The sequence below is a fragment of the Netta rufina genome (genome assembly GCF_964035555.1).
Source record: "Netta rufina genome assembly, chromosome: 8".
Lineage (NCBI taxonomy): Eukaryota > Metazoa > Chordata > Aves > Anseriformes > Anatidae > Netta > Netta rufina.
The window spans coordinates 16,332,106-16,476,091 of record NC_140131.1 but is presented as its reverse complement, the minus strand read 5'-3'; the positions used below and the strand labels follow the sequence as shown (position 1 = coordinate 16,476,091).

The following is a 143,986-nucleotide window of genomic DNA, read 5'->3' as shown; positions in this document are numbered from 1 at the left end:
GCAAAGAAAAAAACCCAATAGTATTAAAATTGTGTGTCTTTTGTGGAAACTGCTGTCAGTATTTGCTTGATTGAAATTGGAATCTAGTTTTTTTTATTTGTTTACTTATCCCCCTAAGTCAGTCTGCACGATGAAGCTTCTGGAAACTGCATTAACTACTTTATTTCGGAGTGTAAAACTGCAAGCAAAGGACCAGGACATCACAGAGCACAACTTAGCCTGACAAATTCATTTCATCTTACTTTAGTCCCTATTGCATGTATCAGCTCGGAAAAGCATGTCAGTGCTGGCTTTACCTTAGCATAACCTGAAACGTTTGCATCAAAGGAACTAAAGTTTTAAGATTCTTTGATGGACTGGAGCCTAGAGCCTGAACTCAAAAAGAGCTGTAGGTTCAATCCACCATGGGACTGAGTTTTCTCCCCACAAGAATTACATCAAACATTTCACTGCAGAAAGCCCATAAATCAATTTTTCAGCAGATTTTCAGTGAAAAACTGGTTATACAAATCATCTGCCAACTGTAATATTTGCAGTTTTCTAGTTTCTTGGAAGTCTGGATTTTATTAATAACTGTCTCATTCAGTAAAAGGATATTTGTAGGTTTGGGTGGCAGCTTCTTTAAAGCAACTGCCAGGGTATGGAACAATGTTTTCCAATGTGGTGTACCTTTCTTATGCCACAGCATTTACTTACCTTCCAGCTAAACAAGGAGGTCAAGTTAATATATATTCTACATATTATATACAATGTTTTAATTATATGTATATATAATATACTTCATCTTCTTACAGATCTTGTCTGTATTTATATCATCAGCTCTCACAGATCCAACTATGTTTTTATGTGAAGTATAAGAAAGTTCTCTCAGACTGGTAGTCTTTCAAAGTAAATGAAGCATACTGTGCTGGCAGACTATAAATTTGGAAGGGCCCATTTTAACTCCATACTCTACGAAGCTTTTGTCATTAGCTTTTACCAAAACATGCATGTCTGTGTATGCATATATATGTATTTATTTTGGTTTTGTAGAGAGTAATGAGTATGCTCAGTCTAGACTCCTAAAAATGTACCTTACATCCAAACACTGATTATTCGTTGCTAGAAAGGTGTACATTGTACTTGACTTTCATTAGTTGCATTCTAAGGCCATTATGCAGTGTTCAACAGCTTATTTTAGACCAGGAGATGGGATCAGAATGCACAGGAAAACATGAAGACAAAGCAGGATCTGATTAATCTAAAAGATGTTCTGTAAAGGTTTCAAGGACAGAAGGACGCATGAAGAAGTTGAAGAACAGCCTGCAGTTTAGGTTACTAGAACTGCTGCTTTGTTCTTTCAGCAGACTTTAATCATGAAACTGATCTACACTCATGAAAAACACTCATGGCCAACATTGTGTTAAATATTTGGTTCTTTCCAAATCATGTTTGCATGCAATAGCTACATTCCTGTCATAATCAAGCCCTGTGTCTGCCCTTTCTACTGAATCAGAGTTGTTCCTCTCAAAGATCTGAGCGTATATTCCTTCCCCGTTGCAACAAGAAATACAAATCCACTTGTAAACGCAACCTTACGCTTCTCACAGGGAAATGTTATATAAGGAAATATTTTGGGGCTTGGAAAACTCTCAAACTGCAGATCATTGACCACTTACAGTCCAGAACTTGCTGACTGTCCACAGAGAAATAAGTTAGTCACACAGTGATGATTTTTCCTTGTTTTCAGCTGTTCCTACAGCTGGCACGCAGGCGCTTTCATGAGAAGACAAAACAAAAGACCTATAAACCAGCTGGAAATAAAGAACAGCTAGTCTTACTGCTTTTACTAGGGGCCTAGCAGAAGGAGAAGAGGAAACACAAGTCAGAGATACCCAAAAAAGGAAAACATTCAGGAGAGCAAAGGAAAAGGACAAAGTAATCAGGTGCTGTAAGAATCGCACCAGGCAGCTTCTGCGTGAAAAGCTATGCATCGTGTAGCCTAAAAGGAAAGAAGCCAGGTACCAGAGCCCTGCATGCAAATTAGTGTCACTGGAAAATTATCATCAGTGGGAGAGGGGAAGTTAAAACACATAGCTGTTTCCTTAGTATTTCTCCAAAAAAGGGCAAACACCCCTTGCATTACAAAACCATAAGTTTCACTGTGTTCCTGTTAGTGGCACTGCCAGCTCAAGCAGTTTGCACTCCCTGGTGCTTAGTTGTGCCAGAGCTATAACTGTTTGCATGTTGGATATGCTAGAAATTTCCCTTAAACACTGTTTGGATATTACCTTAAAAAAAAAAAAAAAAGGCAGCAATGGCTACCACTTCAAGGGCACTACCTAAACACGTGCAACTGTTAATCGGAGGAGAGGATTTCACGAGACAATCTTTGTGCTCATCCTATAGAAAGTATTGCAGTCTAGAGAATAAAGCATGTACAAAGAGACACCCCTGTGATGAATTGTGCATTAGAAGTGCATGCCTACAAAAGGAAATACTGCTTCTATTAATACTATTAATGCTATTTCATTAATTATTATTGGTCTGGTTTCTTTATAACCACATTTAGTCCATGCTTTCTGTTTATGGCACATACCCTCAATTTGATAACTACCAGGTGCTGCAGACTACAGTTCTTAAGATTGAAGCTATTCTAAAAGGTAAGAAAATTCACATGCAGGTGATCCACAAAAGCTACACAATGCAGAGACTACAGAAATGTGAACACAAACCAGTCTCATATTGTGTTTTAATGACTGTGGTCTCTGACCTGTAGCTTGGCTGCAGAGAGCTCTTCACTACAGCTACCATATGAAAATCACCTGGTAATATTCCTTTACACTGTGCACACCTGAGTTCCTGCTTTCCTGTCAATTACAGTTTGCCAGGGAATCCTTTGGATCCACGTAACATCCCACGTGCTACAATCCTACCTACACTAAAGGTCCTTTACATCACAAAGCAGCTCTCTGGCACACATCTCATGCAGTCATTTCCATCAGTACAGCAGTAGTACTTTGCGCATACTGTGTGCTGATGTAAAGGGTAATAGAGGTAAGTCAGGTCCTCTGTCTTCCTCATTTGAAAATAAATTAACTTGCATACTTATATTATTTAAATGAATGAGATGCACTGTTACTATGTGTCAACCAGGAAGAAAAATTATTGGGATCAAAAATTAAATTTGAATTTCAAACCACTGACTAATCAAAGAAACGTTATATTACACACCAAATGCCTGATCTTTCACTGGCTGCAACCTTTGTGATCCGTACTCCTCTGCAAAAAGGGAAAAACAATGTTCCATGCTCGCCCTGCACAGTGTTAAAAGATGTGACAATGTAGTAGCAGCTCAGTAAAGAACCAGATATACAAGTTCATCGTGCTCAGTCTTCATTGACACTAGAACTAAATGGAGGCCTTCAAGTAATTGGAAATATTAACCAGCTTCATTGTAAAATGCCAGAGGAAATACAGCACAGCTCCCATATAAAACTACATTAATGTTTCATAAGGCTGCCTCATTACCAATGCTAAGTCAAAAAATTATGTAGTTAAGGAAGCACATGCAGCCTTCCATTGACCTCTCATTTCACGTGATTGCAATTAGATAAGCATGCACTGTTTCACAAACTATGCTGCCCAATAGGGTATGGGATGTTTTTGTATAATCTTAGATCTTGGTAGCATATCTGTTCCACGCAGGAGTGCATAGAGTTCCACTTGTTAAGACGCAAAGCAATGGTGCTTGCAAAACCGTCACATCACCAGTAAATACCACTTACAACACCATATGGAGAAATACTGGCATATTATATTCCACATATCCTGAACCTTTTGATTCAAGAGGAGCGTAAGTAGTGCTGCAACATCTCTGAGTCTGATCTCAAACCTGCCCCCTACTTAGTGTGCAGAAACCTATCTGGTTCTTTGGAAATGACATGTAGGAGCAGGAACACTCAAATCTCAGTAACACACATCACAAAGTGCACCAAAACTTTACTTTTGGCTGTAAACGCTTTACGAGTCCTTCTGCTCCTCTCTTAGGTCCAGCACGTTCCTCCTGCTCCAAAGCACTATCTTTCTCTGCCTTTGTGCTGTGCAGCCACTCAGGTGCTTGTTCACAGCAAATCTTCTTGACTGCACCCTTCACAACCTTTGCAGGAAGAAACAAAACCCTCATTTTCATGCTGAGTACATGATTTTCTAAAGCCCGTAACTCAGTCAAATCAAAAGCCAAAACTAAGACACTTCACAGCTATGGCTATTTCAATGCCAAATTTTGGCATATGGGCCTTAGCCACACTTACTGCAGAGCTGTTCAAAAGAAAGCAGCAAAAAGTCTTTATGAAAGGGAAAAATAGTTTTCCACTTTCCTCATACTTACACATGGATGAAATGTTTTCACTCAAACTTTCCAAAAAATTCACCTTTGAGTGGAGTCCAAGGGCTACATTTGAACAATTTTAAAACTTTCTGTAAAGAATAAATATTTTAATCATATAAAAAGACATTGCACAAGTACAAAATTGACTGTGGATAATTCTCCTGACGTCAATTCCATTTCTCCCAATTTACATTGTCTTGTGACCAGAATCAATGCCAGTGCCTACAGAGAACTAATAAAAATTATTACTCCCTTGTCCAACAAAAAGTTATGGAAGATTGAGGAAAGAAGGCCTATATATCCAGGAAACATCAGATATAGGTACGTACAGCGACAAAATATACTGCACCATAAAACAGCAGACCAAAATGTTTAACCCTGTAAGCTTCATAACAAAATCTTCATGGCACTAAGTATATGAAAAATGGTGGAAAGGGAACATTCCAGAAGCATTTGAGGTTCAAGAGGACGATGGCTCCCCACTAGTCCTCCCAAGCCACAGTCAAACAGGGCTGACCTTGGCATGCAGCTGGGCTTCAGGACAAGCTGGTGACTTCAGCCAGAGATCTGGATTATGCAGCAGCCCCTGCCCCTCCATTCCCCCTCATGAGGAAGTTGTAGACTGTGATGAGGTCTCCCCTCAGCCTCCTCTTTTCCATGCTGAACAGAGCAAGTGACCTCAGCTGCTCCTTATACATCTTCCCCTCTAGGCCCTTCACCATCTTCGCGGTCCTCCTCTAGAGGCTCTCCAACAGTTTCACATCCTTTTTGTACTGTGGTGCCAAGAACTGCAGACAGTACTCGAGGTAAGGCCACACCAATGCAGAGTAGAGCGGGACAATCACTTCCCTCGACAGACCAGCGATGCCGTGCTTGACACATCCCAGGATATCGTTGGCCCTCCTGGCTGCCAGGGCACGTTAAGAAGCAAAAGTTGCTTATGCTGTTGAGATTGCACTGTTTGTAAATAATGGGACCTTGTTCCTTTATTGCTTCAAAGGGAAATAGGTAAGTGTGCATGCAAAGGAGAAGACAGTAAGGGGGAGCTCACTGATTTCATCCTTTTTTTTTTTTTTTTTTTTTTTTTTTGGGAAAAGATGGTTTCTCACATCTTTTTTACATTTGCATACACTCTTTTCTCTTTTTTCTTTCTCTGCTCATACAAAGCATCACTCAAAGGATTGCCTTCTCTGCCTTTCATATTTATTTTTTTTTCACCTAAGGTTTAGTAATTAATTTGGCTAGTCATAGTACAAACTCATATTGGGTTGATTTAGCAAAATTCTTATTTTTCTAACTGCACTCATCTCCATCTATGGCCTGATTCTCCATAAGAAGCTTCTTACTTTCGATACATTTACAAATTCATTATTTATACTATTAGCTAGTTGTTATAAATCCTCCCCCTCATGCCCAAATTATTTGCTGTACTTCATGTACTTCTTTTCTAGCAAGCTTCAGTTCCCAGAATAAGAAATCTAACGATTCGATTACATGAGCTCTCAGAACTTCCCATTTACAAACCTAAACTTTTGCCTCCTGCTGTTTCTTTTTGTTTTGATTATAGATATATTGCACATATGCCATTTATGGCCCTGTAACAGTATGTTTAAACAGTATAAACCTCTTTTGACTATTGGGATTTGTCTCCTTAATTTTCACTTTATAGTCTTTTTTTTTTCCCCCCTCATTTTACCTCTTAAAAAGAAGTATTTCCTCCCCTAGGAGTCTGTATCACTCTGGTATCCTTTAATCCAAGTACTCCCCAGAGGACACTAGGCTTAATAATTGTATTAGAGTGTCTATTATTTAGGATACTGGGAGTACTTCCCACTCTATCTGGGGCCTCCCATTCCTCTGAACAGACCTTTGCCAGCTAGCTCTGTATTTATATCTAACTAGTTCAAAGCACAAGGACTTTGTCCCTCCCACACATTGAGTTATAATCAGATGGCATGTCTTAAGTTTGACTCATTCATTTCATGCATACACAGTTTCCAGAAACAATAAATGAAGAATTTCAATTTAAATACTGTTCCTACAGCAAATCCCAGTAATTACAGGTTTTCAAAGGCATTATATATGCTAGACATCACAACTGAAACCCAGAAAAGTAACTCCATAGTTTAGAATTAAAACATGAAGAAAAATCACCAAAACTGTCTTGTGAGTAGTGAACCCCAAAACAAAGCTTGGTGTTTCCGAAAGTTATGCATAAACACAACACTGCTAACCTCTAAGAGGTCATTAAAATAACAAGAAAACAATAATCATAAACTACGATAATACAAACACTATCTTACTTTACATTTCAATCTAAGTGACCCATATAAAACTTAAAAACTATGGTCCCCTGTATTGTGGGACATATTTCAAAATACTCAGAACTTCTCAGACCCCATTTTAAGAAGCCTGCTGAATACCTGCCATTTAAGAGAGCTTTTCTGGATGGTGAAGGCTGCTGAACACCACGGAAAGGTTTCTCAGCCAGATCTAAAACAAATTCTTGCAAGCTTTCATGTAAGACAGGCACTCTGTGCAATTCTCTGCTCTCAGATCACAATGCTGGTAATCCAATCCAACAAAGGATTCCCTCTAGCATAACAGAAAACAGAATATAGGCTCCCATTCAGCTTGTAGTGAAGACGTGAGAAACAATCTAATTTTCCAGTTGGCTTAGGCTACTGACCCTACCTTTTTCCTAATGCTCAAAAAACAGAGTTGTCATCTTTTTTCTTCTCTTCATTAGATTAAAAAGGAAATAATTGAAGTGAAGCAAGAATTCAGCTTATCTATGGGTCCCTTGTTTTCCTTAATGCTTCATTCATCCTATCAGATTTCACCAAACCCTGTGAGGATTTTATTACCCTCTTATAACCCTACAACATAGACAAGTGGGCACCATTAAATCTGACTCCTACTCCACAGCTTTCTTTTAAGCACTGTGTAGATTTGCAGGCAGAAGCAAGGAACAAGAGAACTGTAAATAAATATGGAACGATTAAGGTTAGAAATATATGTACTGATCCCTTGGCAAACACATAGCATTGTTTCATCATACATACCACTTCCCAAGAACTCAGATGTGATGGATTTACTAGCTACCACAGAAATCCGTAAATCAGAAAGGGTATCTTTATAATGCAGTGTAGTAAAATCCAGTTTGGGGCTTTTGCTTTTTTGTTGTTGTATGTTTTTACCTCCTTCATGTCTGAAATCTCATAGTCAAATGCAACAGTCCATATGCCAGTGACTTGCCTTCTGCAGTCAGTAGACACTTCTGCCCCAGACATTGCTCGAGTGGGTTGCTCTTGCACTATCTTCTACTTAAACTGTGAAGAACCAGGTACTTGAAGGAAGAGCTCTGTGCCTGTTTGAAAACAACGGAAAGGCAGTTTTTAACTGCATTTACTTTCAAAGTCCATTATGTTTCTGTCTTGTGAAACACAACAATTGAATTAGATCATTATCTATAAAAGAGGATGCTCAGTCCTGTTCATTAGACACAGCGCCAGCCTCCCACAGCTGCTAGCATGGTCATGTACACCCAACACCCGTTCCTGGCTCTCTTACATAGCACTTCTACTTCTCCCTCTTGATTACCGTGCTTAGCACATGCTATATGCTAAGACTTCCTTGATCAGGACACCTCTAGACTAAGAAAATAGGTACTAAACATGCTTCTCAAAGTGATCTGTTTTACCAGCAAATCTCAGCTTCAACCTTTTTCACTTTATGATGTTATTTCTCTTCCACCTACTGCAAACTCAGCTTTCCACAGCTCACATTCCTACCCCCTAGATCAGTCAAAATGCAGTGTAAGGAGCTTTCCCATTCAGTTATTTGATAGTCACTTTTAAGATCCCTCAGAATTTGATAACTGACTCTCCTCATTTTTGCCTTTTAGAAGCTTCTCACAGTTCAATGCCTACCACAAGCTCCCAATGGTCAATTTCACTGCTAAGCTTTTTTAAACTTCAATTATCTTTCGCATGTTACTAATATACACTTGGCAACCATTTCAAACTGATAAAACCACCTCTGAGACAAGACACACCTTTGTTTTGACGCCAAAATATGCACCTGCATTTCAAAACAATGACAAAGTACATGGGATTTTACATATAGTACAAAATTTATGTAAAGTGGGACAGGAACAATATTTCCTTTTATTAACAAATATTAGAAGATCTGCAACCTGTAATTGATGCGTATCACTAGTGATCTACAAATACTTGCTCTTGCCAGCAAGTACCTTTGTACTTTGCCCTACATCTTTCCTATTGCTTGCTCTGCCCCTGTGCTGCCTTTTCATTTTCATTATGTTCTTCGAGACAGACTTTCACCTACTTGCAAAGGGTCCAGGAAAAGGTGATACAGCTAGCTGTGACTTTTGGGTCACAAAAACCATATATACCATGTATACCACATATACCTTGGATCCAGAGAGACCAATATTCAACAGTCTGATACCACTCTGGTGTAGATTACAGCAAAATGCACTGAAACAAGTTTGGATACCTACCAATGCCTACCAAAAAGTTCTTCAAACTTTTGGGAGAAGCTTCCTCAGCTAAAGAGAAATCCCCCCTACTTGCGTTCTGGCTGGTTGGCTGCTGCTGTACTATCTACAACACTTCCTTGAATAAATGCTAATAGGGATGTTGGTGAATTTACTTGCAAGGGAAAGGTGACAGGACTAGAACCACAGTCTGTAAACACTTCAGTACTCTCTGGGACTACGCTGTTTTGTTATTATTGGAGCATTGTGCTCAGACAGCAAAGACATGCATTTAGGGATACTAGTTTCTATTTGCAGCTCTATTACATCTATTTTTATTTGAACTTATTTAAAGACAACATTATCAACCCAGAGACAAAAGACAGGAAGGAGATGGAAGTCCAAAATGCTTAAGACTCCAGACAATGAGAGGAAACAGCCTGTGTTTTGAAAGTTCCCCCATTTCTGTTACAGATGATCTTTGCTAAGTCCAAAAAGCAAAATAAAAATATAAACAAAACCCTGTGAAGGGGAAATCCTCTTACATTCAGATATCAGCAGAGTGGAAAAATTTAGAGAGAATCCAGGTCTAGAATGTTATGTTAGAAAAAAGATATCTATATAAATAGAGGAATTGAACAGCATCACAACAGTAAAAAGACACGTAATGACTCTATGTTCCGCTAGGAGAAATCCCACTGCCTGCCTCCAAGTAAAATTATAAATCGAAAAACAAACAAAACTATTCTGTGTGTTTTGTGATGGATATATTAACAGGATATTTAGCATTGGTGTTTTTAGAGTAAAAAAGTTTTAGGTATATGAAGCCTCAGATCGAACCCATTTCTGAGACCACCACAGGGTCAGATGTGAAAGATACTTCAGTTTATATGTGCCTACTACTATCATTAGTACATGAACATAAAAGCCAGCTGTATTAGAGAAAAGGTAAGAAGGTCAACCAACAAGCAAGCCAGACTGCAGGAAGTTTTGTGCTGTTCTAAACAATCACCCAGCTTATTGGCAGCGGAGCATTATTTAGCAAACTCAAACCCTAGCCGTTGTATTGGGATGACATTACAAATGAGGTATGAAGTTTTCAGATAGATAAAGACGCAGTTGAAGTCAAACACCCTTTTCTTTTTTTCTCCCTGTGGAGAAAAATAAAAAAAAGAAGAAAAACTTCAAACTTGGCTGAGGTTGAAGACTGTAACACAAAAGTTCAAACCAACTGTTCTGTTCTCCAGAGATCAGCTGGAAACACACCAGTAAACAGGATGGAAGGTACTCTTTTCAAGGGAGTATTACAAATGGCAAATTAATTGTGCAATACGTTACTGTGCTCAGGAAGATGAACTCAACTGGAAAATAAAAACCTAGAACAGACAATTAAAGATGAGGCAGTTATATTAGAAAACACTGAAAACAACAAAAAAGGCCAATGAAATGCAACATCCTTTCCCTTTGGGTTATAAGATGAACACTGACTTGGAATTTAGGGGAACTTGTTCTGAAAAGGCTGCATAGCTACTGCATAGCTGTCCACAATGGGAGCGATATATGCACTGCATAAGCAATTTGCCAGTCTTGCTATAGCCACAGCTGCTTTCCACATTACAGGCATTTTGCAGGATCCTTGAAGTATGAATTTAAACATACAGTCTTTCATCCAAAGATAACCTCTTACCTGAAACTGCCTTGCTAGAGATGACTATTCAAACTTCATGGCAATTCTTTAGCAACACTGCCAGCAAGAATATCAGAAAGCATCAGATACAATAAGGGAGTTAATGAGGTTGTCATCAACACTGTGAGGACTGGAATAAACCACCAGATGCATTGCCCATCCAGGAGCAGACGGTATAAGGTAGCAGCATGTTTCTGTCTTTGCAGATTATCCTGGATGAAACCTAGCAAGCAAGGAGTGAAATGACTCTATCCTCCTCTTTGCCAAAATACTTGTCAAGAATTCTTTATGGCTTGTTTTCTTAACCTTTCCTTTGCAAAGCAAAAAGGAAGCAAAAAAAGCCATTGCTTTAAAATTCTTTAAAAAAAATATAATATTAAAGAAAGAGAATTTAAACTTGCTGCAATCCACAACCAGACGTGCATTTATCACCATAATGTGCGTGATGTGTCAGTTGATAATTTGGCACCCTCTTAAGAGAAAGAATTCTGCTTATTTTTGTTCCACTAGCCAGTCCAAAACCAAGTGCAAAGTTGCACAATCCCTCCAAGTTTGTTGGAGAGGCAGTATTTAGAATCAAGATTCACAGAAGACAAGAAAAAACAGCCCTCCTTTCTGGGTAAGTGGTTATATATTAAAAACCAAGAGCTCAGCAGAGAAAAACATTACTCTTTTGCTTCCCCAAGCAGGTTTCTTGCTCTTCCAAGTGGACTCCAGACTTCATGTGTTTCTTTCTCTTCCTCCCTCCCCCACTCCTTGATGATAGTATTTGGCAGGAACTTTCAATTAAAAAAAAATCCAGACTGCCTTTGTGCTACCCCAGCAAACCTCTCTGGGGAAATGATGTTCTTTGCTCAGCAATTCCTGTTCAGCACAGAGTGCCAACACGAGGAAAACAGCTGGAGTGACTTCCTATTCTCCATTAAGGCCCAGGAACAGTTCCTCACAAAAACAAACAGAGGCTGAAACCAACAAAGAATTACTGATGAAGAAATGTGTGATTACTTCTGTACAATGTTATTTTCAGCTCGTTTTTTTAAAGAAATGCATCCAGTCTCACATGATAACACAGAACTCGTTAACAACCCCAGCCAACAATCACCAAACTGTGGAAAAAGCTTCCTATCAAGTGGCAACTGGAACAACGGCTTTAATGAGAAAAGTCGACCTGTTGTAAAGATTGTGCAGAGATGGTCTGGGCAATGGGCTTGAGCAGCAGCTACTACAATGTCTGAGCCTGAACCCAGCCTCCAGCACTAACAAATACCAACAGCAACACAAAGCAACAAATATATGTTCTGCATCACCACCTGATTGATGTGCTGAGGCTAGAGTTTACATTTTCTAGGCCAAATACGCATCATGATAGAAGTTACCTAGGCAGCAACTTTGCAATATATCTTTATTTTATTCTAATTAGCATTTTCCCTGAAGAACCTCCTGATTATTCCCTGAAGAGTCTTGACTTTCATTTAAAGACAAATAATTTTCTATCTTCTAACAGCTGAACATGGCTCCCCCAGTAACTCCATTAACACCTAGAAAATAAAAAATTAACACTTTCATTATCTTCAGAGTCTTGTGTTCATGTCACTCTTGTACAGGGAAGCAGGGGGAGTTTGCCAGATGGGATTGATAATTACGTGGCTGTAATCCTAACAGCTGTCATTCAGACATAGAAGGATATTGTCCAGTTTAATCTGAACACCAAGAGATTATTTTTAAACCCTTTCTGCTCTGCAGAAAAGCCATCCTGGCTATGCAGCTACCACCACATCTCCCCAGGCTTCAAGACTGTCCTGACTATCCTCTCCTCCCGCCCAAGAAACACGTCTCTTTATGTGTGTGGAGAAAGCCAACATTTAATCCAAGTATTACGGCCATGAAGACCTGCTATTCTAAATCAGGCTGCTTCTTGGCCTTTAATTTGAAAATCTGTACAGTACTTGTTAACTTCCTCACATTTAAACCTCAAAATGCAAAGCATCTGAGATCATAGTTGGGCTCTGTGAGAAACCCAACAGCTAAATCTCCAGAGAAGTCAGGCAAGGCTGAAAACTGGATTCAGACAATGATATTTATTTGTTTTTTACTGATAATGGATAACACTCCAGCCTTGCTTTTTTTTTTTTTTTTTTTTTTCCAGCTTTGCTCCCTTTTTCCTTTAAAGGAAAGGTGACCTTTGTGATCATTTCTCATCACTAATCACATCTAGCTGATACTACCCAACCCTTTACATTAGTCTAGGTGACTAACGGTTTGCTGAGGGATGAAGGAAGACTTTCATTGTCTTGAAACCCCATCAAGAACTGAAACAAATCAGTTTCATGATGGAAAGAATGAATGAACCTTCGTTTGCTACTGATTTGTGGCAGAAGTCCTTTCATTCCTTCCCCCCCACACCGGCCCTGATCCTGCCCTCATTCCCACACAGCCCAGCCAAACCTCCCTGCCTTGCAGCCAGGTCCCACAGCCACCACCACTGCTCCACCAGTGTGCTCACACCAGCTGCTGGAGGAAAGGGAGAGGAAACGGAGCTCCAGCGGGAAGCCATTCTCACAGCAGGATCGTGAAAGCAATTCTCTTCTCTCTCCAGGCACTGATTTTATGTGTTACTACCTGGGGAACCCCTACCATGCTGCTAAGCTGAGTTGATATCTGGAACGTGATTTGGGATTCAGCTGAACTGCAGGCTAAAAGAAAGTACACTCACTTAATCTTCCCTTGCTTAGGCCAATAAACAAAACTGCTTTGAGATTAGAGAGAATTCAAAAATATTGTTGCAAAGTGAGAGAATGTTTTGGAGCAAAGTAAAATTAGGAGACCTTTCAGAAGGATTGTCCACTTTAATTGCCCAAAGTATTGACCAAATATTGACCAAAACAGAAGAAGGGGATCTAGGACACCGTTGACTCTGGATACAACCAAAAATCAAATTAAAGACCCTAAAGGTTTTGCAGAACTGGAATTCAGGCTTGCCCAGGAGAACGGGGCTGTAGACTGCAACTGGCAAACTCATGGCAGTTTACAGCCCCGAACTAACACACCATCTGTTGGCGACTTCCATTCATAGGGAACCAGCCCATTTATATCCACAGTTAAGCGTATGTATATCTTGTCTGGTCATCCACCTTCCCTTCCCTCTTCCAAACCAGACAAAGCATGTTATCCCAAAGATCCTTCTGCCTACAAGACGGTCACTCTTCAGCTTTGGCCATGAGCCCACAAAGAAAGATAGCTCATTCTCAACGAGAAAATACTCTTTTTTCTAATGCCTATTATGATGGACTCCATAAAGCAAAACCAACCCTGTGTCAGACACTTTATAAACAAACACAAAAATACTTCTCTCACCCACCAAGAGTTTAATTCCCATTTGTAGAGTACTTTGAAACTGCCAGACTGAAGGTACTACAGAGATAAATATTAAAAATCATTAAAAGCAACTAAAACAGCAAGTCTTCTGTCATGCCAAGGAGCTATGCTTTTCTACCACAACACAAAGCGTGCACTGGGTGGAAATCTAGGTTTTCCATTACTCAGTACAGTGCCTGGCCCAGAACAGAACACAGGTCCAGGCCACCCATGCAGTGTTCTACTCATTTTTATTTTGATAACAAATTTTTATCATCAGGCATTTTGAATTTACTTTCACTGAGCATTTTAACAAGATGATTTTAAGAGTATTATTTCTTAGTGAAAAAATTATACAGATATGTAGAGTGTCCTTTCTCTTGCTAAATTCAGAAGGGAAAAAAATTATTCTAGAAGAGCAGAACAAAGAAGAGAAAATTGTCACCAATATAGGACTATAAAAACACCTATCCCCCAAAACTTGGAATTGGAGAATGTTTGTTTGTTTTTTCCCCTAACATAAAGCTATCCTGTATTCTGTGTACTAGCAGAAACTACAACCATGGAAGAGGAAACAATGAGTTGTGGCTCTACAGAGCAGAAAATGCCTGTGTCCCGTGCACAGCAAGTAACACAACACACCATGCAAGCCCAGAAGCAGCAAAATATCTCATCTGGTGCTTTCGAGACTGGTATCAAAATGGAGACACAGCATTTTACAGATTGAGTTATCAAGCATTTGTACCTAAAATAGGGATAGAAGAGATCATTTAGGTAGCACCCATATCTGTCAAAACCCACCTGCAACCTTTATATATTTTTTATATATATAAATAAAATCAAGGATCAAAACCACACCTAACAGACACACACAAGCAGCTCTGCATTGCCTTTGAAAGCGCTGCTATGAACTACCCGAAGTATTTTTAAGTGCTGATGAGAAATCCAGACACAGCCCTGCTAAAACATTTGAAATCCTAAAGAAAAAGAAAATTCTAGTTATTTAAGCATTTCCTAGATCCCATCAAGATTTTTCTCCCGCTCTGGGATATAAAAGCCTCAGCTGTTTGCAAAAGGCCAGCAATACCAGATGTACATTTTTCTCTATCAAATCTGTTTTAATTTCTCTTTTAGAAGGATATTGTTTTACACTTCACATTAAAGTCCATCAAAGGGTTGTACAGAACAATGGATTACCTTCTACTATGATCTGACTTGGTAGACAAACCATATGAGCACAAAAGACCCACTGTTAACTCCAGCACAGTTTGGGACCTTACACCTTGCTTTTTTTTTTCTTGACATTTACCACTTTTGTTGCATCCTTTATTAGGTCTCCTCACATTTTACAGATTTTTACTGACTTAAACATCCCATGATTCTCTAAGAACCAAGGATGAAATGTTACAAGGATGAATGTTACGGCACAAAAACTGAAATCCTGGCAGTTAAGACACAGGGAGAGACTGGCTCTGCGCGAGAGCTGGGAATAAATCCCAGAAACGATGTGCCATTCTTTTCCCTAGCCAAGAGGTTCAGTCAAGGAGCTATGCTTTTCTACCACGACACAAACCATGCATTGGGTGGTGTTCAGTCACACTCCTCTGCCCTCAGATCCTTATGCTCCTACCTGAATAGCCATTAGGAGCTAACAGCTGAAGACATGTTAATTTGAGGTTTTGTTTTCCAGGCTAGTGCTCCATGTACATAAAGCCATGCAGAGTCAAGGGAGGTCTAAGCCCAAATGTTAATTTGGGAACTGAATTTCTGCCTCCCGAAACACAAGGCTGGAGTCCTTCACTCACATACTTATTATCCACCTTGCCGATGCATCAGCTGGCCACAGCAAGGAAGGCAGTAAAGATCAGAGCCTTCTTTTCTGCAGAGCTTCTGCCAACTACAGGCCTGAAAGCAAAGTAGGATATGATCAGGAGAGCACTTTGGTGTCACTCAGAAAGGAAAAGCATGAAGCTCCTCCCCTTGGTGAGCGCCTGCAGAAAATAATCGCACACAGGAAAATGGAGTCCTTGAGCCAGATTCCCAAAAGGCTACATTCTTTGGGACTGTGGTGGATGAACCAGGAAATCAGCAGCACACCTCCCCAGCTCATCCAATGCTCCCTTGTACACTAGGTGAGGGGCTTACACCTCACTGGCTGTCTTTTCACATTCAGCAATCAACCACAAGCACAGTCACTGCATACTGCAGGCAGAGGTACCTCTGTATTGTTGCACAGGGCAGTGCAAACACTCCCAGGAGCCAGCAGAGCAATACCTGCAGGCAAGTAGGCTGCTATTTTTTACACAAGCAGCAATACAGAATGAAAAACACCAAATATCCAAACACAAACTGTGTAAAGAAACATCGATTAAAAGCATACAAATGTGTATACATAAGGAAAAAAACACACCATGCTTTCTGCTGCAGAGTTGGACTCCATGCAAAGGCAAAGCTGCAGCAAGCAGGACCAGTAAGCTTCATTCAAGAATTTGACATTTATATGAACTTAAATCAAACCTGCAGTATGCAGGTTAGAAGGACAACCAAATGGGCTGTCAGACCTGGGGCAGGAACTGCCACCTGATGTTGCAAATTACATGGGAGGCTGGGATTCTCCAAAGTGTCTGAAACTGTTTTTGTTTTTTTTTCCTCTTCCCTCCCCCCAGACATGATGCTGATCTAGACAGAGATCTCTGAGGTACTTCTATAAGGACCAAATCTGGGGGGATGTAAGACAGCAACCAACTGTGTTTACTTCTGGTTCGTGCTACAGCACATCTGGCTTGTAATGGGAACAGCTGGCACATGCGAACATCAGGGCAATGGAGGAAACTGCCGTTCTGAGGAAAGTTAGTCTTGCTGCTGACACAAAGCTGGAAAACTATGGATTCTTCTCCTGGCTCAGTCAGTAACTCACCTGTACCTTGGTTTCTTGCTCTTCACAGTGAATGTAAAGGGTTGGGATTCTCAATGATACTGATTGCTGCTGGCACTGTGATTTCACAGACACAGCTCAGAGAGATGGGTAGTCCATTCCATTGGTATTTGTAAGTTCGACGAGTCCTGAAACAAGGGTCTTACAGCATAACAGGACATCAATGCTTTGGAAATAATCTCATTCAGAATAAAGGAAAAAAAAAAAGACATTCCTCAGCTACAAGCTTATCAATCTAAAATACTAGCAAGCATTAAACCTTCTACAGCGTCTGGAATATCTGGACAGAAATACCAGAACATAGGCTTTGAGGTATTTTCGGCGTAACCAGAAGCAGGAAGAACCAGACTGCTGACCCATGAGATTTAATTTGTATAGATAACTTCCGTGCTTATCTGATCTACATCTGCAATCTGAACCTTTTGAGGTTCGCCCAACACCACAAAACAAGACACCAAGTTGAGAACATAGGAAACCTCAACAGATTTAGTCAAGAAATCACGTAAGCAACAAAATGAGGTCATGCGATTCTTGCAGCTTACCGCAGGGAGAAGGGGGAGAAAAGGGAGAGAAAGGAAGTTCTGTATCCTGGGAATGGGAGGCACTCCACAGCCAGCAATATTCCCACATTTCTCTTTGTTTCATCCACTTCCCTGTTCTACTTCCCAACACCTCCCAAGGTAGTCAGCAGCGCAAATAACATGAAACTCAAGCTTCACTTCCCATTGTCTGGATACCATCAATGATACCATGAAATGCCTGGTTCTCTCCTAAATGACTCCAATAAGGACCAGCTTAAAATCACACAACGGACACATCTGGAACAAGTTACTAATTCACCTTGCAATTTTTACCTGACCTTGAAATGACTAACAGAATTTAGGTAGTTCACGTGAGTTGTAATTAGCCCAAATAAGAGAGCTCAATGCTGTACACACAAATAGCTTCCCCCTATTTAATCAGTGGCCATGTAGAGCTGCCCTACACATATCAAAGGAATCTAAATGAATTCCTGTCATCCACACAGAATGCATCACTTTATCCAGCCATGGCATAAAAGAAAAAAGCTAGCTCTTTTCTCATCAAAAAGAAAACAGCAATGCCCTAAAATCACATCTTCTAGGCAGCTTCCCAAGCACACTTTGTTTTCATTGACTAAAATAATGCCTTACAATAGAAATTGAAAGCAGACTTTCCTACACTATAAAAAGTCTTATTCTATTAGAGACCAGCAGATCCTGAATCATGTTATTTAGCCAACACATCTCTGCACATTGAAATAACATAGGTCAACTAAACAGAGAAATGGTAGTGATTTTCTCCATTCTTCTACTATTTTAATGACTAGATCAGAGATGCAACCTGCCTGAAACAACAATCTGAGCCCCTTTTCTGAGCTGGTTTGGAAGGGGGAGGCAATGGGTGTTGCCACCCCTTATTGCACACCTAATGTTGATGCACCTAGTTTGTAGTGTTAGCAGAGCAGAGTCAGAACTCACAACACTTTCATGCCAGTGCAACTCTTATTTGAAAAGAAGTGGCCCTAAATTAGAGAAGTAGAAGTGAGATCAGAACAGGACAGAACACTGGGGCAATTAGAAAATGTACACTGTTCATACAAAAATACAAATGAACATTTCTGCCTGTCTTACAACACTTACCCAACTAGTTGGTAAAATTTTCTCTAGCCCCATGCTTCTGAAAACCACCCTAGCTCTACTGATCTTCACTGCAGCAAATCTGTATACATGATAACCACTTGACACTGAATTTAGATATCTTTGAGATTCCTTCCAAGCCAAACCATTCTATGATTCTATGATAATCTCAAATTATTTTCTGAACTGCTATTTTCTAAGAATGAAATACGGCTCTTTGAGTCCAAGGATCATCTTCGTTTTAAATAGAACAAAGACAAATGGTGGCATAGTGCCAGCAGTTGTGCCATACAATAGCAGTTCTCAGTCATATTTTCTGTTAATGTCTTCTTCCTACATGCTTTATGTGTTTCATGAGTGGCAGCCAACTCAGTAGACTTGCTTCATTTTTCCAGTCTTATAAAAACTGTCAGTTAAGTAGAACCAAGCTCAGAAGTATTCTAACTTTAAAAAAAAGTCTCCCCTCTTTCCATGTCTAAACTTACATTTTATTCCATTTCTGTCTACAGAGGCTCTCTTGGCAATTTCATTGATTTGTTGTTGTTGGTTGTTTGTTTCCACAGGTTCACAGGTTGAGGAAACCTGTCAAATTGTTTGAAAATCAAAGCATACTGCTAACAAGTTCAGAAGCAATATGGAAGAATTTCTCAACCTAGGATCTGTACTGTGACCACACGCAGAGGAAGGGGATATATATATATATGTATATATATAATAATAAAAAAGAAAACAAGACCCTATTTTTTTTTTCCTCATGTCTCGTACTATCCTAAAATTTAACCCATTCACCCTATGGCACTTAAATATCCTTTATTTGTTATTCACCTTCTGAGCAACAGCTGGCCAAAGAGCCATCAGGAGGTCAGTGCATGCCTGTCCTGAGAGGGTGAGCAGGCAGAGCATTGGTAGAGCACTGAAATGAGTCTCATAGAGAAAGTTGTCAGGAGGGTGGATGTGATTCACCAGCTTACCCAAATGGATGTGACGGTGGGTATCTCAAGGTTACGCGAGAGTCCACGAAGCATGAAGAAAGACTGATGGCTTTTCCTGCTTTGTGGCTTATCGCTTATTCTTGACTCAACAATTTCCTGCTTTATTTAAGATGGCCAATATTCTAAAGACAGAAAACATTTGTCTTTCATTTTCTCTGGTTTTACTTCTTTATTTTCTCTGGTTTTACTTCTGCCCAATTCAGACAACTTCAATCTTTCTAAATAACATTCTTGACTGTTTTATATATATATTGAAAAACAATCTGACAGATGGAGTTTTTAATAAGTTAACAATGGACTACATTTTTTTAATTTTTATGATCTAGTTGGTTACACTTTAAGTCTGCAAAGACAATCAAAACAGGGCCAGATTTTTCCCATATGCTAGCACAGAAGTAATCTCCTGCAACATATGAACTATATACAGAAACTGGCAAACCACTAACCAAACTTTCAGCAATCCATCCTTCAGCAACAGCCAGGAAAACAAACAAAACAAAACCAAAGCCAAACCACCACCAATTTCTGTCTAGTGAAACTTGACGTTTTGTACTCTTTTCAGAATAAGAGTATCAGTATCCTCCAGAAATGATGATACTGATAAGTAACATGTCAAGTTTCACTCTGCCTTTGATGCCAATAGCGCATATTCTTCATCAGTCTCCAGTTAAAGAACTGCACATAATTTCATAAGACCTCTTATATCAATTTCTGCAATTGCATTTTCTGTTCCCTAGAAGAATGCAGACTTGAGGACAGTATTTTTCTAGCACAATAGATTGATATATGTATGTTCAGAGCTTCATAAACTGGAAACATGGTGGCCTTTAAGGAGATAATTATACAGGAAAATAAGGCAAACAACTCTCACTTGCTGTACCCACATGATTCCCTGAAAGCCGAGCACACAAACATCTGGTTCTGATCATTCACCCGTGTCAGAGCGTGCAAGCTGTAGGCCAGCCACGAAAGGTTGAGTGAAAGCTTAGGAAATCTGTCACTTGCCTACAGATAGAGCCGATGAAGTAAAAGTCAGAAAGCAAAAAGTAAAAGTCAGAAAGCAAATGCACACATGAATGTCCCCTTCCTGCCGATGTGCTGGAAGCAGTCATAAGCATAAATACTTCACCAAGTCCTGAAGACAGGAACAAAGAAGTCCCCAGGAGTGTCCCCGTAGAGACCCAGGAAAGCTTCTCAGAGCACTGCTGCTAGATTCCAAAAAGAAACTGCAAGAATAATTTCTCTGAAAAGAGGAGGAATGAAAGACAAAAGTCAGAAGACTAAGCAAGATACTGTGGATCAGTGCTCTTTAGAAAACAGCTTGTTTCTTTTGAAAACTGAAGTAATCCAAAGGCCTTGGAGGGGTTGAGAGGAGCATTACCTGGCCAGGAAGACAAAGTTATATGAGAGAGAGATGACTGGAAAACCCTGAGCAGCAGGTGGCACATGACAAGTACATAACATCAAGCTTCACACTGCAGGATGAGGCGCCTGCTACCTCCCCACGCAAATCTCACCAACACAACTAACATCCTTCCCTCTTACCTGTATTGGCAAAAAGAGGAAACAGGTTCAATGTTATAAAAGAAATTGATTCTTCCTTTCAACAGAAAACTGATACTGACACTTTCATGAGCTGGACCTCCTCCAAACCCAGTCAAAACTGCAGGGTTTTCCAAGATAAAGCAAGGTAGTGAATTATGCCTGTTACTTCAGAGTACCAGATCCTTTGCACTGCTGCAAATGAAGCCAAGACAAAAGGGAAAAAGTGAAGACTATCAGCAGTGTGCAGGAGTAAACAAGTGGGAAGAAGACACTGAAACAAGACGTAACTAATGCAGAATTACCTTCGACACTTTTGTCTTCTCCACAGATATGCTTTAAGAACTTTGTTCTACCTGAAAGAGAGAGATATGAACACACACGAAGTACAAACAATCATCCCTCTTAGATAGCAAAGCTCACACTTGGCCCTTGAGATAGGACTCCATCAAACAGAACCAGGTTACTGCCTAAGCACCCCGGTGCTTTTCACTTCTCCCAGTTTTGAAAACTTTGTCGAAGTTGGAAAAAATTGATATAGGAAGGCAGATGAGCCCTTCTTTCAGGAAAAGGGGCTGAACTTCCATACCAGCCTCAGGAAGTGCTGAACATGGGCACCAGTACCACTGCAAATCCTGGATCCTAATTTATTTGGGGAACATACAAAGAAATGTGGCATCTGCAGCTGTCATTTGGCATATCTTTTTTACTAACAAGTATTTACATTTTTTGTCCAACCACATACTGACCCAGACTCTATCTGTAAGACTAACAGCAGGTATCAATTTGACAAGTTTCCTCCAGCGTTAACCAACCTCCTCTGCAGCCAGGACGTTCCCTCACACAGTAACTAAAACATCTTTGGCAGCTGTTACTGTTCCAGTCCCATACCCTGCAAAGATTTATAGATCTGCTTAACTTCATGCACATAAACAGTCCCAGTGCCATTAGCAGAAGCCCTGGTACTTATTAATTTAAACACATGTGTAGACTTGGTAGAATTAGGACATTGCCTAGAATTCTCACATGCAAATCAAATCCGAGTCTGAAATACATTAGTATTTCTTCAGTTTGTGTTTTCAGGTTCCCATTTTTCACAATGCCTTCTTAAGTGGCTTTACGCTCAGATGTGTACCTTCAAGACCAGAAAGTCTTTCAAGGGCTCCTTCCTATGTCTGCTCATTTACTAGGGAGTGAAAAGCACCAAGAGGAACAGCACAATTCTTAGAAAACACTTTGATACCAGTTACAGCCATTTGCCTTGACATTTTTATAACCAAGCTGAACAGAGATCTACATAGACTAGCTAAAGCAAACTAAGTGAACCAAAGAGTAAGCAGCTCATGAGCCAGTCTAGCATTTTGCACATCTATTTTTGCTAATCCTGGCTTAATCCAACAGCAACATACTGTGAAATTGCCGTTTCCTAGTCACCGGTACCTACCTGATGACAACCAACCACGAACAGATGCAATGGATTCTGGAGGGAGGAAGCACAGAAGTCTGAGGAATGCTGGAGATGTCAGCTAAGACTGCCTGGTCTTCCTGATTCATGACTGTGCAGCTTCTAGACAGAACTCCTTTCCTTGGACACCTATTCTACTGCCTGCTGTAGTTGCTCCCACTAACAGCACATGAGCTAGGAAATCAGGGTCCCTTTGTTACAGTTGCCAGGACTCATCCACAATGTGCAACAGGTTTTCCCATGCTTGATGCCAAGGTGAAGGGGCTTTGTTTTCAATTTCAATTCCTCAGAAATGCCATGGCTGAAATGCTTAATTGTCTGGTGTCACTCTCAGTCCCCTGCACATCACGCTCCCAGGCCACTACACCTCCATGCTTCAGCTCTAACAAGCTTCATTTCCCAGTGCATTCAGTGCATATCCCTAGCACAACATTTATCCCTTCTAAAGTTCATGCACATAGGAAGCAATTTTTAGCTACAAAGAATGATTTGGCAGTAAGTTGGTAATGTGTAGTGCTTTAGTACTCAACAAATCAACAGTACTCTCAAAAAGAAGCAGCAAAGCTTCCATTGTCTTTTTATTTTCAGCTTTCTGGCAATTCATGCTGAGACCTTCTGGCTAAGACTTATTTTTGCATCAGCTTTCTCTTTTTTTTTTCTCCTGTTTCTGCAGGGCTATTAGCCTAAAATCCTAAATAAACAAAGCATATATAGTCTTGCTGTCTTCCTGCCCCAATTCTGCTGTTATGTGTTATTTCTGAACTCGTTGACTCATGTGAGCCCACGGAACCCAGCTGATAAATGGGCAGAGGTCACTAATATGCAGAGTTCCTACTAACTTCCGGAAGTATCAGCAAAAAAGTGGAGACCATAAAAAGCATCCCCACTAAGGAAAATTTGCCAGCGTGGCTCACCTGCTGCCCACCAGCTGAGCATGGTTTGAAACTCACTGCAGCCAGCACCTTTTTCTGCCCTGAGGCTGGTGCTAGGGGTGAGATTATACACACTGCCAATAAATTCAGCAGTAGTTTCCAGGCAAAGAAGTGGGGATCAATAAGATGGACATAGAACACAAGCTCCAGCAGTACCTTGCTACTTCAGGAGATGCTGCCCCTCAGAGCTGCTTTCTGACCCCTTCCCCTGGACGGTGCTGCAGTCCAGCTCAGCAGAACACTGCACTCCCTGCAGGTAGCACCCATGAGCAGCCCAGCTGATGGACACTCCAACCTGACACATGTGGAAAGCCTGCCACTGCTCATCCACCACAAATTGATCCCTGGATGGAAGATCTAGCAAAATTTTGCCTTTTTTTTCTTTTGCATTCCCTTCTAGATAGAGGAATAAGGGAAAAATACTTATTTTTTTAGATGTAGAGATAGAGAAAGGGAAACAAGCACTGGGACTCTGCAAAACCTCTGGAACTGAGCTGACAACAAATCGATTTGAGGCTTGACAAGAGAGGTGAGGAAAAGTTGGTGAAACAGTTGTGTTAGGCTCTGATTTTCAAACAAACTCAAGTGGGAACCGTTCCAAGCTTGGGACCTAAATCCCTGTTAATCTTTATGGACTGGTGGCAGAACGCAAAATACCAGGGCTCCACTGGGGAGATGTGAGTCAGCACTCCTACAGCACCAGGGATCTGAACCTTGCACGTCAAATCAACTTCAGCCTGCTGAGTGCAGAGCCAAGTAATTCCACAACAGCTCAGGTTTACGCTGTCCGTGTGGACGTGTTTGTTGGCAGTTTGGAAGAGCATTCTTCTTCTTCCCTCGCTTTCTCTGATGCTTCTTTATAAAATCTTACAACTGCACAAGAACTTCAGGTCTCTGGCTGTTTAAGGACCATGTGACTCTTCTGTACTTTGAACTCAGATAAACTTCTTACTGAATGAAGTCATGTGTAAAATGCTTTCCAACACAGATTTTGAACCAAGCCATACTAAGAAATGCAACAGAATTTCAACACTCATATTTCAGCAGCAAAAAAAAAAAAAAAGGAACCATTCTTGTACAGAGGGCAGTGCTCTGGGGGGAAGCACCACATTCCCTCACACAAACAGAACTGCACTTGTATCAGACTATGGGAGTAGATCATGTTTGAGTCAATGGAAGAAAGACAGACTACACTTCCATATAATCACACTCCAGAAAAACAGCTTTTGCCTACTACTGCGCTAGGCTTTAATCTCTTCATGCAACTTTGCATCCAAAAGACGTTTTCATAAACCACAGAACCCCAAGTCAAAATCAGTAAAACCAGTACCAGACCATTGAGTTCCAAACTGGCCACATTGGGATGGATCAGTATCTCTGTATATTGAAGAAATATCAGATTTTCGCTAATATTTGGATTTAAAAAGATGTATGGCCCTCATCATCATGCTTCTCCCCCCCCACACCCAGGAGCACAACATATGGCTTGTATCTGGCTAACTTCCAATCTGAGTAATTACATTCCGACCACGTCAGTTTCCCCTGGGGTTTTAACTGGCTATAGCATTCCTCTCCAGTTCCTCCTGCAAACATTTATGCCGTGTTGAGGAGCACTATTAAACAGCTAGTGCCCTCTGCCCCAGAGACGGCTGCATTTTAGTAGTATGTGAAACTATTTTTTTTTTAAATGATAGTTATATTCCCATCTCCCTCTGCTATATTTTGCAGGGGCATCTTTCTTTCTTCAATGCATGTTTTGGGTTCCTAACTGTATCCACATCATGGGACTTTCCGTATCAGGATGATGTTTTCACATAATTAAACAGATAGATGAACGTGAAGGTGGTATTTTCCTCATGGACCTCAAGTGTTAAAAGACCTGCTCCTAGGTCCATGCAGCATATTTAAAATTAAGCATTTCTTCTGAGGATCTGCAACAGCAATATAGGCTCACGAAGGGCTATGTGTTGAAAAGGTTAATATTTGAGAAGATACGAGCAAGATTTCTGCTCAGACATAGGAGACAACCAGATGAAGCAAAAGAAGAGTTTGGATATCTTGTTTTTACATGGGCATTGCCTGCTTTCATTGGTTATTCTGTTTAAAGGACAGAGAGCCTCAGACAGAATGAGCTACACACCACCATGTACAGCACCGCAGCCTAGCACGTATTTCAAAGATCACAAAGCACTTCACAGCTGTTTGATGCCTATGGGAAGTACTGGAGACAGCCATTAGGAAAGCTACAGAACAACAGAACAAAACTAGGTACCAGGACCAGGTAAAATACCGCCCCCCCCCCAAAAAAAAAAAAAAAAAAAAAAAAAAAAAGGACAGCAAACACTGAAGTAAAGATGAAAACTACCAAAAGGGAGTTTGGAGTACCTTCATTTCTAATTTCACAGCCTAAAACTGTTGGAATTTGAGATTTCAGGCTTGTCTAAACTATTAACTTCTGCTAAAGCCTGCAGCATCCACTCTCTGCAGATGCATCACTGTGACAAATGAGACATCCTGCAAGTCAGAAGCCACTTTAGCAGCATCCCCTGAACAGGATCAATGTGACACTAAACAGCAGAAATACCAGAAAAAAGCCACTTACACCAGGCTATATTTTAACCACTTGGTCAGATTTATAAACTACTTTGAGGATGACAAATGCTACAGCACTGTTCAATATTATCAAATAAAACTATGCATGGGAACAGAATTTTTTCTGCTTGACAGCTGGATGAGGAGAACCACTTCTAGCCACGTAATTCTCCTGCATGTATACACACACACTTCCCTATATGCATGCAGAGAAGCCTGCAGAGGCCGAGCAGAGCGCCCTTGTCACCACAAGCCCAATAAGGGTCATAGGGATGGCACTGGCAAAGGAGCCAAAGGCTGGTGCAGCTCACACCCCATAAATGGGGTACTTCAGGGTTTGAGTGCCATCCTGTAAGGGTATGACATGGTTAGTTGAAAAGACTGAAAATTTGCTGGGTTTGGAACCAGCCAAACCACCAAAAAAGGAAAAAAAAAAAAAAAAAAGAAAGTTTTCAGCTCTCTCTGGCAGCATCCCTTTAAACATACTGAAGCAGAGCTCAGGCCACTGCCCTCATCAACAAGCGTGTAAAATGCAACGCATCTCCAGCATGCAACATTGCCATTACGTGGACACCCCAGCTCTGCCAGCGGGGACGGAACGAATCAGAACCTTGCCCCAGATTTACAGCTTTTTAAAATTGTCTCTAATAATATCATCAACCTCCAGGTGGTGGTAACTCTCTTATAACGTGCCTCTCCCAAGAAAAACTCTCTGCTTCAGACTTGCTCTTTGTGTTAGGTAGCAAATACACTTTTCATTTTCTGAGACACACTCACCCCTGCCAGATAATTATGTTGCAATGCGTGGTTATCAACACCAAAAAATGTACAGAAACATGAAAAATGACAAATGCAGCATTCCTGATGTCAGGAAGCCAATCTTTAGAAGTAATGTGAATGAAAACAGCACAATGGCTTGGACCAGGAAAGAGCTCCAGCACAGGAAAATACATGGAAGTTGGCATAGAGTGAGAAGTGGAAAACAAAGCAAGTGAGTCATTAGTAATTTAAGAAGAAAATGAAATACTGACAGAGGACAAAGCAGTGTGGAATGCAGAAGCAAACTGTAATAAATAAAATGTGCAGATGGAAATATTGTGCATCAGCAGAGAAGCGGTAACAGAATTAAACCAGATTCAGGGATGGTGAGTGACTCAATTAAAGTAGCAGTGAGGAACAGTAATTATCTGCCTCAGCACTTCAGTCAGAAGTTGTTTATCTGCACAAAACTCATGCTGGCACTCAGCTGGAGCCCTGCCCAAGCAAAGCAAGCATGATTTCACTCACAAAACAGCTCACTTGAATTACGGTCTCACTGAAGGACATAACAAGACTTCTTAATGAAGGGACCATGCTGCTTCTATACGTACGGAAGCAGAAACACAACAGGGGTAACAGGGACCTGGACTCAAATTTAGTAACATACTCCTGAGAACGTCCAACTTGCAGGTATAAAAACCCTGTATCAAAGCAGCACCAAAGAAACATAAATAACTTCAGATCAGAAACAAATACTGACAGGCAAAGAACAGAAGCTTAACCACTGCAGGTGGCTGAGGATATGAAAGAAAATCCTGTTTGTATCCCCATCTCCTAGCACTAGGCACCTGCAAGCATCCAAGGGAGCCCGCCCGCTGTCCACAACTGGAGCAAAGTCACCACATTTGGACAGTCATTGGACCATGCCCTCATGCCTGACTGGGGCATATAGCAAACCACTGACAAACTGGGTGGTGGGGAAACGTGCACAATGGAAAACTGATGGTGTTTTCTGGAGAGATGGTTTCCCTTTTCTGTAGGAAAGGTCAATACATAAATGAGAAAAGTAATACTGAACATTTTATTTTTTCCAGATTGGCTTGCTCTAGGTAATTGCCATACGTTGTTCTGTCTGCAGGAAAGGGAGTTCTTGAACTATGTACATAGTTGATACAAGCGCATAGTTGATATCAGGCCTAATTTGTTCCTTGTTGAAAAGACTGTGTCCCGAATTGCACTGGACACGCTGCTGGAGCACGGCGTCTCGCTTGTCATCGACGTAAAGCCGGTGAGCATTTCATGACGGACATACGACTCCACCTTGTGGCGGATCTCTGTAACTTCTCCTTGTAACAAGCTTTATTTATTTATTTATTTATTTTTTTAAATGGTACTTCCTTTCCAAGAAGACAAAACAGACAAACCTAGTAATTTTTCACCAGGGAGGTGATCGTCCCCCTGTACTCCTTCTTGTAGTAAGGGGCCCAAAGCTGAACACAGCACTCGAGGTGCAGCCTCACCAGAGCTGAGTACAGGGGGACCATCGCCTCCCTGGTCTCGCTGCTTTCACTATTCCTGACACAAGCCAGGATGCCATTGGCCTTCTTGGCCACTTAAGCACACTGCCAGCTCATGTTCAGGTGAGCATTGACCAACACTCCCAGATCCTCTTCCTATGCACAGCTTTTCAGCCACGCTGCCCCAAAACCTGTAGTGTTTCCCAGCCCCAAAACCTGTAGTGTTGCCTGGGGTTGTTGTGACCATGCAGGACTCAGCACTTAGCCATGTGGAACCTCATCCCCTTAGCCTCTGCCCATGGAGCCAACCTGTCCAGGTCCCTCTGCAGGGCCTTCCTACCCTCTGGCAGATCAATGCTTCCCCTCGACTTGGTGTCATCTGCAAACTTACTGAGGGTACGCTCATCCAAGTCATCAATAAGGATATTAAAGAGGATGGGCCCTGGGGAACACCACTGGTGACCGGTCACCAGATGGATTTCACTCCATTCACCACCACTCTCTGGACCTGGCTGTCCAGCCAGTTTTTAGCCCAGCAAGAGTGTACCTCTCCAAGCCATGGGCTGACAGCTTCTCTAGGAGAACACTGTGAGAGACAATGTCAAAGGCTTGCCTCAAATCTAGGTTGACTACGTCAACAGTTTTTCCCTCATCCACCACATGGCTTACCTGGTCATAGAAGGAGACGAGGTTGGTCAGGCAGGAGTTGCCTTTCATGAACCTTTGCTGACTGGGCCTGATCCCCAAGCTGTTTCACACGTGACTGCATTCAAGATAACATTCTTCCATAAACTTCCCTGGCAGTAAGGTCAGGCTGTGAGGACTGTTGTTTCCCATACCTTCCTTCTGACCCTTCTTATAGGTAAGAGCCACATTACAGAATCACAGATACAGATTTAGTTGTGGACCCTGTCCTCGGACAGCTTCAGGGTAGGTATCTAAGAACTTTGGCAAACTTTGGAGGGAGTTAGACACCTTGAAATTTCTTTTGCCTCTACTTGATTTTGTCGTGCAAAACTTTTTGGCTAGCACCAAATAGAGAATTGCTTGTCAATATCAGATGATATTGATGATATATCTGCAGGTCAGGGCTCTAAAAAATTTGGCCCTAGTTTGGAGGTAGCTACAGGCCTGGTAGCTACCATTGCCTCCTCCAGGGAAGCTTCTGCAAATGCTGGGGATTCTTCCTAGGAGACATTTAGTTCTGGGTACCAGCCAAGCCCCTGGAGCCTGCAGTGGACCTCATGCGCTGACTCCCAACGAGGCCCCTGACGCCACAACGGACCTCAGGAACGCACTCCTGCTGAGGATCCAGACCCTGCGGTGGACCCCAGGACTCTGACTCCTACCGAAGCCCCGGACCCCATGGCAGAACCCAGGTGCCGAATCCCACCCAGGCCCCAGACCCATGGCGGACCCTGTGTACCGACTCCTTCCGAGCCCCTGGACCTCCTGGCGGACCCTGGGCACCAACTCCCACCAAGGCCCCAGACCCCATGGCCTACCAGGAATCTGATATCTGGAATAGAACAGCCTTCTATCTCTCCCTCTGAAATTATTTCCATAGTTTGTTAATGATGTAAGAAATTTAACTGAATTTGATGAAAAGGGACCCAGAGTTCCATTAAAAGTTCCTTCTAAGCCTATAGAAAAAAGCAATTTTGTCCATTATAGTTAGCAGCTGCCTTAGAAGAAAGGTCATTTAAGCTATCACTTAACATCAGTTAGAAATGACAGTATAAGGAAGAAATCAAAGTTATCTTTTAGGCTACAAATTAAATCAGAAATGAATAGAGTTCAAAGGTCCTGAGATTATACAGCAATAAAAAAAAAATACACTTGCAGAAATTTGGGCAGCATCTTGGTTCTCTTAACTGTCACAGAAGTTCTCATGCTAAAACTTATCAGTTTCTAGAACACTGCTGCAGTTCCTGTTAAGCTGTCTGGGAAGGGATCAGCATCTTCTTCTTGTAGGGCAAGAGGTCTACAAATAGAACACAAAGAGATGAATGACTACTTTTAAAGTATAATCTTCTTTCTGCCTTACTAAGTATTACAAATAAGAACCTTATTTCTAAGCTTAAAATGGAGAATGAATGTTCAGTGATCTAGGAAATACTTCATTATTTTAAACTTACACATCCAAAAACAATATTGTTCAACCAGCTTCAGGCTCAACACATCTTCCAACCAGCCCATGCTAACTAGTTTCAAGCTAATCCACTTACAAATGTAACAATCAAGTCTAACATAATGCAACGTGTGTTTTTTTTTTTTAATGCAAACTTATAAACCATGCATGAAACAAGAAGTCAAGGATCTACAATAGATCACCAAAAAAAAAAAAATAATTTTTTTAAGAATCTTATTTCTTCCTATCTTCTATTTTGAAGAATTTTAGTTCTCCCTAACTTCTACCCACTCTGCATAGACCACCTGTACACAGTGATAGTTACAAATTAACACGAATATTCTCCAAAGGAAAGGTGCTCAAATCACACAAGAGATTTTTGAAAGAATTTCCCCATAATTTCTGAAAGAGACTGCATAGTTACTTCTATTAAACATTGCCACTTAGGGAAAAATGATGCAAATTACTTAGCTGTAGTTAGAAAAACTTACATCAAACATTTCCAGTTCCCATTAGTCAAAAGCTACATTAGAAGGAACTGAAAAAACACACTGCACTAAGAAATTTGTAAGACAGCCAGCAGTAAACAGCATGTACATATACTAAAAGTATACTTTCCCGGGCACAGCATAGAGGCTACAGTACCTTACGTCTGTCCTAGTAGATGTAGTCTGAATGTATCAAAAAAAAAAAAAAAAAAAACAACAAAAAAGAAGTAACGTGAGTTGCTAAGATGTAACTACAAGTTTTAAATAATCATAGCATCAATCAAGATTTGATTCAAAACAAATTTAGTAGTCACAGGGAAACACTTGAAATACTTAACCATAGACACTTTAAACAATAACATTTAAGTGTTTTATTGCTACAAATTGGTACATCTTATCACAAAAAGCTACAAGGCATACTATTACACATACTCTATTATACAGAGTGCAATGCAGTCCCCAAAACAGCCACACTCAACAGCACAATTTTTGAAGTTTACTCATTCCATATCGAGAGGTAAATATGATAAGCTTATGCTGTACAGCATTTAAAATATTTACCCCACAGACCAGCCTTTCTTTTCAATTGATTAGACCAAAAAACTATTATATCCAACTTTCAGTACACACACCAAAAAAATAGGATGCTTAAAAAAATATACAACACAATGTTTTAATCAGCTTTAACAGTCAGTTTGCTATAAAAAGCTCAACTAAAATAGTCTTAATTTCATTTTAAACAAAATCAGAAACACAGAGGAATTATATAAACAAGTTGTCCACAGAATGGAATGCATGCATAGGGTGGGGAATCTTCAACAACTCTCAAATGAGACTACTAAAGAGTCTTAGCCACTTTTGAGCAGAAATAAAAAGCTGTTTTGCCCCCCCCTCATTTGTTTTCATTTGTGTTTTCTTCCACTTAGTTATCTTCAGTGTGGTCTAAGGTGAAGTCAGTTTGTTCTTCAGTTTCTTCTTCCTCTTCTTCCTCCTCTTCTTCCTCACCTTCAGCTGGCTCATCAGCCTTGTCCTCTTCTTCTGTCTGCTGCTCCTGAGCCTGATCATTAATTTCAAATGGATTTTCACCCTGGAGGAGAAAACAGAAAACAAACATTTTAAATATTATTTTTTCAAACAGTACAAAATAATGTTTTTTTAATTCCAGTGACTGGAAAGCTCTTAGTTTGTAGTATCTACTGAGTCCAATCAACTCACTGCCAAATCAAAGCCATAGTTGCCACATATAAAGCCCCATGAATAAGGCAAAATTTTAAATTTAAGATACTGGTGTTTCGCTTTTTTAGAAGTAGACTCTCAAAGGTAAAGGCCAAGTATATAGAAAGCTGGTATAACAACTTATCAGAGACCTAGGGAAACAAGAAAACCCCAAATCTCACAGTTAAAATTCAGGCCACTTTTTAGGTGAACCACTAGTATGCAAGCACTGAGAGGCTACAGAGCACCAAGAATTACTTCACCCAATCTGTAACACTGTCCAACAGTGAAATACCAAGGATACCTATTAGCTCAGTAAACTGGCTCGCAAAAGAAAAGAGAATGCTTGAACCAGTTTAACTCCGGCATCAGTGGAAAGCATTGTGAAATAATAAGGTAAGCATCCAAAACTTACTTCAGCTGGTATTTGTGTAACTCTCCAAACTGTACTCATCTACTTCCCTTTCTGGATAGAAGTGAGAAAGACCTCGACTAAAAAGCCTCTGGTACTATCCTCCTTGGGATCAAGCAAGTATTTTCAATCACATTTGGGCACAGCAACAAGGATTTCCAAAGATGGGCACAGAAATAAATGGAGTTAAGAATACTCCACCTAGTTAGCTTCAAATACACGCTCAACAGTAAACAGAGTGAAAACAGTTACATTAAGATCTGTAAACTTTTAATGCTTTTTGTTAGCATTAGCTTTTCATTAGAAAATAGTATTGTTTCCTAGTACAAGAACAAAAACGTGGCTTGTATCTGTAACACATTCACAAGGATGTTAAAAGTACATCTATATATCTGATGCAAAAGGAAAAAACTAAAATACTCTTGTGTCTGGGCTAGGTATGATCATGAATTGCAGTTGAAGAATGTACTTCTGAAAGAACTACTTTCACACTCCCACAGACAACTCAACTGTTCCTGACTCCTGAGGACAAGCTACAGAAAAAAGATACTGTTAATTCCTGTGAGAACAGTATGCAACTTACAACTAACCTACAATAACTGGATTAAGCACACTATTTCTAGCTGAACAGATCTCTACACAATGATCACCCTCCTCCCTCTCCCCCCCCAAAAAAAAAAGATTTTTCCCCCTACTGTTTCTTCAGAGAAAAAAAGCATTTTAAGTTCTCAAACTAAGGCAAAAGTTACTACCCTCCAGGGAAGATCCTAATGATTGCACTCTTCTTCCCAATGATGTAGCATTTAACACATCCAACACAGAAACAATGTTGATGCTAGTTGATTTTGACAGCCACACTGGTACCATCTTCCTAGATGGCTTAAATATATATACACTCACACATCTATGGAGCATAAGAATGTAAGCAGTTAAGTATTTTATTCCCAAGAGATGCATCCTTTGAGCTCCTTGTCTCTAGAATATTTAAATTGCACTGAAAGCTTGAAACTAAAGTGGTGTTTACAGGCAAATGTGTTCATGATTCAAGTGACCCCAGAAACTAGCCTCAGTATTATTTGTAACAGGCCTAACAAACCTGATCCAAGATCCTGCAGTCTGCCTACCTCAGAGGTAAACTTCAGAATGCCTCCACTAATATATATGATAAACAGTCCTTCTGCTGAGTTTGTTTTATTTCATTTTGCACATATAGCAAGCAACCTGTGGAATAGTCTTCTACATGGAAAGAAGATTAAATCAAAGAACAGAAAAGATTTTCCATTAATTGTTAGGTAAAGGAGTAAGTCACATGTTGAGCTGTCACCCAGTTGAACCCAGTCACCAGACCCACCAGTGAGCTCCTGCTCACTGCTGCTGGGGAGAGCCCCACTGCAGGCACACCTGTGTCCTCCCAAGCCAAGGCCGCAGCATCAGCACCCAGGGCAGGCACCACTCCAAACCCTGACCGTGGCTCAGTGTGGAAAGGTGCTCCCTGAAGCCGTCCACTCTCCTGGGCGATGTGGGTTCTACACGTCCATCTGAAGACAACCCTACCAAAAAGCCCCCAAACTACCATTTCAGCCTCAGCTGAAAAAATGGCATTTTGCTCAAAAGTAGCCAAGGACTCTCCAAGACAATTATTGCTTGTCAGTTAGCTTACTCCAGACCAGAAGTCAGTCCACACCCCCAATTTTCCGTCAAACATTAGCCAGAGCGTTCAATCCTGAAATGCCTTACACTATGCAAAAGGCAGCAAATATCCCCAAAACTGCTTGCCTGGTATTTGCCAGAGCCAGGCAGTCAACACAGCCAGGACTCAGCCTGCCAGGTCCTCCCTGCTCCAAATTTCTTCTTTCCACTCTGCATATGCTGCATACACAAAGCCTTCTGAAAGAATGTTTTTTGTGTGTGTTTTTGTTTCCTCAAGCCAATCTGCCTATCATCTCAAAGCAACTGATTTTCAGCTGTCAGCAGGATTTTCTACTCTATTGAAAAACTGCAGGCACCAAATACATAGACTGGTTCATCACATACTGCATAAGAACTACTGACTCCTTTGGTCTGCAGTTGATTATGCATTAATTATGAGAGGGATTAGCATAACCAAGAAGCTAGATATATCTCACTGAGCAGGTGCTGCTAGAAGTGTATTGCATTTGGCAAATACCAATGGCAAGCATTCTGAAAATGGCAGTGACCTCCTTGTGAAGACAATCTTCAATTTTCCAACTAGCAAATGGCACATTTCCAATCCCCTTTTCACCAGTTTCCCACTAGGGGGCTGTAAAGGACAATGCACATGCATGCCATACCATAGGGAATACCAGCAGAGAGCTGAAAATAGTCAAATATTCTAAGCTGTGGTAGCTGGTAGTTGCCATCTTTTCTTAACAGATATAGAAGAGCTGTCTGAAACTGAATTATGCATCCAATTGTACATAATTCTGCAGAACATGACTAAATTCAACCTTTTAAATTACAATTAAATACTGCATTGGCTGCCACCTTGTCATATTTCTGCAATACAGTATTGCTTTTTCTGAAATCATCTATTGGTTAGGCACAGGGAAAATGTTACTACAGAAAGTCACGTCTGGCCCAGAAAAGGAAAAAATATTTTGCCAAAATGATTTCACATATTTCTCAAGCTGTGAATTTGTAACACAGGCTGCCACATCTTTTAAATTCTCTGACCATGACTAGTAATGTTGTAAGCTTCCACTGTCTGTATGCTGCCACGAATCCTAGAAATTCTATCAAACAGAATTAGACAAGTTGCATGTACAGTACTTTACAGTACAAAGTCACCTGCAGGAACCCTTGCTTCTAAACAAAGAATAACTCATTTGTAAAGTGTATTGTACTCTTCACATCTTACCTTCACATACAGCTCATACCGTGCCTTGACTATTGGATTATTCAAGATACTGGTAGCAGTAAGAACACTCTCCCTTTTTATTTGTTCTCTGTAGGCCTAAGAAACAGATGTAACAGTGAATAATTATTATACACCTATTCTGTCACATATTTGAATTCGTAGTCTGTTTCTGTAAGGAAAATAGTGAAAGTAATAATGCACAAAATGCTCATTCTTGGCATTCAATTTAGTTTATTACACAGCTAGAAGTTAAGTTTGATAGTGTTTATAGTTTGTTGCTTTAGTTTGATTAAGATATATATTCAGGTCTTGGTCATATAATGAACTACATATAACCATGCACTTATCTACTCCCACAGTTAACTGTTCTCACTTACAGATAATACCCATGCTTTTCCACAACTGCCTATGGTTCATGATTATAGAACTTCATTAAAAAAAAAACATTACTTTTGAAATCTTTTTTGTACTATGACAACTGGGATTTTTTTTTTCATTCATGCTATTCTTCTAATGTTGCTGGAAATGTTGGAAGATTATCATGAATTGTAATAGGATCCAATTCCATACTACTTCTAACTCTAAACTGCTCTCACTTTTCTTCATATTAAAAGGATAATAGTCAATCAAAGAAAGGATACCAATACTGTTAAATTGCTGGAAACATATATATTATGTTTTATGATTTGAGTAACAATCTTTCTGACACTTAATGGCAGCAAAATTCCCCTAAAATAAAAACAAAGTTATTCTTATTAACATTCTTGGAACTTACTATTGTTGGCTATGAAGCACACCACCTTTTATTCACTGTGGGGATTAAAGTGCCAGCTAGTTCATGAGACATTATGTTTACAGAGAACATTCTAGATATCTACAGAATAGTGTTGATAAGAATCTAGAAGTTATTTACACTGAGTACCACATTTCTCACCTACTATGAAACTATGCCTTTTTTAAATCTCTTTTTAAATATGTCATATCTTACTTGTTTTCCTTTTGTGTGATCAGGAGATTTTAAGTGCTGCTGAACGGAACTGTGTAATGCAGGAACATACACACTGCAAGCACTGCAATGAACAGTCTCAACTTTCATCATGTGGTCATCAGCAGTAACCCCTGCCAAAGAACATGCAACAAATCATTAACACAAAAAGTGTTAAACCAGGGGAACGGGAGAAAGGATTGGATGTTTTATACCAGTAAGTTAGAGCTCTCAATTGGTAAACATGTCAAACTGAATCACAGGGAATATTCACACAAATTCAGGCATCAGAACTAGGCTTGCTGAAGAGAATGTTGGTAGAGATTTTTTTTCACCTGATACTCCAATTCCTTCATTCCACAGACCATGTATGAGATTCAAGCACTTATGCTTGATGCCTGAGGTTATGATATACGAACACCTTACCTGCCTAAATAGAGGGAAATAAAACTGATGAACAAATCATAAATTGAATGTACAAAATGTCTACTATTTAAGATCTACAATGACCAATATTCTTAATAATATGCATTTTAATACAAGAACCAAACCTTAAATCAGTTTTTCACCAAAACAGCTGAATTAACTTCACCCCTCATAAGAGCACCTAATGTATTTCCTTGTCTCCCAATCCCTCAACACCAAGAAAAACTGTATGAATCCAATGTAAATCTGTTCCAAGTTCTAATGTTAGCTTCCCAACAGAGCATTCTGATCATAAAGGTAAACAGGCCCTCCTGTACTTTAGAAGAATACATAAAAATAACGTGAGACTGTTAAGATGTTGGCTACATCCATTAAGTAACTTTCAAAGTTTAAATTCAAGCAAATGCAATACTTAAATATATTTATTGTTTGAAGTAAAGGGACTCCAAAGATGTCTTTTCTGGCTCTAGTGCATTTTTTGAAAGCTCTCAAGCAAAGGATAAAGCAGAGGGATGTGGCACAAGAAGGTAGAGGGACACAAATGCCTTTAGAAAACAGTCTGTAGAGCAGCCAAGTGGGGAAAAAACAGTAAGTCAAGGCCAAGATGCATGTTGGGTAGCCATGGATTAGAAAGTGCTCCAAGTCCTCCTTTTGTCACAGCCTGCCTCAAAAACACAATTATCCCACTGATATCATCTAGCACCTTGACATCATATTAATCATTATCATGTTACCACTTTATTAAGTGATCTCTTTCAATCTAACTGCACCCACCTGTTGCCATTCCTCATGGCAACACTGAATAAGACTGTGGTGAGGCCTACATAATTCTATTTGTCAAGTACTTAGCAAAACATTATCTTGTGTTATGACAAGGCTACCTGGGCAGGAAATCTAAAGTTTGTTATCTCTGACTGTGCTTACATTTCACAGAACATCAAAAATGAGTCAAGGAACACAAACCAGGTAGAAAAAAGATGTGGAAACTGATCTCCATAGCATGCACTATCATTACTCACCTTCCATTATATCTTTTTCAACAGCTTGAGCGTTGTCTGTTTGGTTACTTGTCTGTTGCTTACGCATAGCTGTCTTCTTGAATTTATTTACCATACACTCCTACAGAGAATCAGAAAAAAGAAAGTGTAATGGCTGATGTTTGAGGGTTTATGTTACAATAGGAACCCATAGTTAAAATATTACTTGGAATAGCTCTATTCTGAAGAAAAGAGAGTAAAAATAAATAGCAATTAATTGGGCATTTAAGTCACTACTTTTAATTGTAACTGGGTGAAGTTACAGTTGTAACATTATTTTAATGACTATATTTGTCTCACTTTCAACAATACACACTGCACCAGAAGTCTTCTCCAAAAAGAATGATAATGAATTAAGCATATTTTGAAGACTAAATGATACTTTCTAATAACATCCTAATGTAAAAACATTAGATAACATTTAAAAATCCATTGTCTTACATGAAGAAACTCCATCACTACTTTGTCAAATTTGGTTTGCTTCTGGATGTGATCCAATGTTTCCTGGTGAGCTGCGCTCTCCAGATGGGACTCAATCTCTTTTTCTTCAAATGTTCGAAATTTGCAAAATGAGCAAGTAAATGCCATTCTAGGAAGAGAAATAAAATAAATAATATTACAATTAAAGAAACATTCTTCCCTCTCCCCTCAAAACAATGAGGACTTGACAAACCTAACCAGAAAATTAATAGGAAAAAAGTATTCCTTAAAGAAGCCTAAATGAAAAAAAAATCTACTACTTTACCATTAGGAAAGATACCTGCTACAAGAACCAAATAAAAAAGGCTAATCTGAGACTAGTAAGTTATCTATGCAGAAGAAAAACTACCAAAACCAGATGCTAGCTATTGTAAAACCATATTATTCAGTGTGTTTATCTATCATAGCTCTCCAATTTGTGTTATCTTTTGTAGTACTTACCAAAGTCAAGCCAATGATTTACTAAATACAGACTATTAAAAGAACTAACTCAAAGCTCGTTTTCCATACAAAAACTAAATCCTTACAAGGAAATGTGGCCTCCTCAGTACTACTGAGGCACTAACGCAACAATCATACACTGCATTCACATAAAGCAGAATAGTTTTGTACAGCCCCGGCCAACAGCCAGCTTGACTGTGGCAAAATTGAAGTTAGTTACAGAACTATCTACTTATTATTGCTACAAAATAACTCACCATACATACAAAAAAACAGAACCAGGTCAATTTCTAACAACTTAGCTCAGCCTGAATATGAATTTGTTTCACTAGATTACATATTTCAAAAGCAGTACCCTTCTAAGCTGCTTCTCAAGTGCGCACTGATACACTCGTCAGGGAGAACACGTAAGTAACCTGTGCATTTCCTGTGTGAATGTTGTGCAAATCATAGAATGATTTGGGTTGGAAGGGACCTTAGAGATCACCTAGTCCTAACAACCCTGCTACAGGCATGGACACCTCCTAGATCGGGCTTCTTAAAGCCCCATCCAACCTGGCCTTGAACACTTCCAATGATGCAACATCCACAATTTATCTGTGCAATCCCTTCCAGTGTCTCCATACCTTCAGAGTTAATTTCTTCCAAATATCTAATCTAAACCTACTCTTTTTTTTTTTTTTTTTTTTTTAACCTGTTACCCATTGTCCTATCACTACACTCCCTGATAGAGTCCCTTCCCCATCTTTCCTGTAGACCCCCTTCAATGCCTACAGACTGCTATAAGGTCATTATCAAGTTTTGCTGGAGCTCTCTTCTCTAGGCTAACTAATCCTAACTCTCTCAACCTCTTTGTAGAAGAGGTGCTCCATTCCCTGATGATCTTCACTGCTCTCCTTAGGACCCACTCCAACAGGTCCATGTCTTCCTTATGCTGCAGGTCCCAGAGCTGAACGTGCAAGGTGCTGTTTATTTCTGCTCATTTGTTCATTTATTTTTCTTTTGAAATCAGTCCGTAAGGGCCTTTCAGGAATGAAGGCATATTCTTACAAAACAAGGATAAAGCGGGAGAAAACCACACCACAAGACAAGTTATAACACAAACCTGTATCCGTCACCATATTTTTCGCTGTTTTTTTCCCTTCTACGCCTTTGCTTCTCTCTTCTGGCCTCAATTCGTCTCTTTTCTTCTTCTTCGCTTTTAACTTCTCCTTTGCCATCTTAAAACACAGAATGATTTTAAAGTGTTATATTCCCAAAAAGTCTAGCATTCCGGGCAGTGTTAGTCTTCCCTGTCTCTTCCACAAACACCTTTTATATAGTCACAAAACGCAGATCCTACACCAACATTGTTTTAAGGCTTATTTAAATGCCATAGAAGTTTTCTTTTGTTTTCCTCCATTAAAAATGACAAATTTAAATACCTGTTTCCAACAGGTAGGGGTCTAGATTACACGCATAAAAGAACGGAAATTCAGAATTAAAGCAAGTCCTATAACCACGTAACAAAGAAAACACACGACGGACATTACAAACAATTTTTTTCTCCACGGCCTAAATTCATAAGATTTGTTAAAAAGAGTCATGCTGTGCAATAATTATTAGAGTTCATACATACATGCATACTAAATCTATTCACCCAAAGTCATACAAATACGGTATCTGTAAAACCTTACCTGACAAAGCAAACTGACTTACCTCCAAAAGTCTGATACCCAAGATCATAAGCATCTCTTGTAAAGTCTTCATATATAACAACTGCACCACTCGTGTCCACTTCAATTTCCTAAGTCAAAACCACAAATTACAAATGGAAAAAACACAATGCCATCCTACATCCAGCAAACAACATGAATTATTTCCACTAATTTGTTACCTGCTATTTTTAATCAAATATAACAATAGATGAAAGTGAAATGAGCAACCACAAAAGGCTCAATGTAAAACTACCACAAACTATGCATTTATCTTTCATGCCAGAATATCTTTATAAACTAGTTTCAAAGTCAAAATTCTCACTGTCTTCTACATAAACCTTCTGATTGCCAATTCAGACTTTTAAATACTTCCTTGGGAATGCATTAATACTTCCACTCAACGACAAGGGAAAAACATTTCAGTCTCTTAACATGGAATGAGGATATATACAAGCTTAGCTTAATCTCATTCTTGCATGCTGTTGGCAACTAATCTTTCTGCAGGTGGGAACTAGTCTTTGCACCTTAACAGAAAACATCTGTTAACAACGATTCTGTTTCCATTTACCTTCTCCCCTTAATGTTACTGACATCTCATCTATCCATTCTCCCTCATTGCTGTAATTTCCCTGTCATTTTATACTTCATTTCTCAACCCACCCAAGCCAAAGGTCATTGGTATGTGAAATCAAGTTGTCTGCCTATGAAGATGTGAGAAGTGTTCACGTGACAGCTGTGTATTACAAAAATAGTCGGTAGGTGTACAAACACACTTTAAAGTTCCCTTTCCAGACTACTTGCACAAGCTACCCCTTTCACTTGAAGTCAGCGAGATTTCAAACTGCCACTAAAATAAGACAGTTTCAAATAAAAAGGAAAAAAAAAATCAAGTTTGCAAAGAAACTTACATAGTTAAGCCTTAGTTTTTGTACCTCTAACTTTATCATTTGTCTTAAAGTATACCATCCAAATTGTGAAAGAATCAAGCATTTTCTAGTTCTTAGAGTCTTTACCTCTATCGTGGAATCCTGGAAAGATGACTTCATGTCTATAAGCATAAAATAAGGAAGAAATAAGTAATACAAAAATGCTGTTTAATATTACTGTCTATTAATTTTAGAGCAATAAAATATTCAGGAAAAAAGTCAACTTATTCTGCACCTAACACAGTCTAGATCTACAATTTATCATATTTTAATAATAACCCTGAAAGCAAAATCAGGTATTCTTAGGAATATAAGCTAACCAGTCTTTCAAAAACAATCATTGGTATCTAACTCCACAAAACAAAGAAGTCATGACTAAAAAGGACAGTCATGACTTTTTGAGATAGATGAGACAATAAAAACGATAAAAAGACATTTCGAGATATATTGCTCATTGTGTACACCCACATTCTCCTGTTAGTTGATACCCACTTCTTAGTTTTCAAGTACACAATACCACTTAGAGCATCTTTCAGTTCAAGTCTTGGAAAATTGTACCAAGCCACTCAGTCTTCCCCCACACCCATGTCAGAACCACAGAACAAGTTGATTTTAGTGCATTCTAGTAGGTACCACCTACTCCATTAACATAGCTTCAATCTTACATGGTATATAACACTCCTTGGGTTGTGGAAATTAGTGAATGGAAACAAATAATGTGCTAGAACTGCTCTATCTGAAGGTAGGTTAGGAAAGTAGAATCTATAAAAAATACTGAGAACAGCTAAGAGAAGAAACCATTGACATGCAAGTCTTTTGAGATATTTGGATGTGTATTTTATGGACCTATTTCACAACACCAAAATTAGCAAGTCCAATATTACAGTCCCTGTACAAAATGCAAATTAATCTGTTCTATACGCCCACTTGTTGAAAATTTTATCTTAGCTTTGAATTCAAAACTAACAGCTTTTTAATATAAAATAGAGCAAGTAAGAACCATAAATCATAGTTTCTCCCAAATTTGCACACTTACCTTGCTAGCTTTGAGCTTAAATGATTTTAAACATTTTTCAGGTGTGATTTATAACAAAACTATATAAAACACTGCAGAGAGAAATCACTGAGAAAGCTACAAACGCAAAACCAAAATTCACCCACTGCACATGCTGTTGCTAATACTTCAAGTGAAATTTACATTGCCTCAAAGCAAGTAACTTATTCAAACCATATTAGCAAGTTTTCTACCTTCGACTTTTGGCTGCAATACAATAATTATTAGAGTTCTAGGACATCTTCAAGGAAACTACAAAAGTCAAGTGTCGCTAATGCTTTGTAATTTATATTTCCAGTTTATCATCTTTACAGTTCTTGCCTTCACTACAGAATTTCACTTACAAGAGCAACTCTTGTCTACCCTCCACTGTTGAAGAACAATTTTCCACTGTTTTCTTATTTCACCTTCCCCTCTCTCTCCTCTTCATCCACACTTTATGCCTTTATTGTAGCTGCACTACAGTTGATGCTCTATATCATCCATATATCAAGGTCTTTGGGCAACCAGGCCCAGTCTCATACAGGTGCACATTTTAAGGTGTGTCAGGCATCACCAATTAACAGAACACAAAATCTGAAAATATTTTCAGTGGTAAAAATTTGCACCCATGAAGTATCTTTATAAAGAAGTCTAGATGAAGCAGTTCTCAGCAGTACATATTTAAACACATCAAAATGTCCACTTTCATTCAGCAAGTTATCTTTGCAGTAGAAGAGCTAGAAGAGTAGAAAAATAATTTCAAAAGGTCTGTTATAGACTACTTCGAAGGTAGAAAATAAAAAGTTACAACAGCACAGTCTTTTTTCTAAATATTAAAACTAAACTCCAAATTAATTTTAAAAAATAGCAATTTTAACTTAATTTTGGCACTTTTTACTTACTAGGTGATTTTTTCTGAGTCAGCTTCAAAATAGGTTTTGTCATTTTGGGTTTCTTGATAAACGTCCCACCAGGTTTGTTGTACGGCTGCGGTATCATTTTTCTTTTTATTCCTCTTGCAGCAACTGCTGCAGGACTGGGTTTGTTATGATAGTCAACAACAATTCCAGGTCTGTGCATTCCTCCAAAGTCTCCCATATGCTGGAAATTTGGGAAATCAAGAAAAAGGTATTAGTATATGACATCAATAGAAATACAACAATTACTCGGCACAAGTGTTTATTTTAAAATGTTACTCTATACTAAACTCTGCATTCTGGAACAAAATGCAGGGGAAATTTAAGTTCCCAGTTTTGATGTTTTGTGCAATGGTTTTGTGGGTGTCCAGTAGAACACACATGTATAAACCATGTTTCTGCTTATTCAGAGCCATTGTCCAGATGATGAACATGCCTGTCAAAGCTCAATCTCAGCCTAACATTTTGGCTCCTCTCTTCAGATTCTCCACATGATAAATGACTTTCCCCTTGGTGAAAAAACAGAGCTAACCAAACTACTTTTTCCTACACTCTAGTTAGCAGCCGAGAGAGAAAGAGAGAGAGACTTCTTTACTCTAAATTATTAGCAGTGATTTGAAAACTGAATAAAGAAAGTTGTTCAGTGTGAGGCAGTGATTAACTGAAGGCAGCTCAGTCTGTCTTTTACTAATTATTCCAGGACAATGCACAACAGTGAATTCAGAAGTTGGGCTTGGAGGGTCTAATAAAAAAACATCAGCAACAGGAATGAAAATTCACTTGAAAGACTACATCCTTCTGTTACATCTGAAGTGCTGTACAGACATTGGTGGACACTTATTTATGAAAGCAACCTCTGAAGGCATGGAATAAATGAGTAATCTGAAGAGGGAGAACTTAGGTAGCTGCATTTTTTTTTTCAAAGCACCAACACATTTCTTAATATTAGCTCAATTATTTGATTAATAAAGGTCAGAAGACAGCCCACTAACTGGATGGATGAATTGGATAAGCAGAAATATTTGAATCACCGTGAGAAGAGAATTAGCACTACACTATCAAAGAACATGAAAATAACTTCAAAATACTTTTCACAAAAGGGATACCCGTTTTATTAGCAGATTTTATATGACAGACTGAATGCATCAAAACAGGCACTTTGCTTAATCAAAAGTCCATGCACAAGATCTCCACATTAATTAACTTAGTTGAGACAGTTACAGAACTACCTAGCATGTACATTTACATTGTATGTCTATAAATTTGGAACAAAGTAGGCACTTGAATAGTTTCAAGTACTTTTTTAAAAACAGTATCTATTAAAGGTGCAATGCATTTTAAGTATGGTAAGTACTTTAGCCTTTATGTAATAAAGGATAACGTAAAAGACTAAAAAGATTTCAAAAGCAAAAATAGAACAGAAATAAGGCTACTTGGTCACCATTTTGCACAAAACTTTCAGATCCAAATGAGTTCTGAAAGGATGGCATCCAAGCTTAAGAATCAAACACTTTCAGCTTTACAAGCAGAGAAATATAAAGATTAGACTATTTCTAATACCGTGCTACATGCTAGCTAGTAGCCATGTGTAAATCTGAGCTAAAATTTGAATATGACAACTACAGTATTCAAGAATGCTCCAAAGTAGACCTTCTGAAACAAGACCACCAGACAATTAGGCACTTAAAAGACCCAGAAAAAAAAAAAAAAGATCTTCATCTAGACTTCAAGCTACAAGCAAGTTGTATGGTTTAACATTAAAGAATTGCTTCCCAAAGAGATATGGCACACTTAGGAATTTTAAAAGTTAAGTAGTACCTAGAGGCATAGGCGGAAAAGCGTTCACTGAACTCTTCGCAATTAAAAAAAAATCAGAATTGGGATTATAAAACCAAAGTAAAGGGACACCATCAACTTAAAGTTAGTGCGTCTGTCAGGATTATTTTTTATTCTCTTCTGTTGTATTTTTTCCCTAGCTCATTAAACATTACGCACTACTTCTCCAAACTGTCATCTACTATTTTGTGTCCAGTTAATTTGGACAGTTTTTACATCCTACACTGGAAAGGAATCCACTGAAAACGAGGTAGAAGATATGTCACCAAAACAAAATGAATACAAGTCATAGGGTTAGACACATTACCAGGAAATCAATCTGAAGTTTGCGAAAGAACTTGATTTCAAGTTGATGATGTCCCTTTAGTTGTGCTTTAATTTTAAATACGAATCACTATAAGTGCTAGCCACCTACCTTTGCAAATTCCTCCCCATCACTCTTTCAATACACAAGTCAGAGTAAGAACTAAGTTTAAGAGAAGACTTGATGTTTGATAAAGCATCTGTTGAACATACTAAAGAATTAGCTGAAGTTTTACCTTTGCAGGAAACGAAAGCTGCTCTGGCATTCACAACCGGGTTTTATTTTTTTGCATATACATTGCACCTTTAACCTACTAAAAACTTCAAATGGCTTTGAATTAAACTTTCACAATATTCAAGAATTTCCCCACCAGCAATGAGGATGCTAGTGCTTACAAGGAAAAATGCAAGTCCTTTTAATCCCTTTTAGACCAAACCTATTACTTTTATCGTCGCCTTTCAAACAAAAGGAGAGATTTAACAAACCTTATCAACTAGTCTTCTATTACTCATTACTTTCAAGAGCGAAAGAGAGACTGCATTCTACTTGAAGACAGCTTCAAGGGGGTAAACAACATTGTCAACCATGATAGTTTGCTTGGACAAAAAAACACACTGTACTGAACAGTGTATTAATTTTAAAGCAGTGGTCTTGAAAGGGTTTAAAAGAGTGTCTAGTGAAAAGAATCTGAAAAGATTCTGTACTTACTCCTCGGCCTCGGCCTCTGCCTGTTGATGGTCCTCCAAAAGCATCATAGTTTCTGCTTCCAAATCCACTTTCAGGATAAGCAGGCGTTCCTCTCCCCCGAGAGCCTACAGGTGCAGGCTTCATATGGGGTGAAGAAAAACTGCTGTAGGAAGAGTAACTCTCTCTTCCTCTGTCCTCCATAAACCCAGGCCTCAATTTTGAACGGGAGTAAGGTGCTTCCCAGCTAGACCCGCCCTGGTTTCTACCTCCGAAAGAGTCAAGGCTATTCCGGTAGGAGTTGTCAAATCGACCACCATAACTACCTCCGAAGCGGCTTTGTTCGGGTTCATTATAACCATAGCCAGATCTGTACAGATCTCGCCCACCCAGAGAAGACCCGGAGTCGTAAGACTCATAAGGTCCAAACCTGGAAAAGTTGCACAGTGAGGAGAAAAAAAAGTAAGCTTACTAATGTTATACATTTCAAAAAGACATGTTATCAGTTGACATTTATCAACTAAAATCAATTTATTACTATACTGGTCGGTACAGTTGTGTTATTGTTTAATCTTGATTAGGGCTGGGCAAATGACACTATGACCAGATAGAAAGCTATCTGAGCCATTTTTTCTACAAACAATTCTAAAGTTCAGTATGCCTGAACTTTGGTCAATTAAAATTTTCAGCAACATTTACTAAATTATTAGAGCCCAGCCCTAGTCTGACGAAAATAATGACCTGCAGACATTCACAGGCTAGTCAAACTCTCCTTTCTTCAAAATCATGCCCTCATATTTTAACAGTTAAACAGCAGTTAAAAGGCGGCTTAGTTCTCAACTGAGAGTAAAAAAATAAAATAATTTTTAGTGGTACAGTTGTGTCTTAAACACCCCAGAATTCTAAAGGAAAACATAAGTGCTCTTCCATGCAAGTTTATACTTTTTGGAAATCATCTTCCCTGTGATATTCAGTCACCCAATCAGAGATCATGATCTTCAATGCACATGTATCGTTTCCTTGCAGACCATGAAGTCTAGCAACTCCAGATTTTGAAAATCTATCTCAATACACGCAGAATGGAAACAAAAACAGTCCTTAAAGTTTCTAAGTATAGTAACAAGGAGCTGAAATCTTTAGCTATTTATGAGTCTGATTTACGTTAGCAGGAGTCAGGCTGGAAATCCGTCAGTATGTGTACACAATTGGAAGGGAAACACATTAGTGTCCCTACAGGGTTATAATAGGTGATTAAGCAGGAATTGGGAAAGACAGCCCCTTGATAAAATATAAACTAGAACAGACTCAAAGTTCTGCCTGGATCTATAGTAAATTGAATGCCTTCATTTTAAAATACATTTAGTCTTGGAAGACCGAGAAGTAAACAGAAAATAGTGCTACCTAAAGGAGTCCATGCATAATATTAACATTACATGGCAAGAGACATTTCTGTGTTCAAGTAGTCATTCAAACTCAATCATATGCAGATTACTGTATGGTAGGTACAGCTCGTTCCTCAATCTCTGCTCAGTCTTTTAAGTCAATCTTATTTTCATCATTAAACAAATTATAATGAACTAAAATGTTTAACAGACCCATGCAGCAAAACACAACATTTCTCCAGCCTCCCTACTTAGTTCTGTCCTCGCCCAGTGGCACTACAGTGACTACGAACAAGAACCATACAGTAGTCTGGCTACAGCCAGACAAGAATTCAAGGGCGCACACAAGAAAACCATCAGATTATCCAAGTTTTCTTCATGTTTCATTTCCTCCAAGATAGAATCACTACTCTGAAACGCATACTACTTCAAATGTGATATTAAAAGATAAATCAAATCAGCTGTTCCTTACTGCTTTTATCTGAAAGAGCAACAGGAATAATATCCTAGCATTAAATACACAACTTTAAGACCACTGCATCAGAAATTTTACTTTTAGACTAATCCATCTTGCAAAGCAGCCCAGAACATGCACACAATTTTTAGTGTAATCAGTACCTGCCAAAGAAATAATCTGGACATGACTTTCAGATTCAATAGGAAGACCATTTAAGCACTGCACATTCAAAGCAAAGAGCACATACCCTAAATGTTCCTTGAAAACGGAATGTTGATAGATTCAGTCTAAGCCACTAAGCCAATTAGGTCTAGTCTGCTATGTCAGAAACAGTATGTCAGGCCAATCAGTTATAAATTACTAACCGTTACCAAAAAATAAAACTTGATCCATTTTCAGTCACAGATGTATTGTTTCAGTGTCAAACTTTTCCACAAAAACGCTAATTGTTACAATAATCTAGCTTTTACAGTTTAAGATTTGCCAGTCGTTAATGAACATGAAGACTCAGAACAAAAGTGTTCATACAAAATCATAACAACATGCCTCAGGAACACTTAAGTTAGAAAACAGAATGATTGAAACTTAAATAGTATTTGATCAATTCTTGGGACAACTGAAGGATTATTTTACCTGTTACCACCACCACCACCTCCTCCGCCTCCACCTCCATGACTCTCCATCCCATAGGATTGGTTAAGGTAAGAGTCCATGGATCGTGGGCCACCATAGCCTCCATGCCCATAATCACGGTCCATGTCTAAAAAAGAGCAGAAAAATGTTTATAAAGAAAGCAAGAGAGAAGTCCCATTAAGCATTCTAGCTTAAATTCTTAAGTAAAATGTTTAACCTGCCACAGAGCTTACAAACAAAATACAGCACTCTCAGTTCTGAATCAATTTCAACAATGTGCTGAGGGAAACCATGTGTCTTTGTCATCATCAGAGAACCTCTTAATTGAAATGAAGATGACATTTTTTGTCAGTAATGGACAGGTCAGGATTATTGTTCTGTCAGCTGGAATTCAGACGCAGGTTAAGACAACTAAATGGAAAAAACCTGACGTGGAGCATCAGAAGTTAGTGAAGAATGATGACCACTTCCTCCCTTTGATAACACACACAGTTCAGACACCTGGCTATAACAATGCCACAAAAAAATGTTCAGAAGTTGACAGAGACACTGCTTCAAGGTTACAGCTCATGTCACGCTGCAATGCAGACGCTGCATACAGGCTCCAATCTAACTCTCCCTTCTAGCACCAACAGAAAACCACCACAGCACCACTGAGTTGCAGGTGACCAACTCTGCTAAGAGGGTGGTACCTCATTGCTGAACTGATGTCACTTCATGACACCTTTGTATCTTGTAAAGAAGTCTGCCAAAAGAACCAAGTGCTCCTCAACACTCTAAGTCCTATATAGAAGTATGGTTAAAATAACCACACAAAAATTCAAAGCTCTAAGACAACAATGTAGATCTGCATAATGAACATGAGCCACAGCCTTTCTGTAAGGTGCACGCTTTGCACCTCATCAGCATTCTAGTGATGATCACTGTTTCCCAGGACTGGCCAACACTAATTTCTGGGTAACAGAAAGCAAGCCTGTCAAGTCAAGCCTCATTAAAAAGTAAGGTAGAAAAGGAAAATCAGTGAACCCAGAAAGAATAAAAATATAACCACACAAAGACTTATCCACTATTTCCTACATTCCAAAGAAAATCCCAAGACTTCTCCAGAACAGGCAATAAGCCCACTCAAAGTAATAAAATATTTCCCATTTAACAAAATATAGTACCTCTGTGTGCCTATCAGTTTTGTAGAAAATAAGTACATGTATATACGTTATTTCCCATTTGTAACTGCTTTTTGTTAGACCAGACAGTCATTGTAATTTACTTTCTTTATCTGCAAGGAAAACTGCAAATGGTACTTAGCTGAGTATTTCACTGTTACGGGTGTCCCTAGCAAGCCTGAATAGAATCTCCAAATAAGATTTGCTGGTTTGTTTGTTCTCCTTTTAGTGATCATAGGTACTTCCTAAGAAGTTGAGGATGATACTTCTAGAACTTGGAAGTTGCACTGCATCTTCCCATATTTGGGATGTACAATAAGATTGAGCAAAGTAGGAAAAAAACTCTCAAAATACTAATCATGTAGCATCACATGATATCAGTCTAAACTCCAGGATGTTACTCCTTAAAGAACTTGCTGAACCTTCTAATATGAAGATCTCATATTCCTCTCTGGTGTGACTGATCTACTTCCTTACATTTAGGGCAATACCCTGAAGACTGTCCACATAAAGATATGGGCATGTAAGAAAAAAAAAGTCAGTAATTTTTGCAAAGCTTTTTAAGTTCAGCTGATCCTGTGTTCAATCTCAGATCCAAAGTTTTTTTTTTTTTTTTTAAGTGCAGTTTATCAAATCCGAAGACACTGACATCTTGAAAACAGCCTGAAGGGGACCAATAATTCACCTCAGTTTATCCTGCTCCCTATCATCTACAGTCTCTCTGATGGCACAAAGGTAATTAGGTTAAGCAGGCTAATCACATCATTCAACATGGAAGAACAAAACGCATTGTCAAGATCACTGCCAACACAATCTGACTAGTACAGTGAGTGACCAGTGTGGGGAGGGAACACCACCAACTTTTACATTCACATGAAAAAAAATATTCCAAAAAATTATTTGAAGCTATGCTTCAAACCAAGGTGATTTTTTTTTTTCCTAAAAATTTCAGCACAAAAGCAAACATTGAAATGTGCTTCCCAGGACAGCATCTGATGTCTGTTTCTATTCAATGCTCCCTTTACTCATCCAAGGTTCATCCTACCCTTGGATCAGCAAGGATATCTGTACCATCAGCAGTGTGGCTGCCATTCCCCAAATGGGCAATTCCTGTTCCCTAACTGACCAATTTACTCCTCCTGCCCAGGCTCGCTGCACTGCATTTCCCTACACTGTAGTATGCTCCTCTTGGAAAAAGATTTAACAGAGGGACACAAAAGCTACAAAGTGACAGACTATTACATGGGTGGTTTTGTACTACAAGAAACTGGAGGTAGCAAACAAAACTTTCAAAAAAAAGCTTAAAAATTAACTGGATGCTTTTTCGCAATAGATATCCAAGTCCCAGCACTGCCCTGTGACAAGAAGTTACTAAAAACCTACATGGATTTAAGAAAGGACTTGGTTAAATCCACTGACAAGACATTCAAAGGATGTCAAACACTAAGACTTTGGCTGCAGTTCAGAAAATCCCTAACCTACTAATCAGCCAAAACATTTAAATATACCAAAGGGGCCCTCATACTATTCCTTCCACACCCCCAAATGGACAGTGTGACACATAGGAGGCAAGGTGGGAAACAGAAGCATCTGAGACCTGACCTAATAAAGTTGGTTTTACCATCACCTTCCAGCTTCATCACTGACTGTTCCAGACTGCTGGGCAGTAACCTACTGTCCAAACCACTGGCCTCCCACTTGATCTTTTCACCAGCTGTAAACTTAATAAAAAATTTACAGACTTTATGAATCATGACCAGCACTTGATAAAGATACTGCATTCAAATAACCAGTGTAATATTTCTTCAGGTAGAGCTTTTCTTTACTTTGCAAGTCTGTTCTCCAGATAGGCTTTATTCTAAAAGGGGAAAAGAGAAAATAAATGTACAAGGCAATAAGCATTCACCGAATATACCTGAATGAGAATCACTTGCACAGATTTAATTATTACAGTCTCACAGTAAATAGCCTATTAGTTCCCAAACCTGACAACCAACATGAAAACCTATTTGTGCTGGCCTCTTTCACACTTCTGATTCTTCTTCTACTCACTAAAGCCAGAGACAGACGTGGAGCATAAAAAAAAAAAAAAAGCTGCATCTGCACAAAACAACTTTCTCAGCCTATAGCCTGCTCCCCGTTCACTTCTGTTAGCTCGGGCCGTCATTGCTGGTGGAGATGCACAGAAGCTGACTGCGTACAGCACTCAAACTAAATGTGAAAATATTTCACACGCTAAGAGAATGTGTACTCAAATGCTAAGAAAAAAACAGCTAGGAATTGCATTGCACTGCTTCAAATGGAAAACAACTGAGAAATTTGGTACTTCTGTCTCACTTAAGTTTAAAAAGTAACTGTTTAGCAAAGAAACCTTTGAAGAAGTATTCTGTGTATCTATAAACACTTCAGAGAGGAAAAAAAAAAATGGTTCATTGTTGCTCCTGAAGTTTAAAAAGAAACCAAATCTTTGACACAGTTGAGGTATCTGAAATAGCGTTTGTTAGAGGAATAAATCAGGTTTTGGTATCTGCAGCTTCTTGCACACAGTGTTGATGAACGAGCTGCTGAACTAAAGTACAGAAACAGAACAGAGAAGAATTATTCCATTTTCCATTTCTAAACCGTATCTAAATGCTCTCGGAGTAAGGGAGAAAAGTTATGATAAAGGGGAAAAAATATATTAACCTTAAAATCAAAAAGCATAGGCCACTAAAAGAAGAGATCAACTTACACATTAAAATGTTCACTTATATGCATTCCTGAAGTTTAACGACAACAAAAAATGTCTGATCTAGCAGAGAGATCACTTAAAATTGCTGCAAGATGACACCTCATTATAAAGTAATGAAAAATCTGTTTTCCTTAGGAAAGAACTAAGAACTTAAACATGTAGTAGATAAGAATCAGGTTCCCTTGGTACAGAGGACTCTATGAGACACACTTTTAAAGAAAAAAATTAAGATTAGAAGGCATTGAAAACATTCACAGCACAAGAAGTTAAATCATTTCCAATAGCGTTCCCCACAAGGAACATGTAAGAAGCCTAGGAGGATGAAAGAAAGGAGAAAGATCTTACATTAATGAATCATGAATATAAAAATTAAAGCTTTAGTAAAACGTAATATCAATCTCAAAATAATTAAAAAAAACACAGAATTAGAGGCTTGAAACAAGCTATAATTGCCTAGAGTATTTTTCATTTGTAATTTATAACAACAAACTTCAGGATCCATTGTGCAACTGTAAGCTGCATTTTTTCCAGACACATTGTATTTTTCATAGAATTTATGCCTGCTTTAAAGATCCCAACTTTGTCAATAGATACAGAAGATTTAATGCATTGAGTCCCATGCAAAACAAGGCACCAATCCAACAACTAAATGAATTTTAGGAGTTGCAGCAAAAGCCATTTTCCTTTCCAAGTTAAATGGACATGGTTACAGTAACCAAAACCTCAATATATTGTCACAAAGTTTATTCTACAGGCTACATCATCTGGCCTCAAACCAAGCCATGAGCAAGGGACAACGGTGGAATCACAGCCATCATCAGCCATCCAACAAAAAGCACGCTTCAAACTGGCTAAAAATTTCCAACAGGAAGAACTTAGCCAAGAACCGGGCAAAGAAGAAAACGCTCAACATTCATCCTCTGTTGCCATCTACTGGACCCCTACAAAATAGCCTTTAGCCCACTGTACAGGATCAGGGCAAGACAAAGGCTCGTTCATTACTTACTAACATACATGCAATGCACAAACATTAATGTCAAGTGTTTCAAGCTGCAAACATCATAATTAAACTTGTTGTGAATAAATATAAGTAACAAAAAACAATTATCACAGATTCTTACAGAGGTACATGAAAGTAATAGTTTAACTGTACAATATGTTTCATCATTAACTTATCATAAGATGAGCCTAGTTTCATTTTAATACTGCTGTCATCAGATATTAGAAAAACAGGTTCTGGTTATTGACTCCAGTTAACATTCCAGTAAGAATTTAAATTACAACTTAAGAAGAACCTTTTCTACTAAATACATAAAGGACATTTATTTAGAAATCAATATAGAAGATTTAAAAAAACAAAAACAAGTTCAGAGTTTTTACTATGAAGAAAAATAAATCCAGAACACTATTGTTGGCAAAAGAGCTAAGACTCAAGGATTGTATCATGAAAACAGTCATACTGCAATCGCAGATGCTTCTGTAATCCATGTTATTTCCACGTAACAGCCAGCAAGTGTATGAAGAGATCCAATAGCAAATATTTATTTGGTCACATCTGTAAATAAAGCTTAGGTACAGTTTATTGTAAAAGTTTTATATTGATACATCAACGACCTTTTGGTACTTGTTTGCATGCTGGCAAGAGATTTCAAAACATTTCTTGAGTCTTGCTAAGTTTATAGCCTTACCCATAAAATCCATATTCTTTTCAGTTGCAGGTATTTTAATAGCACATAAACAAAAGCTAACATTTACTCTATCACATTTATTTTTATGCTTTGTATATTCCTTCCCACACCCTTACTTAAAGTCAGTTACAAAAGAAAATCTAGGTTCTTCTTTTCCCATGCCCGCGTGAGAGGGAAACATCCTCTGACCTCGTTTCTGCTGCTTTCTTTTCAATCTAAGCAGCACGAATTGAATATAGCATAGTCCATGAGAAAATAAAAATACCGATGTATGCAAAGAGCAACATCGTAAGTGAAGCCTGCGTTCCCTCCCATCCCTGCTCCTCCAACACCTCATCGTTCTGCCTCGGACCGTGCAGGAGCTCATGTTGACATGCCCAAGGTGAGAACGCAGTCTCACTCCCCGCCAGTTACAACTCCTCCAGAACACAACACGTGCAGCCACACCGCGTTACGTACTTTCAACACCCCTTTTTAACATCTTTGGCAACACTGACTGCTCAGCCCCAACGCTTTTTTTAGAGGTTAGACGTATTTATAGCTCATACCTGAGACTGACCCACTGGGCATGTTCACACCACAATGCATGGGGGTATCTGGGAACCTCCAATCTCTGTCTTCAGCTGGAGAGGATGGGTCAGTGAGAATGACTTAGTGCTTTGCGAGAGCTCGCGGGGAGACACCGGGAGCCGCGCCGACAGGCGGCTCTCGCTGCTGGCGGCTCTCCTGGCACGACCCCTCACGGAGCTCGCCCCGAGCTCCCCCCGGCCCTGCCCGCGCCGCCGCCGCCGCCCCCCCCCGCCGCCACCACCACCGCCACCGCCGCCGCCTCCCCCTCGCCCCCCGCTCTCCCCGCGCCCCCCGGGCGCCTCAGCTCGCCCCCCGCCCCTCCCGCCCGCCCGCCCGCCCGGCCCCGGGAGGGCCCCTCGGGCCCCTCCGCGCTCCTCAGCCCTCCTCCCGCGCAGCCCGCCCGCCGCCGGCCGCCACCGCAGCTTCCCCGGCCCAGGAGGGGCGGCGAGGAGGAGGACGAGGAGGTGCGTGCAGGGAAGGGGGGGATGGGGGGCGCCCTGCGCGCAGAGAGGCGGCCGCGGCCGTGCGGGGCGGCGGCTGGGGGCTCACCTTCCCCGTAGTCCATGATGGCGGCAGGCCCCGCTCCCGGCGGCTGGCGGCCGCGGCTGGCAATGGCGCCCTCCGCCACAACGCGGCCAGGCGGAGCCTGCGCGCCGCCGGGGAGCGCGCCGATTGGCCCGGCCGCCGCGTCACGTGAGCGGCGCGGCCCGAAGGGAGAAAGGGGCCGCGGCCGCCCGAAGCGCCGGCGCCCGGTGCCCGGATCGGCGGGGTCACGAGGAGGGAGGCTGCGCGGCGGCCATGTTAGGTGCTGGCAGCCGCCATTTTGCGTCATGGCAGCGGGCCTTATCTCGCTTGAAGGCGCCGCGGGGTTATCAGCGGTGAAACAGCCGCGTCCTCGCCGCGCCTTCTGTAGTCCCAACGCTTTCTGTCGCCCCACACGCCCTTTGGCCCCGGTGAAAGCAAAAACAGCAAACGCTGCTCTCGGTACACGAGGACCACAACGTGCCCTTACCCTGAGCTGAAGGCCAGGCAGTGCTTGGCAGGGGCGAGTCCCCGCGGCTCCGCGGTGAGGAGCCTCGTCCCGTGCCAGCCCAGCACAGGGGCTGCTGCTGCTTTGTGCGAGCATGTGGCTGTGCCCATCTCCTGCATGGCTGTGCTAGGGCAGCAGCTCGGTGGTGTTATGCAGAGGAGCTACTTGCACTGCCCCCTCGTCAAGGCTGCTGACATGGCAGCACTGCCCTCGTGCCCACACCGGCCCTTTGGGCTGCCCCGGGGCCTTGCCAGGAGGAGCATCGCAGATAGCTAGGAATAGGTCTCGATATTCACTCTTTCCCCCAAAAATAGCGAGCGCACATAATCCTGTGCTGAAGTGTATTCTTCCTTAGGCAACAGAACTCAGTTAAGCAGTCTCCTCCCTGCGACAGTCCCCTTACACAAACCTCCCATTAACACCAATTCATCCGTGAATCCCAGGACAAGCTATTTCAGTTTCTGTAACAGGCCGTGTTGAAAAGCTGAAACAGGCTAAAGGTAAACACAGGCTTCATTCAATTCAAGCTAGTTGTAAGACACCACTTTTCTCCTCCCATAGCCAAACGTTGTAGAGAAAAACAAACAAACAAAAACACAAATCATGCAACAAAAAACAAAGACCTATGTGAGACTCACATGCTGAGAAATGTTTCATTCCTTGTTTCTTAATATTTTATACATTCCTGAATGGGGAGGGGGGGAGGAATGTGTGAGAGAGCAGCAGTGAGCAGATCTGACAAAAAAGCTAGGGCGTTGTCTCTGAGGACGAGCTAGAGACACACTTTCTACTTGTAATGGTGGCCAAAGTCACTATTTTGATTTTTGCTTTTGTCAGGGAATCAGGACTTCATTTTTCAGTAGCTAACAGGCTTGAATCAAAAACTGCCAATTTCTCTACATCTGAAAAGTAATAAAAACCCCATTGTGGGAAAGGAAGGTTTGACTAACCTAGGTCCAGAGTCCAAGCTTTTTATTAAGCTAAAACCTGAGTCTGACACAGCAGTCAGACATTTTCCCTCCCCAAGCTCTGGATGGCAGCAGATGCGAATATACTTGAGCCACAGACTTTGGATACAGCTGAGCGAAAAGCACTGTAGCTTGTAGATTTCCCTGTTGAGCTCTCCTCTGCTAAACCTCGTCTCCTGTTTCTCTCTCAGCATCACCGGAGAAATACACACAGAGAAAATGGTTATTCCCTGCCAAAGGGAAGCTTTCCTCCAGCCTCACCACTGACTTCTCAGCCAAGGATACAGTATGCTTGGGCAGAACAGAGTGATTTCTAGGGCCAAACAGTCCAGATACAAACTTGATTGTGGACCCATCCCTTTACACATGCACCCTTGTGCAAACCAGACAAGTTTCTAGCACTAAATAAGAGATTTACACAGTGGGATTTTTCCTGTACATTCAAGGCTGTATGTCTCATGTTTGCAACATAGCAGTCCCTTTTCTACAACCTTTCTTGCTCTACTAGACACTAGCTGTTCATCCTGATCTGTGGCCTTGTGCTTGTGAACAGGAATGAGCAGATCTGTGCACAGATGTACAGTACAAGCAGTTTTGCTGGAGGGCACCTGCAGGGAGTGCCATGGGCCGTCTGTTTTAGTAAGCCTGCCAAAAGCCTACAAACCCCTTACCATAATCTTCAAAATTCGAAGATTTTTTTTCCCCATGCAAGAAAATGCATGGGCACAGCTGTATACATTTTGCTCTATGCAAAATAATGTAAATGTGAGGAATTAAACAAATGCATATATGTGCACAGAAGCCAAAAGCTGTCCTAGGTAACAATTCAGTACAAATACAGTGGGAATAAACTGATTCTCCCAGATGGCCTGAAACAAGCAACAGTCAAAACTAAAGAATCATCTCTGCTTTAGGAATTGCATGCATGCTGCAAGATATGCTGCTAAGGAATGCACTAAGTGTGTCCTGACAGACTGAGAATGGGTAAAAGTAGGACCAAGGCACCTAACACTCCCCATTTGTAGGACTTGATGCCAAAAGAGGCATCCTCTTGTGAATTTCTCCAATATTCTGCTAAAGCACGTTTGTTCAGTGACTAATCCATCAGCATATTTACTCATTAGAGCATCCTGGAAAAAAAATGCAATAGGAGATGCAAAACACAGTTAAGAAAAATTCAACAGGACATTAACAGTAATAATTGCAAATCAAATTACAAGAACACATACTTCTCTTTTGCTTACTGCCAAGTGTCACAGAGTTAAACCTCTATATTTTGTTATACTAAAAATCTGGCTATGAAAGTTTAGGTGTAGTCCCTGAAGAAACCACTGATATCAGCCCAGACATTCATGTAGACTTCAGGAAGCTCTGAATTGTGTCAGTGCACATTGTGGCACAGTTACACATAAATTGTACGCAACCCTCAGATGTTATTATGAGAATTACTGCTATCCCATGGGTCATTTCGCTATCTGAGGAAGTTATTGACAACCGAGGTGGTTGTTATGGGGACTGCAGTCTGCCAGGGAGGGCACATGACAAAGAGAACATCTGATGATGAAGAAATCATTCTAGTACCAAATTAGCACTCCAGACACCAGACAGAGGAGGAGGTGCTTTCACATGCAACCCTGCAAACATGGGTATATTTGGGATTTTTAAGTTATTGTCCCAGAACCAGAAGCTCAGGGAGAAGAAACTGGATCTGGGGGCAGAGCGAGGCTACAGCAGGTATAACATACAATTCTTTGGACTCAATACAAACAGGTCAGCAAAAGCGTATTATTTTAGACTTAATTATGATCAATGGCCCACTGTTGATCTGAGTCTTTTTAAAACAAAGGCTCCTTCTTTTCTCCCTGCAGGACTCCAAAAGGGAAAAATCTAAGCTAAGCAATGCCAAACAAAATGGAGACATAAAAAGAGACAGGGAACAGAACTGTATTGTACTTCATTCGTTCTTGATGGTCCAAAACATGAATGTTTCAGTTCAGTGCAGAACCTCCCTGTGCAATCCCATTCTGCTCTTGAATTCACGTTCTGCTGCTTCCTTGTTTTTCTGGTTTGGTTTGGTGGCTTTTTTTTTTAATTTTCTTTCTTTCTTTTTTTTTTTTTTTTTTTGGTAAATTCTTCATAGCAGTACAGGGATAAGAGAACAATCAGTGATTTATCCACACACAGCAGCATGGTTATTGTGAAATAAAGTTCTTCTGTAGTTCGGTACTGTAACTACCCACTCCCTCTCCTCCTCTTTCCAAGTGTTGTTTTCTACTACCCTTTTGTTTAAAGTATTGTCTAAAACTCAAGAAAATTGTGTAAAATGCCTATCAGTTGCAGCTAACTGTGGCTAGCAAACAGGTACTAGCAATTGTGGAGACCTAATGGTAACAAATCCTCTGTATTTCAATACAGTGGAGTAGATCTAAATCTTATTGTCAATACTGGGATAGGGAGATGCTCTTCTGGCCTTTGATGAAAGCTGTCTGTCTCTTAACTCTGCTTGGAGGAGGTGTGATTGACATAACGTTTAAATCTACAGGAACTCATCTCTACAACCTACCCAGTGGTGCTAAAACAGCATTCACAGCAGTGGAATATATCTATATACGTATTAAAATATATGCTGACACATGACATTTTCAGGAGACGACCTTCTTTGCTGTTTAGGACAATGGGGAACGGGACAGGGACATGAGAACACTGTTGATTCTTTATGGAATACAAAATCTAGTTCCCTTTGTTTCTTCTAAAATGTTACCACAGAAGCAGATCCTTCCATGGTTCAGCAGAACCATGGTAACCATCCAGAGCCACGCTGATTTCAGTGGGCTCTAATGTCTGTCATCACAGCAGAAATCAGAGATATTTCCAAAGCTGAAATATTAGGGCTTCTGTATGTATATATCATACAGCACAAGTGTAAAAAATGTCCCAAAATTCAACAGGAGGGAGCAGAAACATCCAGAAGCGTCCTAATCATGTTACTCATTACCTACAGAAAACAAACAAACAAACGGACAAAAAAACACCTCAGAATACAGATGAAAAGCTAACTTAAGAAGTTTCTTCACATAGCCCCTTTACAGGAACAACTAGAAACTTTCAGATGTGCCATAGCACAGAGCTGCTGGAGCTTGTGTGCTGCTATGGCCCCACCAGTGCCTCGGCAGCCTCTCAAGCAGCAGCAGGCACTCACCAGAAAGAGCAATTGCTGCAACTTTGGGGTCACCATGACACACAGAAGTGAGGGTAGAAGAACCCACTTCAGGCTTTGGTTTGATTTTGGCATGATTTCCAGCAACTGGTTGGTTGGAAAAAGAGGATACCAGCTTCATTATCACACATCCCTAGGGGAAACAGGATATTTGCAGAGCAACCTATTAGTAATTGGCAAACTATCAGTGAAGTGCTTTACTTTTCTTGCATACAAATATTTATGAGCAATTATGCCTACTGCTTTTTAGGTTTACAACTTTTCCTTTACCCTCCCTGGAGGCCAGCTCTAGTGTTGTCTAATCTTGCAGGAGAGTGCTGCTGAAGGTGGGTAGGACTCAGATGGGCTTTTTGCCCTATATGCTCCACACCAGGCAACTCACAGCTGCATAAGTGCCCCAAGCAAAGATAGAACTGGACTTGTCCTTGCTCATTGCCTGTGGACTGTCAGCCAGCCCATCAACATCCTGGAGCACTTCAGCCAGTGGACTATTAACTCCCACGTTAGAGATGTCTGTCCCATACCTCTGCCTATACATCCCCTGCCCTTCAAAAGCAACAACAAAAAAAGACAAGCGAGACATACAACTAACACAAACATTCATATCCATACCAAATGATTTTCAAACCTTCTGTGTATGTACTTATGTACCAGAAAGGGCACAAACCTGGTAACTTTTCCCTCACAAGGAACTTCACATTTAAGCAGATTTTATGCACATTACCTCTCTCACACACAGAGTAGCTGAAAAAGCAATGTGCCATTCACAGCAAGACTTCTTTCACGCTGTTTTCCTAGAAAGTTTTACCATATACATTTGAAACACTTTTTAGATAGAAGCATGTATAAGAAACTGTGAGGTTCCAAGCAGATAAAACCATGAAGATAAATAACACTTGCAGCACACAGCAGCAGTCAGACACTTATCTCAGAATATAAAAGCATGCTTATATACATTTCCCTTTAAAATAAAAGTCACCATTAACTAAGATGCTGTTATTGTGTTCAGAAGGATGAACACAAGAGACGTGAAGGCACTTGGCTTCTTCTAGCAAAAAAATAAATAAACCACGTGATTTTTGCATGCAGCTCAAGTGGCTGAGACATTTAAAGTCAAAGATCTTGGCCTCTAGTCCTCCTTGTGAATATGGGTTTTATAGACAAATCCATGGGATTGTTGCAGAAAGAAAAAAAGAGAAGTCTGAAGAGAAGGACACCAGATGGGTGGGGACCTTCTCCAGGCAATCTCCCCAAAGAGATCTGTCAGAAATAGAAAACTTATTTCTGTCATGGGAACAGAAGAAAACCTACAGCAGGCTGTAGTGTTCAGTCTGACACCTGGCCTTCCCTCTCTGGGCATTTAGGGGCATGTAGTAACACATTTATTACTCCTGTTTTGTAGGGAAATGGATAGAAGAGACCATAGCTCCTTTTCTTCCATGCTGCCACAAGCTTAGAAGATTTTAGGATGTAGGCTTCCCTACAGTAATTGTTCAAAAAGCTAAGAGCTGCCCATGCTCTTGTGCCTCCATCCTCAAAACTGTCTTTAAGGCACAAACTTTAAAAATAAGTAAAAAATAATAATAAAAAAAAAAATAAAATGGTATATTTATTTGTACTCAAATGTCACTTTCTGAGACTTTGCTCTTGGGTTTCATTCTTGAGCTTTTCTCTGTGACTGAGTGACATTTTTCTCACTTTCAACTTACCATTATTATTGTTATTTAAAGCTCAGGTTTCCGTGCTCTCTTGAGTCAGGCTCTAGAGGTGTTCAGCAAATAGTAGGTATTACAGGATCCATGATAAAATCACCAGAATGTCAACATACTGGTTGAACATAACATTTCAGGTATTTTTTCCCCCATATTTTGAATGTAGTCTGCTTCAAGAGCAATTTCCATGTGGCTCAATATATCCTGCCATGCCAATGCTCAGCATTTTCTCATTAAATTGTGTTATGCTTGTAAGTACCCCTGAAGGAGCTGGTCTGCAGAAGGTATATTCCCATAACGCAGGAAGGGAAAATTGGCATCTGCTTTTGCCAGATTTATGGTATAGTGTGTACCCAGTGGGATACAATCAAACCTTCATGTAACAGTTTATTTCCAGGTTACTGGAAATAAGCTACAACAGGGGAACCAGTGCATAGTTTTTCAAAAACAAGGAACTTATGCAGAATCCTTTAGAATTCAGAAGAGAACGAGATAGCGGCAGTCTGTTGCTCACGCTGCACGCGTTCCACTTCCCATTCGCTTCAAAGATGACAGAAAAAATCATCAAACACTGAAGTACCTCTACTGCAGTCACTGGAGATGACCCGCTATGCGCAAAACCCCAAACTGGACCCCAGTGCTTGGGTCGTTTGCACGCAGGTGCAGAGGCCTGCTTAAACTCCCCTCTGTTTTTTGGGCTGTTTGTGAGCTGGCTGTCCCATGAACCATGGGGGTTTAACCAGCTCACAGTTCTGCTTTCCCATGTTATTTCTGGACATTTATATTGGTTTTCTTTTGTTTGTTTGTTTGTTTGTTTGTTTTCCTTTCTTGTTTCCTCTGGGCAACACCTCCCTCCCTTTTGCATAATTTCATATAGGATGTATAAACTCTCCAAGATGTATACCAAAGGAAGGAAAGTGAAAGCTCCAATCACAGAATAAACAAAATACCAATTTCTGTCCAAGTTACACAAAAAAAATTGCAAAATCCCTTGGCAGGGGAAATGGGAGCCACCTCCCAGCAAGTGAAGGTGGGGTTCCTGTGTGTGCAGTCCCATTAGTGAAGGTATTTGTACAGACACTTGAAGTACACAGAGACTATCAACACTCCTTGCTGACGCCCCTGCCACTGCTAGTCAGACCAGGCAAATGAAAGGCAGCACTGGACATCACCCTGCCTTGTGATTGTCCTTTCCCCTGGCATACACATGCCTCTCAAGTGAAAGGTCAGAAATCCCCATGTGTTTATGAACGCCACAGAAAACAGACCGGTGTTCCACATGGGACAGGGCTGCTAAGGATGTCAGCTGTAGGATGTGGGGCTTTGAATCAGGACTTCACGTCTCCTCAGATCATATTTACCTGAAGATTTGAGCAAGGATAGGGAAGAAGAAAACCAAAGTTGCTTTTGAAGTCATATAGCCCTGCCAGGCCTGATTCCTTGAGCAAATTAAAGACTCTTGTACACTGACCACAACAACCGAGGTGATGCCCCACCTGTCCAGGATATATCCAGCCCAGCGAGGGCTGCACCAGAGCACCTGTCTCTGCACTGACCTTCACCGCTGTCCTCCTCGAAGCAGCCACACAAACTGCATTTAAAGCTAGTTCCCAGGTGCTTTTTGTCTCAAGAAGGACATGGCTACAGATCAGCGACTGTGGATACGGCTTTGTCAATTCTGGCTCTCAGATTAAATCGATACTCTCACCATCTAACTGCTGCATGGGAAATGAAAATGAATTGATGGTTTGGACCTTTTCCCAGCAGGCCAGTGTGCACCTCCTGATGCCACCACAGTGAATAGCATTAGCTGGCTCTCCTCTTGAAGCTTGTGCACAGCACACAGAGCAGATACAAAGCACGAACTGCCTCCGCAGCCCCACGCCCGGCTTCTTCCTACCCCTGGATCCAGGCACCAGGGCAGGGCTGCGTGGCCAGCCTCTTGCTGCTCCCTCCCTGGCTGAACCAGATCGGCAAAGGCAGGGACAGCACAGAGCTTTGACATCTTCTGGGCACAAGTGTGTTTCTTTGCCTGTTACTCATGTCCTTGTAAACATTTATACCCAAATGGCATTGTAAGAACCAAATTCTGTAAGGTATTTGTATTTGCTCTTGGCATGTCTTGGACAGTGAAAAATCAATAACAGCAGTTTCACTTGAAGGAGTTTAAAGCCATGGTGTTTGCCCAGTAAACATCACATATAAACAGTCCTTCATTTCCACAGAGAACCGCACAGAGGTATAAATATTGCAGGTACTTCTGATATTAGAGCTTGTAAAACGATATTCTTACAGGATCTGAAGGGCTGGATTGTGCAACTCTTACAACACCAAGCACCTTCTTGCACAAACGGCCCATTGAGAAAGCCTGGCACAGAAATGTTCCCCACGAGTCTGTGGTTTCAGTAAACCAGTAAATTAGTTAATGAAGGATGGCAGCATCTCCAAAGCAGCGGGGGTCTCAGCCCTGTATTTCAGAGAGCACCTTTTTCTGATAAACTTAGCATAAACATGCAGTAAAATCCTTTCAGGAAAAAATTATCCCTGTGGGTCAATAGGGTGCTGCAGTAAAATGATTCCTCCAAATCAGTGGAAGTTTTGCATTGGATTTTAATAGGGAGCAAGGATCTAGCCAGAGTCCTTACTGTTCCAAAGTGGCAGCAGAAAAGAAGAAAAAGCGTTTGCTCAAGTGATTTATTTCAGCAGCTTCAGGACAGCCTGTAGTTTCTTAAAGGGAAGTAATTGAAATTCAGAAATATATAAAAGACCACTCCAAATGCCATATGTACTTTAATCCAACAAAAATGTCATAGGCCACTGTCAACCTGACTGTGACAATGAAATTTCTGGAAAAAAAAAAAAAGCCACAGGGAAGAGAAAATAAAGACAGCAAAGACTGTTGTCAAACTTACAGCAGATTGAAATAGGAGCTGCCGTGTACAATGGCTCAAGTGTGCAGTTTTCAAAGGAGGAATCTGGAAAAAACAGGCTTAAAATCACTTTGGATGTAAAGCCAAAGGAATGGAAAATAAACATCTTTGGAACAGAAAAAAAAAAAAAATATTAAGAGGGGGCAGAGCAGCAGCAGTTTACCTCCACCCCAGCTATTGATCAGGCTCTGAGAAGCACCCCAGGTGTTCCGGAGGATGGCCTCAGTGGAGCTCATTTAACCCCACGCTTTATATGACAGAGCTTCAAAAACTCAGTGGTGGAGAGGCTGAACAGCCAGCATGTTGACCTGCAGGGTTTCTTTGCTTTCTGTGGTGTTAGGACCGACTCCAACCTCCTTGTAATCTTAGCATTAATCTCACAAACTGTGCCTGACTTCAATTCTATGGCATTTAGAAACAGATTTCCAGCCCTTACTTTGACAGCCATGTAGCCCCCATCTTTTACCTTTTGTGTGAGAAGTTAGGAGAAGGAATAAAGCCCCATGTCCCCAGACACAGAGACTGCTCCAGGCATGGGAGCACCCCTACACCTCGGAGGCAGCTCTGAAGCGCCTGGCCGGCTGCGCCTGGAGCCACAGCACTGCCCCAGCACAAGATGGAGGAGCCACATTTGGGCCCTGCCATGCACCACGCTCTGGAGAGACCTGGTGTTAGACAGAATCAGTGAGAGTGTTCTTCCCAAAACACATTTTGGGAAACTACTACATGGTTCAACACAGGCTACTCATGTGCACTTCACACTCCATGCCTGCTGCTGAGCTCCTCTGGGTTAGTCAGCAATTAGGAGCCCTGTAATGAATGTTAAAAGCATTTAATTAAACGAATACATTCAGAGTTAAACATGTGGCTGAGGCTGATCAAAAGGAGCACAAAGCTAAACAAAGCCCCGCAGGCACAAGGACCTTGCCTGGGTGGGGAGGTGACCTGGAAGCTGCCCATCCCTCTCACCATCAGTGCTCCTCTTCTGCCGGGCAGGAACGGGCTCACCTGTCGGCAGCAGAGGCACAGGATCACAGCAGTTTCTGACCACCAGCATGGGGGGAAACCAGCCATGTTGTGGGTGAAGGCTGACCGCTGTGGTGAGAGGGACACAGACTGGGTCGCCACATGAGCAAAAATAGCTTTGAAGGTTTGAGGAGCTTTCCCAAACAGTAAGCATGTGAATTATTCACCCATGGTAGTGCTGGCTAGCAGGGACAGCACAGCCTCACACACATTTAACACACTCGATTTTAAAGACAATTTCTTAACCAGGTTTTAGGACAAATCCTAGGAAAGTATCTTGTTCCCCTGGGGTCGGAGCGTGTTGAGATTTTCTTAGATCTCAAATACATATAAACATCTCCAGTGACAGGGAGCAATTTCCGTGTGAGTTTGCCTTTGTGTTTCGTTAAGTACGCTTCCCAGTTTTAATAGGTTAAAACCCAAAGTCCTGGAGGCATTCTGGTTTCCAGCTATTTCATCCATTACAGTCCTGCAAACCTGGGCCCATACCCAGAGCCTCTGCTTGCATAGCATTTTATATCCAACTGCAGTGAGGAAAGAAGTCCATGACAAAATGCTCACAATAGTTGAGCTCGGAGGCCACCCCCTCAGGAATGTCCCACACGCTGCAGAGAAACCAAACGAGCAAACCCAAGTATCAGTCACCTGCCCCTGAGCGAAGGCACTGAGACGTGCAGCACCCTGGTTCTTTTCCCTGCAAACCTTCAGGCCAAAGTCAGGATAGGAAAAAAAAAAAAAAAAAAGTCTGAGCCCTTCCCACGGGGATACTGGGCAGTGGGTGTAGTGAGGGTCTCTGCAGGGCCGCCCAGCCCAGGGTATGCAGGAAGGCTCGGCGGCAGAGATGCACAGGGGGGTTAGAGGCCCTGCACTGCTTGTCCCCAGGGAGCCTCCAGCTGAGGCCCTGCCATCAGCAGCACTGAATTTGTCAGACTCAATAAACTGAGAGAACTGAGGGGAGCAGCAGCAGGAGTGGCGAGTGTTAGGAAACAAACACACCCAAGCAACATGTGAAGAAAGGCTGAAGGAACGGGTTTAATCTGGGGCAAAGAAGAAATCCAAGGAGCGCAGGATGTGTTCAGTGCAAGAGGGGCTGTGACGAGGTCAGACACCAGGTGCTCTCCACACCCATCATGAACAGGGTAAGAAATGCCCAGCCCCACCTTCAACAAGCATCGGGGAAGCCCTTAGGACACAAAACAGTGGGAACCTGTGGAAATTGCTGCCCACAGGTGCTAGAGTATCCCTTCCCAGCAGCTCCCCTGGGCTGTGAGAACTGCAGGTGCCCAGGCCCTGTGGGTCCCCTTCTGCAGCGCTCCCTGGGGTGGGAGCTGTGGCCTCACTGGGTTCCAGGGCTCTGCCCCACGAGGGTCCTGCCAGCTGGGGCAGGGACAATCCCCTCCTGAGGGGAAGCCACAGTTCCTGGATCAGGCCTGGGCCCTGACAGCACCAGAGGTTTCCCCACAGGGCATGAGGGCGGCCCCAGGCCTGGCTGCGGGGTTACAGCCGTGTGGCATTAAGTGCTAGGGGCTCTGCAGGGCAGAGCTTATCGCAGACAATGGGGCAGGAAAGCATGTAAGCAGCAGTCACACAGGCACGCGAAGGCCCTGAGAGACAGAGGGGAGAGAAATGTAAAAGCCCATATAAAATGAAAACCAGAATCTCAGGCTGTCCAGTGACTGAGCTTGCCTTTAGGCAGGCGCAGCAGGCAGGATTTCGTGCAGTCTTTCCAAAACTTCTGAAGTTTCGTGCTCTGTGTATACGGATATTCCATAAGGACTGTTGATGTCCCCCCCCCCTTTTTTTTTTTTCTTATTGTGCATTTCCTGCTGTTATCATGACCTCCATCTTCCAAACCAAATGCATCACTTGGCAGCACATTGCATCCAACAGCATTTCCTTTATGTTGTAGCTGGGGACACAATCCCACGTGGCATCTCCCAGAGATGACATGCTGGGAGGAGCAAGGTAAGTCCAGCAGCAGCAAGGAGCCCCTCTGGCAGCAGCTGTGGCACCCCAGCCCTCTCCCAGCCCGTATCTGCTGGGGCAACCAGCCAGTCTACCTCATGCCTGCAATCTTGGCTCCAGAGACACGGCAGGAGGGTGTTAGGGAAAATCTACTTCTAAAAACCACCTGAAACAGCAGAACTACCCAGAACCAGTTACCAGAAGAGCAACGTGTTCACGCATTTATTCCTAATGGTCTGTGCAACCCAATCCCAATCCACGATTCTGTTGTTTATGGGCACAACATGTTCATTTCATGGGAACAGACCTGCTCTGTGCTGGAAGGCTTCCTGCAAGAGACTGTGGTGTTAATTTAGAAGATGGCATTCTTCCCAAACAGTCATTATTAAACCAATAACCCTACGTTACCTCCAGCATCAAGGGGCAACGTGATGTTGGAGACAAGACAGAACAAAGATCCTGGCTCTAGCAATTGTAAAAGAGCTTAGGGGCTGTTCTTTTCAGGGAAGGGAGAGAGATGGAGCCTGGCCCAACTCCAGTGCCTGTGGTTTTAGCGACCCCCCCACTTCAGCTGCATTGTGTGGATGTGTACAGTTACAGAGCTGCCACTTCTGCACCCATGCCTGGCTGAATCACAGGAGCAGTTTTCATCATCTCTCTGCCAGAAGCAACATCTCCCCTGACTTTTATCGTGGAATGGGTGCATGTTTGTAATTAGCCTGGAAAATCTGTTTCTGAGCTTAATTCTAGAACCTCGTCTCTGCTACAGGAACAACTGCACTCAGTAACACAGCTTTCCCTCCCTTTAACAGCATGAGGAATGACTTGCTGTCCTGGGAAACTGGTCACAGCATAAACCCTCAGGGTTTTGCAACATTAGTGCTTGATGCCTTTAATTTAAGTGCTGAACACACTGTACAAGCACAAGTGGACAGCCTGAACTGGGAATGACTGGGAATGCTTCTGATAAAATCACCGGTCATTCAGGGTACCCTGGGAACTAATGGGTAGTCCATGACACAATTTTAACAATTCACCATGGTAGAAAAGGAGTTAATGCCAAGCTTAAAAACACTAAAGATTTTTTTTCTCGATTCTTTCAAGTCTGGTAACCTTAAGGACCACCTTTTAGCATGTTCCTAAAAAAGAAAAAAGAAAGAAAAGCACCTTGATGAGCATTTTATTTAGAAACCTCCACAAGATTTATTTCTGAAGGAACAGACCACCCAGGCTCTGAAGTACACTGATGTCAGTCTTCAGCCTACAAGGAGGCAGAGCAGCCATAAACCAGGGTGGTTGCCGATGGCCTTGCTATCATAGGAGAATGCAACTTTTTGCATTACACCTGTAACAAAATGGGGGCTCATTGCTACAGCACTTGTGCTTTTTACAATTATTCATGTACTTACATTTATTAAAGAAGCCTTGGTTTACAGACAGGAAATGTGAATCTTTTTGATGTCCGTTCTCCCAGCCAAGGTGAAGGTTGGGGCAAAACCAAGAGTAGGCTACAAGTCATGGGCACAGCGTCCTTCTGGTTTTACCCTCCCTCCTCAGTGAGGGCCAAACAGCCCTGCCGTGTTCTGCGTTATCTTCAATGCCAGTTGTTGCGGGACAGTAATCCCATCACACAGAGCGACAGCAGCCCCGAGAAGCCACCCTCAGCTCACTGCCACTGCACCCTATGGGCTCTACCAGCCACACTGGTATGCCTCAGCAAATTCAAGGCTCTTTCTCACTATTAGCACCCACACAGGTTCACAACCCACACCTGACAGAAGCCTCATGTTTACATGTTAACAACATGCTACAGATTTACTGAGGATTGTCATGTTCCGGCACACAGTTCCATCTCGAGAATGGAGGAAATTTGAAATCCTACAAGAGATCAGGATGATGGCCAACACTATACCTGTACGAGCACCTCATTTGTTTGACTTCAAGTAAAAGGAAGTCTAACTTCTTGCCTTCATACAACCATAACACTGTTAATTTCTGAGCACATGGAACCATGTTAGAAAGAACAGCTATTTCTGTGAGATTAAAATATACAGCCCAGTAAGTGATACGTGGGGTGGAGGAGGGGTGGGTGGGAAGAGTGGACTGCCCCTTACGAGACACGACCTACAGTGTCTGGGCTTCCCTCCTTGCTAAAAGAAAGCAGCTCAGGACTGCAACACCATTTATTTAGCAGCAGAAAGCCTTTCATTAGTGTCAGCATCCTCCTGTACACTCAGAGACTTAATGCCTGCTCAGAAAAGCAATAGCTCATTTTGCATCTTACAAAAGGACAACTTATTGGAAAACCCAAGGATCTTCACAGAAATATGTTGTAGCGACAGTTGTGAGCATCTCCTACTTCCCCTCGTTTATAAAGGGGCAACCATTTTTCTTCCAGGTCTGTGCAGATATTGTGCAAAACTCCACTAGTCAAGTCAAAATGGTAGGAGAACGTTTAGATTATGTAGATGAAAACAGAATCCCATCTATTCTGAAACACTGTGCTCGTTAGAAACCATACCCACAGGATTTACTAGGAGCAGCTCTTCATACCTCCTCCTCTTTAAATTTACAGGCGCCAAAGAGCAAGTTCAGCATAAGACACTTGAAATCAGAGGCTTTACTATGCAAACACATTTTTCCCCATTAAAAAAAATAGATAAGAGGAAGATATAAACATCTTATTTATTAAATCAAATAGAAATGCAAAATATGTTTCACATGCCTTACATGGAAAAGAGATGAACTTCAAAGACCTTAAAGCAAGACTGTGTCAGTGGACACGCAGGAAACAGGAACATTATAAACAGTCACAAAAAGGAGGAAGGACTGGGGAGGGAGGCGACCTGGGGAAGATGGGCAGTTCCTCCCCACTCAGAAAACTCTCCTAAAAACAAGAATGGAGTTTATGCTGAGTAAGCATCACAAGCCTGAAATTAACTTTCAAATGTATGTATTTTGGAGGAAGTTGTCTGAAGAAGTACAATTGGCTAATAACTAGTCAAACAGTGATCTAAATTATTCATACCATACTCATATTAAGAGAACGTGGGCTTATTTTTGAACATTAGTAGGGACAGTAAGAGCATCAGAAACATCAAAAAAAGCTTTAAAAAGTAGGATCAATCTGTGGCCACACTGTGACACTGCTGTTAAAATAAGAGAAAATGAAAAACAGAACTATTATTCTAAATATTAATGACTTTTTCATCCTCCAACTCTTCCTCCCTCCTACACAAAACTTCTAGGAAGCTGAAATGACAGTCAACAGCAAATACAAGGCATACACCAATATTATATTCCACAGTTTTTCTAAGAGTCAATAGTCCAGCAATTTTAAAGTGATCTATGTGCGAAAAATAAACACAAGTTTCTTAAAAACAGAAAAATTCACTGCAGCCTTAACAACTCCTACTTAAAAAAAAATAATCCGAGAATTAGCACAAAAATTTCCCAGTGGAGGAGAGATCAGTAACCGTGAGTACTCTGCCAAACCTGTGACTTGGTGTTGCAGAACTGTCAGCATCCCAAGTTTACTACCAGCTGGCAAGGAGAAAACAGATTATATCCCCAAAAGAAGTGGGAAAACCACTGTTCATAAACTGGTCTTCTGATACACATAAACATATGGTGCAGGTATGTATTCAGAGACTGCTACCTACAGCTAAGAACAGTCATCCCAGCATGACTAATAGTAAATGATTGACAGTAAAATGTGCAAGATTCATAAGAGCAGTTTTTAAAATGCTTCTGACTGCTCAATGCCCCTAGGCCCAAACTATCCCCTCATTAATAGTGTAAGTCAGGGCAGCTCTGGTTAAGTTACAGTAGAAATCGCTGCGCATGAGGATTTCTGTGTGAGAACGGTCTCTTGAATGACAGACTAGTTCAGTCCTGACCACACTACAATAGGGAATTGTGTTTAAACTATGAGTAATCGCGTAATCATCTCCCAGCATAGTACTTCTTTTCTGCACACATGGAATGTAAATGGCCAAGATTTACAACTGATGATTTTGCAGATTTAATGGATTGTATTTCTCTAATGGCTTTGGCAATGCAAACTCAGTTAAAAAAACACCACGAAAAACAAACAAACAAAAAATCTCACGCTCACTGCTGTCTGCTTTTTTCTTTATTTGATGACTTATCTGGCACACATTTAGGGTTTTCTAACAGTGCATAAGTGTTCAAAAACATCAAATTACTCGGGCTGGGGGAGAAGGGTGGTCCTATAGTTAAAGTGGAAGATACGCTGCAACAGATGATGAAGCTAAATCATGTTTGGGTAAATTTTAAGTCTTATGTCTCTGTCATTAGTCTAGAAAATAGAGCAGACAGCCCAGTTTCTAAGCAAGGGCTGTGAAACAAAACAATCACCAACTCTTGTAAAATGTCTTGAATTTCCCCGATGAAAACTCTGAAGAGGAGCAAAACATGAGCAGTGAAGTCACCTGCTGTTTAATGACTCTCAAAGCCACCATGCAGAACAGTTCAAGCATCAAAACTATCCCCAACCTGAAAGCCCAGTGGCACTACTCTCCCTTCTACCACCCATTGCTGCTTGGGACACAGGAGCATTATGAAAGCTGGGGGAGATCAGCTGTGGGGATGGGACAAGGCCTCACAGCTCTGAAGGAGTCACACTGGATTACAGAACAAGTCTCATCCAAAATCATGAGGCCTTGAGGATGAAGAATGAGGGCAAACACCTGGCCTCATGCAAACCACATACCTTAGTGCAGGGGAATGGTGGTTCTGCTGCCGTTTGAAGCACAGCCAAACCAGTTTCATTTGCTGCGAATGGCTGACACTAACACCACACACCAACATGTTTCAAGTGCTGCAAGAACCATACCGTACACAACGTTTATCTTTGTTTTTCCTCCCATAATGCACTAAGATCAATCCAGACCTTAAAGAATAACTTGCATAGTAAGAAAAGGTCATCAAATTTAATCATTTACTTTAAGCAGGCAAGCAAATTTGTAAACATTCAAAAGCGGCAGCATCCAAGTTACAAACAATTTAAGGAAAAAAAGAATTGAGATTATTAAGGTTCTTTATCCTCTCAAAAAATTTGGAAATAATCTTTTAAAACACTGCAAACATTGAACACTCGGTTATATCTCTTACAATCCTGCTAGTAGTCCTGCCTTCTGAGGGATTCTGCGTTCTACAAATGCATGGTCTCACAACAGCCATACTTTTCAACATTTGCTGTTTGGAAGTCAGCTACTTGAGCATTGCAACTCAGCTTAAATCCCATTAGCAAAGGGAATGCTTGTGTCTTGGTTCAATACCTCTTTAACTTCTGAGGGCAAAGTGTCAAAGAGGTGATCTTCCACGACAAGCCCGCTTTTCCTGAGAAGCTGACACTGCCCCAGTGTGGCTGGCAGACGGTCTATGCAGTTTCCCTTCAGTTCCAGATGAGTCAGCTGCAACAGTTGACCAACTTTATCTGGGATTGAGGTAATACAGTTTTGTCCCAGACTCAAAGTCCTCAACTTAACACATTTAAATAACTGTTTTGGCAAAATGTCGACTTTGTTTCCCGTGATGTGAAAATGCTGCAGATTTTGAAGCAAACCTATTTCCACTGGAATCACTGTAATTGAGTTGTAGCTTACATCTAAACACCTAAGTTTCTGTAAACTGAACACTGCGGCTGGTAAGGATTCGAGTTTGTTATTGGAGAGGTAAAGAGACTCCAAGTTCTTTACGTGGGTAATGGAGGAAGGAATGTTGACTATTTTATTGTGCCACAGCTTTAAACAAGTCAATCTTTTTAAGTGCTGGAAACTGATGATTTCTTCAATTGTGCGTATGCTGTTTGACTTTAAATCCAGTTCCTGTAAGTTAGAGAGGCTGAAGATGGCATGAGGAATTCTCTCCAGTTCACAGTTCTGCAGTTCCAACTCTGCAACATTCATCATTTTCTTAAGGCTATTCAGTACCACGAGCTTAGTGCCATCATTATGAATGACTAGTTTTGTTAGATGTGGTGCCACATCTGTGATATTGGGGGGAATTTTGGTCAAATTGCTCTTCACATGGAGAATTTTAAGGTGTCTCAATTCTCTGAGAGACTCAAGCCCTATCATTTTATTGTTTTCAGAGTTCAAATTGCCTATCAAGTACAACTCACGGAGGTTTTTGAGCAAATACACCCACGCAGGAATTTCTGCGACATCTGTGAACTTCACATAAAGGCATCTCAAGTGGTCCCGGAGGAAGCTGAAGGCCGTCTGCTCGACCTTTGCAGGGCAGTGGCACAGATGAAGCTCCTGAAGATTTGTCATCTGGGAGATTTTTGCTGGGATTTTCGCTTCAGGAATCAGCTCCAGTTTTAACACATCCAGATCAGTCAGATCAAAGACTGCATCGGGGACCCCCGACAGCATGAACAGGTGCAGCTCTTGCTTATCCTGGGCATTGCGGGAAACGTGTTGCCGCAGCTTTTCAAAAGTCCATTCGTGGTTTAAACTGATTTCACGTAGTTTGTTCTCACTTACCTCTGACAAAAAGACACCAAATCGCTTAGAGTACAGCTGGTCGTACTGATCTACCATATGCAAAAGAAATGCAAAATCGTTTTTCACATCAGGAATATCACTGAAACTACTCTCTTCTCTGACCTTTTCAAAAGAGTATTCTTTTAAGGGTATTCGGAACAGCCAGAAGAGCGTGTAGAGGCAGATAAAGCCATAGACACAAATTAGAGAAATATAGCTGATCAGCAGCTTCTTCAACATGTAAGCCATATTGTGTGTACATTCAAACTGCGTGTAGCCAATCAGGTGTTCCACTTTGGGGTTGCAGATGTGTTCAAAACTAATGGTGTTGACAAAGTTCGCAGTATAGCAAAGAATAAAAATGAACTTGAAAGTCTTGATGATAGTCTGGCCAACATAGAGCTTGTAAATCAGATCGCTGTCCTCCACGTGCGCCCGGAACTTACGGACTTTCTCAAAGAGCGCTTTCGCTTGTTCTCCATCCTTCTTGTCTAAAATAGTGACACTGGGGACCTCGATCATTGGTTTGTCAGCTGAAAACTTGAAGCCAGACTTTGTTATCATGGGAGTGCTGGCACTTGGGCTTCCTTCATCGCTGCTAGTGGAAACATACTTGGGCAGGGACTGGGCACCAGTTAACCTCTGTTTGTTCTCCTCAGAGTCCTCACATGCTGTTTCAGACAGTGCTTTTGTAGTCCAGGGGGACTCAAAGCACTTCCCTAATATAGACACAAAGTGCTCAATTTTTGAGCAGGTCTTGGGATACTTGAACCAAAAATTGCTACTGACTATTAAAATAATGGTATGGATGAGAACAAGATAGGGGAAATACTTTGAATACCAAGGAAGAGCCAAATGATAGCACATCTGGTTAATAAATACATATTGCTGAAAATCCAAATTTGTTTTACGGCCTGAAGAATCCTTCTGCTCCTTCTTCAGTTCCTGACCTGATTCAGTGGGTTGATACTGAGGAGAGGTAGCTCTGCTCAGAGGTACATCTGGTGTTACAGTAGGGGCACTTCCAAAGGAAACCGTTCTCGTTGACGCGTCTTCTCCTTGACCAGTGGTTGTTTCAACAGTGGTAAAGTCAGCCTTCCCTGATGTGCTGGGTTGTGCTTTTGAATTTACAGTAGACTGCAAAACTGGCAAGCAGACCACCTGGTCTTTGGTCAGCTGCATGGTTCCAGCAAAAATGGCAACCATTAACATAACAACCGCTAGATAATCCATAAACACATCCCACCATGGTTTCAGGATACGATAGGTTGGCTGGATGTCATTGAGCGATGCAACTTCTGCAAGGGTAAACATTCCTACAAGAAAACAAAACCAAAATCAATATTGTTGACTGGTGAGCAGATTATTTTACTGATTAAAAAACAATCACACCATGACATGCAAATCTTCAAAAGGTTCACATTTTCATTAGGTTTTGTTGCATGTCACATGTTGTCTGTCACTCCATTCAACAGGGTACTCTCAAAGGATATGTACTGAAACAGCACATTATTTTAGCATCAAAACTGAAGGAAGGCTTCTCACTTCAGGCCAGATGATATTTATGTAGCTTTGCCACCTGACAGCACAAGCACCAAGGTCTGCTATGTGCAACCGAAATATCTAAAAGACAAGTGCCGCAGCTTATGCGTGTTAACAACATGAACAGCAACAACTGAATCCACTGCACAAAATCCAATTCTGTAAAAATGGAGTGTTTGAGTCTTTGAAAATATGAAATCCAGCATTACCTTTTTTTTTTTTTTTTTAATTACCTTGCATTTATACACAGAGTAGACAATGTTTGTTAGATGAGCACTTTGCTCATCTATCACAGTGCATTTTAGGTCTCTTATTACATTGTGAGCAAGGTCTCTCATTTCTTTTTGTCTAACACAGTAACAGTCAGCATCTCCCACTCCCTGCAATTCGGCATCCACGTTGATTAACAGATGGATCGTCTCCCTGTCTTTAAGCACCACCACTTAAGTGAAAGTCTTGCAGTTACTATGTGAAAACTTGGCACACAAATTTTATTTTCATTTTTTTAAATGTGTTTGGATGTTTTACAGTGACAAATCATTATGACCTGTTTAGCAGTACTTCATAAAAATCTTCCCCTTCCCCCCAGTCCATGAAGTAATCCTTCTTCAGACAAAAAAACAAAACAAAACAACAAAACAAAACAAAACAAAAAAAAACACACAAGAACACAGAAAACACCACCACCAACACAACCCACAACAAAAGAGCAAACCAAGAAGAAAAATAATGTCTTTAACTTTAAAAGGAAAATATTTTTAGATTATCATCACAGCCTGGTGAGCTGATTACCCTAAGATAGCACAGGAATAGGCTATAAGGCTTTCACTTTAATGTGATCATATGCACTGAGAGACAGAAGTGGTGAACTGGGTGAGAATCTAAACCTCTTTGCAGCTTTAAATAGCTAGCTTTGCTTTTTGTTTAGACAAAATCTAGGATTCAAGTTATCTTTTTTTTCTTTTTCTTTTTTTTTTTTAAAGCTTCCTGTGCAAGCAGGATGTGGTAAAATCATCATTTTAACTGCTGAACTCATGACCCAAATTTGCCATTTCTGAAGTAAAACAGGCAGCTTGTATGCACACATGGTGTGGGGAAGGAGACAGGATGTACATTATCACTTGGAGTCTGCATCCCTTTGGTTGACAGAAGAGCAGCTCAGCAGAATACAAGATTACAGCAGGGGGTAGAAAGATGCCTGAGATTTATTACATTTAACTCGTAGCACATGGATTTGTACAGACCTGCACCTTACACACCCCAAAGGACAGTGCCACAGGCGATGAATATACAGCGTGACGGTTTGATTATTCTAGCACACATTTCTCGTCATCACAGACCCTGGCACAGAGCTCACAGCGCTGGGATCCACAGGGAGAGCCCTGCTCAGCTCTCATGAGCTCTCACCAGCCATGTACCTGCCCGACATGGGGCCTGGCGGGGGCAGCCCTGAGAAGAGGCCGATGTCTCCCCGCAGCACTCGGCTCACTGGTGCTCTCTGCACGGCTGTGAAACGTAAGAGTTTCAGCTCCTCAGGGAATGGGCAGAAGGAACTTCCAGATCTTTCTTTACTTATTTTCCAGTGGGAAAAGGAACATGCAATACTCTTCCCCCACCAGCGACACAAGCTGCTGGGGTCTCACTGCCCTCCCTGTATGCAGCACAGCTCCCAAACCTTCCCCACTTGCTGCAGCAGCGCCCGGGGCACAGCACAGCGACACCCACAGCTGTCAGAGCCTCACCTTGCCCTGCTCCACTTCGCTGCCAACTCCCCATTCTCTTTCATGTTTCCAGGTGCTTACCTAGGCTGAGTCACTGTGACTGCCTGGTCTGCAACTGCTACCTTTGACATTTAACTACTATAACAATTGTGGGCGAAAGAATAGCATTAGTCAGTTGTGTTAATGGGAATGGACAGATATCAAAGGACCCTCCTAACTCCTAGCACAATTGCTACCTGCCCAGGAGGTGAGCCACAAAACAGCAGCACTTTCTTCCTGCATGGATTTCTTTTCTTGCAAGCTCTCAGGGATCTCTAGGCTGTTTTCACAGAAGTCTTGCTCACCTCAGCATCAACAAGAAATACCCCTCACCTGCTTGTGCAATTGCTCAGCAGGAGAGGAGGCAGAGCTGAGCACCAAGCAAGACCAAATCATGCCTGCCTCGTGCCCCGGCATACAAACAGCCATTCCACCTGCAGGGAAAGGTGGCAGGACGGAGAGCAGGGAGCAATGCTGTGACTGCTGTAACATATCCGTAGCTGCTGCTCTCCTCTTGGGCTAGCCTCTTCCTAAATGCTGCACTAGCTAATTGTGGTGGAAGTTATGTCGCTGCAGTTTGGGACACCTGACATTTCACAAAATGAAGGTGATTTTGCTTTGCTTTTGCCACAAGAACGCTTGGATAAAGCGCTGAAACCCAAGCACTGCAGGCCTGTCTGCTCCAAGCAGCTGAAATAATGGGAAAGAATGAGAAAGCACGAAGTGGTTTTAGCTAGAGACGTAGGAAGAGCAATTATCCTTAAATAAAGCTAAAAATCACCTCTATCAGACCTCTGTTTTCTGCATACACAAAATTAAAAAAAAGTTATGAAACGTGACAGAGCTGGTATAATCCTCTTTGTTGGCTGTAGCCAGTATGATCCAACAGGAGCTTTGCACTCAATGCTCTGAACGTGTCTTCTCCTTAAAGTTACCGGCACTCACGAAAGAACTGCATTTTGGCAGAGATCAGCAGTTACAAAACACATTAAAAAAAACTGTGTGGTATTACTGCCTAAAACCTTGTGCATCATCAAAGAAAAGCAGACCTTCTTCTAGTTAACAAAATCAATTCCAGGAGCTGAAAATAGGTTTCCCTCCTCACGTTTGAGATACGTAAATGCTCTGAACCTTAAAAACCAAAACGCTAACTATAAACCTACACACAGTCTGAAGACATGTTCTGACTGACAAACTGCGAATAAAATCGGTATTTCTCCCCCTTAAATCCATCATTACATTTATTGGTCTTTGATTTTACTAAATTACTAACCATAGAAGTTTTACTAAGTTACTAACGATACAAGTTAATTTTTGTTTTATTCTTGCACATGGCCAGAAGTCAAAACATTAAGAGGTACTCAGAGCAGATCCAAAAGTGTTCTAATGCTTCGGGGCTTACTTTATCCGAAGTTAAACTATTTAAAACTTTTTAAACCTGCCTTCTAAGCCCACTCTCTGGAATATTTATTGGATTAGATATTAAGTATTTTTATTGCTAATTTTCACCTCCTTTCAAGGGTGCCACACTGGGGTCGGGGTTTCATTACAAGCCAGAGTGATGGCTAAGAAAAAAACAGATGGAAATTTCAGCCTGTATCTGGCAGGCACGAGCTGTGACTCACTGTCCTGTGTCTTCTGCCTTCAAGGCCAGTGTGGGCGCCATTCACAACACCAGTGAAAAAAAAAAAAAAAAAAACACAAAGAATTGTAAGGCAGCAGCTCAGCAAACTGAAGAATAAAGTATTATGCAGCTGAAAAGCCAAAATATCTGATTTTTCATGTTAAAAACATGCATTTATTTCAGCCCTTACAGCTCAAAAGGCACCAGGCACCAAGTGGACCTTGGGCATCAACAGAGCATGAGGATCAAATGACCCTCTTTCCTCTCAAACCGTTTGTCTCCCGTTCTGTAACTCAGATGACTCTCTAGGACAATCTAGGGTAACATCTGCTTCTCCGAGCTCCAGATCCATTACCTGCAGCTATCGACTGGGTGGTTTCCCTCTGGAGAAAAGAATTGCTGTGATGTAAGTGCATATAACTGTTGCAAGTTCAACTGCTTCTTGCTGCCTCCTCAGATGAAAAAGCTTAAATTCTGAAAGCAGAGAAGTGCTATCTTCCTTTTCATTGCTAAAGCATTATGGAGCCCTAGAACCAAACGCACTTAGTTTATTTTGCAGTTATATAAACACATTATAGGAAGAAACAACTGCAGTGAGAGCTGACGATGATAATACAATTGTTCTAAGTCACAGGACCACATTAAGCCAGCAGGGGGTAACAACAAATTTATTAAATCATATTTCTTATCCAATTATATATATTTTTTTATTAATCTTAAGGAAAAGTATGGTAGAGCTCAGAATGTGATTAACCTGTTGAATTCCTCTAAGAAATTCCAGCCTATAAATGCTGAAACACCAAGTGGGCAGACTGGGGTTATTTCCTAAGAAACCATTCTAGTTTAAATACAGAAATTAGAGGAAAAGGAAGCAGCAGATTGGTATGTCACTCCAATGTTTATTTACAACCTACTTCTTCCTGTACTAACTGATAAAAACTTCATCTGTCTGCCCCTGTAATTCACTGGCTCTCCTGTTTTAACAGCATATTTAAAGTTAAAGCAACTTCAAAATTAAAACAAACAAAACCAGAACCACAGCACATGAACCTCTTGTTTTACCCTCAGGTTCCCAAGAGTCTGAACAAGCCCACTTTGTCTCAGGAAACAAGAGGATTCTTGAGCTAGCCTTGTCACTGCAATTGGTCAAGAATTAACTAAAAACAAAAACAAAACAACAAAGCCCACACACAACATTTCTAGTCGTAAAGAAAAAAAATACTGCCGTGACCAAACGTATTTGCTTCCTTCCCACAGGAAATTAAGGAGAAGAAAAGTTTTCCCATAACTGAAAGGCTCTGCTTTCCTGCTTTTGATCAAGCCACCATAGGTTTAAATTTATTTCCTCTGTATATTTTATTATCTCTTTCCACTAGCCATTTCTACTTCCTTTGTTTTTCTACTTCTGCAATATCCTATTAAGCCAACTGGCCCTGGATGTGATAAGAACAGCATCCCAGCCAGGACGTAGTGAGTATCAGTGGATCTACAGACAATCTGCAACAATCAAGATGACACCGTTCTTCCTTTCTGTCCCACAGAAAGGAGCCCCAAAGCCCATGTAAAATAATGCATATAAGCATTCACAAAAGGAACTAAATAAATGCATGCTTCCTGAACACGCAGACACATGCATTACCTGCACTGGTTATTCAGTTCCTAAGAAAAGAAGTTTATAACAAACTGAAGGAGGTTTAACCAAGACACCAGAAGACTCTGGGATCTAATAGTGATGGATGGAGATTGCCCTTGTCACTGTAACCCAGAATATTACAACTTTTCCCAGCCTGGTTTGCTGCTCCCAGTATGCTGCTGAGGTACTTCCTCCAGATAGCTGTGGAGGAGCAGCAGATCATTTTAGAAAAAGGAGTTAACTCTGCTGCTTTATACCACAGTGGATTATTGTGTTTTGTTCTGCGTGACAGGACTCAAGTTACAAAACCAGTATAACTGCAGCTACAGCTTCTCTTCCATTTGTAAGCATCCTGGCAAAACAAAACCCAAAATTCAGCTAAACATGGATTTATGCATTCAATTCCTCTGTTCCATGAAAAACCCAATACACATTCCACAATAAAACACAACATATATATTCTTAAAGGTGTGTTTACCTACTGCTTGAAATCTGCTGCTGCTCCTTCAGCAGCTGAAGGTATTGCAAAATGACATCAGAACACAAGGACTACAGTGTGGCTTGGGGTATCAGATACTTCCCTGTTAGTGCTTTTGTGTCAGGAAGATCAGACAGATTTCACATAAAGAACTTGTGAAAAAAATTCCCCCTTCCCCCCCCCCCCAGCAAATTAGAATGACGGGAATTCCTACTCAAACTACTTTCTTAAACCCACTGCCTAAGACATCCAGTATCAACCAAATCCACCAGTTGTAGATCATTTTGCAAGATATAGGCTGGTTTATTTTTGTTTGGCTACCCCTTGACTGAGCATATTCTTACACTGTGCTGACCTATTTTATACTTTAGGCTAAGCAAATTTCTACAGGATGTGATATTTGGCTTTTTAAAAATTAACTGCATGTGAACTCAAAGGTAGAATTTTAGGGACGGTATACCACAAAATGCTCTGTATACAAAACTGTTGATAACTGAATAAGGGGAAAGCAACAAGAACAAAGCTGAGAGTAGATTTCCTATGGAGAAAAACATTCCAACTAAAGAACAACAGTTCCACGATACCCTTTACGTATACACAGAATTCATGTGTACACAGACACACACATGGAAAAATACATTGCTGGTATTTGATACTTACGTGATTAAGGAGAAGGACTGATTAGCACTCACTGAGAAACAGAAAACGAAAAACACACGCAACTAACCCATCTCTTCAACTCTCCATCCCAATGCTCAAATTGCACAACTATTAATTCTGGACTTTCCCTTAAAGGGAATATAAAATCTCACTGATACAGACTGCAAATAAATTCTCCAACTGGAGAGTCAGCATCTTTATGAATAATATTGACCAGACTGAGAGTCATTCCATAAATTAAAAACTATCAAAACCTAACTCCTTTCAGACTGCATACAGATGTGTTAGGCTCCAGTACACTGGAGATAAAAATAAGGTTCTTGCTTTATAGAACTGATGTCAAATTAGTACTCTTTTACAAAAAATTGTTCTGTGATTTTAATTTTTTTTTTTTTTTTTTTTAAAGTCTTCAAAAATTCTGCCCTTCAAAACTGGTCTTTTTCAGGTTGTATAACAATCTAACCTACTTTTGGATCCTGCTATTTAAGTGTTTACACTGAATCTTCCTTGTTTATCAGCTCTTTGGAAGTCTAGTGTTATACATCACTCCTACACAGATGGTTTTGTAATCAATGTGGTATTTAAAAAACAGTATTAGCAGCCATAATTTCCCTAACAATAAACTCTCAAATCATACATCATTCTGCCCTTGCTGTAAATCACCAGAGGTCTATCTTGAAAGTCATCCTTAAACAGAAGTCCAATGCTGCATTTCTGACTACTTCCCAAGAGGCACCCGGAGGCTATTAACACAATTAACTCGGTGTTCGCCACACACGAGCTCCGTTTCCACTGAGCACAGAAAAAGAACCACTTCCCACTTGCCTGCTGTGCTATTCTAGAGCAATTCTCTTACGAGAGGTGCCGCTTTGACCAGAAGTACAAGCTTATGATTTTATTCACATTTATCCCCAGGGTTCAGGATGTAGTGCAGGGGCTCAGCTTCTTCCAGAACACCACTTGTCAATTTTTTACCTTGAAAAGCTCAGAGAGATCCCAAGCTGAACATTCAGCAACGCTGTGCTCCTTCCTTACAAGTCAGTAGCATCAGAGACCATAAAGGGCGTGAGAGACAAAATGGGAGAAAGAAAAAAGAGTGGACAGGAGAGTGGTCCTCAAGTGGTCCTCCTGGTCTCTGTGGCCACTGAAGAGCTTGCCATGATAACTTGGTTCCATACAGTTCAAGTCAGATAACCATGTGTGATCTTACCATTCTGGGGCTAGCCACCCAGCAAGGTGACAGGCAGCAATCCAACACGTATGAATAATGAGGCTGGACCCCAGCAGGATTAAATACTGAACTTACTCATATCTCCAAGCAATAGCCTGTGAGTGCACAGACGTTGATAGGCAATTTCTCCTCTCTGGAAGAACATGAATCTCACAATACAAAACTACCTAGACAGAAATCTTAGAGCCAAGTAACAAATGGACCTTGCAGACGGCAGCACCCCAAACCCTAGCTCACTATTAGGAGCACCGTCATTACATCATACTGGCCCACCCGAGGACACACACCACCAGAGACAGAAACAGTGACAGTGGGGCACAGTGATCAAATTCCCTGCAGGGCTTTCTCCTTTACCTAAACAGAGTAAAGCAAAGACAGTGAGCAGACACTTTGGACCCCACTGCAGAGAATTCCTGAGGCACATCCCAACCAGTAATCCTCACAAGGCAGCCTGCCTCGTCTGTGCAAGACCCCCAGTCCAACAAAGCTCTTCTCAAAGACAGACACAACACAAAGTTCCTGCAGCTGATTTAACCTGTGCTGACAGGGGTATTCAACGTAACTGAAAGTTACACCACATGATAAACTACAACGGCTGCTTGCACTCAGGTGTTAGACATTTAATCCCTTTGCCATTTCAAAATCTGCTGTTCTCCTATCTTTCAGCCAGTGATGTTTCTCCAGTGTTTTCACAACCGCTATCAGAAGTGCAGGAACACACAGAAAACATCTGGTGCTTCTACTGACCAGAGCACTTGGGGAATTTATCAAGATGCAAAAGCAAACTGCACCAAAATAAAAGCACATCTGGCAATTCCAGTCCCTACAGCCTGCTTTTAATCACACACACAAAAAAAAGATACAATTTAAAAAGTCATTAAACAGACTGAAGGACAAAAAGGGAAAAAAAATAGCAAAAACTCTATTTTCTTTTTAGTTTAGAAATCTGAAAAGCAGAACAGTTCAATGTTGGTTTTAGACCTTTAACATAAGCAAGCTCACATGGCTACAAAGATTGTTATATAAAATTACTTTATCTCAGGTAGAAACGGCACATAGCGACTCATGCAATTGCTCTGAAAAAATATTCTTTTCTGATCTACAGCCACACATGCTGCCAGCCTCTGTCTCATCTTGTTCTGGATTTCACTTGGAACTGGGGCAACTTCAAAAGCTGTAAGAAATTGAACTTGGCAATGAGTTGCTCATTTGGTGATTTTAAGCCACAGCCTGTGAAGATATGAATCTTACTACAGGAGATATTAGTACCTTTAGCTACACACCTTAAACATACAGCAAGAATAGGAAGGAGTGTCCAAAGAAAACAAAACTTATCACTGCAGTTCACTTTGCTGTAGGTTTTAAAAGTCCCTCGTAAGAGGGGAGCTTCCCCTCCACCCTGACTCATGGTACTTAAAATCTAGGTTTACATTCTGATGGGAATATGGTTTAGAAATGAAGTAAGCACGTTTACTGAGTAACCGAAGCCAGTTACTTTCAATGAATACTTTCCTTCTTTTCACTTCTAATGGATGTGCCAGCAACCTTGCACTGGAACATTTACAGCACCTTCACGGAGATCGAGGGCCAAGAGCAGACAAAGTTCCTTTAGCTAAAGCACAGGGTCCATTGTTCCCTACCTGCACTGGTTCATCTCTGCAGACAGAACAGCAAACACAGTGACTCTCACTGGGTTACATATTAAACAGAAGTTTCATACAGAAGATTTGCCCACAGATGAAATACTGCATTTGAAGTACTCCCACTGACACTTTCATTAGCTAAAAGTGATGTATGAGAGGTCACACAAATTAAGTAAAAAAAATTAAAACAAAGGCAAATTAAAACACACATGCAGAAGCGCCCAGCGACACAAAAAGCTGCATGTAAACACCAGCCTCCTACTTGCATATCAAAGTTCCTCGTTTCTGCCAAGATCTGTTCTGTGGCAAGAGCAGAGTGAAGGTGTGCCAGCACAGCTGAGAACCAGGTTGTGCAAGCACGCTTTTAAAGGGACAAAATTCAGACTAAGCTCATACCCAAACATCATGCAGCTTCTTCTCTCCCCCCCCCAGGAGAAGGGGTGACTTCCTCACTCCAGCTGTACAGCCACATCACAGAAACCACTCAGGATAACTACAAGGCAGCCTCTGATCCCCCTCCTGCCACACCGTGTCCCTGTCCTGTTCCCCAAGCAGACACCGGACACTTACTGACAGTCTGCTCCAACCCTACCTGCTCCTTATCGAGCAGAGATCTTCTGTGTTTCTGATGTCCTGTCAGATGGGTAACAACGATGATTTCTCTGAAACACTGAACAAGAGATGAAGGATGACTTATTAATGTTACCACATTCCTGCCAGGCTTCCAATAGCTGAATCTTCAGTGGTTTCATGCCAGGACAAAATGCCTACAGCTCAAGTGTTTATCCTCAAAGAGATTTCAGATTACTCTATTTCTTTTTCCTGGTCTAAACTTAAGCTCCTTTCTGTAAGAGGTAAGCTATTTACTTAAGTCCATTTAGTCCCATAATTGTTTGGTTCAGGGTGTGTACTTCAATCTCAGTACTTAAGCATAAAAAAGGAATTATGCTACCACACATCTTTTGGAGGCTGGAGTTTTGAAATTTTCCCCATAGATCCAGACCATCTCCTTTGTTTTTATGCTGGATTTTTCCCAAACCCCATTCAAAGCCTTGTATTAAAAACAGAATGAAGTGCTCTAAAAGACTTGCTGTCTTTCCTGAGACTGCAGCATACCTGCCCTAACGAGTGAGCTTCCAGCTCTGCAAAAAGGTTCAGTAAGGCTCAGTTGTGTTGCTTGCTGCTATTAACCAGCACCAACATACCCATACAACCTCCAATTTAAATATTTACTACTGCCAAGTTTATATTATGATTTGACCCAAATGCTCCAGCTGGAATTGTAACCTCTGCACCATGGGCTCTCCTGCAGAGTGGGCAGACAACCCTTGCCCCAGAAGGCTTACAATCTAAGTGATTATTTGTTAGGTGATGATAAGCATGTTCATGGCTGTAAAACTCAAAGCAAGAAAACAAAAACCATCAGGCTTCCAGAAAAATGGAATAAGATTGTGATTAAAAGCATAGTCAAATTTAATATTTTATGAAATATTTTTGAGAAGTCTAAACATTATGTCCAGATAAACCCATTCATAGTTACAACATTCCTATATACTCCTTCCTATTGGTTTGAGATATCTCAAAAAAAAAAAAAAAAAAAAAAAAAGGCACAAAACGTAACAGCTCTTGAAACCTACCTTGTCCAGTCACATCAGTCTTGACAAAGACAATGAAGATTTGTGAGTATGTACTGCAGTTTAACTCAAATAACCAAAATAAGACTACAGAAAGGAGAATTTTTATTCCATCTCATCTACGGACAGATCTTCCTCCTGCTCCAGCAGGAAATCCAGCTACATGCTCTTCTCAGCACACGTGAGAGCATAAAATCCATTCCTCCTGGAAAAGATCGCCCACTGCAGCTGCTGCTCCCTTTCCAGACCTTATCGCCTCGCCACGATTACTACAGCCTCAACCACATACTTGCAATAACATTTTTGGCAGCCACCTTCGCAGACATCCAGTCATGCACCATCTCACCGTCTGGGCTTTACAACTGACATGCAATCTGGCCTACCAGGTCAAATGGGTGAGCCAGTCCATGGAGGAGGCTTTTCTTTTTGTGCAGGCAGCGCTTCCCCCTCGCCCCAGGTGCTCGCCACTGGAGCTAGTTTTGGCAAGTAAAACAGCACAACAGCCGCTCCCCAGCTGCTTCTGAAATAAAAGGAGAGTTGCCCTGTTGTTGGAGGAAAGCAGTCTGGGTTTTGTTGCCACTGTTTCCACACGCAGCCAAACCAGATCATTTTCACATCCTCCAGCAGCATCGTACTGACCCAGGAGAAGGGTTCTTTGCTTTTTATCATCTTCTAGCCTTTCCTCCAGCATGCCAAGATTTCAAAAAGCAGGGTAAATGTAAAGCCTGAGCTCATGTAAGTATCTCACCACTGATCTCAGAGCCCTGGCTCTGACTTCCACCAGGCACAATGCAAGGGAGGTACAAGCCAGCCCCTCACTGTCCTTGTCCTGTTCCGCACAAGGTGAAGACTCAGGACTTGCCCTAAGGCAAATTACTCCGTAACTTCATTTCCAGCAGTATCTCTAGAAGCATGTGCCATGGGACAGGGCATTACCTACTCGTATATGCAAAACAGGAGCAATGCAGCCAACGCTGCTTGCTGCTTTCGTTTTGTAAGGGCCCAGAAGAGGAGCTGAAGGGCAGCAGGCAGGACAGGCTCCTCTCCCTCAGGCACACACAGACCTACCTGTCACTCCCCAGGCGGTGGGGTGGTGGGACACAGCCCCCAGCCTCGTACAAGGCAGCCTAGAGGCAACCTGCAACTTGACACACAGGGGTTAATTCAGCGCTCACTCTGTGTTTGAGGTTTCTGACTTGACAAAAAGCAAGAACACAAAAAGGCCACAAAGTGCCCACAGTGACCCCAGCCATGTATAGCAAATAGCCTTTGATACCCCAGATCTATTCATTGGTTTGACTAACAGCATCTTAACAAGGATCTAGTCAAGAACATCAGGACAACTAGCCAGCTGCTTCATTTGTATGTTCCTGTTATCTCATCTGAACACTTGGATGGCTGCCTGTGAATGTGGGCGTACAGCAATAATATACATATGACTATATTCCCATAAACTGACAGTTGAAAGCTTAGGATTTGTCATGGCCAGACCAAAACATGAACAAAACCATCCATTTCATTTAGCATAAAGTTTTGCAACAGCCTGTTTTTGACCAAGAAATTTTGTATGCCAAATTATGTCTCATTTCTTTTGTAAAAAAAAAAAAAAAAAAAAAAAAAAGCGTTGTCAGGGCCCTGAACGCTGCTGTAGTTTTTGTTCCCCTTCAGGCTGAACAGCAATTCTAATCTCTGTTTCAAGTTCCTCAAGTGCTAATAATATAAACCTTATCTCCTAGATGTAAAGCCAGCAACCAGCTTTGGATTACCAAACCTTACTAAGTCATTCCTTTAAGCATTCACTGAATGCCCCTCCTTTAAGGAAGACAAAGCAAAGGACCATCCTCTGCCTCATCACAAAGCTTGGGGCATCCATGTAGCAACAACTCACCTTGCAGAACAGACCCCAAATGGTGACTTGAAGAAGGTTATGAGCTACTGCTGTAAGCTGAAGGTTTTTGCACGTGGACACAGCCATATCCATGTTCACAGTGAACTGGTTCTGGACCAAAAGGACTTTGCACCGATACCAGAGTTGGATCTATGTTCACCACACACGAGCAGGCTGTTATTTTTGGTTTGGAGCTGAGAAAGGGAAGGGCCAGTAGGACAGCTGTCAGACAGGCATCATTGTCAGACAAGCATCTTTCTTTAGGCTTGATGGGAACTTGCAGCCTTGTCCTGAAATAGGGCTAATGGCTTGCTGTGCTGCTTGCTCTGATATGAGCAGCAGAACTACCCTTGGGTTAATTTTTTATTTTAAGTGACAAACCATTATGACAATCCTGTTCCTGACTCATTAGGGGCGTCCTCTCTCTGTCTGATCACACCATGCATCAGATGCCACCATCTTTCACAGTGTTTGCATTGTATGCTCTGTGCTCCTCATTCAACCCCTTGCGTAGCACTCAGCTCTGGGCCTTGGTCAGAGTTCCCTGATAATCAAACAAAAGAATTGTGACTTCTGGACAAACACCTAGACTCTGCTAGCACTTAATACTTACATCGCACAAACGATTCAACTTCCTATTCTGTATTAAGGCCTTCCTGCATCATACATTGTGTAATCAAAGTACCCTGTCTCAAAAAGATTACAGCCCAAAAATTCAGTTGAATTGCATCAGATTTCATACTACATAATGTGGCAGAGCATTTCAGGAAGGCAATAGTTTCAAGCTTGACCAGCTGTAAAAGGAAAAACCTTCAAGTCTATGCCATGGGCTTAAAACAAAAATAAATCTCTTTTTATCTGCTATATTAGCAACATTTTGACCACAGGAAAAGTCACAAATTAAAGAGATCCAAAAAGAGTTTAGAAGTATTAGCAGTGTGTTGCAATTATTCCTTATCATGTGATTCTGTTTCAGAAAGTGATTTAGCAAAGATATAATCGCAAGATATAAAATAGCAGAAAAATCCACTATTTCCACATAGGTGTAATTTTCACAAATACACTATTTCTCTTCTGTTATCAGAACTCTTCCTCAGATCTGTGTGTTTCACATGGTTCAAATGTAAGCCTAAGACAGCAGCTCACTCACTCCAACCACACCAGGACCCTTTATCTAGCTATGAGACACCGTGTATGTTCTTCAGCAGCACAAGGGCCTCACAGGCTACTGCCATGCATCCCAAGTAGGGAGCACAGTGGAGGTTTCTACTTGCACTTAATCTGATAATAACACTTCTTAGCCCTCTGCAGAGACTTACATGCTGAAGCTGGTCACAGTCACTGATACTTGTTCTGTCAAGTTAGGAAAGAATAGACTGCAATAAAGCTGTACTTCCAACACTAAAGGGGAAGATACAACTGGCTGCGTAAGTACAAGAAACAAATGAAATGAGTAATCATGAAGTGGCTTTAAAACAAAAACAAACCCCCCATCAAAAGTCAGAACACTCATGGAGGTAAAGGCCAAAAGACTTAGACTACAGGATCTTAGTTATATGAATATGAGTAACAACGTGACCGTGAGTCATTTTATTAAGGAATCTTTACTGCCTTCCGTTAACCAAAAAATTGTGTAATGGCATGCTTGAAATTAGCTAGTTATATAAAATAACTTTTCTTCCGAGTTGCTGCTTGTGAATAGCTGCAATTTGAACAGAGATTTGAATAAAAACCCTCCTACCCCCTCACTGTGTAACACAGAATTACAATGGCAGTATGTCTGCAGCAAGCAGACGCATAAGCAGCTCAATATGTGAAGTTCAAACTTTCAGTGTTGGACTTGCATATAAGCTTTACAGTTAGGAGCTCTACACCGAAGGCAAAGGTCAGCCATGGACAATTGATGGAAATTGGGAACCTCCGGGTCACGTTGCTGCAGCCAGCTGATGGAGCTTTGTGCTGGCCTCCTCGGAGGTGGCTGTCACTGTCAGAGCCAAACAGGCCACAGGTCTCCCTCCCAGCCACAACACCGTCCCACCGATCACCACAGGCCAAACTATTTCTTCTTAGCAATTTAAGTCACCGAAAACCACCGGGTATACAGCTATGAATTACCACAACCATATGTTGCAAACCAATATGACCGAAATATAGAGAAATAACTGTACTTTGCTGCTATAAATTAAAGCCAAGGGATCTCTAGTGTTCTCTAATACACAAAACCAAAATGCCAAAGCACGTTCCTTGGTAAAAGCCCAAAGACCACTTAAAGGTCCAAATTTTCAAGATGTCTTAGACTACATAACTTATTTTGTTACTCCTCCCCCTCAAACAAAGTACAAAAGCAGCTTCAGTTTCCTCTGCGATCAGTTTTTACTCCTGGAACTCCTGTGGGCAGACAAGAACACCAAGAGCTGTGAATACGGCTCCTATGTGGCATTAACTGAATGTCTTTAATTTATGATTTACGAGTACATTATAAACACACACATACACAGATGTCTCTTACAGATCAAGCCATCTTTCCACAGTTCGTAAGTGATGCAATTTATACAGTCATCACAGTCCAGATCAGACCAGTGTCACTGTAAGACATCACGCAAGCAATACAATAGCATGTACTGAACAACTACTGAAAACTCATTTAACAAATAAAATCCATCTCGTAAAAAAATCCCATGGGAGTCTTCTGCTGCAGTATATCATCTGTGTTTCAGGCTCAACATTCCCAAATATTTAGTGTTTTCTACAACAAAGAATTTGTGTTGGAGTGACTGCATGCCGGGAGAAACTAACTGCCTTCATACAAAAGCCACAAAATATCATGCTTACCCTATGTCTTGGTGCAGCTCTTCAGAGCTAATTCGTAGCATCTATGACTTTAACACTGTATTTTCCTCTATTTAAAGTTCCAGTATCCCTACTTGATTGGTTTGCCATAGTACTACATCAAGGCAGGCAGGGAGCCCAGGGAGGTATCACTAAACTGTTAATTTTATCCTAACACAGATTAGAGGAAGCCCACTCACTGGTCCCTTTTGGACCAGGAATGGAACGACCATTGTACTTGGGAGGGCAGAGAAGCTAAAGAGCTTGATCTCCTGCATTTGCTCCAGTTTTAAAACTTTTGTTAAAACCCTCTGTTTTGTTTAAAACTCTCTGCAAATCAGCAGATTCTTTTCCACACACTCGTGGAGTGTGAAAATACATGGGTCACAAGAGATGACCAGGAATGGACTGGGTTTCTTTGAGCGTGTAGATGTGTTTCAGCATGGACACAAACAGCAACAAACACAGAGAAGCTTTCTGTTGTCCAGGTGATACCTCAGGAGCAGGCTGAGGTGCCAACAAGGCTGGCTGAGCTGCTCCTGCCTACCTGCTTACAGCCATTGTGCCCGTACCCATACCTGCCTGTCAAGGATTTCTGTCCATTAGGAGCTACCAGATGTGTGTCATAAAGTTATGGTTGTGCATGTGTGTTCTTGCACATATCTTTAGGAAGGGAAAGAACAGAAAAAAAAGGGGAAAAAATGAGTAATGAAGCTAGAAACACTTGAAATCCAATGTAAGAGCAGATAGAAGCTTTCTCCAACACACACGTCAGGAGGTAGCTAATAAAGGAAACTGGAGACTTTTGCTTATCGAAAAAACACAGCCAGGCCTTCTTCCTTCCACATCTTAAACCTCCTTGCTTCATTCCCTTTCCTCCATCCACTTATAAAGACATCAATCCCCAAAATAAAGGCCTTGCATTTTCCCTGCAGATCAATTCCTCTAAATACAATGGAGTGACACTGTACAAGCACGATCCCTGAAAAGCTGAATGCTCAAAACCAGTTTGTTACTCTGACGCATGTATCCTCTGTTTGTGTATCAGCATCTGTGCCCTGCAATCAGAGGCACAATGACACATTTTAGCATGCAGGGTGCGTTCTGCCTTTATCGCCGCCTCCCCTTGATACACACACCCTCGGTGTTCCTTCAACTAGCGCTACGCTTCTTCTCATATTAAATTTAGAAACAGACCTCTGAATCACCAGTTCCTGTTGTTAAAAGTAGCTAGAAACAGATGTTACAGCAAAATACGTTTACTAGGAAACAGTTATAAACAGCCCACTACATTAGACCCCATTGCTACGAAATGTTTTTAGACCTTAGAACAAGGGATTTTATAGATTCATGTTAAACTAAATAATTACATTCCCTGAGATCTCTAATCCTTCCTAGAATCATATCAGCTCTTACCCATAATGATATCATGTGGCAGAGAGTTCCAGAGGTTAACCGTCCACTATAAAAAAAAAAAACAAAAAACAAGAAAACATGTTGCTTATAAACTCATTACTGGAGAGCGTCCCATTGCACTTAATCCATCCATTCTACTTGTCCCTGTCACTTCTTCAGATGCGTCTTTAGTAAGAGAAGCCGAAAGATCTGACCTACTACCTCAGCAAGAGAAGAGCAGCACGAAAATACCCAAACTAGTTATGTGCCAAGACCACCAGTTTCAGGTACAGGAGAGCAGAGTTCAGGCAGCGCTGCACACAAGTCAATCCACCCTGCAGACAGGAATTACTTCCTAGCATAAACAAAGTAGAAGCGTTTCCAGATCCGAGTCCATCAGTTTCCAGATGAAGAGTATCTGAGATGCCGAATCCCATGGTTAAGAAACTCTTCACAACCACTTATGGACTCCAGCATCTCCCATAGCTCTCAGAATAGTTAAGAGGAAGTACCACTCCAGCCAGGAGGCAGCATCCCGCTGTATGCTCCACATGTATAAATACATACATGCATTACATACTTTCTATCAGCAAGGCCAGCTGGTACCCAATTGTTTCAGCATATGAGGAACATTAGTTCAGGTTTGCATAGTTCCCTCTATGAATTACTGCTGCCACGGGACAACGCAGACCACTATGCGCTATTATCGCTGTATTTAGCCCAGAGGACTGTACGTAACTGTAAGCCAAACCTTTGTTTGCCTAACATAACACTTCCAGAGAAGCTTTCAAGCCCTGGGAACATTTTGGATAGAATCCACCATTTCCCTTCGTCATTTATTTGTTCCAGTGCTTACTCTCTCTCACCGTTACAAATGCATGCCTTATTTCTAATTGCCCAATTGCAGTTCCCAGCCATCAGCCAGGAGCTGTGTTATGCCTGTCTCTGTTAGCCTTTTAGCATCCAGAGTGCTGTGCTCTCCCTCAGAAGGTGCTTGCCTCTGGTTATCAAATCGCCCCATTTACCTATCAAGAAACAGCTGACCCAGCAGCAGAAGGAGCTCTGCAGGCTCTCCGTGTAGAACCTAAAGACCACCCAGCCTTCAGATTATCTCCTCTGCCTTTTTTCTGAGCTCACTCCCTTTCCTCCCACCAGGCTGCTCCCGGCCCCAGAACCGTCCCGTACACCACTCCAACACCGCTCTCACCTCCTGTCCGCGTTGCTCCTACTCGCTCACGCACTGCCCTGCAGAAGGAAGAGCAGTCGTGTCTTATTTACTCACCGCACCCCTAAGGACCTTTCTCCCTGGGTTCCTGTTCGGTCACTGGGCTGCAGCACAGCATCTGCAGGCCCCGTGGTCTTGCATCAGACTAATTTAAAACACACTTCTGATTGATACAGCTCACAGGAATCCCCAGGCTTCACGGTACACAGTGCTGTGCCCTCACTTACCGCGCTACCGACTGCACCTCAGATTCTGACCCTGCCTCCAGATACCCAATGAAAATGTTCAACAGAATCCGGCCTCACCTCAACCCTTAAAGCAGATGGCTAGAAGCATTCACAGTTGATAATGATTCACTGCCAGTGACTAACTTGTAAACGTCAGCTACTCAGTCCTTAATTCAGGCGCTTTTGCAATACCACATAGCACCAACGTGTGTGGACAGGAGTCCCAAAAGGGTACGCCAGAGCCCTACCTGGCTGCCTCTGCTGGAGGCAGGGAGGGACCGCAGGGAGAAGATGGAAGGAGCAAGGGAGTGGCAGCATCTGCTAGGCAGGACTGCCCCTCTTCAGCTGCACAGCTGCCTTTGGCAGGCGTAGCTTCACTGCATCTCATGCAGATCCCTCTCCCAAGAAAAGCTTGGTTTCCAGCATGTCACTGCGTTCGCTACGACGCATTTCCCATGACCAAACACACACTGACATTAGTCTGTCTTACATCTTTATCAACTGAATGTAGCATTAACTTTTCCAGTATCTTGATGAGAAAAAATGCCACCCTACCTGGAACAGGGCTAAAACAGTCACCCACCCTTCCCTTCTCTGGCACTGTTAATTCTACAACCCTCTATGCCAACAGTTATTAAGAATTGTTGTCTGCAGGCCTGCAGACTTTTCACAGCAAGCTCTTTTTAACAACTGAGTTACAGCACTGCTAGTTTGCATATCTCTACCCCTAGAAATTATTAAATCCTTAATTAACAAGGATTTAAAGAAATTAATCATCTTCTGTTAGAATGGCACAGTATCAAATATTGCACCTTCTCAAATATAGAGAAGTATTAATATTTCTACTTTTCTTGCATGACCTATTATCTTCATCTAATAACGTGGATTATTTGTTTCCTAACACTTAAAATATAGAATATATGTGTAGTTAATTCCCCAATTTATTTCCTTACTTCTAATGTGCACCAATTCTCATGTATCCGTTGTCCCATAAATTTCTGTATTTTGCTTTGAAATGTGTCCCGAAGTCAGAGGGCTGTTACCCTGGTTGTTGTCTTTTCTTTTTTTCCTCCCCCTTTAAACCAGAATTTCAGTGTTTTGGCTACTTGAAATATTCTTAGAGATCACCATTTCCCATTCACACTCTTCTTCCTACAACAACATTCACTAAGCTCTCCATGATGACAGATGTGGTCCTTTGAAGCATCAAGTATGTATTTCCTTGTGATTGCTTGCTATTTATCCATCCTTTACATAACTGGGCCAGAGTCAACAAAACAAAACCAACTAGAGTGCGCTAAGGGAGGCAAATCTGTATGTTTGCTGATTAGCCACTTGGGACAGCTACAAAAAAATATTTGGGGAAAAAAAAAAATCTGTATTTGTTTCTCCTATTCTTTGACTCTAAAGGTAAGGCATTCACCAAGCCACCAATTTGATGAGTCAACCAAAACTGGACAAAGGACACATTCAGGCTCTTCCTCATCAGCCTGACTCTCAGCCAGGTTAAAAGCCTGTGCATGCTACCAGCCATCTGCTGCCTTTTGGATGAATGAGGCAAAGCAAAAGGAACTGGCCTCAGCCCTATTTGCTGTCTCATCAGAGAAAAAAGGCAATGCAAAGCACACGCACCCTGCATGTAGATACAACACTCCTCATCCGCCCAAGGGAGAAGCATCCACCCTCCACCACCTGGATTTGCACACGCAGTGGATTAAACCTTAGTACAGAATCAATCCTTAGCCTCTAGGATCAAATCTTTCCCAGGGCAATAAAACGATGTACTCACCAAGAAAACCACAACATTTGGTTTTGTAATTGCCACACCAGTAGGAAAAACACTGAGAACCTTCCAATCTCAAGCGTAACTTGATTTAAATAAACATGCTCACAATTCATACACCATGAACTGTTAAGCATCCTAGAAGCACATTGGTACCAGCCTACAGATGTAATTCTGCCCTCCAGCACACATGGACTTCTTACAGTCAAAAGTTCCACATGGCACCTACAAGCACCTACTTACATACATTTAGTTAGAGCAGAAATTCATTATGACGTTTAGCAGAAGTCTACATTCAGTAGCTGAAAAAGAAATAACCTAGGTACTTGCTGTACAGACGCTGCAACTTTGCACACACAAAACTGACTAAGGAAAAATATATACTGTACTTCAGGCATCCACTCTTCCTATTAAAGCAGCAGAACAGAGGGAAAGCGAAGGAGGGGAAAATGGACTGTAAATATACATCAAAAAGCAAAAGGGAGAGCCCTGCCCATACCTTCTGCAACAAATTACCCCTAAATTAGGCAGCAGGTATTCAAAAGCATCACTCTGCTCAGACAGTTCAGGCTGTGAAGTGTACACTCCCTGAGCTGGATTCCTCTGTCCCCTGCTCTCTGGCTTGGGGGTAAACATTACCATGCAGGTCACCAAAAGCCTCTGATACTAAAACTTTCAGCCCTTTTTTTACTACACAGATTTTGCTGAAGTTCTCTGCTTTGTACACATATCTAAAAATCTTTCTATGGGATGGGAAGAATCTCAGTTTGGGCTGCAAGTCCAAGACCTACAGAGAGGGCGTGTACTCCTCCAACTTCCTCCATCTTCTTCCCCATCAGCTTAGAAAATTCTCACAAGAAGCCAGAAAACAGACTTCACCCACCAAAAAAGAGCATTCCATTGACTATGAAAGATTCGATGAGACCTAAAAGTTTCTGCTGAAACTTTCAGTGATCGCACAGTTAATTATAGTTTTAAGAGGCCATAGCAATGCTTCAAAGGTCTATTGCACACTGAAGTCAGTCCACATTCCTCTCATAATTCCTGTTTAAGGTTAGCTGGGTTGCTTGAATATTAAATTCAGATGAAAAGTACAGAGTGATTTTAAAATGCAAGTGCTATTCCTGACTAGTAATACTTCTGCATCCACATAAACCTTCCGAAATCCTTATGACCAGCCTTCCTATATAACATAATCCACTTTGAGGCTTTGTCTGCATAAGGCATTTCAGATTATTTGAGAGAAAAACCATACAAATTTTTAAAATGGATTGGTTAAACTGCTTGGGACCCTCCCCAGACACTCTTTCCCAGAATCAGAGTAACTCTCAACTATTCTTCCTCAGAGATGTAAAGCAATCCACTTGAAATTCACACCTTAGGCTGACTCGAATCATTTCTCAACAGCATGTGAAGACAAGCCCTTAGCTCCAGAACCACACACAGGATTTATTTGGGACTAACTGTTCAAAATATCCCCCTCAGGATACGGGCCCAGACACCACAGTGCATCTGCTTCAGCATCTGCTTAGATGCTGCTTCAACACCAAACACATCTAAGAATGCAAGAAACCACACAACCATAAAAGCTTGAGTTCTGGTAAATAAATTCATGACTGTATTCGCCAGGATTGCTTTAGATAAGGATTTCTGACAGGCACTGAGCCATAGTTTTAAAGCCTCTTATTCTGATGCAGCCTTCCAAGATTTCCCTACTCCCTCCCTCCCATTCCCTGCAAGCTGCATCCCCCAGCTTCTCTTTCACAAACCTGCCCATCTGAAACCCCAGCCTGCTGATGCTGTGCGCAGCCTAACACAGCACAGCAGCGACTGAGGGCCCTTGTTGTGGGATTTTAGGCATCACCTGGAAGACAACAAGCAGCAGACCTAACAGGAACTCCAGGTTCAGAGGCAGCACACGTGGCTTCGTGCACTCCCGCCCCCGCAGCTCAGCCTGCTCCGTTTTTTCCTGGGGATACATTTTCAGATCGCAACCACGACCTGCTGCAGATACAAATCAGCTTTGCTCATCCCACAGTTTTGTCACTGACAAAAAATAGCTCTGGAGGGAGAGGAGGTGGTTTTCAGCTGTTTTCTTCTCCATTCCTCTCGAGCTGTTCCCTCTGTCCTCTCCCAGCTTTTATAAATTGTAATATGGGATAAGCCATTTTCTCATGTTCACAGCTCAATGTCAGAATAACTGTTTTCTTATTCTACAGAGACTGTAAATCCCCACAGCTGCCTTTAAAACAAATTTAATAGTAGCCACAATGTTCCAGCAGCACCTCAACAAAAAAATCATCAGGCTTTTTGTGGGGGAGCTGAAAGAAGCCGGTGACTGCTCATTTCCTCACTGAAGACAGCTCTGAGATGCAGCTGGGGCCACACCGGAGCGGTTTGGATGGATGCTTCACCTCGGTGCCACTGACACTCTGAGTTCAAAACAACAGCAGCAGGAGAGGGACATTTTCCTAGGCAGCATCACAAATACCTGGTTTTAAAGATGGTTCGAAAGCACATAATATACTGTTCTTGCATTTCTCATGAACAGTAACCTTATTCTTCCGCAAACACTGATCAACATTTGATCTTGTTATGAACAACTCTGAGGCCTCCCCCACAGAGCATCTAGCTGCATCGCATTAAAGCCGTTCCTTTCTCCTTGCCTCTAGCATATTCCAGGCATGTAAACAACTCTGCTGTGCACACAAGCAAAGTCACAGCTAGCCAGCAAAAGCTGCAGCAAGGGCACCGTAGGAACCAATCCAATCCTAATAACCAATTATTTTCATAGGGCACTGCATTTATTAACTAGAAGCCAACTGCTATTAATGCAAATGTACAAGTGAAAAATGATTCTATTAGAAAAGCTAAAGAAATATTTTAGAAAATTATTTTTCATGGATAGAGTCATGTTTCACAGCCTTCGTCACCCCCTAACCAATGCACACAAGAGGAGTCAGTCTGAATAATCATCAAAGGCAGTTTCTCACCACTGTGACTGGAAGAAGTGTGACAAGAATAGAAGAAAGGCAAGCGTTAGAAAATCCAAGCAGGCTTACTGTCTGGGGATTTCCTGGTTGATGCAACATCACATGACAGGTAATGTTTTTGGAACCAGGCCTGAAAACCTATGGGAACTATTTGCAGTTCATAATTAAAAACAAGCCCCCCACATACCTTAGCACTCATTCAGAAGTGAAGTAATTAGAAGAAGATGTACTGTGAAAGTTACCAAGATTTAAAGCAAACAGCATTGCCTCGCCAATTACCGTGTGATGTTAACTCTTGCTTTACACTCTCTGGACCATGCGTACCAGGCAAGCTACCCTGGTGGGACCTGCTTCTTTGGGCAAGTTTCAGCTGCCAGATCCATCCCCTCTTGCCACGCAATGCCCTTGCAGCTCTCTCGCTCACACCACAGATCTCTCCCCACACACAAGTCTGAGAGTAGGAAAAATTGAAGTCTGGAGGAAATGCGGGTCATCTCTGACCCCTATCTCATCCTCCCAGGGGTTCCGAGCTGATCCCACAGGAAAAACAAATGTAACTGCAACTAGGCCTGCTTAGGGCCTTCTCTGCGTTAGGAAGCTTCCAACAGCACAGATCCAGGGAAACGGCTCTGGAGCTGAGCTGAACACTGCACCAGCCTCAAACAGCAGCCAAAGCAGCCCGGGGCACCTTGCACCCAGAGCAGTCACACCGTTTGTTGCCTCTGAGGTTACAGAGCCCTGCAATTCCTCACTGTCCTCTTATGCACACCAACTCGACAAACTAGAGCGAATCCGTTACGGCCCAGCACCCACTAGCTTCCTTGGCTTACTTCACACGCTCGCAAACATCAGGCTATATAAATTCCAGGCCTCGCTTCTTCCTTCCACAATGCAAAAATTGCCCTGTCGCACACATCCTTCTCCCCTCCCACTTCTTGTCAAATTTCACTGCCCGTACTGCTGCCAGAGCAAGTTTTATCTCCGTGAAGCCAGGAAGTCATCCAGTTCTCCCCAGCACCCCTGAAAAGCAAACCGCTTTCTGTCCTCTGCTGCCCGGCAGCCGAACACCCACTCAGCCCGGCACGTGGCACTTACCAAGGAGGCTGTGTGAGAGGAAAACAAGCAGTCAAGGTCTAGTTTCACACACAAAATCGAGTATCCCTCTTTACAGCTAAGATTTCTTCATCTTCTTCACATTATCCACCTTCAATGTGTTTAACACAAATTAAAAAAAAAAAGCCATACCTTAAAAAAAGCCATATCATAACTTTCATATTTTGAGTCAAACCAACGAGTGGTTGTTTTATTACCAAGGCAAAACGATTCCTTCGACAAAAACGGAGTTTAACTCCAACAATATGCTTGCAGAGCAGTCCTGCACTCTCCTTTTCTGTTCTAAAAACCCTACTCATGGTAATTCTGTACTGAACATAATACACATTATGAAGAATTCACACGGCACTGCAACTAACTTAAACTTCTGACTAAGGTAAATTAAAGTTCATGGTTAAAGCAGGCGAAAGTGTATCTCAGTCTGCACAATGGAAGATTTAGACAACTCTTTACAGACTCAGGCCTTGAGAAGTGCAAGGTTCAGTTGCTGCACCCTGTGCATCTGACAAGATGCACGGTCATAAATACCAGCACCAGAAAGCTGTAGCTCCATGTCAGTGCCAAATATCTGATGGCCATCTCCTTTTTAGAGGAGCATGGTGAGAAGGCTATAGCCTAGACAGAACTGGGGACACTCCGTTGAACTGGAAATGTGAAGCATTTCAGGTGAAAATTACAAATTATAGCGACAGCCCAAATTAAAAATATTACAAATTTTCATTTACCATTTACAGTTATAATAAAGTAAAAGTGAAAAAAGATCAGACTTATTTTTGTGGTTTTTTGTTTGTACATTGTTAGCAAACAAAAACCTTTGGCTATATTCAGTATGCACAAAACACATCCAATATTCGATATCAAAAATGCCCAGCACGGGACATAGCATGGCTTTAATTAATAAGAAGACAAAACTCAGTTTATTACCTCTTCAAGGATCAGAGTCACACGATGTGCCTCATATCAAAGATTTGCCCGGGGCAGAAGCACTCAGAGCACATCAATTTACATCTTAAAGGATTTCAAAAGGATTCTGAAGCTGCTGCATCTTTCATGAATCAGTTTTGATCAACCCCTTGTTTTAGGACCACTGCAGATGAAAAACTCAAGTAGAGATTATTTAAGCTAATTTAACTGAATTCAAAGGGCCAGTTTTGAGTCATCCTGTCAGGGTCACACTGCAGCCTGCTGAGTTCCCCAGTTTTACCACTAACCCAGCATAAATGCATAAAGGCACCATGGCACTAGGGTTTCCTGTTAGATCCCCCGCTCTAACACACACCTGTTGAAATGTAAGGCCTTGACTGACATGTGCTTGTTGTGGAAAAACAAATTAAATCACAGGCAAGAGCACAAGAACACTGAAAAGGGGATTATGGCTATTCAGGAAGCACCTGGTACACCAGTGCAACACAAAAAGGTCAAGAAACAAGTATCATAAACCTTCATATTCACACTGAAAATAATGGGAATATTTGACTCCTTCAAGGTGCCACAATCTCATAAGGACACTTCAAATTAATTTGACATTTATATCTTTATTAATAATGTGAAAACAAAAGCATAGGGAAAGGAGCATTTGCAGTTTAAGCAAAGACATCAAAACAAGTATGTCCATAGCACTCAAATGCTAAACTACACGTGAGAATCTTTTGAGTGGCTGAAATCTGGGACACGGAGGAAAGGCCTTCTTGTTTTTAAATTAATTATTAATCAATCTTTTCATCCATCAAATCCCTGCAATGACTCATCCACTTTCTTTACCAAAGTCTAAACTGTTACGAGAAGATAGCAATTCCACTTGTGCATTACCCTCCTGAGTGCAATTCTTAACCCTGGATATGAGAAAGGATTTTAATAGGTTCATTCCTCCCTCCCACAAAAAGATTATGTTCTCATTGACCCTGAAAAGAATATAACAGAAAAAAAAAAAAAAAACACAAACACAATAGAAGGAAAAACAATATTTAGAATTTTTACGTTAAGAAAAAGAAGATAAAGTCCACCTCAGTTATAAGTAAGCAAAACCAGCATTCTTCTGGTGATAGAAGTACTTGAAGCAATGAGAAAATTCACATCACCAGAAATCCTCAATAAAAAATGCCATTAAATAATCCAATGCTTTTACATTCATGCAGACAATTCGTACTGTCTGTAAAGGAATTTAGCTTCATGGAAAATGTAGCTTGAAAAGAGGTGCTTTATAAGCTTACAAAATTAATAACTTGATCCTACACCCCACATCCATCTAAACCTCTTTTCAGGGTCAGCAGCTTTACTTCATGAATTCAGCTGCAAGACCGGAGCTCAGCTGGAGATACCTACGTACAGAGCTTGCTCTTTTCCTGCACTAAAGTTATATCAGAACGTTACAACACGTTTGCATATCTCCCACACACGGAGGGGTTTTTTTGCCAGCAATAACATGACAATGGCATCAAGGCTGAGAAAACATACCAGACAGATATGAAATGAGAGGGTGGAGTTTGCTGCAGGAACACCCAGACTGAAGTCCAGCAGCTCTGGGGAAAGGTGCTGCCTTTCTACAGGCCTTCCTATCAGTCCCACTTTCCCATGTCAAATGTGAAACTCCTTCCAGGAAATGAAAATCTTCCTCTAGTTTCTCCGCTCTCCACAGCCTCTTTTCTATCAAGGAAAGTGGTATCACTCCACCCTTTTTCCGTGAGAATGGTTTTCATTTTTCCCTTCCACTACATTCAGCCTCGTGGCCACAGTGGAGTAGGAAGGAAAAAAAATATTTCTTAATCTCTGCTGGGTGCTCTTCCCTAGTCTCAAATATAGTTTTCCTGGGAATATTTCCACTGGCAACGCACACCACTGTCCTTAATCTCAATCAGACAGAAGTAACGTGAAATTCACACACCTGTCAGTTTTACAGCCACACAAGTTCTGCAATAACATCACTTAGAACAATCAGACCTTCTTTTACCCTAGCAAAGCTATATAAAAAAAATACAGGTAGCAGACCTGTTAGAAGAGTTTGATTTACACGTTTGTGCAGCTATTTTCAGAAAAGCTTTTGGTTTAAAAAAAAAAAAAAAAAAATGCTGACAGTGCTGCAGATTTTTGGCACCTTACCTCCTCCTAAACTGCCACAAAAAAAAAAAAAAAAAAAAAAATTGATCCAACTACAGAGAAGCAAAAAAATGTTACTATCAATCACAGGAAGGTACCTGATCTGCCACAAATAAAGTGTTACCAAGATGTGAGAATAAGTACTAAGTTTCAGTGATCTTGAAAGTCAACAGCAGAATCCAGTGGCATAATACAAGGTGCACTCCACACTAGAAATTATAACTTGAAGGCTCAAACTGTACAGAGCCTTGGCCTTCCCCTTATTCTTTCCAGCTGCCCATTTTTCCCAATCCCACCCCACCATAGTATCCCAGTAGAGCAGCTCGGAAAAATATACAAGCTGAACAAGTCGATTTATCTGAAACTCAAGATTAAGTCTCAATCGTTGTGTAGGAAAGAACTGAAAGCAGGCCCATAAAAGTAAGACAGCGTAACACTAGACTAAACACAATACACCCCTCCCAAACGATTAAAAATATTTTATTTACCATCCTGTTACACAGTTACAGGGAAAGTGACCTTGCAGCACAATTTGACAAAGGCACAACTAGAAAGCAATGAAATAACTAAACTTTACATTTGCTATTGTCAAATCAGGCTGAGCACAAGCAACACATGCAGGACAACGCTCTATGCTAGACGAAGGTTTTCTGACACCAGCATGCTCAGGGAAGATCTAAATTGCAGTGGACTGGGGAATGGAAAAATGCAGAACCACATGAAAGAAAGGCAAACCCTGCTTACAAAACAGCAGTGAGTCAGCTCCTGAGGACTGGTCTATGACTGCTCTAAAAACAAGATGCACATTCCTGGTGTGATTTCCAGTTATACAGAATGAAAACAAGTCCATCCCCTACACACGCTTTTAATTTGGTAGGTGATATTTCAAAAAGGTATCAAGAAACATCAGTAGCATTGTTTAACCCATTCAAGTTTCAGGAAACATTTTCAACAAGCGCTGATCCACACAGCCTTTTAACCCCATGTGCATGAATCCACGTTCAATGCATCCAGTAAGCAGGAAACACTCATAGCCCTGGCTTCAGATCAATCAAAAACAACTTATCTTGGGGATACCTCCAACTGAAAAAGGTCATTGAGTTATTTTTAAGAGGCTCTCTTTCTAAAATGCCATGACCTCTTAGCCCACTTAGTTCCGTCATCTTTGATCAGACCCTCCAGAAAGCCAAGAACATGCCCCAAGGCCTTTTGTGACAAGCTGTGAAACTCAGCCTGATATAATGCTGTAAGTAACACTACGTTACACGGCTACTCTGAGCATGTAGTTGGAGAGTCCAACCCTGTCCTCACTGAAAAAGCCAAGACAGCTTTCAAGTTTTCCTAACCCACCTCCCCTTCGATGAGTGCCCTTGGCTGCAAGCAGCTCTCCCATTGGCCATGTTACAGCTCATTTTGTTGATGGGGACTCTCTGGTCTTTTGCTTTCTTGTTGCTGTCCTTGTTTTCGGATGTTATTAGAGACCAGGGCTTTTCTAAGTATATTGACTACTTCTGAAAAGTTAATATACACTCTAAGAATTACTGCAACACACGCAGAAAAACACAGGTCAGACAAGGCAGCTCTATCATCTTACTTTGCTGACATGCACTAAACCAAGGTGCTGGTCACTGAATACCATGTCAGCACACACCGCAAAGAAGCAACTTGTCCAACCCCTCCCGAAAGAACAGAAACCTTTAAACTGGCTCATTTCAGGGAAAGGATAAGAGGTTGTTTAAGGTGCTGTTTGTGCACACTGAATCCCTCTGCCAGGTGCTGCAGTTTATCATTACTAAACACTTACATGGCAGAAGTACTTAGAGGCCTGAAGTAGGTCAGGGCCTCAGCATGCAAGGCACAGAATATATACATGATACAGAAAAAGATGATGAGGCAAGGGCTGTCATGTATTAAGTGTTTGTCTCTTCCCACTAACAGCTATGTGAGCAACCCACACAAACAAGAGAAACTTGTGACTGAAAAAAACAAAAACAAAACCCACCAACCACAAATTCCACCAACTACGTACATGTTATCCAACATACAAGAACTACAAGTGCTATTCAATGTGCACAGAAGCAATTCTCCTCCTCATTAGGATATTACATGTGAGGGTCTAGAGAACAAGTCTTATGAGGAACAGCTGAGGGAACTGGGGATGTTCAGCCCAGAGAAAAAGAGGCTCTACAATTACCTTAAAGGAGACTATAGCGAGATGAGGATTGGTCTCTTCTCCCAAGCACTAAGTGATAAGACAAGAGGAAATGGCTTTAAGTTGTGTCAGGGGAGGTTCAGGTCAGTTATTAGGAAAAATTTCTTCACTGAAAGGGTTGTGAAGTAGTGGAATGCGCTGCCCGGGAAGTGGTTGAATCACCATTCCTGGAGGTCTTCAAAGCATGTGTAGATGTAATGCTTAGTGACACTGTTTAGTAGTAGACTTGGCAGTGCTAGGTTAAAGGTTGGACCAGATGATCTTACAGATCTTTTCCAACCTAAATGAGTGTATGATTTAGCTAAATGTCAAACCAAAGCATGCTTGGAGCTTTTAGTTTGGCATAACTCGAGTAATTATAACAAAGACAGAAGTAGTTGAAATAAGCTTTGCTAAATACTTATGGATGAGAGCTCTAGTTCTCAGCTCCTCATCTCTCCCAATCTATGCATGCTGTTTTTGTGAAAGTCACAGTTCCTCTATTATTACTTTCAGACTGAACACTGGTTGAGACAGAAGTTGTATGAAACCAAGAAATACATAAGTATTAAAGTTACATGAGTTGTAGGGAGAAAAACTACAAACATAGTGCTAGAAACACATTTACGTATCTTAAATCAGTTGCATTAAAGAGAAATGAACATACCATAAATCTAAAACGATGCTTAACAAGATGACAGAGCTCTAGGCAGCCTGATTATTTCACCGAGCTGTCAGTCATTCCAGATTGTCTTGATCTAAATCCTCATACCAGGACAGCACAGCCCCAAGAGGTGGATCAATACATTACCCAGCTCTTTGCTCCATGCCGCTGCCCCTACCAATGCCTCTCTGTGGCACCACCCACCCACCTCTGCCACTCCAAATACTCACCCACATCCTAGAGCACTTCCCCGCAGCTGAAAAGCATGCAGGACCACAAGCTCCAGCTGCAAACTACAGGCAGACGCTGAGCTGCAGTCCTTCTGCAAGCAGCAATTTTTTTCTTATATATCTTTTTTTTTTAACATTTCAAACACAACATCATTAATAATCACTAAGTTCCTTACATAATTTGAACTGACCAGAAAAATGGACTTTGTAGGCAGCTCAGATAAACATTTTACTTCAAAAGGTGGCAGATTCAGTTTAGCAGCAGAAAATTACTTTTTTTTTTCCCCACAGCTCTTGCAGAAGATAAGATTTAAGGGAATGGGAAAGAGATTGATGCCTTACTGATCAAATCAATTCTAATTATGCAGAGAAAACTTTTCTACAGCTTCCAATTACACTGAGCAAGAACTACTTCGTGAAATGCAAAGTCAGATAAGTGAGAAGTTTGGGAACTCAACAACAAAGGCCAGGTTTGTAATATTCAATCACCAGAACAAGTAGAATGTTACAACTGCAAACAAACTCTAGCATTTGAAATAATAAACAAAACTAAGAAATGTATTATTCATTTAAATGTAAAAAATAAATCTAAAAGGATCTATAAAAAGCTGTGAACAGAGTGACACAATATTACAACTAAACCACAGCAACACTGAAATAATTGGGCAAAGAGCTGTTTGCTTTTCTGCTGCAAATCGCTCTCTCTCCCCTCATCTTTACCGTCTGAGATGCCAGACAATAATGTCACCAACTTCTTATAGTACGTCCTTTTCACCACCAAGAAGTGAAAGTACAACATTACTATACAAAATGTTAAGCAGATCTACATAAAATCAAGTCTTGGAAAGGAAAACTTCACCCTTCCATCCTAATCCCTTCTACTGTCCTTAGCTGCTGGAAGCATTTCACTTCACTGCAAGATTAAATCAGGTCTGGATGAGGACAGGCATACCTTACTCCTGATGGCCAGCCTCACTACACCAATTTCAAGCTCTTGAAGCATGAAACCTCCAAGACAACAAACACACTGTGATGGTGCTGCCTTACTCAAGAAAGCATTGCCTACCTAAGACAAGGGACAAAGCTTGAGAGAGTGACAACAAGGTGAGGAGCTCCTTTCACCTATCCAAAAAGTACCTCCTGAGATTCCAGTGGAGAATTCAGAGAAGGATAAGCATTTCAAAACAACATCACATTGTGTCAAAACACATAGATAAAATTACTAAAGTCTACCGAATTTGCTTTCTATTTAGTCAAATATTGGTCTATGCAGATGAAAGCATTAAACATGACATTACTCCATTAAAGGCTTAAAGAACTGCTATGTTTTGACCTTTGTCACACACTCTATGCTACAGCAAGTTTGCTGACAAATATCCATACTCCACACCCTTTCCTCCCGGAGGTCCTGCAGTTGGTACTGCTGCCCGTGGCGGGGCCAGGTCCGGACTCACAGAAGAACCAGCCGGCCAGAAGCGGCTCAGCTTGCAGCAGTCTGGCCGTGGGGACTGGCCTTGGTTGTCACTGATGAACAAGCCTTTTGTCTATTCAAAGCAGCATCAAAGCTAAAAACAGCGGAAAAAACACCAAAGTAAGGTCATTTTCCAGTTTGTGTCTAATGCTAGCACTGAAAATTCTGCATGACAAATATAACTCTACCAGTGGGAAAGAAAAAAAAGATAACATAACATGGAAATAGCAGTCCTGGGGTGACGTACATGGAGGTCCTTCTTATTGCAAAGAAGCAGTTGAAATAAAATTTGTGCCGAAACCTATGAAAAAAATTTCTTCTGCTTTGAGACAACCTTGACAACAACACCGTTGCAGACAGAAGAGTTCACTGTTTTGGGCTGAATTTCAATTTCATTTACTCATAAATTAACTGAATTCTAATTACTTTTTCTGGTATTGAAATAAATGCATACACACGCTCATTTGGGAAAAACATTCCTCGCTCTCCAGGCCCCTCACCACATGCTGTGCCCAGTTCCTCCGGTGAGGCAGTGCAGGACATGGGGCCAGCATGCCGTGCTTCCTCCACCGGCCGCAGCCCCCTCAGGCTCACCTTGCATTACGTTTATGTTCCAGCTGTCTCCAAAAGGGATCCACTGCTGGCTAAAGCTGAGCCAACGGGCAACACTGGCTGCACCTCTGAGACAGCATATTGAAGAAGGAAAAACCTGAGAAATAACGTTTTGTCTTACATCACCCAGATGCACAACATGCTGCGACACCTGTCAGCAGGACACAAGAAACCAAAAAAGAAAATACCCACGCAAATTTTTGCCTTCCTCAGGTCCCTTTCATTCTACTTCTAGAAGGTCAGCACTGACACTTGCTGCATGCACGTGGTAAACAAATAGCTCATACAGACAAGCTGCTTTTAAAACTTACCAAAAGCACATCAGTGAAGTGTGATTCAACATAAATGAGCTGTGTTTGAGGATATCAGTATTTCCCCTGGCACTTCGTGAGTTTGCAGCTGCAGAAATTCCTCTTAAAAAAATCAAAAGGGGTTTCTAGACATAAATTTGATATATATATTTATGCATACACATTTCACCCCAGTTACCAGACCAGAACACTTACACAGTAAAGCCCCTAGCCACACTTTAACGTGTTGCTGATTTAGCTGTATCAACCAAGAATCCCTCTCCTCTCTTTCCAGCAAAAACTTACTGCAGAAACCTTTTTAGTGGCTGCGAATTTTCTTCTGCCTGCACAAACTGTTCCTTTCATAGCACCTGGTTTAAACAGCACCAGCAGAAAAATCTCTCATTGCTGTAGGGGCACCTCAGGAGGAAGTGGTGAGACAGGGTAAAGAAAGCTTGCATGTGGGAGGGGTGAAGGAAAAGGAGAGCATTGCATCAGCACAGCTTACATCCACAGAAAAAGGGAGGAAGTGGTAACTGCCATCACACCAGGTTTGTGCCAGTAGAAAACTAAACTGCAAAGTCAAAATCCTACCGCAAGAAGTAACAGCAACAGAAGTCTGCATACAGGTCAGAATCACCTACTTTATTTTGACATGGTGTCCATTTGGATTTGGATTTCATTTTGGTTTCTATTTGGATTTTTGTCATACTTCATGTATAATGTGTAATCTTCCCAAATTAAGATAGCCCGAAAACATACTTGCAAGCTATATCCATTATGTCTAGTGGATACTAATCCTATTCCACACTTCCCCCAGCAGATGATTAAGTGTCAGTTCCGTTAACTGTTTCACTGCTAAGATAAATATTAACATTTCTTTGCTAAAACCTATCTCACAACTCCAAGTCACCTGTAAAAGCCTCTTATGAGCAAATCCATCCACATATTTCTCCATGCAGCAGTAAAGAATGCCTCATCTTCACTCTTCATAATGAGCAATGCAGCCTTATTCTGACTACATGAAAAGTACACAAAATTGAGTAGACAGCTACTGGTTAAGAAACAACAAAAAAGCTTTAGATGGGTTAAGCAGAGTCATAAAGACAGCCCTCTCTGTGTTTCTATTCAAATATAAATCTGTGTTCCCCTCCCTCTTTTTTTTTTTTTTTTTTTTTTTAAAAAAAAAAACAAGATCTGCTGCAGGTTATGCAGCCTGCCACATCACATCAATGCAGAAGCCAGTACGGCCTGGCTGCAAAATTTAGGTCAGCCTGTCTGTGGAGTACATGAGGTCTTGCACATAGCCATACATTTTCTAGTAATGCTTCAGTAATCCCTCTTCATCCTGCTATGTGGCTATTTCAACAGTCACTACTAGCTTTCCTCTAACTCCCTGACAAAGGACTCTCTGCAGGAGGGATGTTTGTAGGCAAATGAGCCACTACCTCTTCTTCCTGTGAAGCAGGAAGCCAGTTGTTGAATCAAATAAATGCTGATTTTTTTTCCCCAGGGCAAAATAGTAAAGGCTATACTAGAAATGCATGCTAGAAAAAGACATCCCTTTTCCTAACTACAAAAGGAAAGATAAAATCAGATTGAGCTGGAAATTACCCCCAAATCATTAATATTTTTCATAATAGATCATCTAAACAAAAACCCACTTTTTTCCACCTGGGTCAATAAATAAAAGCATCAAAATGTGACTGGAATAAATTCAGACAACCTAAGGGACAGATGCTGATATTTCTGAAGACAAAGCATCATTCCAGGTGAAAAATATGTCTCCAAAGAGACTTCCCTCCAGAAGTAAATTGTGGGCTGCTGTCATCCCAAGCACTGTATGAACAAACATAGTGGTAAATTCTTAAGGATTTTTTAAGATGCACAGAAAATATGCACAAGTCTTTTCAGAACATGGTCCTTAGAGCAGGAGTTCCACATCAACTGAAAAGTACAGTTATGTAAGGAAAAAAAAAACAAACCTAATGCAATAAAGCAAAACCTTGAACTTCTCTGGCTGTCTTCATCTAAAATGAGCCTAACAACCAAAGATGTGCATACAAGAATAAATATCAGTTTCCAGGAACAGTTACAGGAATCTCAGCAAATAACACGGTTAGCAAGCTGACGGTTGGTTTTGTCCTACAATTCACCAGTCTGCTACCTTTCTGTACTATGTAACATGCTTCTTGAAAAGCTGGCATTTAGGACTCCAAATAAGAACAAAGAAAAATATCTGTCCTTTAAGACATCAAACTGCTATTCAACACTCAAACACTAATTAAGAGCATTCTTAGCCAATTCTTTCCAATCCACGTGGAGCCTAGGTACTTGCAAGCACTGAGCTGTATCAGAACTCAATGTCTAAATCAAATACCCCCAAAAACACAAGAGCTGCATGCATTTACGTTCACCTCAGGTCTAGTACAGAATAGTAGCTTACAGCACGCACCCACGCTGGGCACACAAGGGATGGAGATATCATTCCCAGACCACAGGCGCATCATGCATGCACACAACACTTCTTAAGAAACAGTTCTATTTTTATTTTTCTAAATCAACAGTCATTCACAATTCCACGTTACTCAGCACCAGAGGACTTGTCCCGCTCCTGGCTCAGTACCTGATCAGGCTGTGCTTCTCCTCCTTCCTCCTCTGGCTGCAGCTGGGCTGAGCTCTGGCTCCAGGAGGCTCCGGTGATGAGAACACCAAGCCAGGTGCTGGTGGTCACTGTCTCATTTTGGTAAGTGCCTCGGACGCTTCCTATGTAAAAACAAACTGCTGTGAATCAAACCAGCCAAGTGAAGTATTGGCACTTGTGGGGGTGTCAGAGAAGCGCCGCTCTGCAACACGGAAGCAGAGTTAGTCATCCTCTTACCACCAGCGCCTGGTCTCTGGGGGAAGGCTGAGCACACCCTTATTTTAATAATTTCAGAAACACTCTAAACGAGTTGTCTTAAAGAGCCAAGATCCCTCGAACTAGCAACTTGCCATTTCCCCCATATTTTATTAAACACGAGCTCCCCCACCACACTCAACCGAGCGCACCGCTATTTCCACACTGCCCCCCCCCAATGCTGTAGGAGCCAGTCCAGACCAGCTACACGCTGATCCCACCCAGACTGCTGCCTTACAGCCGCGTGCTGGACAAGCAACCCGCAGGCTGCCTGGAAACCTCACGCCCGTATCCCTGGGACAATAACATGGAGAAGAAACGGGGCTCTCCCCCAGCTGCAGTCCTGCACGCCTCCCCTCGCCTCCAGCCACCCAGGCAGTGCTCAGCCTGCAGACGGAAAGCAGTGGCTCAGCAAAGCCAAGAGCCACGTGCCGACAGGTTGCTCATGAGTATTTATTTTAGTTTGCTGCTTGTGAAGTATGCCTCGTTACAAATCAAGTATTTCACAGTAATTGCCTCCAATCAACAAACAGGGCGAGCCGCTGGGCGCACCGATGCCACTGCAGAGCCCAAACCCTGTCATGGCCGCGGCTCTCCCGCTGCCCCCAGTGGGACCTGCCACCACGCGCCTGCCACCTCCACAGCGGGGAGACCGGGGCCAGCAGATGGGGAAGGCGCTGCTGAACACACAAACAAGAAGTGCATCTTAAAGTAAAGGGGTTTTCCTTTTTCCTCCTTAAGAAGGGTCAGGGGATTGCAAAGCAGTGGTCAAGAGGTCTCTTAGGAGCGCTCAATCACTTCACAGGCCGCAGCACTGAAATCTGAGGCTTCAGAGCCTGCTTGCAGTCTTTAAATGCATGGGGAGGAAAAAAAGCCCTGACTGGGTACTTTACAAAGGTCTGCTGTGAGCAGGTTTCAGGAGAGACCTTTGGAGCGTACTTGATCCCTGACAGAAAATGCTCCGATAGCCGCAGGGCCATTCACCTTGGCTGTTTCCATAACCTCCCCTTGCGAGGTCAGAGAAACACACAAGGGCTGGGGCAGGGTTTGCCGTGTCTCAGCCTCTCCCTTGCAGCCATCCCAAAGTCAACAGCCAGCATTTGAGAACAGAAGGCAAAGGCAGCTAACGCTGCCAAAGCAAGAGGAATGATTTTTTTTAATTTTTTTTTTTTTTTTTTAAATGCATCAGCCTTTAAGGAGAGGTGTCCAGAGAGGCCAAACACCACCACCACACTGGTGAGGCGTGGAAGGAAAGGACATATTGTCTTCAAAGGCACTATCTCAGTCTGAAAGCCTGCTGAGGTCCACCACCACTCTCCCCTTGCCAGGGCAGACCAAGCACAGGAACTAGAACATACCTGGAGGAGAGGCTGAGGGAAACAAATGACAAAGCACTCAAGAATCCAATTTTGGTTAAAAAATAATAATATTAAAGTAGAGATTCTTGTATAAATCATATCAGTGTGTAAGGAAATGCCTGTGCTGAGACAAGGCCAGCAAAGGAATTTTCCCTGCAGTCCTTGCACAGAAATTCCTCTGGATTCTGTTCCAAGCCCCGTTTGAAGAATTCTTCCAAGTGGCTTCCCCCTCTCATTTTTGAGGTGACAGCTTCAATTTACTAAAACAAAGCAACGTCCTATTTACAGGAACATCTGCTCCAATACAAGATTATACACCCACTCTTCTACAGCACCAGCACGTGGGATAGCTGGTGTGAAGGAGGTTAAACAGGGAGCACTCGTACCATTTCTATAATCTCGTCTCTCCTCCAGCTCTTGTTCCCCCTAGTCTTTTGCTGTGCTTTCAGGTTGCTCAGCACAGGGAAAGCCTTACACCCTACATACACTGGGGTGATGGCATCAGGCCAGGCACTTGGCACATCTGGCAAAACACATGCAACCTCCAAACGCCACATCCTGTATGCCGTAGCCTACGTGTGGCTGCCTTCGTCGGTGCAGTCACTCAATCAAACATTTTTTCCACTACTAAAAATACTATTTCTGCTGCAATTAGCATGGAAACAATCATTGCTAACAGAATGAAATAAAGAAATCAGATGACATTTGCAAAGCAAATTATTGTGAGTTCTGTAAAAAGAGGAGAATGCAGAGAAATCCCAGTATTTTGCGGAAGAAGCAGAGATCTTCGGGGGAGGGGGGAGAACTCAGTTAATAAATTAACTATAAATGAAGCAGTTTCACTCATAAAGAGGCTTAGTTTCAGCACAACCAAGTAATTCTCAGTTCCACACACATACATTTCCAAGAGCGCAACCAGCCGCCGACATTTGACAATCGCTTTGGTTAAAATGCCATCTTCCTCCCTTGCTGCTGCATGAGAAAGACAAACAACAACCCACCACAGAAGAAAAATGTCATGCTACCAAGAGAGAAGAAAACCCCCAAGCCAGCACGGAAACCTACTACAGAAGTATTGTCAAAAGCAGCATGCGACCTAACCAGATAAATACCAGATTTTGCTGCTATCTCCGAGCAAGGTTTCACAATCGGCTCCAGCTGACTGGAGGCCACCCGGGAGCTTCAAAGGCCCCAGCCCTGTCCCCAGCTGCGTGGGAGAAGTGGGCAGGAGGACAGAGTGGGTCTGCTCCAGCCAGGCCTGGAACCGCCTTGCCTCTGGAAAACACCTTAGGCACTGCTCCCGCTCCACGGAGCCCCGGGGTCCCGACAGGGCTCCCTACAGGCAGGGCGTCCTGGTGCTGCCGGCAACCCACTCTTTGACCCACAGGCAGCAAGAGCAGAAGCTGCTATTATATTCTTTACCAGACAGCAAGCCAAATTCAGGATCTCACGAGCTCAGGCAGTGAGCAGGTAAACCATCAGAGGCTGAAGAAGCCCCCGATGGAGGGGTGACAGTGGCAGCTACTACCCGCAGAGGAGGGAGCGGAGAAGCAGCACTACGGCCTCGCCCACATGGACAGCTCTGCAGGTGCAAGGCCAGGCTCTTCCCAGTCCAGCCTGGAAGCCTTGAGGAGCCAGTTAAATTTGCTGTAACAGATGTCTAGAAATACACATTGGTCTGTATCACTTCAGAAGGTGCTTCTAAACTGGTTTTCACCCAGGAGAAGCTGCCCATGGGGACAAGGATTGTACATGCCCTGCATCTGGAGAGAGACCACCCTCATCACGCCAGCCGATGCACACACTTCCTGGGCACAGAACAGCACGTGTCATCTAGTACATTCAGATCTTATTTTATATTTACTCATACTTTTCTCAACAACCCTGTTACCTCCTTGCCTTTGCCATGCTGTTACTATTTTTTATTTTTTTTTTTTGTATTTTTGCATGCCTCTTTAGCGGTTCTATTTCATGGCTTCACTGTATGCATTACCATTTTTGTTCTTCTGCAAGATTTGCTCAGCAATTTCTTTAAACTGACTGATGCTAATAAGGACCCTCATAACTTTACCTTTCAATCTAGGTACATCTTAAATCAAATTACACTAAAAACAAACAAATATCAAATCTAACAATGAATTTTAACCGCTGGAAATAGAGTCTTGTCCAAATCGCTTCATTTCTCATGTGTTTTTTTTTTCATCAGTACATTTCTTCCTCATTCTCAGTTTACTCTCGTTTCCAAGAGCTGCTCTTCTTCCATTATTCGTATTAGACACCCTCCTGCCTGCTTCCCCACTGGGGCACTCGCCCTGAGCACGCTTGGCTCTGCAGCACGAGGAGCCCTGTGTCTCCACATTCCTCTGCTTCCTTGTTCCAAGGGCCAATGGTTTGTTGTCAGAGGGATAGGAAAGGTGGGAAGCAAAACTATCAACTGCCTTCCCTTTCCCTCTACTAACAATGCCAATGAGGTAAAACAGTGAAGAAATTTAGTACGGATTATAAAACAGCAAACATTACTTAAAAAAAAGAGTCATATGCATAAAAAAACTTCATGCCCCTTTTGTCAGTTCTTCTCGGCTGAGGCAGTCTAGGCTTTATTTCTTAATTTAATTAGACAGAAAGCAAGCATATGAAAGTTTTTGGATGACAGCCACCGAGAGAAACTCTGTATGTAGATTTGTGAGTCTGTATTTTTAAACGCCAGTCAGATTAAGTGTGAAGTCTGGTTCCTCTGTGCACCTTTGATGAGGGCAATTGCTAATACATGTGGAAAGGGTCGGTAACCGTATCGGAGCTGGGGAACAGAGCAGGACAACACGCTACCTTTCACACTTCTTATTCAAGTTTTCATGCAATGACCGCCAGATTCTCGTTCCCATCCTCCCTTTCCATGATTTGTACACAAAGCACCATGTACAGATATGCAGGATGGACTTTTTGAAATTGTTCACTGACATTTGCATTGGTTTAGTGCACGAATTTCTACTGAACAATCAGAACAACACAATCCTGAGAACGTGTTCCTCTGTGAAGACTGCAAAGGCGACAAAATGTCTATTACATAATACTTCTGTATAAAATATTAATATTCACAGAGGGAGCTTTTGAACTGAAAGGTTATTTTCTATGATTAGCAAGTCACTGTTGTATAAGCCTGTTTTTTTTTAAAAAAAAAATCACTGTATTCGAGACAGACAACCCATACTTTCTGTTAACAAAAGACAAAATCAACTTTGTAGGTACACATATCAAGGTACACAAAAGATCTCCTTGGTGTTACCAGCCTGTCTTAACCTTAAGTACTGCAAGGTTACAGAACCACCTCTGTCCCTAGCACACAGCTCCCGCAGCCCGCACCAGGGTTATTCCAGTGTTCTTCATACGAGATCTCACACCAACTGGAAGAGTAAAAGTTCCCTTTCTTTCCTATCCTGTGATGGCTGAGGAACAGACAGATTATTCAGTCACCATATTTATATACATACCACATGCATTTGTTTTCTCCTTACAGCTATAATCGGAAGATGGGAAAAATCACTGCAGCAAGAATGAAGTTTGTCAAATGAAGCCCACCCAGAAAAAAAAAACACACTGCTTTTAGCAGGCATGTTGGTATCTGTGGCATCAGCCAGGCTTGAAAAACACCAAAGGTGTGGCAGTCCTGTCTTCTGCAGAACCCAAGGGCAATCAAGAACATCTTTTATAGAGAAACTTATCTCAGTGCTAACTTGTTAAGAATGAAGTCCAAGGGAAAAAAAAAAAAAAAAAGGCATCTTGGCTGGGGCTTTGCAGCCATTTGGTTGCATGGGGGTGGGTAGGAGCCTGCCCTGCTGCTTCGTTGGAAAGGCTATGAAGAGCTTCCACATCTGTGCTTTTTCCTTTCTGTGTCTATCTCCACTGAATAGAATAGGGGAGGGGTCCAGCAGATGCTCAGGGACACAGTCTGCTGCAGGTCTCCTCATACTTGCCAGCTCAATGGGAGTTGTAGGTAAGACACGTAACACAGCATTCAGGCAGCCCCCAACCTTAACCTCAACACGGGAAAATCAGGAGACACAACCCAGGCAGAAAAATCCTGAGCAAGTGAGGAGAGAGGGATTTATATTAAGACTGTTTAGAACCCTGGTCTGGGAAGCGTGCAGCTTTTTCAAATTTAAATACTAGGCAATCAGTTTGAAGAGATATGACAATAACAGAAAGAAGTAACACTTCATTAGCTGTTATGCCTACCCCCTGGGTCTGGGAAATCTTCCACTGCAGCTTCCTGGCCTTCAAGCGAGACCTCTCTAAGGCAGAACAGCCAAGATGCACAACTTTTAACAGAGAGACCACATAGGGAAAGTGTTCGTTCTCAACACTATGAAGGAGCAAGATAGGTCACAAGAGCTGGACCATTTCCTCTGCTGATCACACAACACAAAATGCAAGACCATGGGGAATAAAGGTGACTGCTATCCTCACTCACTGCTAGATGCCATACGCTCTCAGCCTGGTTATTTTTTCTGCTTCTTCATCAGAGCTACATTCACCAAAAAAAGAGGTCTCAAAAGAGAAAAACATCTGAGCAACAGATAACTTTTCTCCTTCCCTAAGGTCGCTGTAACGTGATTGTTTCTGAAATCCTGAGCATCATGACTATTCCAGCCTTAGAGCAAACCACTTCTGAGGAAAGTGGCTCGAGTAGAAAGAAGGAAAACTGTAGGTAGCAACAGTTCTGAGACTACATGAACAACAGGTTTTCACAGCCTAGATTGTACACGAAAAGGAGGAAGAAAAGGGGAGGTACTTCTTTTAGAGAAGTGCCAAAAAACAGGTCCTTGGTGCAGCCGTGCCCTCTTCCCATACCACTGCTTTCCTCCAAGTGTGAGCAAAAGAAGCGTTCTGCTGGCTGAGTCCAAGCAAACAAGCTTCCTTCTTGAAAGGATGTTTCCCTCACCACTTGGGGAGCTGCTACACAAGGGCATTTGAGTTGTCTTCCTTATCTGCTTCCTGGAGGGGGCCAGCAACCCACTGTTCCAAGACTGGAAGAGCACAGTTGAAAAGAATACAAAAATAACTGAAAAGAACCTTGATTCTTTTAATTAAAGAAAGTTGTGTCGAGAGAAAGATAGAAGCAGTGCCAGTTAAAATTAATGATGTGGAAATTAGTATTACTGATGGTATTAGAAAGTGCCAACTTGACTCGTGACGCACTTTGCTTTTTAACATGCCAAACCCCAAGATGATTCTCAACAAGTCAAACACTAGAAATGCTGGCTTTGTTCTTTCCTAAATTTGTTTGGAATATCTGAGGGGAAAAATTATTTGGCAAGCAATCAGTACCTATTCTTTGTTATATGGTTAAAAGAAAATTGCACTCAATTTGCTTAGACCAAAAGATTGTGAGCCAAACCCGTCCCCAATGCAGGCAAGTCAAACTTGGAAAAAACGTGGCTCAAAGTGTTCTCGAGGTATGAGGTGTGGAACTGCTTTAAAACAATACCTACCGTTGGCTTTTTTTGGAAGCTGCTAGAAAACTGTATTTCACAAACATCCTCCTCTGTATTTCAGCCCTTTTCTGGCAAATACTTACAGGTACAGGCCCACAGCAGCTCAACATCACAGCCAAGAATAAATACTTGCAAAATCAAGCACCACTGCTGTGGCCCCAGAGAGCCTTTTGCATGCATGCATGCTCATGAGACCATACACGTGCAGATAATTAGTCATATGCACAAGTCTTTGCATGGTGAAGTCCACGGACTTTTCACTGCTTGTTAGAAAAAAAACGTTTAAGATGTCAGTTATGCAAAAGCACAGACAACTCTTTATCTAAATGCAAAGCTTCTGGGGAAAACTATTTCCATTTTTCTTAATATATCAATAGCATTATTATTATTTTTTTGCTAGGTTATAATCTCTCCACAGCCAAGAGACAAAAAAAAAAAAAAAAAAAAAGGAGAACTAGTGCAGTCTAGTTCTGATGCTGACAAAAAAAAGGAAAAATTTAAACAGCAGGAGCTTAACATGCTTTATTCTTTTTACATTATATAGTAACATTTGAACATCAGGTAAATACCGCTAGTTATGTTTTATGAATATTTAGGAATCCACAGTATTTTTATGAATTCACTGGAAGATACAGATTGTTCTTTTGAACAGAAGAGAAAAACCTTTCAAGTTCACTGCTTGGCAAAAGCAGCGCTAACTATGTGGAACTCCTTTCTGTCTGCCTCTAGTTGAGAAAATAGCTTACTGGCTTCCCCCATGACACCACTTGTGACTCAAGCTACTTTTCAGCAAAACAGCCATCACCAGCCCCACTGATAAAAAGGTTTAAGCCTCAGGACACTAATTAACCCTTCGTGATCAGCCGGTTTCCACACATTAGTCAGTTTCCCCACCAAGCCCTCTGCTATCAGAGGTGCAGGAGGAAGCCGAGGCACCGAGTCAGCACTCTGCCTCCGGAGGTCCCAGAGAAGCTGTCAGCGAGTGACAGGAGGAACTGGCAGCATGCAGGGCAAAAAGCCTCAGCCAGCAACACAGGACCCGATTCAAAATCTATTGACAGCCACTGGCTTCAAACAGGACCTCGACGCACTGCACGAAGGAACGAGAAGAGCTGGGGAAGCAAGAACTGGCTTTGAGGCAGGAAGGCTCAGCGCAGTCACTTCTCATAGAGCTGCAGCAAGCCACAGCACACGTGGTCGCAAGTGCTTCTGACCACAGGAACGCGTGTACCATTTTCTCCTGTGGCATTTATTTTCCACCCATCCTGTCACTAGCAGGACCTATTGCAACGTATCTCCAACAGCATTTGCTTTTTCCTCACCCTCTGGGCGTGCTGTCAGAAAAGATGCCCACGCACAGGACGTACAGCCGTGGTATCTCCACGGCACTCCCTGCCTGCTGGTACAGGAGAGAGGCTTTTCTGAGGTGACAGAAGGCAGGGCTGAGAAAGAGCTGGAACTCGGGAACTGCCTTTCACACATTCAGGTGCATTAGTGCAACGCACGCTTGTTAATCTTCACAGCAAGCATTTAGGTGCTGTCACCCTCCTTGCAGGGCTATCGCACCGGTTTGCTCCCATTACTAATTACCTCCCGTGACAGCAGCTCACAGACTTCCTCAGCTGCTGGTGCTGCTGCTCCAGAATGCCTTCCCCAGGTCTGAACACGCCGCACGGGTTGCCTGCCATCCCCCCGGAGGTGCCAGGACCAGTGCGGGTATCTACTGAGCACATCTGCATCTCACAGCACTAATTGCTGCTTGCTGCAGCTCCCTTCTCCGCCTTACCTCATCCAGACTTTGTAAACTTTGGATCTTTACCACAGTAACCTCGCTTGCAAATAAACGAGGAATGTTTAAATTGATACCGCTATTGTGTGCGAGAACCCGGCGGCAGCAGACATGACAGACAAGTGGTTTTCACACTAAGCAAGATACAGGCAAGGCACCAACTGAGTTTACTAGAAAGGCAGCGCTTCCTCAGAAGCATGGGAGAAAATGGTGTACGGCACAGAAAATATAACCAGAGGAGCATATTCCTGGGTCAAGACCTCATAAATCAGTTTCAACTAACAACACGAGGTTTACAGGGGATTTATAAATCACAAAGACCAAACACGATCCTGGCCTCGGAGCAAGGCTGGCTGAATTAATTTAAGATGGCAATCAAGGGCAAATAACGTAACACCAACCATCTACACCACCAGTCCTTGCTCCAAAGCCGAGGAGACGTGAAGAGAGGTGTTTTTCTTTGCTTTCTCCGGGGGAAGAGGAGGAGGGAGGCAGAAAGGGACTTACCTACCCGCCTGGGATGAGGGTGCTTTGCGGCAGCCCCGGTCTGCGGGACCGAAATGCCATCGCCGCTCCTGCCCACCGCCCGCATCCTAACGCCCCCTCCCCATGCGGGGGGCACAGCCATCCCCCACCTTCGGTCTGCGAGGCAGGGAAGCCGGTCCTTCCCCACCACCGCGGGCAGACACGTTGATGAAAATAAATAAATAAACACTGCTTTTTTTTTTTTTTTTTTTTAAAGCCGACACCGCCGCCGAGCAGCCGGCACGACGGGGCTGGGGGGGGGCTCCCCGCGGCGGCTCGGGCCCGGCAGCGCCCGGCGTTCAGCACCACCATTACAGGAAGTCCCGCCGAGCCCCGCCGCCCCGCACGCCGGGCTGCTCACCGCCGCCGCCCTCCATTTTCCAGCCCCAGCAACCTGCCGCGCGGCCCCTGCGCGCCGGGGGCCGGCCCCCGCCAGGCGAAACCGGGAGACGGGGGGCGAGCGCCGGGGGGCGGCTGCGCCCCCGGGACACGGCAGCGCCTGGGGTGGGCTGCCCGCAGGACCGAGGGAAGGAGGGGAGCCGGGCAGCGCAGCGATAGGGGCTTCCCGTGCCGGCTCCCCCCCCCCGGGGCAGGGGCGCGCAGAGGGGCCACACGCACCTTCCTTCTCCGCGGTCGCTCACTCCCGCGGCGCTGCCATGCGGCGAGGGGGGCGGCCGGGCCGAGCCGGGCCGGGCCGGGCCGGGCGGAGCTCGGCTCCTAGCGGCGCCCTGCAGCGAGCTCTCCGCATGCGGCGCGCACCCGCATGGCTCGGCGGCACGGACGGCACCGGCAGCCGGCAGGGGCCGGTCCCGCGTCCCGGAGCACCGCCCGCCGCCCGGCAGCGGCCAATGGCCCCCGCGGCGCCGCGCATGTGAGGGCCGGCCCCGCCCGCGCCGCCCGGCCCCTGCCCTCAGGTGCCGGCGGGGAGCCGGGCCCGGCCGAGCGGGCGCTGAGGTGTTCCCTGTCCCCCCGTGGCGGCCGCAAGCCCGCGCTTTCATTGCTGAGGCGCTCTGTGAAAGTAAAATTAAATAAAATTAAACGGGTGCTTCTCTGGGATCCGACCGGCCGGGTGGCGGGGGTGCGCCACGCACGGCGCCGCCACACACGGAAACCAGCGCCTGAGGGGGAGCTGGCACCAAACCAGGCTCGCCCCAAAACCTCCTTACCCTCCTTCCTACCCTCCTTGCACTGCAGGGGCACCCCTCTTCCGAACTCTTCGCTGGGTGCTGACAACTGACCAGAACTGCCTGTAGATAAATACTTCAACTAGAACTGGATGTGACTTCTTCCTTTTGAAATTGTTGCACTTGATCAAAAGTAGAATTTAAAAGCAGAAAAAAAAAAAAAAAAAAAGAAAAAGAAAAAAAAGGCTTATGCCAAATTTGCCTTCTTCCCCCATGACTTGTAGGTACTGGAGGGGAAGAGAAACAATCACTAGGTGCTTGTTTGGAATAGCTTTCTGTCCCTTCAAAGACTGAGAATCTCCACGTTTTTAGCTGCGTTTTTAATCAGACCTTCTCCTCTAACTGATGGCAAGATGTATCGAAGATCACAAATGAAAGCACTTCTTAGCAGCACTTAGTTTCCCAGACCAGAAAATCAGGGCAGCTTGTCCTGCTCCCAGCTGCTCAGCACTATTTTCATACCAGCGTTTTCATCTGGCAGAGAATTTCAGCAGAGTTCAGATTTAGTCTAATGAGTTGTCATTTATTTTAAGCTTTGATTTTCAATACCTTCATCTGGGCTTTTAGTTATTTTCTTCTCTGAGATCATCAACACTTGCATTATTTTTGGCCAGTGTTTTAGACCTTGCTGTTTCCTCAGTAGGGCGAACTTGTTATCTATCTATCCATCTATTTATTTTTGCTCTGACCCAGTGCCCAGGCCACATAGGGTCTGCAGTAGCAGGGCTCCACACCGAGGTAGGATTAATAGAGATAAAAGCACTACAATCTGGTAAACATCAAGGCAAGTGAAAACAGATAATAGCAAGAGCTGCTGGCTGGGAAGTCCTGACTCGCAGGCAGCTGGCAGGGAAATTCAAGCAGAAGAAAAAGGATTTTTTCAAATGCCAGAGTTGGTCAGAGCCAGCTGAATCCACATTCACTTGGCAATCACAGACACCTCGCTGAGCGGACACGCAGCAGCAAAACAAACGCATAACTCCGGGGACAGGAGGCAGAAGACACCCGGAGGCTGGGCAGATCTAGATCCAATTAGAGGCCATTTCTGACGGGCAAGCACAAGTGTGAAAGTCTTACCTCCTACAGAACATCTGCTGGGTTGGGTGGATTATTTTTTTCCCCTTGTTGTGATACATACGTAAAGGTAACTCAATTTTTTGATAATTTAAAACTCTCTCTTTCCCTCCTTTTCAAGTGGAGAGTCTTCTCCCCCTGTCTCCTCTGGGACCAGGTCAGGGTGCTCCTGGGCATCTCTCTGCATCGCTGGTTGTGGCCCTGCCCTTCAAGTACCTGCTTATGTGTGGTCCAGGAAAGAGGAGGGGATAACAACCTGGTTGGGGGAATCGATGCCCCAGCTGGTCTGTGTTCCTACTACAGTCTATAGGGTTGTTTCAGCAGAAGAACAAGTTAGCCAGCTGCAAGTTGCTCCGTATCACAACAGAGGCCAGAAAGACACAGACAGTGGAGAGAAAATGGCATCTTTCCACTTGCACAGGCCTGGTGTTGGCCCTTCACATCTGAAAAACATTCCTATTGCTGTTCTGATCTGTGGCTCAGAGCTCTGAATTCAGATGCAGGAGCTGCTTTCAGAACAGCCATGCAACACACCTCTGCTATGCCCCCACAGCTGTCCTCGCTCAGTCCAAGGTGGGCACATGCTGGGGGGACACCAGCAGAAGGTGAGCGTAAGGAAGAGAAGGTGCCAAAAGTGGGGAGTGCCAGCGGCTCCTCGGAAAGCAATGAGGAAACTCCACACTGGGCAATATTTCAGTCCTGGCTTTGTGCAGGCTGGCTGATTTTTCTCCCAAGACAGATTTAAGAGGAAGGGGAATATTACGACTTTAAAGTAGTGGATGAGGTAGTTATTTGTGAAGAGATACAGACGGTAGCATAGAAGAGAGGGCAGGGAACTGGATTTCCCCTCTCCAGAAGCACAGTAATTTGCCCTCATGGAACATACAAAGCTCAAAGGGGAAGACTCCTGCTTAAACAAGGCAGAGGAGGCATATGAGTCACTTGAATTGGATGCAGGCCACCATTTCCCAGGAAAAAGGGGTTTGTAGGTCCTAAACGGTTCAGTGTGTGATCCAGGCCAGGTGGGCAGGAAGCCAGTGGGGCTGCAGATAGCCAGTGCCATCACGCTCACCAGCCCCGCTGTGCCACCTGCCACCCGCCCAGCCGATCCTGCCACTGCCGTGCCCCGGGCCCTCCCGCAGTGGCTGCGGTGAGTCTGACTTTCCAGGCAAAATTAGGCAATGCACTGGCAGCTGTTTTATTACCCTGCAGTCCAACAACGTTGGCAAGGGCTCGCTTTGCCTGTGCCTGCAGCTGGCTGCGGAGAGGCTGCTGTGTGGAGAGCCAGCCCAGGAGCATCAGGCCTCTGCAGCACAGTGTGCCCTGCCACCCGGGCAGCGTCAGAGCTTCCGAAAGGCTGGCATAAGTTAGTCACCTCTTCAACTACAGCTTTACTGGCAGTCCCAAGGATATCCAAGCAAACCAGAGAAACATATTTTTCCACTGTAAAAAGTGCTGCAAAACTTTGTTCCTATCATAGTAGGCAGGTTCTCTTTTTTTTTTCTTTTTTCTACTTTATAACCCCATTGTATATAATTGTCCAGACCCACGTTACCACTCTTTCTGAAGACACTTCACTGCTGTGCTTGTCTTCAAACACCCAGCACACAGTCAGCAAGTGAGGATACAGCTCTGTTAAAAGCCCAGCCACCTTTAAAGGCCTTGCAAGGCGTGTGTTGTGCCCGGCGTGTGACTTGTTCCTTGCTTCAGAACTTCCTGGTTGGAAAAAGACACTCTCCTTACCTGCAGTTTGTGCTGAAAAGACGAGGAGTCTCTGTTCTGCAACGTGAGAATGACTGTTGTAGATAAAAAGCATTTTCTTCCCCTTCTAAATACTTCCAGAATGCCACAATGTGTTCACCGATTCTTCTGTTTCATTTGAGATAGTAAAAAGTCATTCACTCAGTGTGCAATACAGCTACCTGAAATGGAATGAAGATCTGGGGTATGAGGCCTCATTCTTAACAGCTACCACAGCCTTCATATTTTGAAAAAAGAGGAGCAACTGTGAATGCATGCATGATAAGCAGCATGTGTTGTCATACTGCAGTCCAGAAAAGTTTTTCAAGTGAAGGCAGGAAAAATGGAACAATTTACACTTGCTTCTCTGGATTGTGCAGAAAATCTGTGTGTGTTTTCACTTTTCATCCAGTGGACACACCACCAGATGGCCCGTTTCCCTCATTCTGGTGCTTATCAATAAAGGACTATAAATCCACAAAGCACACAGTCATCTCAGTTGAAAGGAGGCATGGCAGAAAAGCAGGAAGCTCTGCCGCAGGTAAACACCATCACCTGCCCTTCAGCCCTGTTGCTTGCGTGAGCAGGGCTTTGACTTGGCAGAAAAAATAATAATGTTGCACATTGCTTGGTCAACCCATGACAGAGTCCGTGTCAGAGTCAACCATAATCATGTTATTGTGGCATCTTCATGCTCCTCTCACTTCCCGAGTCAGCAGCCACCAGGTACCTCCACTAAGGTGACAAGAACTTTTCAGAGTTCTTGGGCACCAGAGGACTGGAGGGGGTTAGCCTGTGACCAACAGGCTGGATTAGGCTGAATCTACTTAGCTCTTCCTATTTTCTTAAGTTTGCACTTAACCCTTTCTATGACCTCTGCTGCTCATGCTCACCCTTGTTTCCACAAATACTAGACACTGACTATGGAGACTGAATAGGAAATAAAAATTAAAAACCCAGGATAGGCAGAGTTGGCAGGGTAAGACCAAAGAAAGCTTTCAGCTGGCATAGCCCTCCTTGCTAGAGCTATTCCCCTGCTTCCCCCCCAGATATTTCAGCCTTTTATTTCTTTCTTCAAATCATGCCTGAAAACCTTTCTTCCCTCTTCAGATTGCAATTGGCTTTCTCTGTAAAATGTCTGTGGCACTGTGTACAAATGACACAACACAAAGCCTAAGTGCCCTACCTGGATGTAGGAAAACAGCGGTCTTTAAAGAAACAGCAAGCCAGTTGTCTTCAGAGTGCTTAGCTATACCTGTGCTAGCACTTAGCCTTTACTTCCCCAGCTCCACAGTTACAATAGTTAGAGCATGTTGGTTTTGTTATTTCTTTACAAGAACTTTTCCTAAAATAGCCTAGCCAAAGGGGCATAATGAGGTGCGCAGCTGGGAAGAGCTTTCTGAACAGCATGAAGAAAAAGAAAGAACATATGTGGGGCCAAAGTGCTCAGAGTCTGCAAATGACTGACTTCAGTCATTCAAATGGCTGGAGGTTAAGGATTCACCTAGCTGGACCATTAAAAAAAAAAAAAAAAAAAGGAAAAAAAAGAAAGAAAAAGAGCTGAGAAAGACCAGGCAAAAACAGCAGAAAAAAGGGGGACGGGAATAGTATATTATTTCTTACATGCTGCATCTTCTTTCTCTCTGTCTTTCTATGTTTCCATGGGGCAAAGAAACCTTCAGTCATTCTGTAGAAGGAGAGGAGAGAAAGCATATTTAAAAGCAGGGGTCCTTCAGCAGGGACCTAGAGGGTCTTGGGGCTCTTTTCCCACCTCAACAATTGAAACAAGGCTGCTTTGTGTGTGCTCAGGAGCCTGCAAAAGGCAGGCTTGCCAGCACAACACTAAGAGGAGTTGATTTTGCCTGAAATGGCTAGATTAATCTTTTTGCTTTCACTGCAGCACCTCCTGCTAGCTACTTGTACATATTATAGATCAAACAAAATCAATTGCTCCATTCTAGAGACTCTACCCAAGGGAAAACATAGCAACAACAGATATAATTACAGCTCTGAAATCTTCTTCACAATACTTTTTCAAATACAATGAAACCAAAGTACTTGAAGTCCCTAAAGCTTCTCCAGGTAGATACCCACTGTCAATTCAGCATCACACAATTCACTCTTCTCCAACACGATGCACCTTACACATCCCAGGTACTCCTGTGATTTCCATCCACAGCCTCCATGCCAGCTAGCACACTCATTTACAACCTGCTTCATCTCCTCATTCAAAAACATACATCTGAGAGAGGAGTACTGCACGTATGTGCTGTGACAGGCAAGCGGGTTACTGCCTCACCAAATCTTCTCTGCGTTTGCCTTCAGAACATAAGTTAATTGGAGAAAGCACTGACCGTGTTGTTATGTACTGCATGGCACTGGATTCACTGCCAACACGGTGTAGCCACAAGAAAACAACTACACATATACCTGCAAACACCTCCAGTTTATTTTATCGCCAAACATAAAAAGGTAGCAGGAGCAGGTAGGTCTGATTGTGCCTTAATGCAAAACAACATTTTGCTTTGTCATAGCAATTATGCTTTCCGACAGCAGGAACTGAAATTAGCAGGCGGTTTTCCCTTGGGTCGCCCAGAGACTGTGGGATGAATCATGAGGGCTCGTGTGCTGTGCCCAGGACCACGGGAAACAGGCGATGTAAAGACCAAAGTATTTATTTTCCTGCTCGGCTCTCTGTGGCTAGGGAGTCATCGCCACGCGCTGGCCTTGCAGGAGCTGTGACGGGCTGACTGGTGTTGCTGCCGTTCCGCATGTGGCAGGACTCATTGTCTTCCAGCGTGGGTGCATTTACACAGCCACAGGGCACAGGCACTGCATGGCTTTGATTTTGGTGTGAATTCACGGCCCTAGTTTCCCAAAATGTCACCGGAACTTTCTGAGATTAATCTGACTGGAGAACAGCGCTCACTCAGCACGCAGCATTCTCCTTGAGGAAGAAAAAAGAAGAAGGGGGGAAGGCAGCGCAGCCTGGCCTGTGTGACGCTTGCACCCTGACGGTCTTAACCCTCGGGAGACGGACTGCCGGGGCTTTTCCCGTCGATTATTTCAATACCCCTCCATTTCTGCCGCCGCAGGGCTGCCCGGCTGCTGCCCCGCCGCGGCCCGGCGTAGCAGCGCGGCCCGGAGGAGCGCCGCGGCCTGCAGCGGCTCTCGCCGAGCTCCCCCTGCTGCCGGCCGGCTGCCAGCAACGCTGCAGGGCGGCAACGGGAGACGGGAACCGAGGCGGGGGGAAAGCGCCGCCAGAAGGCCTCTTCTGCCCAAAGCCCGTGGCCCCTTCTGAGTGCCAGCCCCCCTCTGTGCTGCAGCCCTCAGCCGCACAAATCCTACTTGCACCGCGGTGCCCTTTGCTGCCCCTTCACCCCTCCGCTGCTCACACATCTGTGCCCCGGTGCCACCCCTGTGAGGGGCACGGCCATCAGCCCCCTCAGTGAGCCAGGCTGTCCTCCTGCGCCCTCACGCTGTCAGCAGCATCTCTCACTTGCTCTCGTCTATGCAGCTGCCCCCCAAAACTGCCTCTCTTCTCACCTCCTAATAGCTCATACCTCCAGCCTTATTCCATCCTCTCCTCTGAATCCTCACCTCCCTCCAGGCTCCTTCACCAAGCTCTCCAAGAAAGGCATGTTACGATTCCCTCACGTCTCTCTGAATGGTTTCTAAGCTCTGCCAACTTCTCCCCCTGCACACAGCCCCTCGGACCAGGTCCCCCAGTTCCCTCCCTGCCACCCCAGGCACACTCTTCCTCCTTCCCTCCCTCTGTGCCCTCTCCACCTGGGAGTCTCAGCCCTCTCCTTCCTCCCATGCGAAGGACCCAGACATTGTCCCGGGCACTTTCTGGAGACTCCTCTCCACCTCAAGGGCTACAGCTAGCACCCACAGCCCTGCTGGCCCCTGCTCCTGATGGGTGTCTGTGCATCTTGCATCTCAACCAGCCTCTAACCTCTCCCAGATAAGCTGAGTACTGCTAACACAGCCTTCACTGGTCCCCTTGTACATCGCTTGCATTTCCACTCTGTTTCCTTACTGGGAAACATCACCACCTCACACCACCAGTGGTCATGGGATCACTACTTTTAGACTGTTTCTGCAGGACAGAATGTGTGCACATGTGCACGTGAGAGAGAGCACTTAAGGATGCTGTAAAATTAGACAAGGAATTTTCCATTTGTGTTATATTTTCATACATACTTCAGGCCATCTGCAGAAAGCTGTCAAATGACTAGTTAGAAACATTATAAAATCTTGTTATTTTACTTAAAACATTAATTTAGCAGGCTTAGATCTGAGAACTCAGCAAAACACTAGCAGTTTTCCTGTGCTTCCCAATTTTGTTACAATAAGAAAATCTCATAACCTATTGTGCCCAGGAGTCTTCCTGCCATTCCTTGAGCCCCCATTTGACTGCTAGCTTAGCTGCGTTATGTGTTGCTGTAGTCCCAGATCTACGTGTGCTTGTTAACACAGCCTGGAGAAGTTTGCATGTGTGTTCTCAAGTCAGCAGAAGTGAGATAGCACTTCATTATTTTGTAGCGACACTTTGGGACCCCATGATAGGTCAATTACTAAGTCTTTTTTAAGCCTGCTCACAGTGTTGTTTTAGGTGCTTTTTGTACACTGTGCTGCTGTGTTACCCATAGATTTGGGCTCCAGGTTTCCAGCTCTCTATTCTCACTGCCCACTGAACAGTATCCCAAATACATTTGAAATAAGCTTTATGACCATCTCTTTCCCAATTCCTAGTATTTGAGAACTTTTGGTATCTGTCCAGTTTCCAAATGACATTTTGTGGTGATGCTGGCCTGGAAGGGACTGAAAACTCTATATTCCTATTTTTTTTGCTAAACCAAATGTCTTTCTTTTATTTCCAAATCTCTGGGAAATATATAAATGTCTATTTCTGTGCTGTTACTCTCAACTCCCATTTTCCCATAGATTTTCCCTATACAGAACAGGTTGTCTTACCTGCACTTACTGCTGAATTTCTTCTTCACGTCTGAATATCTGTTGTTGAACCCATTTTTAAATTCTTGTTGCACACCCTTTCTAGTGTGTTGCCACCTTTGTCCTTGTGCTACCAACAAGATTTTCTTCCTTCCTCTTCAAAAACAGCCACACAGACCTTTCCTGTATGTGCTCATCTACAAAAATAAATAAATAAATAAATAAAAATTAAAAAATAAAGTTAGTGCAATAGAAAGTGCGAGATAGGTACCCACACTTCAAAATGTCATAACCCTACGCTTAGGGTTGGTGTGAAGTGAGCTCTGCTGGTACCCAGATACCTAGTCCTGATCTGCATTTGCTTCCGTTGCAAACTCCTTTGCTTGGAACTCAAATCAGTGAACCTGAATATATATAAACACCAACAAAACCTTACTAAATCTACAGTAAATCCACTGAAAAAAGTTTTGATTTCCAACTCTTACCAGCTGGGCATGCAACATTTGGTAGGTTTCCTGTACTGACGGTGCTCCCTAACTGTATTTCCCAGAGGTGTGACCTTCACATATGCTGAGTCTCAGGGCATTACTTCTTGCAGGAGGAGCTGGCTCCTCCAGGCAGCATTTCCCACTTAGAGCTTGTTTACTGAAACAGAAATGAATCCCCCAGCGTGTGAGACAGTCCCACAACCTTGTTCCTAGCCCCAGAGAATCCACATTTTCCAGTTCTTTTATAAATGGGTTTCATTTCCTTTCATTTCACAGGATCTCTTTTGATACAAAAGGATCTAACACACTAACAAGCAGCAGATGCACGGAGCAGTCACCACTTGTGTCTGAACAAGGGTGCTTCTGGAGCAAGAGCCAAAATGCACTGAAGGAAGAGCCCCAGGAAGGATGTGACAGACAGTGCCTTGGGTTTAAATTGCACTCCACTTCATAATGTCCACTTCTCAGAAATCTGAATGACACACTGGAGTACAAAACAGAGAATGAGTTGGGGGGCTGCTGCAATGAATACCCTGCCCTACTTGAGCCCATTAGAGGTGGGAGCTTTGCCAATAAAGGCCAATTCCAGTCAGACCTGGAGCATGCATCAGGAAGCAGATAGGTCCTTAGAAATGCAGGTCTTATCCCTGCATTTTTCCCATGAATTTTTCCATCATAAATTCAATATTTTCATGTCCGCTGGCCAGCTCTTTGCGGTAACATCAGACATCAGGCAAATGCTTCCTTCTATTGTCTTTGCATCTCCCAAAGGACCTTTGGCTTGACTGTCTTTGCCAAGAAATAAGAAGCAGCAAAAGCAGTTGACAGATCGAGATCAGTGATGACGGTAGAAATGAGCTGCCCATGATGCTGGTTGCTGTTTATTCTTCTGAACAACGTGCAGCCTCTTTGCCCAGGCCTGCATGAACAGGAAGGAAGAGCCGATCTGCGCTATGCCTGGTTAAGCATGTAATGGTCTGGGATGAAGCCCCAACTCGAGAAACTGGTGTGGGGGAAGCTGAAGATCCCTTCAACTCAGCCGTGTTGCATTCTTTTTGTACTTGCTCTTCCCATGTGCAGTTCCTAGGTCTGGTCGAGCAGCACAGTGCCTCAGACTGATGGGCTGGGCTGCTGGGCCTGGGGAGGGGAAGGACAAGGCAGGGTGCTGGTGCCAGGGCTGTGGGAGACACAAGTTAGGGAGGGTGCTCTCCTCCCCCATTTCATTTGCCTTCACACAGGGGGTGGCCTGAGCCTCACCTCCTCCTTTTGGGCTTGGAGAGAACAGGAGGAGTGAGAGCAGAGGGTCTTTCCATTCAGCTCAGCTAGAAGAGACCAAAAGTACAGCAAAATCCACCAAAAAAAAAAATGGTTTGAAAGAGTGGCTACTCTTATGTCAAAAAAGCAGGGAGACTTACTTCACTCTGAGTAACCGTATGCAAAAGAACCACAGAAAGCTGCATGAGTACAGATAATCACATGGGGAGCATTGAAGGGAAATTCAGGCCTCCCTTTCTTCCCATCATTGTGTTTGGAATATGTTTCCAATTGCACTAGTCACAGAGCAATCAAAGAAACTCATCTACAGTGGCAAATTGAAGATGCCCTATCAGACCACATTACAGGGAGCTATACGCTGCTTTGAATGCTTAGTGGCATCAGGAAAAATAACATCCACATGGATCCTGGACACAATGCAGCCAATATCCCTGTTAGCCATATGCCTTAACAGAAAATGGAGAACAATTCTTCAAAGCAAATGAAGTCTGCCTTTGGAAGATGCCTGCTAACATGCTCTTTGCCCCCTTACATCCCTGCCCAGGACCCCGCCTTCCCTTGCAGGAAGTGGGGAAGGAGCGAGCCCACCCCTGCAGCCCCAAGGGGCAGCGAGCCCACCCCCCTTCCCTGGGGTCCTGGCCCCACACCTCTCCACCCTCCTTCCATCACCTCCCCAACAGGCTGTCCCCAGGCTGCAGGAGGAAGCCGCTGTCTCACAGCTTTGCTCCTTTATTTTTGAGCGTGCTATGTTCAGCATTCTTGGGCTTGTTCTGCTCACCCGCTGGCTTTAACAGTCCCATGAAGGAAGAAGAAAACCAAGTTTTCAAATAACCCCACCACAGCACCATGGTAATTCAGCATCTGGGGCTGGCCACAGGCAGAGGGAGCAACCTGGCTCAGGAGGGCTCAGGACCTGCCACACGGGGTGGGAGCCCTGGTTAGAAATAACTTACCAGTGTTCTCTTTGCTCTCCCAGATAGTGGCCTTTGTGGTTTTTGTTGAAATGTATCTCATGATTGCAGCTCTAGACTGGCATCTTCCACAAACCATGCTAGAATTAATGCCTTATTCAAACCCAGGGAAAGCATTCCTTGCTTCATGAGGCCCTTGCTGTACTGCAATAAGTAAAAATTGCAGAGGAGAAATACTTACTTTGTCTCTTACTGCAAAGATACTTTAAAGGTGATTAGACTTGTAAAGTAAACTCTGCTCAAGCTACAACTGTTCTCCGAGTTCTCTGAGGCAGGGGTCCACATGAATTATCCTGGTGAGGCTGCACAGCGATCTACTTGGTGTGCGTGGGAAGGTATTTACGCAGGCACCTGAGCCTTCAACAGCTTGGTCAAATTCTCAGGCAGTCTCCCATCGAAACTCAGGACTGAGGTTCACAACCCAGCCCAAACACCACACATTTGCTGAGTTGAGGGATGTGAGTCGCCCCTGGCACACAAAGAGAAAAACGTTTCCCCAGCGCGGGTGTGCACAGAGCCAGCTGGGCCAGTGATGGTGGCCTGTGGTGGCCTGGGGCATGGGCTGGATTTGAGGCCTCTGGTTCAGCGCAGGGGAAGCCCCAGAGCAGGGTGAGCCCCTGCAGTTGTTCAAGGCCAGCCGCAGCGCAGCAGTGAGCCCCCATTCAGTGCCAGCAGGCAAGGCTTCACCATGACCTTGCATCCCAGCACTTGTCATTGATACTTCAAGGATTCGTGCTCATGTTCTGGAAAAATGTTTTTCCATTTCCCTTATTGGTAACAGAGGCAGCCAGAGGAGAAAGTGTTCTGTGCTGCTAAAGCTATGTTCTGTGTTGTTGGAGCTCCATTCAGTTTCCCACTTGTTGCCGCTATATATTCATATATCTCCCTCTATTAATGACCTCACCTCACACTCCTTTCTTTTAGCAGTAGTCAATGGAAGTCAATAAGAGATGCCCATAGGATACGATTATATATAATAATGACATACAGGTACTGAATAGCACAGTTGGCATGTACTGCACAGCCCTAGTAGCGTAGGAGTGTCTGCAGAGCTAGGGGACGTTTGTTATCTCCCCAGTCTCTCCAGGGCAGTATAGCTGTCCCTGCCTGCCCTGCCCACATGCTGAGGTTTGCCTCCTGGATCTGTTTCTGTGCACTGTCCAGCTGACAGGCTTTTTGCTGGCTCAACCAGATTCCTTTCCAAGTGCATTGGAAAGCCTCAGCTTGACCTAAGATAACTGTTTTCTTGGGCAGTGCCATCCTTATTCTCTTTGCAGAAGGCTTTGCTGCTGGGTGAAGGACTTCCAGCTTCCCAGCAGGCTCTAATCTGGGTTTCCACTTTATTTGCAGTCTGCTCACTCGGACTCCAAGTCTTCCTGCGATTCAGTGATCTGAGAATCCAGGTCACTGTTTCCGTCAGAGCTGCTTCCTCCTCCACCTCCCCAGAGCTGCTCATGGCTCTTCCTTCCTGGGCAGACCTCTGTGCTCCTCAGGCTGCGCCAGCAGATGCAGTACCACCCTCCTGTCCCGTACACCCTGTCTCCAGCGCCCTGAATGACAGACAACAATCGTGACCTGAGGTTCACTGCACAGTTCCTGCCAGCAGTTGTTCCTTGCTGCCTGCAGTCCGTGGGGCAGCCTTGCCCACGGTTCCCTGGCCCCTCAGCTCACTGGGGCCAGGAGCTGCCTTGGGGGTGGGGTTAGGGGGGGACACACGGCTGTGCTCACACGCCTGTGACAGCCCCTCCTGGTGCACCCTTCCTGCAGTTTGGGCGATGCCTGCTGGGTGTTCTGTTGGTCCTGACACACCTTCCTCGGGGTCACTGCTCCTCACCCCATGATACCTTCAAGCATTTCCAGTCCTCTCATTATAGACCATGGGAGAGCCTTGCAAGGCGTTTCTTCCACAGCAGAGCAGCATCCCCCCCACAGCATCTGTACTCCAGCATGCGCAAACTCCACCGGGGCAGCTGCTGCGTATTATGGATGAGCCTTCACATTCTTAAATCTCCCTGCATTTATAAAGAAAGAAAGAACCTTACTTCTTGCAGTTCATCTCTTGATGACTGCACGGTAAGAGCTGACTCTAGAGGAGCCTGCTCCACACCCCTATGCATTCTGAGCTTCCCATTAATAATTACTTGGTCTGTCAGCTTTTTTTTTTTTAACCTACAGGATATTTTGGTGTCTTTCTTACTTCTCTCTGGTTTTAATGTGATAGCACATACAGTCTGTGCTGTGAACAAGTGAAATAGCATGTTCAAACTTCGATAGGAACCACTGACAGGCTCTATATTTTATGAATCAAAGGCATCTATAATTCAGCAGGAGGCTTTCAAAGTGCATACATACGTACATAGGTTCTCCTTTTTCTTTGATTTAATATTTTGCCTGCTTCTCAGAGAAAGTAGTGGCTCATCACCTACCTGAACCATCATCACTTTTAAAGAACTGGAAAACTGGAAATATTTGCATTTCTGTTTCATTTTTTTTATTCTACTTACTTGTTTTTCAAGTGACATGCCAAGGAGCCTGTTTTTATTATTTATTTATTTTTTCTATTCTTTAATGAGTCCTGTACATATCTCCCCTGCTCCTGCTGTGTTATATGAATCCTCTCAGTGATGCTTAGAGCCCAAGTCTCTCTCTGGATAGCCCCCAATCACTGTAAAACAGGTCTAGCTTCTGTTCTTCAATCACATTAAAGGCATTTGACCCTTCTTACAGATGTAAATAACTGCACAGAGCTAGCTGTCCTAGGCTTTTCCCTAGGATTTGTCTACTAAAGATTTGCAGCAGCGAACCTGAAAATAACCACCCCACACTAGACCTGATTCCCTGGGATTTACAGGTGATTCCTATTAGCCTCTCCTTCCCTCTTGCAGAAGAGTACATTTCTGCTTGGTCACTTTCTGCAAGCAGGAGTAAATTAATTTTTTAGTATACTGGAAAATTTCAGTATGGGAGATCAGGAGTCTTCTGTGCCTGCTCCAGCTGGACATCTCAGTAGATCCAAACAAAGTAGTTCCCAGAGGCAAGGTCCAAGAACAACAGGGCAAAGGTAAAACAAACAAACAAACACAACTGACATCCATAAAGCAAACCACACTTGTAAATGGACCATCTCACTGAGATAACAAAAACTTGCTCTTGCTCCTGTCACCAACCCTGTTTTACTCCTTCCCACAGCAGCCTGGTCCCTTAGCCAGGTCAGCCCTGATGATCCTTGCTTCCCTGCTGACTGCCCGAGGGGTTCCTGGGCACCCTGCGCTGCACCACCAGCAAATCCAGTGCATGGGGTGAGGGCTAGGGCCAACATGGCAGTATAGGGCTAAACATCTCCTGGACTACATTCACAGTGCAGTTACGCCTTTTGGGGCAATGCTGGTGGCTTTGCACCCTGTCTAGCAGCCAGCTGGCTTCCAGGAGCTGCAGTCCTCACACTGTGGCAATTTTCAGGTTCTGCCTCAGTCTGGAAGAGCTGACCAGGAAAGCAATCCCTCTGTGCCCAGCCCTCTCCTCCTGGCAAGCTCAGCATGCGGCACCAGCGCTCAGCACCCAGACTCAGTGACTGAGCCAGGCAAGCGCTGCAGGAAACAGGACCTGAAAGAAAACACAAGATTTCATTTTGTGGTCAAGGACATGTGCTTATCTCCACAGTGCCTGCAGAGCACTGGTCCATCTTTTTTTCTTCCAAGGGAAAAAAAAAATCAAGAAAAACTTTGCTCTTGCTTTTACAATCAGCAAGATAAAAAGAACAATCCACAATAACAGCACAGTGAAGAGCTACTGTAAGAATTGCTGATGTAGGGCTGCTTTTCAGCCAAATGGTTTAAAGAGTCACTCTCCCTGATACTGCCAGTTCTGTATGGCTGTCCTGGGCAGCACACCCATCTGCCATTAGCCATCACCCTCTGGGTACCTATTTTTTCCATTTTGGCCAGCTGCAAACCTGAGTGAAAATAACATTTCTCCCAGCTGAAACACTCTCGCTGTTTTGTGCAGAGCTGCTGGGTCGAGCACAGGAGCTGTAACCTTGAGCAGCCTGATAGGGCGACAGGCTCCCTGTGCTGGCCCTTGTCACTCAGGCTGTGCCTGGAGTCCCCCCAGCAGCCCCTGTGGGATGCCCTCAGCCCGTCCCCATGGGAGGGACACCTTCCATTCCCAGCCTGGTGCCAGGCAGCTGGTTAGGTTTAGGGCACTGACTGCCAGCCACAGGTGCCAGGGCTGTGTAATTGCAGCTCGCTGAGGAAGCTGCCCTAGCATTAACATCAGAGATGGCTATTCTTAAAAAAAAAAAAAAAAGATGTGGGTCCCCAGTGCTAAGGAATATTTGTGTCACTGCTACCTCTTTCCCCCTGCTCCCCCCCCCAAAAAAAAAAAAATAAAAAAAATAAAAATAAAAAAAAAAAGAAAGGAAAAAGAAAGACAATGGGAATACCCAGCTGTGCTACAACGTGGGCAATGCCCCCAGTGCCTCAGAACCAGGGTGGACCATTACAAACCGGGAGACATCGCAGCTGCCCCACAGACCTTCCTGAGGAAGCTGCTGCGGTCTGAATCCTGACATCAGGAACCCAAACGAGCAGTTAGGCGCAGCACTGCGTCTATATCTGTAGCTCGGGGTGTGTAATTACTTGGCCCTGACCGTCCTGCAGGAGCCAAGTGAGGATGGCCATGGCAAGATCCTTGCAGCTCCATCCCCATGGTGTGATGTGGGCAAGTGGCCCTAGGGAGCTCCAGCTCCCTCAGGGAATGCCTGGAGAGCAGCCTCTGCTCCACAGCTGAATAAAGCACAGCAGGGACCAGACAGCGATGCTCTGGGGCAAAGGTGAGCTAGAGAGGTGCCCGTGGGATTGCTGTGGGTGTCTGTGAGCCGCCTGTGGAGCAGCAGCAATCACACCCAGCTGAGTGCAAGGCTTTGTTTGTGGCACCAGCCCTGGGCACTGAGATAACCCCCTCTGACACAGCAGAAACACCTCTCCTCCCCTCGCCAACACCTCCTCCAGGTCTCTTGTAGAACACACTCCCTGTTCAGAGCCAGCACCCCTTCTTGTCCTCAATAACTCACAGGTGTTCCTTCAAATCCATCATCTTGTATTTCTCCTCATGCTCAGCTGGATGAGGGGATGTGTGGATGATGACCTGAGCATCGCAGGCCTGCCTCCCTGCTGGTACCTGCCCCTCAAGGTCCCTCGCTCTGCTCTGAATCTACCAGCAGCCTCGAGAGGTGCCAGAAAAACGATGCTTGACAATCAGATGCTTCCTCCCAACTCTTTTCCAGTTTCTTTGACCCCCTTTCTGTTTTCAGGTTCACATGTGCTGAAGTAATTCGTAGTGGTGTCTAGCTTTTGCATTGCCACTGACTCCATTAGCTCATGGATTTCTTTTCCCCTAGAGTTCTTGCAGCTGCTGATGTCTTGCCAGTTAATTTCTCATATATTTCCTTTCAAATCTGAATTGAATTAGTGAGCATTCGTAATGAGGCACAGTAGGAGGAAACAAAAAAGCAGATAAAAGCTGACACAGACCAGATGCCTCTCTCAGCCTGCTGCAACACCAATAGAAAGTGTGGGTAAATGTCAGGTGAATGAGAGAAACCAGGACATAGCCAAACAGCTTGCCAGAATTTGATCATAGGCTACTTACATAGGGGCTTTGAAAATTTCCTGCCCTCAGGATATTAACATTTCTCTGAGCTTTCCAAGTATCCTGCAGCTCAAGGAAGACGTTGAGAAGGAGCTCATTTGCATTACAAAAATACTGGGCAGTGTGGGAAACACTGGCTGAAGGAAGACCAACAGAAAATACCACCCTTGGGGAGCACAGCACACGAACAACAAATGACTAAGAAAACCCTGCCTCCCATCACCTCTTCACCAGGATGTTCTGCCCACCCTCAAAAATTTTTGTTCTCAGGTATGGGTGATAACAAAGCTGTGTGTCTGCACGGCAGCACACACGCGTGAAGCAAAGCGTTCAATGTCCAGGAGACATTACCTCTCCCTGTGAAAAGCACCACGAGTGTAGAGCTATATAATGCTTGGTGCCTAGCTGCTGTGAAACCATTTGAGCAGGGTGCTGCTCCCAGGCCAGTGCCCTATACCTGTCACTTTGGCTTCCCAATTTAACCTGCATCAACACAGCTGGTCCCACAGCCTGAAAGCACATTTCAGTGCTTTCCCCTGTGAACAGCTCCACTTGCACCATGTCAGCTTCTAGGCTGAAGTGAAGGGGATGTGCACTTTTACAACAACTATCTCTCTTTCTTTCCCTCTTTTCTTTTTCTTTGAATCTTTGTTAAAGTGACATTAAATTTTCTTGGAAGAACTGGGGGGATAGCTTTCTGATGACAGGAAATAGGCCTAAAAGATTTGTTCACAGCATTTTTGTTTAAGTGTTTATTTTTCAACTCCTCAAATTTCCAATCCCCCTTGATGAGCAGAGCCTGCAGTTAAAGGCTCGTTGAAGAAGTGGGAATGCAAAATTTTTAACATAAGTGGTTTTCTCACTTCTGTTTGCCAGATATTTTATTAAGTGTTAGGAAAATAAGCAAATTAAACCTCCCACTGGTTTTATTATAAATAGATCAGATACTTCAAGCCCTCCAGTTATTTGCAATTTGTTACACAAAAAAATAAGCTGTTTTTCAATCCTAATGTTCTTCCTGAATAGTAAAGGAGGAGGAAGGTACAGCTCTTCATTCCTCATTTGTAGTTTGCTTTTTAGATCCACTTTCTTCCTTCTATGTGAGCCACTTCTGGCAGCTGACAGAGACTTTTCCCACTCTGTGCTTGAAGGGGGGCTTCTTGAGATGTCCCCAGTATTTTTGGAGAACCTGTCTGCCTGGCCAGCCCCTCTTCTGGCAGCCACCTCTGTCCCTGGTCCCTCTGTGCTGCATTTTATCCCTATGCTATCCCCAAACTCATCTAAGCCCAGTTTCCTTCAAGCACTGTGTCCCACGAGCTTTGCAGGAGGCTTTCCTTTCCAGAGGGATGATGGTGCTTTCAATCCCCTTTGCCCACAGGCTCTCTCTTAGTCCCCCAGGGAGATAAAAGGAAGCAACTGTTTATTAACAGAGAATCCAAATGTGAAAGAGCTGCAGAAAGCAAATTGGACTGAGGCATTCCCTGCATGAGTTGTGATAATCCTGCCTAGAAGACTGTTTTTGAAGGAGAACGAAGCCAAAAGCAGCAAAAAGTTCCACGTAGCCAAGCACTGGGAAACATTCAGAGAAATACAGCGTTTCCACGTCAGATTGAGTAACTGCTCCTTTTTTTGTGTAATCAGCCTGTGACCCCAGAAAGCTGGGCACAAGCATTAAGGTGATTTAATCTAGGGCTGCTTTTCTGCATGTTCTGCTCTGGGGAGGCCTTTGAGTTACTGCTTACGTACCTGACTTGCATTAATCTTCCCCAGCTAGGTAAGGTCCTTCCTTTGCTTCTAAGAGCTGCACAGGCCTTTCTTTCCCCCTCTCCAGGGGCAGTACCTTGGCCCCCAGAGCAGCCAGGGAGGTCAGTGTGCCCCTGGGCCCTCTGAGGCACCCGTGAGCCACCCATGCCCACAGGTGGGTGGCAGAACGCACTGGGTATCGAAAGAGACAGAAATAAAGTTTGGGAGAGGAAGTTCAAAAATAGCTGACCTTTTCCTGTAAGTCTGTGTTTTTTTGTTTCATTTGTTGTTTTTGTTTTTGAGGCTTTTTTTCCCTTCCACAGCAGGAGAAGCAGGAAAGGATGAGGCTTTGGGAAACAGGTGAGGGAATAAAAGGTCTTTTAAAGCAAATAGAGGTGGAAAAGAGAATGGTTTTCTGAGGAATGACAGCAAGGACAAGAGCTTCCCCTAGATAGCTATCAGGCTTTAATTATAAAGAAAGAACAGAAACAAAGAACTGCAGGAAAACCTCCTTCCTCTTCCCCAAAAGATGGGGAATGTGGCCCTGTGCACAGCTGGGGCAGGGCTGCAGCATCCCCATGGCCACACAGAGCCACCAGGGGTCAGCTAGACAGGCCACCACAGCACGTGTGCCAGCGGTCATGTTGGAGGTGGTAAAGGAGCAGAGATCATCATTAGGCCAGGGATGGAACTGCATTTCCTACCGTGGATTAATTAACATCTGGTGTACACGTAGCTACCACCTCAATCAAATGTGTCTGTTACACGTGGACCATGTTCCACCCATGGGGCCTAGCACAACTCCCTCCTGGGGACAGGAGCAGCAGCCAGCATCACGCTGAGTGTGTTCCCAGGAAGTTCACTACTGACAGGGGGAAGGAGGCCTCTCCCGCAACCCCCAGCCACATCTTCACTGAGTTCTGCTCTTGTCACCTCAGAGAGGGTCATGATACATCTCTGCTCTGTGCCGTACAAGGCAGCGCTGTGCGAGGGCCGATGCCTCCGGACCCCATTACCACAGTGTGCTCGCCCCTCAGCCCCATGTCCCACCCTGACATGGTGCTGCTTGGCGTGTCCCCGCTTCCCCTGGCCTCTGCAGTGCCTGCTGCCCCTCACTGACACTGCAAGCGGCCTGCACCCTGCGGTCTCACCTCTCTTTTCCATGGCCATAAATGGAAAAGCAAAATGTTTGAAATCAAATGCTTTGAAGTTTTGCAGAATAAACAAACTTCTTCATGTGGACTGCAATGGGGAAAAAATTCATAGAATGCTCCATAAGGCATAATAAATCTGGCATCTATTGCATTATCTGTGCACCCGTGGCAAATAATACATTAAAGACCTGAAAACAAAGTGCTCAGGGACACCGTGTTACTAAAGAGCAGAGAGTCAGCCTCACTATCTTGGAAGGCAACCAAAGCACCCAAGGCACACATAAAGATGGGATCAAAACCCAGCGAGGGAGCTGTGGGGCTGGTAGAAGCACGGCAATTTAAAGGCTCCTATAACTGAAAGGATTTCTTATATAATGACAGAGGGTTTAATGCCAGATGCATTTGGAGGCCTAAAGCAACTTTAAACACGTACTTACAGAGTGATAAGAGTCTTCTATGCTGTAGAGAAAAAGAGTGTGAAAAATGGAAATATATTTGGGATGGAGGCAGCTTGGGGCCATTTGTCTGCACTCTGTCTGAATTCCTTGCTGGCCTGGTTTCTAAATCATCATTATCACAGATCCCCAACAGCTGAGTGATCTCTAATAGAATAATGTTAAGGCAGTCAATGTGTAAGGAAAACATGCTCACACATTAGGCAGCTTTCTCAGGCATAACTTCTTCTAAACAAGTACTGTACAAAAATGGATGGATTTTGATAGAATTTCTGGTCTCTCTATAAGACTTTCTCAGAAAGCTGATTAAATGAGATTTAGATGAAGTTAAAGCTTTACTCTGCTGTTGTCAAGGGAAAACATCCACACACATTATTAATGAGCAACTCAGGGGTGGGGGGACATTGCTCACTTTTGTCTGGGCAGTGTCTCAGCCCGTACCAAAATCCTGGCCCATTTTTCAACTGGCTTGTGCTTTACAGAGGGTTACACCCAGCCACTGGAAGCAAACATCCTTCAACACCCAGGGATGGGGGTATCTGACTGTGAGCAGTTTGGGCATGGCTCTTCTCACCTTATGGCCACTTGGCCTCTTGGCCTCCTTTTGACATAGCCTTCTGCACCCTTATAAATGGAGACTTGTCAAGCCTACCTCATGGGAATCGGGGCTGTGAAATTGGGGAAAAACAAAACAAAACAAAAAATCCTTCAGTAAATGCTGTTTTTTTTTTTTTTGTTTGTTTGTTTGTTTGTTTTTTGTTTTGTTTTTTTTTTTTTCCATACATGAAAGCCCAAGGTTTCCTAAAGGCAAAGCGGGTGCTGGCAGATCCTGGCCCTGGGCACAGGGGCTGCCCGTGCCCCATCCCTCAGCCTTGCCCAGGCCCCAGCCCTTTGTGCTGGCTCCCTGTGGGCTGAGGAGCAGAAGAAAAGGCAGCTGTGCCTACATCCTGCTGCCTGCACTGCCATGGCAATGCAGATGCTTCCTCCATCTTCCTGCTCCCTGCCAAGGGACGGCTCTAGGCCCTGCGGTGTCAATGTGAGCCCAGGAGGAGCCCAAGTCCCAGTAAAACCCCTCCTCACAGCCTGGGCCACAGCTCTCTCTTCAATGATTGCCAAAACTGAAGTTTTCCTGCAAAGCCTTGGCCTTGCTGCTACCGCCCAGCTCACATAAATGCCATCTCAGCCCCGAGGGCTCAGGTACCCTTGTGGGTATTGTCATGCCCCACAGGGAGCAGCAGCCCGTGCCTCATCACCTCGCTCTTTTCACCTCAGAGGCCTGACAAGCCTGGAGTTGTCCTTTCTGATCCTTTTCACAGGTTTCCCACTACAGATCTTTTATTTTGGGAGATCTGTGGCAAACCTCCACTGATACAAGCTCCAGCTGAAGCACCAGCTGCGCACCCACCAAGCCCCAGCCTCACTTGCCTGAAGAAAAGACCCGCGAGTGCTCTCAGAGAGAGCGCTCATGGCTCCCACAGCACTGGAGGGGTTGCGCAGCCCCAAACAGCACAGCTCCTGCAGCAGAGCCGGCTGGGCAAGCCCTCGTGTGGCTGGTTCCTGCGGTTGGGTGCAGTCAGCAGAGTGGAAGTGGCTCCCCTCAGCTTTCACAACTCCTGCAGAAATAGTCACTGGCCTAGGCAAGGCGAGGGCTTGGCTCCCCTGGCAGCCCATCAGGCCGCTTGCAAAGAGACCCCAGCAGGGCTGCGGGCGCAGGAGGAGCTGGCGCCAGCCGGCCCAGCCCTGAACCAGCGGGACCGCTTGGTTGCTCTTCCACTGGGCAAGTGCCAGGCTTTGCAGAGCCTAGCCCAGAAAGTCAAATTTCTCTTTGAAGGTGTAAACCAATGGCCAGGTCCTTGGCTTGGTTGAAGCTCTTCATCTCATTGAAGCAACTTTGGTAGAAATCCCACCAAAGGCTCACTGTGCTTTAAAGGAGCAGCGTAGCCACCAGCTGGGAGCACAGATGTGATGTTATTTATTTACCACATCTTACCCCATGCAGAGTGCAAGTTTTGACATGCTGGTGGTGACAGTGAGAATGATCAGTGTTCCCAAAATGTCATGGGTTGCACACTGAGTCTGTGTAGTGAGGATATTTAAAGAAAATAATAAATTCTGTCCCACTGAGCCTGGCAGTCCCCTCCTGCTCAGCATGCCTAGTGCAGCCAAGAGGGCAAAGAAACTGGCTCACTGTTGGCATCACCTTCAGACAGAGGATGGCACAGGGGAAATGGGGTTGAAGAGCTCACCAGCAGTGATCCTGCCTGCTTTCACTCCTGGCACTTCAGCTTTCCAAAGTTACTCTTTGCCGAGGGGATTACTTTGCACTTTGGTTTGGTTTGCAACTTGTTCTGGAGTTGTAAAAATCTCATTTAGCTTCTAGCTGTAGCCGTCAACTTGTTCTGAAGGGTAACCTTGCTACCATGCTGAAACTCTGTGCTCATTTAACTACTTTCTTCTCTCTGCTCACAGTAAGGAAACAGAATGTCACAGCTTTGCCAAAATATTTTCCTAAATAAATAGAACTGCAGGCAGTCTCCACAAGCCTATCTAGCAGTACCATATGACCCCAACTGGCAAAAGACAAGGGTTACATTTAAATTCAATTTTAATGCAGCAAAATATCAACACTTATTTACCACACTCCATAAATCTAATGTGACAAAATACCTCTGACAGATTAGTATCCCTCTTACTCCAGAAATGTAAAAGCACAACAAATCAAGTCAGTGCATGTTCTGCAATATCACACAAGGCTGGCAGCAACACACATTAGCAAGTGATTCCTCGCTGCAATCGCCACGTGCTCTGTGGCTGTCAGTGCATCTGGCTGTCACAAATT

At 43.0% G+C, this 143,986-nt stretch overlaps 2 protein-coding genes across 4 annotated transcripts; both read right to left on the bottom strand.

The window, feature by feature from the left end:
- Nucleotides 1-31,278: 31,278 nt before the first annotated feature.
- On the bottom strand, nucleotides 31,279-55,471 carry ZNF326 (zinc finger protein 326). Its single transcript, XM_084290723.1, has 13 exons — nucleotides 55,370-55,471; nucleotides 54,799-54,873; nucleotides 48,669-48,795; nucleotides 46,221-46,626; nucleotides 43,358-43,556; nucleotides 41,507-41,541; nucleotides 40,495-40,582; nucleotides 39,902-40,016; nucleotides 38,317-38,464; nucleotides 37,858-37,957; nucleotides 36,416-36,546; nucleotides 35,428-35,523; nucleotides 31,279-32,009 (listed from the first exon to the last, which is right to left on the bottom strand). Exons 1-13 carry the CDS (start codon nucleotides 55,383-55,385, stop codon nucleotides 31,845-31,847), a joined length of 1,701 nt encoding a protein of 566 aa, XP_084146849.1. The 5' UTR covers nucleotides 55,386-55,471; the 3' UTR covers nucleotides 31,279-31,844.
- Nucleotides 55,472-72,609: 17,138 nt separating this feature from the next.
- On the bottom strand, nucleotides 72,610-121,212 carry LRRC8D (leucine rich repeat containing 8 VRAC subunit D). 3 transcript variants are annotated; one of them, XM_084290737.1, is made up of 3 exons: nucleotides 121,074-121,212; nucleotides 111,019-111,158; nucleotides 72,610-75,499 (listed from the first exon to the last, which is right to left on the bottom strand). In XM_084290737.1, the coding sequence occupies exon 3, from the start codon at nucleotides 75,495-75,497 to the stop codon at nucleotides 72,927-72,929; it is 2,571 nt and encodes an 856-aa protein (XP_084146863.1). In that variant the 5' UTR covers nucleotides 75,498-75,499; nucleotides 111,019-111,158; nucleotides 121,074-121,212; the 3' UTR covers nucleotides 72,610-72,926. The 3 variants fall into 3 exon arrangements, with proteins under 3 accessions (XP_084146863.1, XP_084146865.1, XP_084146864.1); XM_084290739.1 differs by lacking the exons at nucleotides 111,019-111,158; nucleotides 121,074-121,212 and adding an exon at nucleotides 86,772-86,796; XM_084290738.1 differs by lacking the exons at nucleotides 111,019-111,158; nucleotides 121,074-121,212 and adding an exon at nucleotides 85,347-85,424.
- Nucleotides 121,213-143,986: the final 22,774 nt, after the last annotated feature.

Excerpts from the sequence above, each read along its gene's own strand:
- ZNF326 (XM_084290723.1), bottom strand. Across the intron at positions 48,796-54,798 it reads GCCCAGTGGGTCAGTCTCAG|ACATGGACCGTGATTATGGG; the intron begins GTATGAGCTATA and ends GCTCTTTTTTAG. Across the intron at positions 43,557-46,220 it reads GCAGAGGCCGAGGCCGAGGA|CATATGGGAGACTTTGGAGG; the intron begins GTAAGTACAGAA and ends CCAAATTTCCAG.
- LRRC8D (XM_084290737.1), bottom strand. The coding sequence starts at position 75,497 with ATGTTTACCCTTGCAGAAGTTGCATCGCTCAATGACATCCAGCCAACC.